This window comes from Opisthocomus hoazin, chromosome 11 (genome assembly GCF_030867145.1).
Source record: "Opisthocomus hoazin isolate bOpiHoa1 chromosome 11, bOpiHoa1.hap1, whole genome shotgun sequence".
Classification (NCBI taxonomy): domain Eukaryota; kingdom Metazoa; phylum Chordata; class Aves; order Opisthocomiformes; family Opisthocomidae; genus Opisthocomus; species Opisthocomus hoazin.
In genome coordinates this window covers 21,836,456-21,980,634 of record NC_134424.1, presented here as the reverse complement: position 1 = coordinate 21,980,634, position 144,179 = coordinate 21,836,456, and the positions used below count along the sequence as shown (strand labels likewise).

General features: G+C 47.5%; 1 protein-coding gene across 6 annotated transcripts; it reads right to left on the bottom strand.

Moving 5' to 3' along the window:
• Window positions 1-25,508: 25,508 nt before the first annotated feature.
• On the bottom strand, window positions 25,509-139,222 carry FGD3 (FYVE, RhoGEF and PH domain containing 3). Of its 6 annotated transcripts, none has more exons than XM_075432647.1 (20): window positions 86,284-86,347; window positions 79,743-79,913; window positions 73,378-73,546; window positions 71,644-72,241; window positions 63,472-63,561; window positions 62,139-62,275; window positions 60,308-60,464; window positions 54,756-54,894; window positions 53,849-53,907; window positions 50,998-51,144; window positions 50,342-50,434; window positions 49,812-49,891; window positions 49,348-49,378; window positions 48,752-48,853; window positions 44,572-44,634; window positions 38,325-38,447; window positions 36,192-36,344; window positions 33,585-33,725; window positions 28,535-28,628; window positions 26,761-26,924 (listed from the first exon to the last, which is right to left on the bottom strand). In XM_075432647.1, exons 1-20 carry the CDS (start codon window positions 86,303-86,305, stop codon window positions 26,851-26,853), a joined length of 2,643 nt encoding a protein of 880 aa, XP_075288762.1. In that variant the 5' UTR covers window positions 86,306-86,347; the 3' UTR covers window positions 26,761-26,850. The 6 variants fall into 6 exon arrangements, 5 of the variants coding, with proteins under 5 accessions (XP_075288760.1, XP_075288764.1, XP_075288763.1 ...); XR_012765238.1 differs by having other exon boundaries at window positions 26,838-26,924; window positions 28,535-28,632; XM_075432645.1 differs by lacking the exons at window positions 28,535-28,628; window positions 86,284-86,347 and adding an exon at window positions 139,129-139,222 and having other exon boundaries at window positions 25,509-26,924.
• Window positions 139,223-144,179: the final 4,957 nt, after the last annotated feature.

Here is a 144,179-nt window from a genome sequence, read left to right as displayed (position 1 = left end):
CAGTAAAGAGATTTTTCCTAATATCCAATCGAAACCTCCCCTGGCTCAACTTGAGGCCATTGCCTCTCATTCTATGGCTAGTTACCTGGGAGAAGAGACCAACCCCCCCCTCACTCCACCCTCCTTTCAGGTAGTTGTAGAGAGCAATAAGGTCTCCCCTCAGCCTCCTCTTCTCCAGACTGAACAGCCCCAGCTCCCTCAGCTGCTCCTCAGCAGACTTGTTCTCCAGACCCCTCACCAGCCTCGTTGCCCTTCTCTGGACACGCTCCAGCCCCTATATGTCCTTCTCTTAGTGGGGGGTGATACGCATATAGATCTTTATTTTTATATATTTATGTGTATATATATGTATTTATATATATATACCCCCCCACACACGTGTGCACTTTTTTCCCTTGCAAGAAGGCAATACTTTTGGTGCAGGCTGAAACAATTATTTCAGTTAATGTGGGCAAATGAGAGTGCAGTGGACAACATCAATAACATGTAGCAAATATTTCACTAAGCCAGAAATCTTTCAGGACAACATTTGAGATGCATCTGGTGGGTCCCACAGAAGCACTCAATGGTTGGTAAATTAAAGTGCGACGTTTCACCTCGAAACTTAGAATTCTGGTTGAGCGAAGAAGTTAGAAAGCAAAGTGTGCCATGCTATGGTTGGTACCCCATGACTGAGAACTGTGCTGCTCTTCAACTCTGCTGAAGTCAACACGAACACATGATGTTTCCTGGAGTTTGAGATTATGTGAAAACCAACAGTAATTGGGGGAAAAAAGAAGTGACATCCCCTCCTTGCTCATTTCTAATTTGCTACAGGATGCAGCTCTAGAGTTCATTTTTAAGCAGAAAGAATTGTTGACTATAGGTTTTCTTTTTTTTTTTTTAATATTTTAAACTCTTTGGGCTCTCGTTGTAAGTCAGCGTGACAGTGTGTTACACTCGGTCTGAGCCTGAAGCACCCACAGCGTAGGCTGAACGACCCGGGTAACAGCTCGGGGCAGGGGAACAGACAGGTTTGATTTTATATCATTCTGAAGTCTTTATTCTCGAGTCAAGGACGAGAATTTTGGCTTAGCTCTACAAAGGTATTTGGATGCCATACTCCTATTTAAGCACCTAATGCTTCTTACGTAGGAGCTATGCACGTGACCACCTCTGCAGACCCGGGGCTGAGCAGCTGAGCTTCACACCCCTCTGCCTGTGAAACAGGGGTAACCGTACTTCTGAAAAGCAAGGCTAATTTTTTTTCACATTAATTTTTCTGGAAAACTAATCCTTCAGAGTTAATCCAGTGCTTCACCAGTTAGAGTGAAACAAAGACAAAAGGAAAAGTTTAACCAAACACCCTCCTCCTGTTCAGCTCCATTCCCCCACCCAGGCTTAGCCTCTCCCAGACCCAGGCTCTCCGTCACCGCCGTCACGGACCGAGGGCATCTCACGGGGCGCCCGCTTCTGTAGGGACACGCGGAAAGCGAAGGCAAACCCGTTAACGGTACGGAGTCAGCGCGCAGCAGCTAAAGCATGCTGAATTCCCATGTGCCCCCGCTCTCTTTCCGTGAGCCGCATGCCTGCATGGCAACCTGCTTTCAGGAGGATTAGCGTGGATTAACGACGGGCAGGCTGATGGCCTTCAAAACACAACCGCAACCGGGGGATCATCCGTGCCACGTCACGATTCCCACCGCATCCCTCCCCTGCCAACTGTTTCATATTTTTACCGATGACAAAATATAAATCCTAGAATCATAAAATCATAGAATGGTTTGGGTTGGAAGGGACCTTGAGGATCATCTGGTTCCAACCCCCCTGCCACGAGCAGGGACATCTTCCACCAGACCAAGATAAAGTTGCTAATGGCACAAAGATAGAAGAAAACAGGTACCTGGCACAGAGAAATCCAGTTCACTTGGTAAATCGGATGTAGGCTGACCACACGCATTTTAAAACAGCACAACGTGGCGCGTCAGCCCTGTGACCGAAGAGCCCCGCGGGATGGGGACATCAGGAAGCCCTGGATGAAGGCAGCTGGGGCGTCCGAACAGAGGAACGCCTGGCCCTGCACTCCCAGCACTGCGTGGGGCCGGCAAGGTGAACTCCGCCTGTGACTGGGGAGGCAGAAACACCGAGAAACAGCTGGGAAAGGCCATTACTTCTGTCACTGGCACCAGTCTGGCAGCTTCTGAAGTACCATGCCTAGTGCTGGTGTCAACGTGAAAGGCAGACGGCTGGTTGGGAAAGCACTCGGGGAAGCGCGGCAGAAACACCACAAAAAAAATCAGATTTGCTGGAGGGAAGAGTAAGGGGAGTACTTCACAGACAGCTATAAACACCTAAGGTCAGGGACAAAACCTTTATTTAGCTCGTTGGTCTAACGAACTGCATCGCAGCACGGCCCAAGCTGAGCTCCCCCCGAGGGATGCTGGGAAGCCTGCCCGCGTGTCCTTGGTGCTGGGGACCCTCACGTGAGAATCTGCCAAGCGCGGCTGTGGATTTGCAACCCCTAGCAATCTTCACATCACGAGTGGATGTCTTCTCAAAAGAAATCCACTAAGGGAAGTCTGGTGATGTCAGTGTCTGCCTAGGCAGCTGATGGCAGTACTCCCCTCCAGCCTCGCACAACCGCAAGACCACGCTTCTGCATTTCCCTGTTTGAAACTCTCTGTAGAGATGACATCGTGACCATGCTGTCACCACTGAAAGAGCTGGAAACTTTGGGTTTAAAATGGAGAATCCTTACACAAATGGTCACCTGCGTGTTACAATTTCACTGCCAAAATCACGGCTTCTCTCTCTTGCTCAGCATCTCATTGGGAATATCGATCCTGCCCTGCGATAACTGGGCTGGGACGCTCATGCCCCGGCTGAGATCTTTAGAGTTCCCTGCTGCTGTGGTCCTGCAGTGCCGTGACACAGGTCACTTGCTCCTTGCTAAACCATATTATTCATTAAAGGCTGGACATGAGCCGGCAATATGCGCTGGCAGCCCAGAGGGCCAGCCATGTCCTGGGCTGCATCAGGAGAAGCGTGGCCAGCAGGTCGAGAGAGGTGATTCTGCCCCTCTACTCTGCTCTGGTGAGACCTCACCTGGAGTCCTGCGTTCAGCTCTGGAGCCCTCCGCACAAGAAGGACATGGAAATGTTGGAGCGGGTCCAAAGGAGGGCTACAAAAATGATCCGAGGGCTGGAGCACCTCTCCTGTGAGGACAGGCTGAGGGAGTTGGGCTTGTTCAGCCTGGAGAAGAGAAGGCTGCGGGGAGACCTGATTGCAGCCTTTCAGTACTTAAAGATATGGAAAGATGGGGACAATCTTTTTAGTAGAGACAACAGTGACAGGACGAGGGGTAATGGTTTTAAAGTAAAACAGGGTAGGTTTAGGCTGGATATAAGGAAGAAATTCTTTACAGTGAAGGTTGTGAAACACTGGAACGGGTTGCCCAGAGAGGTAGTGGAGGCCCCATCCCTGGAAACATTCAAGACCAGGTTGGACAGGGCTCTGAGCAACCTGATCTAGTTAGCAGTGTCCCTGCTCACTGCAGGGGGGTTGGACTAGATGACCTCTAGGGGTCCCTTCCGACCCAAAACTTTCTATGATTCTATGATTGTTTGCTTTCCTAGATTCCAGTTTCTATGGGTTTGAGTACCACTTTAAAAACATTAACGTCAGTCTTCACACCTTTGCTACTAAAATTGAAAAGAGCTTTTTGTGTTGCCTGGAATAAGGAACGCAGACACCACAAGCCCTTAAGAGTGAAGTGACAATATTCTCTTCCATAAATACAGTTCTTCACATTAATGCAGGCACTCTTTAAAATCATATTATATTGCTAAAGCAAATGCAGATAACCTCAAGCAACCTCAATCTTCCACTGAAATTCAGTTGCAGGGCGCTTTTATAATGGCAATATATAGGAAAGCTGTCATCTTGTCATCTCCAGAGCCATAGTCTATCACTTTATAAACTGTTCTGACCGTGGCTGACAAGAAATGTCAATTTTTTTATTATTATTTTTATAGTTTTAGAATAGATCAGCTATCTGGTCTCTTTGACCAATACACTAAAATGTTGTATCCAGTCTGAGTTTCTACAAGTCATAATTTGATGGATTTTCCATAAGAAAAAAAAAGCTAAACTTACGACAGTGCCATATTGCCTCCACGTGCTGACATTTCCACATTTCCACTTTGTTCCCACTGAGCCCATCTCGGCCCGGGCCAGTGAAAGACTCCAAGGGTCCCCATGTCTTGTTCATACTCCTAGAAAAAACTTCAGCGCATCTAACTTTGGAAGAGCCATCAGAGCCACAGCATTTACTACCCGAGGCAACGTTCTGGCTCTTGCAGGCAAAGGCTGCTGGCCCTGACGCTTGCTGTTATCAGATTCCAGTTTCATCTACCTACAAGTTGGCCAACCCTAGTGTTTGGCTGAAGTTTGTCCTCCGGGTGAAAACCAGTCTTAATTTTCCTAGAAATTCCTAGCCAAAGATTGTTCCAATGTCTAGGGTACAGAAACCGTTCTTTTTACCTCATGTCTTTTATGGAAGAATCATTAATTTTTTACAAATTTTACTCTGTTTTGGGGAGGATTTGGAGGAAGCCACAGGTGACAGATGAGCAACTTGTTCCAACAGCAAGTAAGCCCTCCTGATTTTAAAGAAATGCCATTCACTTACTGGAACCTTCTTCATCTCTGGACAAGTCCGTCCCCAGCCGCGGTGCCGGGGTAACATTTGTGCAAGGAAGCTGGCACACAGGCAACTGCCAAGCCCCTGGGTCAGACGAGTCCTGGGGATTTTGATCCGCGTAACTCAGAGAGCATTGAACCCGTGCGATGCCAGCACCTGCTCTAGAAACTTCCACGAGATGTGCCATGGATTTGCTTTATCCCTTCAAAACAGCAACAGGCAGCAACTGCTAAGAAATATAGCAAAGCATTAGCGTACCCTTCCTAAGGGATGACTCCATTGCAGACTTCCAGTAACGCAATATCATCCCAAGCCTAGTGCTTACTGTGGGTATCATGGAAGCAGGGCTAACACGCCACAGAACTGACGCAAAAAATGATCTCTCAGAAAAAAAAGAAAAAAAAACCAGCTATTGCAATAATGCTGTAGTGTCTGGCTGTCTCTGTGCTAATGGAAATTGGGGTAAATTACCCAAAGAAGAGCTACTTGCAGGCAAACGGCAGTGTGATGAGACCCGGTCCCTAGGTGACTCTGCAGGGAGTGGGCATCTCCTTCCCCGAGGGGCAGCCAGAAGGCACCCCGATGCCGGCGAGGACGGGAGGAGGGGGGACTCTCCGAGAAGACGAAGAACCATTCCATCACAAGGTTGGCTTTTTTTGTTGCTGTAAGCACGAAATTCACTCGGCCCCACGAGCACATTGAGAGGCTGTTTAAGCTCAGCTCGACTTTAGCTCTTTTTGGTCCCGAAAGCTCCACTTCCGAGGTCTCGGCCAGCCGCCTGAATTACACCCTGCTGCGGGCAACCACCTCCCCAACACGCCTTTATCTGAAATGAGTGACAGACCCTGACGCTGCCTCAGTTTCTCATTCTGGGGGTCCTCACTTCTAACAGAGAAATAACGACTTTTCCTGTCCCGGTGCCAGCCTGAACTAACATCTTTTCTCGGCAACACTTTTTGCCACCTTCCTGGGCTGCCCATGCTGGGAATCATCTAATTCACCTTCATACCCAGCCGCAGCAAGGCAGCTCTCTCAAGCCTTTACCAGTATCTCATGCCCTGACAACCAGAGCTTCACTCCTTTTTTAGCTACACCTTTCTGATAAGAGTGCCACAAATCCCACAAATCCATCACTAACCTTTCGGGGGAAAAACTTTAATGAATTGATTATTTTTTAAAATACATTTTTATTCATATCCAGGTACTATCAGTCCTACCCACAGCTTTATTTAGCACACCATTACGCCCAACACAAGAAGGGAAGCGCAAAGAGCCATGATTTCACTCATCATAGGGCGTGCAATGCAATATTCCCCTGCCTTATGATAATTTGGCAGACTGACCCGAGTTTCAGCGAGACAAAACCACCATCCGCATCGATGGCAACGTACAGGGCTCTGAGAACCCTGGGCTGGTGGAAGGGGTCCCTGCCCACAGCAGGGGGTTGGAACGAGATGATCTCTAAGGTCCCTCCCAACCCAAACCAGTCTGTGATTCTATGATATATGTGGTGGTGGGCTTTTTTTTTGCCTTCAAAGACTACAAGGTGGGGGCTGAGAAGAGGGACCCAGGCAGCGCATCCCGCCACTTCATTCCCCTCAGTCCGTGGCATGGCTGACCCCAGCAGCAGCCCCCTGCCCACCGCACAGCCGGCTGTGCTGCTGAAAGTCACACGGCGCAGGGTTTGGGGACACTGAGTCGCAGCACGACCGCAGCCGTGTGTGTTTTTATTGAAGCTGCTGGGAATGCGACTGCCCGACTGAGAGCTTGCACAGGGTGGGAGAAACTCAGCCTGGAGAAGAGCAGGCTCCGGGGTGACCTTAGAGCAGCTGCCAGTACCTGAAGGGGCTGACAGGAAGGATGGAGAGGGGCTTTTCACAAGGGGTGTGGAGTGATAGGACAAGGGGGGATGGCTCTAACCTAAAAGAGGGCAGATTTAGATTGGATATTAGGAAGAAATTCTTCCCCATGAGGGTGGTGAAACACTGGCCCAGGCTGCCCAGAGAAGCTGTGGCTGCCCCCTCCCTGGCAGGGTTCAAGGCCAGGCTGGACGGGGCTCTGAGCACCCTGGGCTGGTGGAAGGGGTCCTTGCTCGTGGCAGGGGGGTTGGAACCAGACGATCTTTAAGGTCCCTTCCAACCCAAACCATTCTATGATTCCAGCCATTCAGGCACATTGACCCCAGGAGCGAGGAGCCCCAGTCCAAGTCCCTGCTCTGAGCTGCTGGTACCAGCTCACCCCCAGCCTCTCCCAGCAGAAAGCAGCCTTGCTTGTAGCCGCAAGCGTGGGAGGAGTTTCACATTTGTTTTCAGGGGCAAAACAAACCAAACCAAAACTCTGAAATTCTAGAGCCTTGCCGTAAGAAACTGAACGCTGCACAGGTCTGCTGTACATCCAGGGACAGCAAACGCCGCGGTGTGCACCCCTGCTTATCCGAGGCTCGGCAGGAGGCAGAAGGGACCTCGTGCTTAAAGATCAAACAAAGCTATACGGTCAGATCCTCGGCTAATTTAACAGAGTCGTAACTAAATCCACCTGATTGTACCAGCCAAGGAGATGTCCGCTGTCCAGTTTGGCAAATAAAGATTGTTTTTTTCACGGTGAATGCTCAGTGGTTTTCACAGTGCTGCATTTCCCCTTATGCAGTTTTAAATGGATTACTGCAATGATTCATTTTATTAAGCCATTTTATTTTAACATTTTGCCCTTTTCACTTCATGCAATGGATTTGTCACAGTCTCCAAACGTTCATTTAGCAAAGGGCAGCGCTTGAAGGATACACAAGCACAAGTCCAGTATCAGCTCCAAATCAGCTTGAAGCTGACATTGATATTTCTTTTCCTGGCTTGTTAAAGGGACCGAACAAAGGAAATAACGCCAACCAGCAAAGCGCTGCCACATCACTATTGATCAAGGCAGTCAAAACAGCACAAGATGCTAAAGAGGGAAAACGCTCCTTGCCCCAGACACAAGGGTCTGGGACAGCAACGTGAAAACAGAAAGTCACCCAGGCCACCGCAGCAGCCCGCCGGCAGGGAAATACTGCAGACTTCCAAAGTCCTTCCCCCACTTCCCCCACTGCAGAACGTCAAAAGGAGCTATTTTTTTTTTTTACTCTCCTTCCTCGTATCAACAGAGTGTTGTGGCCCTCGAGCTCTCAGCCAGCAGGCTGCACGCAGGGGTCACGACGGTACGAGCATTTCCCCCTCCGTCCCCCCGACCAGCACCGGGGCTGCTTTAAATGGAGTAACTGAGGTCAGACTGGAAATGTTAACGAACGCTGGGGAGGCTGCATTCACAAACAGGATACAAGAAACCACCTGGGAAGGAGGAGCGAACAAACCAGCAACAGGTATTACGCCACAGTATAAACCAGCGATGAGCCACCCGCAAAAACACGCGGCTGCCGCTGCCCTCGACCCTGCCCCAGCTCCTGCCCTGCGTGGTTCCACAGAGACCATTGCTGAACTGGGGCAGCTTCGAAGAAAGAGGAGAAGCAGGGCAGACTGCTCAGCTCCAAAACGAGATGCCAGGGAAGATCCGAGAGAGCTCCGCGCAGCCCCGGGGGCCTGGGGAAGGTCAAGGGGGGCTGTTCGGTGCTGCTGCCAAGGCAAGACCCAGAAGGTATCAGTGCAGCAGCCTCAGAAACGAGGAAGGTGCTTTCGACCTAAGGTGGAGTTTAGCTACAGGACTCTTTGACACAAGACATTGTGAACATAAAATAAAAGTTAAATTCTACAGTCAACACCCCCCCATCATTTAAGTTCTAGGACAAAAGTCCTCCAAGGGACTATCAAGGCCAGGTGCAGCCTCTAGCTTGGGATGTCTGTGGGCATCGGGTGGCTGGCAGTTGCACTAGCGAGCATCCCGAGATGCTCTGTCACATCTGCTCCCGGCCATAGCTGGAGACAGGTTCCTCACCTGGTTGTGCTTTATGGCCTGGGCTGATGCTGGTGCTCGCCTCTCACATCCACCGGACTCCTCTCCACGCTGCTGTCGGAGAAGAGACACTGGCACGAACACAGCACCAAGGTGCTCCAGCACAGCAATCGTTTTGTTCCATCTGTAAAGATGTTTATAGTGAGCGTGAAGCCACGTTCCTCATTTTCACTGCTTGGTGATAGTTTCTCTCCCTAAACAGGAAATTCAGAGCTTTGTTGTCTTCCTCTCTGCAGCGGCTATAAGGCAATCCACGAGCACAGTTGGGGAGACCGGGGACCCCCAGTGCCCACCTCAGACCGCCCTTAGAAGCGGGTTTTCACACAAGGGCTCTTACAGTTGGCTGGTTGTGCTCACCTCGTAGTGCTCGGGTTTAGCAGAACGTCCCACTTGCTCACAGTGAAGCTCTGAGATGGTGGCACTCATTAGAACCTCAGATTTGTCCTTCCCTTTTTGGAAGAAAAGTCAAATGAACCTTGTGTACCCCCCCGGCAGGCAACATGGAGGGTGGCGAGTGAATGAACCAAACAAGCATGCTGAGATCCAGACATTTGATAAAAGATGGTGAATACGAAACAATCAGCTGAAAGGATGAATCCCATCTGTCAGGTGGTATCAAAGTGACCTGATGGTCTCCTGGGGTGCATTAAGAAGAGTGTGGCCTGCAGGTCGAGGGAGGTTCTCCTCTCCCTCTACTCTGCCCTGGTGAGGCCCCATCTGCAGTGCTGTGTCCAGTTCTGGGCTCCCCACTTCAAGAAAGAAGAGGAGCTACTGGAGAGAGTCCAGCGGAGGGCTATGAGGATGGTGAGGGGACTGGAGCATCTCTCCTACGAGGAGAGGCTGAGGGAGCTGGGCTTGTTCAGCCTGGAGAAGAGAAGGCTGAGAGGGGACCTTAGAAATGCTTCTAAATATCTGCAGGGTGGGTGTCAGGAGGACGGGGCCAGACTCTTTTCAGTGGTGCCCAGCGACAGGACAAGAGGCAATGGGCACAAACTGAAGCAGAGGAAGCTCCAGCTGAACCCGAGGAAGAACTTCTTCCCTCTGAGGGTGACGGAGCCCTGGCCCAGGCTGCCCAGGGAGGTTGTGGAGTCTCCTTCTCTGGAGATATTCCAGCCCCGCCTGGATGTGGTGCTGTGCAGCCTGCTGTGGGTGACCCTGCTTGGGCAGGGGGTTGGACTGGGTGACCCACAGAGGTCCCTGCCAACCCCAACCATTCTGTGACTCTGTGATTTTACTTCATGGTTGCAACCAGCAAAGTGGAAGCGGTTTGCTGGCGCAGTGCCACAGCCCATGTACCTCATGCACAGAGAAGGTTGTTGATTTATTGCCTGGTTTTGGCATCACTCCTGAAAACATCCTGCTCGATGCCAGGACATCTCATGCCATGGCTGTCGCACTTTCAGTGCCCACTTCATTTACCTTCAGTCCCCTGTTTAAACCTGACTGCTGCTGCCACAACTGCATTTTTTTCCCTAGTCTCATCATGGCCAGCAGAAAAAAATCAGCTCTATACAGAGAGCTAGAAAGGGACTATTAGCAGCTTAAATCTTATTTATGCACTAACATGAAGGCATAAGCAGATCTTCTGTGATGCTTAATCCCTGTGCTAGCCCTCTGCACAGAAGCAAGCTGTACTCAGAACAGATTTCAGGACAAAGCAAAGCCTTAAGCTTACAGCTTTTATGACAAACGCTGCCCGTGACTCGTATTTCTCCAGCTTCAGAAGCTCCCGCTTCCTTCCAAATGGCAGCAGGCGAAGAAAGAGCGTGAAACCAAGGTCCTGACCCTACACCTTTCTCTCTGGACAAAATCAGACGCTGCTGTAGGTTTACGGCAAGTCTCCAGAGAACAGCAGCAATGCTCTCAGAGGAAGGCAGCACCGTGCCCTGGGCCCCTCGTTCTGGTTTCTTTGCTCCAGGAAGCTGATGCAGACCGAGATAGACTCTACCACAAAAACATTTTGTAGCACGCGTCCTTTCTCTGAGGGTGCTTTGCTATCCCATTATTGCAAGTTGCTTTTTAATGCTGTTGTTTGCATTAAGCATATTTCCCTTGATTGGTTTAGAATGCACCTCCCTGCAGGATTTCTGCTCATGAGGTCGCAGCAGATGGGATCCGGGTGTCCCGCTGCATTCCTTGGTGCATGTAGCTGCAGGAACACCAACACCAAGCAAGCAAACCTCACAGAGAGGAAAGAGGTTTTGCCTACTAGCAAGTGACTAGAGGGGTTCATTATACAATTAAAAGAATAACGAAACAAGCCATTAAAGGTTTTTGTAAGGTAGGGCTTGTCATTTGGATATTTTCAAAGGGAACTGGCGTGGTTTGCCCAGGTCTTCAGTGAGACAAGCAGACAATTCTCAGGCTTCCTGCATGCCCGTAAACACAGAGCAAAGCTCCTGTCCCACCTTCGAATGGACTGTCAGCACTCTTCACAGGAAATTCAGCGCATTACACATCCCCTGCGTTAATGACCTGACCTGGGTTTGTGGCTAGATTTGAATTTAGATGCAACAGCACCAAAAGACTCCGGCCAAGACCCTAGAGCATTCGTGCTCAACGCTGTTGAGGCACGTAAGGGTAGACAGCCTAGAGACAGAGGCAAACCAGCAGGTTCGTGTTCAAAAACAAAGAGGTGGAAGGGGGAAGAGTAAGTCAAGACCAGAAGAGTTGCCCCAAGCCGCCGAGCAGGCTGGAAACTGGTACAGAAATTGGCTCTCTCTGGCCTCTTGCTCCAACCCGCTCCACTACACCACGCCAACCCTCCGGCCGAATGAGACCTGCTGCGCCCAGCCTCAAGCCTTTGTGCTCTTACCAGAATTGTTGGTTTCCTCAGACGTTGCCTAAAAACGAAGTCAACTCATAATCCAGCAATTCCCTCTCCAAAACGCTCTGAATACTTGGAACAACTGAAAAATCTAGATAGCAAGAAAGCTTTTTCTTCTAGCTTGCAGTTACAAAATATATGGGTTCTCTGTATCAGCAAAGCAGCACAAAGGATGCTCTACCTTGGTCAGCTCCTGGGGAAACTCATCTGCTTGCTTGGTGTAGTTTTCTGAAAAGAAACAACTACCCTTACACAAAAAAGACCTGACAATGCAGCAGATTGTAGGAGAGCTCAATGAGCAAGGCACTGCCTGGGCTTCCTAGCTTGACTCATGCTGCCGTGAGATCTATTTGATGATACAGTTCAATCCCAACAGCGTGGCTTTAAGAAGTGATAAGAAGAGGCATTATTAACAGTCGTGCAGATAATAACATAAGGGAAATCAAATCTCTTGTCTAACAGTTTTCCACCAGGTTCTGAATATTTAGTATTGACTTTAAATATGAATGCATCGGCTCAGTTCAAGTTTACCCCAAAGAAAAGAATCGCTTTAATGCTGTAATTTTAAATGTAGATTTCTACTTAGAGCCAGCTATAAATGTAAAACAGTCATAAAATATACAAATAAAAATCACATGTAAGAGAATTTTGTAGCCTAGAGCTTGTGTTTATGTGCAGAAAACCTCAGCAGTATTGTTCCTCTCGTACGTGTCCTGCTGTAATCCCGTCACAGCCCGCCATACGTGCACGTACTGCAAACAGCAGATGGAACTGGGTTCTCCCGCATGTATTAACGCGGCAGACGCTGTTGGGAGGAACTGGTCCTTGCTTGGTTAGAGGATGGAGAAAGATCTCCTTCCTTCTGCAGTGGTGTTGAAAGAAAAATTACTCTAGAGAGAGAGAGAGAGAACGTTAGCAAGTGGCATGACCAGGTGGGGAGGCCTGGACCCCCCTGGAGCTCTGCTCCACCGCAGCCGCTCGCACCGCAGCACCGGCTCTGCCGAGGAGAGGGGACGAGGAGGAAACGCAGCAAAACCGTATTTGAGCTGCTAAAGCCAGAAGTCCGGTTTCTGAGCACACACGGGGAGCAGCCCTACTGAGAAGGAGGGGGCAACTCCCCAACACCCCCCTTCCCCCTTCATTTTTCAGAGCACAGCTGCACTGTCAAGGAAAGAAAAATGATGTGAAAAAGAACCCAACTCTTGCTGTGCCTTCCACTACAACATCTGCTCAGCTGCTGACGGTCTGAGACGGGTCCAACCCCCTGCCGAAGCAGGGTCACCCAGAGCAGGCTGCACAGCACCGCGGCCAGGCGGGTCTGGAATATCTCCAGAGAAGGAGACTCCACAACCTCCCTGGGCAGCCTGGGCCAGAGTTAACGAACTTGTTGTCAAGTCTGGCTTGCCACAGGCGCTGGGCGAGGAAGCACTGTTTCTACTGCTTGGCTGCACCGGGAGGAGAGGCAGGGTGAACGCAGGCAGAGATCATGGCACAGTGCTCTGTAACTTCCTGCCTGAGCCACCGCGAGGAACCTCAAAAACCCCTCCAGAGGTACTCGAAGAACAAGGTTCACGGGGCTGGAGCCAAACGCACGCGCCACGGGCAGCCTCCGGTGGGAACCCACGGCGCCCACTGCGCCTCCGCGCCGGGACGACGCTGCGCAGCGAGGCGAGGTGGGGACCGCTGACCTGTACGACACCGAGAGGCAGAGTCGGCAGGATTTATTCTCCTGCGTTTTTCTAGATCTGGCTGACCCACTGTTCCTCCTGAAAAAAACTGGCATCATCGTTCGAACCAACCTGGCCAGCAAACGGCTGCCGCGAGTGCTGGCGAGGCGCTGACAGAACGCCCATTTTAGTGCTGCAGAGAACTGGAAATCAAACCCGAAATCCAGAAACCCCACACGCTTACAGAGAGACACTGGGGATGAGTCTTTACGGGTCAGTGCACAGAGTTTTAAGTCCAAAGCTGCACAGAAGCATCTTTGTAAAACAACAAAGTACATTATTCATTTACACATCAGTATTTTTTTCCCTTTTGAGCACAGGGTCTCCCTTGGGCTTGTTCAGTAAAATCAACCCATATTCCCCAGGTTAAGAAAAGGCCTTTCTTCCTCACTGAGCCACTCAAGCGCAGGCTTGGCAGGCTGCGTGCTCAGAAAGGCGGCTGCTCCAAACCCAAAGCCATGTCCCAGCGCTGTGCAAGGACGAAGGCACCGAGGGACGTGCGCCGGGTCCTACCCTGCTTCCTGACCGCAGGGTCCGCTGCCGTGTCGCCCCGATCCCGCCGCGTCACCCCGATCCTGCTGCATCACCCTAATCCCACTGCGTCACCCCGATCCCGCCGCGTCGCCCTGATCCTGCTGCGTCGCCCCGATCCTGCTGCATCACCCTAATCCCGCCGCGTCGCCCCAATCCCGCCGCGTCGCCCCGATCCCGCCGCGTCGCCCCGATCCTGCTGCATCACCCTAATCCCGCCGCGTCGCCCCGATCCCGCCGCGTCGCCCCGATCCTGCTGCATCACCCTAATCCCGCCGCGTCGCTCCGATCCTGCTGCATCACCCTAATCCCGCCGTGTCGCCCCGATCCCGCCGTGTCGCCCCGATCCTGCCGCGTCGCCCCGATCCTGCTGCATCACCCTAATCCCGCCGTGTTGCCCCGATCCCGCCGCGCCGGCTGCTCGCTCCGAGCTGTTCCCGGAGGAGGCAAGAGAGGCAGCGGAGGCCGGGTGTCTCCCGGAGGGGCTGCCGGGTAGAGAACACCTCCCAGTTTTCAGAACTGGTAATAAATCCAGTCCCTACAGGCCGTGTAAACCTGTGGGATGTACAACGCTCACACCAGGGATCTTGCTTCATGCGTGAAAGGAACTTGAGAGACATTGTCCAAGGGTCTGAGCTCCAGCCGCAGCCCGCGGTTCCCACCCCTCGCAGGTGACGACAGGCTCGCACAGAATTTGCGGGATTACTTGGGCTGCTCTTACTGCAGCTTGGAATTTTCCAGAAGCGCAGACAACGAGCGGAGTACGAGGCTGGCTCTACGCTCCTCTTTGGGCTCTGGAAGACTGTTTGGGAAAGGATCTACCAGCTTCCATTTTATGCTTTTATTTTCCCCAGTGGGGGGAAAACCACCAGAACTTGCCAATGAGGAAAGTGAGGCGGTTTTCTTCTTTATAAAAGCAAAATAAAAAAAAAAAAGGAAAGATGTGTTCCCAGCTTACCCCATCAGAGCAGAAATTTGGAAAGGAAGAGGGAGGCTACCTGGAGTTTCCTGGACTTACTGAAACCACACTTAGCTCCTGCACCCAGCTCCGACCGCCCCGCAGCAGCCCCTCACCTGGCTCCCCGGGGCCGGCGGTGGGAGCAGCTGGGGGGGCTCAGCTCTCCCCACCCCAATTTGCTGGGCTTGCAAGAGAACAGCCAACACGGAGTTTACTCCAAAGCCGTGTGAGGGATTGAAACGGGCAGACGGAGGTCTGGGCTGCTCCACGGATACTCGGCAGTGTGTGCTTAACCCTGCGCAGGTTAGTGATTCTGTTGACTGAGAACATTTATCCTAACAGCTAAGCATCTGCTTTGCTGGGCTGGGGAATTTAAAAGGTGCAGTGAATAGTATGAAAAAAAAAAAAAACCCACCCCAAACCCAACTCTATAAATCTAGGGAGGAAAAAAATTGTATTTGGCAAAGGAAAACATAGCTCTAAAGAGAGGTCAACGGGAATCTTACCACCGGATTTCTAAGCAGCCAGGATATGGTTTCATACTGTGAAAACACGAATAAGGGAAATATCTCCATTTCCCCCCATTGAAGACAACAAAGCCATTATTTTAACCTGAACCGCAGGGTTCAGAACGACTGTTCCCTTTCCCAGTCTGGTCTGTTAACACTGTGAGCAACCTGCCCACCTCCCTGCACTCTGCACGACCCAAAAGCAGCGTCACATGGATGCGTTTCTTAATAATGAGTGATTGGATCTATTAAAAATGTCATTAAACATACCGCTTGCAGCATTTTCTGGGAGGACGTGGGTTGCCTGTGACCAAAGCAGCCTTTCTTCGAACTTCACTGTAGCTGTGAACTAATGCACCCAAACCAAAAAAAGCTCCCTGCGACACCCTCGAGGCGCAAAGGGAAGCTGGAGCAGAGCCACCGGCGTACCCGAGTCCGGGACTGGCTGTGGACAAGGTTGGCGCGTTCTTTGCGTACATGCAAACCCACTGTGAAACAGGTGAGGCTACGGCAGGCTGAAGCCTCCCTCTGTTCATGAAAAATGGTGTTTTTCTAGTCCACTGCAAATAAATTCAACCTAAACCGCATTCTAAATTAGCGCTTTGTTACGTACAGTGCATACAGAAAAGTCTTTTAGAAAGAGCAGGCGAAACAAAGCTTCGCACTTTTTAATTGTAGCTATTCTCCTTCTCACTGCCAGCTCCTTTTGGTTTTTTTTGTTTTCAATTTATCTTGTGCAGAACCCTTCACTAAGTTTGCCATTAAAGAAAGCGCTAATGGCGGTAATTAAACCTAAAGCTTGTTGGCAGTCACTAGAAATCACTGCCTATCTTATTGGCAATTCCTGCGCTGAGCTATTGCCGGTGAGCTCGTCAGACAGCAACACTCCGGAACGCAGTCTGGCGCAAAACGGAGAGCATACCACCACCAGAAACAACTTCCTGACTCACCGGTGAGCAACAGGCTGGAGTCTCACACTTCTCCATTTATTACTCCCTGCTGTGATGCTCCTCGCTCCCTAGGGCAGCCCGCCGAAGGCTCACACGAGGGCTGGCGAGGGGGCCCAGCGGCCGTGGCAGAGGCGGTGGCCAGGGATGGGGACGGGGACGGGATGGCAGTGGGACCTCCCCGCTCGGGGCCAGCCCCGGCCGGCGGCACGCCTGGCCCCCAGCAACGGCGTCGCAGCCTGCAGCCCCTGCCGGTTTCGTTAGCGGACCAAGCTGGGTACAACGTGAGGAGGTAAGCTGAGGAGAGTGGGCGCGTAGGAGCGGTAAACATCACCAGTCAGGCACGTGAATTTGCAGGAGCCCAAGGAAACGCTTCAAGCAGACGTAAGGGAGACGCACACACTCCCCCCTACCCACCTCACCGTCTCCCACGCCGTCCCCAGTTGCAGCCAGGGCTTCTCGCTTTCTCTTCATCCATCCATCTTTCCTCATCTCTTCACCCCCACCAGGAGCCCTGAACCGCAGCCAGTTATTTTCAGCTTCACCACGCAGAAATGGCACGCCTAGGATACATTTTTATAGACATCGGTGATTGAAACGTAAAAATAAAAGAGATCGAGCTTAAACAGCCTGTCAGAGTTTGCACGGTGGGATGGCTGTGATGAATCTCCAAACAACATGTTGTCGGTTCTCACTAGATCAAAGTAGGACAAATCCATAAATTCGAAAAAATAAAACACCTACACGAAAGTATGGCAACTACTCATTTTCAAGGATGACGCTGGTGAATAATAAATGATATATAGGCACCCAACAGAAATTCATCAGCATTATTGTAATTATGGGCGTGTGTATCACAGTACTGAGGCAGGGAGTACCAGTTAGCACCAGCTGGAAGATGCCAGCTTCGCGAGCCCACCTTGGTTTTTGGCCACATGTACTCGAGTCACGCCGCTGCCGAGGCTCATCCTTCAGCCGGGCGCTGCCGAGCAGCTCAGCCTGGCACGGGGAGCTCATTAGCAAGCTCGTATCAATTTGCAAGCAATTACTTTGTGGGTGTAGACACAAAAGACATGGGAGAGGAACCGGCACTGAACTTCAGCCTCTGGAGGCTTAGACCTCAGGAAGACGCGCATGGTTGCAGCAGATGAAGGTACTGCCCCTGCCCATCACAGAGGGAGGTTTCCACCTCCACAGCCTCTGTGGGGTAGCAGGGGAAAAAGCCGCAAAATGCAGACCCCAAACCACTCTGCCCCATTTCAGCCAGCATCTGCGAAGCACGGTATGAGGGTGACGGAGCCCTGGCCCAGGCTGCCCAGGGAGGCTGTGGAGTCTCCTTCTCTGGAGATATTCCAGCCCCGCCTGGACGCGGTGCTGTGCAGCCTGCTCTGGGTGACCCTGCTTGGGCAGGGGGTTGGGCTGGGTGACCCACAGAGGGCCCTGCCACCCCTGCCATGCTGGGATTCTGTGATTCTGCGGTGGCTCAGCTGGGGCAGGGATAGGCACAGGTTTGATCTGAACTACTGGCTCTTGCACCGCTGTGGCTGCAAGGCGGTTAATAGCCCTCTGCTGGGACGTAAAACTTTCAGACGTCGCACTGTGAGCCACGAAAGCGCAGCTGACTGTGGGCCATAAAATATTGACACCCTGCAGAGCTCAGCCATACACTCCTCCTTCCTACGCGGTGCTGCTGGGAGAGTAGGAGTAAACAGCAGAATACCTGGTGGCAGCACCAGGCGTAAAGTAACCCAGGTCCAAAGAGAAGAAGGTGATTTTTCAGCAGGAGCAGTCCCCACGGCACAACGTGGTGAGGCACGGTGTTGGCACGAGGCTGGGAGCAGCATCAGGCGTTTGTCACCACGCTGTTCATCGGAGACCTCATTACCCAGAACAGAGCATGTTTAATGAGCAGGGGCTCATTTGTCATTAAGCGCTCCAAACCAGCACTGCTCAGCACTTCACTCTTGGAATGCGGCACCCTGAGGAGCAATCCCCACCTCAGGAGGAGCTTTGGAAGGCCTCACCGTGAGGACATTTGCTTGGCAGCAAGCGCGAGGAGTGTGGACAGGGAGAAGGAACAGGACAAGAAAGGAGGTCGGGGAGCAAACCGTTTGCAGCGATGGGGGAAAGAACTCAGACCAAGCAGAGGGAACACAAAGGCAAAGAGAAGCGGGTGGCCCAGAGGGGATGGAAGCGTTCCTCTCTTTCTGTGTGCTCCTGCTTATCCTGAAGACATTTATCGCATCTGCTCTGCTGTCTGGTTTTTAGAATGCCATTTTCTTCCCTCCTTGGCAGCCTAGCAAGAATGTGGCGTGGTTTAGAGACCTTTGTCATCATCTTTGTTTCCAGATTTGCCTCATCAGCAAATTTACATTATTTATATTTGCTCAGATCGCTGCAACTGACTTCTTCAAGGAACCAAGTTTTGCCTAGGGGAGCTCCACAGTTTCATCGGTCCCTGCACAGAAAATCTTTTCCCTTCACAGCGAGGGCTCCAGCTCTCTGCTCAGCAAGGGGCCATCTTCCTCTTCTGTCGCCTTTTTATATTTAGAAAAATTTTTAAAAGTCAGTCGCCATCACCGCGCGTGGCCTCTGTTGGAGCAACAACAGCGAAGGACAGCAAAGGAGAAACAAGAGCGAGCAGATGGGGAAAGGTGGAAGAGGAGGAAGATCAGAGGCTGCTTTTGAGGAGCCCAGTGAGCACCGGTTGGGGAAAGCTGGCCCCCAGACCCAGGAATCAAACAGATCCCAGGACCAGCTGCAAAACCCAGCGCCTCAGATGCTGACCCCGCATTGAAGGAGGTGATTACCACTGCGCCGCTCCACCAGCAAGCAGGGTTCGTCTCCCTGCTCTGCACTGCAGCCACCGAGTCTCGGTGGGTTTTACCGTGACTTTGCGTAGCCCCTGCACATCAAATGCCTGCCACAGCACCGCTCCTTCACAGGAAAATCAGTGTTTTCACCGGGTGTGCTTCTGAAGGCTCAAATGCAGCTGCAGCTCAGAGTAAGCATGTCCTGCTCCCATGTTCAGCTGGTGCTTTTCCCTTCAACCAAATAAGGCCACACAACATATTTCCTTTAAAATAGAATTTCGAAGGGAGAAAAAGGTGATCTGCAGACATAGGAAAAAGGAGGAGTCTGAAAAACACACAAGCCGTTAGGGACATCCAAAGGATAGGTTGGGAAAGCAGGTGTCAGGAAAGGAGGTGTCAGGAAAATGGAAGTTCCTCAGGAATTGCCACGTTCCTCTGAACGCTTCTGTGTGTCTAATTAACCTTCAGCTGTGCTAATTGGTGCCTACCAACCCTGCGCCCCGCCCTTTGGACAACCAAAGATGGAGCAAACCAATAGGTTTTTTTCCCCTTTTTTTTCAATGAAATTACCTTTGTAAGCAAAAACTATTCAACCCTCTCCTCCTGCCCCAAAATTACTTGAAAAACATCGCACTGCAAAACTAAAGACTTACGACTTGGGCCATGTTCAGAATACCCACTGTCTGCAGATGGTTAACTTGATCTCCTCCTCCTCCGCAAGCACTGCGATACGTTCTCTGGGCACGGGATGAAGCAGGCTCCAGCCCCATCACCAAGGAAGTTCCTCTCTCCTGTCTCGCCTTGTGCAACGCCTGCGAGATGATCACAGGTATGCCCCACCTCCCTTTTGCCAGAAACTCTTCTATCAACAGAGACAGCACAGACCGATGGCTTTTCTACAACACGCAGCCAGAAGTCCCACCACCTCATCCGCTCGCAGGAGAGTGCCATCCAACTTACCTGTAAGCTTTGCTTTTATGGACGCGAGCAGCACGGCAAGGCCCCTTCCTATCGATACACAACAGCGGACACGGACCCAGCACTGTGTCGTACACTACGGACAAACCCAGACAGACCTGCCTGTTATGGTGGGTTACATCACCCAAATCTCACACTGTCACTTAACGTGACTTCAAGGAGACGTCTTGTCACCCACCTCCAAGGATTTGATGCTTCTTGACTCTGGTTAACAACGGGATTTGGAGATCCATTATCAGAAGAGATTTGCTTTTGAAATTGAAAAGGGCGGTGAAACACTGGAACAGGTTGCTCAGAGATGTAGTGGAGGCCCCATCCCTGGAAACATTCAAGGCCAGGTTGGACGGGGCTCTGAGCAACCTGGTCTGGTTGAAGCTGTCCCTGCTCACTGCAGGAGGGTTGGGCTAGGTGACCTCTAAAGGTCCATTCCCACCCAAAGCATTCTGCGATTCTGATTCCTCATGAACTGATGAGCACATGGCCCACACCTTCTCTCTGGGCACTGAAGTTCTCGAAGTAGCTCTTCCCAGGTGAACTGGACATGCACAGGACCAGTCATTATTTTAGCAATGGGTGTCTCTGGCACAGCCTAAGGAATAGGCTTCAGATTTTCTCTCTTCTGTAATACGTAAGTTTACTACCAAAAGGAGTGCATTATTGCTCCCTCTCCCCAGCTGTTGAAACACCACCTCTGAAGCCCTACCTAGCTCTAAGAGTTGTACAACACATGCAATGAGCTTATTTCCCTGTCATGTTGTTTTCAGTAGAAAGATTTTCCCATTTTAATTCCGTTGCTGAGTTATTCCCTTTCTCCATGATGTGGTTTCAACAGCATTTATTGTAATTAAAAAAGGACTTCTAAAAGCCCAACGTACAATTTCCCTTGTCAAAAAATTAAGTGGACTGTCCACCCTGTGAACAGAAAAATGGCACTGGAGGTCCTAAGACACCTTCCTACCCACGGATGCCTGGGGAAACATCCCCTCCAGATCGGCCCAAAGCACCCAGACTACTATAATTTAACACCACAGGCAACTTTAGAGTGTTGAAAACTAAAACCCCCTGAGGTTCCTTTACAGCTTCAGTATAATCTGAGTCAATACTGGGCCTTTTATCAGAGCCAAAATGTGCTGCCTGATGTGGAGAGTGAAATTAATAATGCATGCATGAGGCCAGTACCCACTGTTTAATTACTCTTACCCAACTCAGAAGTCAGCTGGTACTTGCTGTCACCAGTTTCACACCAAACATTGCCATCTTCAGCTTGAAATTCAAAGGCATCTTCTTCAGCACCAGAAGTGGGACAACTCTGTATTTTCCTGTTCAGCCTCTTCTTGCAAATTATAGACCACTACGGCGCATGACCTTAGAGAGCAAATGGCTAATCCTTGTCACACAGCGTAAAAGTCCTGACAGATTCCTGCCCATTCCGGGATGCCGGGATAACTGATTATTCCTTTTCAGACTCAAATACACAAGCTACAGACCATGTGCAATCTCTTTGATCCGACTAACGGAACTAAGGAAGTCCCACGTCTGCAGAGCACCCTCCTGAAACACAGGGAAGCTATTCCACGTTTGCAAGGGAAGCGGGTCTACCCGACAAACAAACTTTGGCACTTGGAAATTGGAGCTTTCCAATGCAGCATGCCCAGTCTAGACCCCCACAACCACGGCGTCTCTTTAAATTGTTGGGATTTCTCTTCGTTTCCTGATCAAGCTGAACATGACTCACCATTGATCGGTGCACACCGCATGAACACGCTGCTCCGAAACCAGCTTTTAAATAAGCTTTCTTCGGGGCGGCACAGCGTAGAGAGAGTAAGGGGGACAAAAACTCTGCCAAGAGGGAAGGCTTTTTCGAAATCTGCCAGTCAAAAACAAATCAACACTGCAGGCCAGATCCTAGGTTCACTGAAATGCATCGGTGAGGTTAATCTCATTTATTCCGGGTGAGGATTTGTTGTTTGGATTTTGCACCACTTTGATAAGACGTGACTGAGTAACAGTCTTTCACACTGTTGATGCTAGCAGCAATTCCAAGTAGGCTGAGTGTCTTTTGCCGCATTTGAGCAAGCCATCCACATAAGCTGGTTATAGCTCCCCAGAACGCTACTTCAGAGACTCCAAACGGAATTATTCCCCTAGTCTCACCTCCTGTGATCATAGATCACACAGGATCCGTGAGCACAGCCAGCAACCACTTTCTGAAAAGCCTGCATTATCATGATTTCTTTATACAGCAAAATGCAACCGCTCAGCTCCGCCGAGCTTCCCCGGGCCCGCAGAGCGCCCAGCCAAGTGCAAACCCGGACAAGGGCGCAAGCCAGACGAGAAACCCTGCCATGCCCCATATGGATGGCAGAACAGAAAAAGAGAAATGGTAGGTACGTGAAAAGGGAAGGTGCTTGTTTACAGGATATGCAGTCATTTATTTTTAGCTGCGAAATGTTCCAAGCTGCTGGTGAAAGACACTGAGGGAAGTAAAGTGGCCGTCGGAGAGGTTAACCACCGGCTTTCATCTACAGTTTCAGTATTGCTGGGCAGCTGCTTCTGGGAACCCATGCTAGGATGCAAAACAGGCAAGAAAACCCCTAATTGTTTGTTACCTCATTCCAAAGAACAAGAAACAAGCATCGCTACCTTTTGTTTGAATCAGATCTACTAAAAGGTAATAGTTACCTCTTTATGTCTTGGAGCACACTCTGTGCCTTGATAAATGCCTGTTAAACTGATAAAGCACCTGATAAAATGCCTGAGAAATGATTTGTCCTTTTTTGAACAACTTAAATAAATGAAGAAAGACACTCTATTAAATTCAGAGCTGGATTTAAAGCAATATAACATAGTTCTTTCAGAATAAAATAACACTTGTAGCTTTACCACTTGACATATGATATTTTGCATTCACAGCTGGAAATCCCGCGTCCTGTACGAGAAGCAAGAGATCTCCTCCTCCTTTCCTAAACCATTCCAAAAAAATCCTGACAATTGTATCGCCCTCCTCCGAGCTACTCCGTTACATATGGCTGAGCCGTTTGTGTCACTGATTTGCTGGAAGGACCACTGGAGCAACAAGACTTCCAGGCATAAGAAACCTTCCTTCACATTTCACACGGCTCTCGGAGACAAACACGCCAGATACACCTCTGGGTTCATGAAAAATGCCTTTGTATGGAAGGTTGGTCTGAACTGACACGTTATTTTTGAAAACTATATGCAAAATTCAACAAAAAACCATGCAATGACCAGATAAAGTGTTGGGAGGTTTCTGTACTATATTCACCTGTTCTATGCGAATACAACAGTTAAAACATCATAAAATTTCCCCTCTTTCGCCTACGGAATTATTTCCGGGAGTAAGCACACATCTAATAGATCTGTAAAATACCACAGACAGAAATGATGGTACAAAAGGCAAACGTTAAAACTAAGCAGCCAGCTCTTCATAGCCAACGCCTGTAAAGTTTATTTGAATTGTTTCTTCTCCTAGTCCCAGCACTGCACAGGTTTTACACACGCTTTGCATTTTTCTATAGACAGCAATGGAGATACTCCACTAAGCGCATGTGTCCTTCTTTGCACGATCTTTGGCTTTCCGACATGGAAGACCGATCACCATCTCCCCCATCCCACCGACCAATATCATGAGCTTCTCAGTTGCAACTCTTCATTCAACGGGCCATTTAAAGACAATATTCTAGCTTCATCAACAGAACGTAACGAGGCTGACCACAGTTTCACACAACCAGCACTCTGACAGTGAGCAAACCATGCGCCCAGGGAAGCACACTGCATCAGAAGCAGCGTTCACTGATGCTTTCCCCGGGGCACTCCCAAGCCCCATCAATTTGCCAGCCAGGGGCCAGCTGAGGTTTAGAATTTGAGTGCTCTAAACGGGAAGAATGCAGATTTTGGAAGCTCAGGGACCCCTGCCTGGCTGAGCCGACTGCAATGTTGGCATGCCTGTTTATCATCATGTGAACCAGACTGCCGGCATCTTGGGACCTCTTTTCTGTTCGTAAGTTTAAAAAACAAAAAAAGAAAAGAGCAAAAAGCAGATTATTTCCTTGACTTGGCAGAACACACGAATTAACCAGGATTCAAGGAAGTCTGGCATAATTCTTCCCTGTATTCTTAAAAGATGTGCATTCAGATGCTTTGAAAGATTCATCTCCCAGGATCATGTTCTCAAACTTTGTACCACTGAATGCCTACCTGTAAACGACACACACGTCCCAAGAATGGGAAAGAATAATCCAAAGCCTGAATAACACCTCAAAAAGGATGAGAGTTAGCTCACTGCAATACAAAGCAGCTCCAACTGCGGTCAACAGAGGCTGTTCCTTCAGCTTCACCAGGAGATAAATGAGGCTTTGAAAGAAGCTAAGGCTGTCTGCTGGAGCAGGACCACCGACCTGGACAACAGCCGTACTGCTGCCCGTGCCCGAGGAGCCAGATCCCAGTCTGTACCACCATCAGCTGTTTCACTGAAGGCTCTAGGCTGAGCGTTTCCATGCTGTATCAAACAGGAGCAGAGCTTGGGGATCTGCACTGGGCTTGTATTACTCTTCCAGACAAGGTTTAAGGGGCTGGCTCTAAACTAGAAAAGCTCTCGATGATCTGGGGCTCAGTCATAAAGCAGAGATTCCCTAGGTACGCTCCTTGCCGTCTCCCCTGGAAGCGGGAAGATGTGCTGGGAAGGAAGCTGCTGCATGAGAACCATGACACAAATGCCCACGGGTGCCACTGCGTGCTATCATCCCAGGTACACTACAAGTATTTTTTTACAATTCTGTTCTTTTTTAAAGTAGGTGAACTGAGGAATATGAAACGATCAGATGTGTATTTTGTCATACTTATTTATAAAAAAAGAACAAAACGCAGAAAACCTGCAAAACACGTGTGCTAAAGATTTTTCTTGGTTAATATGAAAATAAAAGATGCATTAACTTTGTTTTGGTTTACCATTCCCCCTCCCAATTTCTCTCTTGCTAACAAAGAAAAAGAATACGCAAGTGGAGCAATAAATGAAAAACTTTAAAAAAAACTCCAAACACCCAAACCCAGAAACATTACAAAATGAGTAAATTCTCAAGGCAAGCATTCTACACAATTATATTTTAAGGGAAACTCGGGAGAGGGAATAACAAAAACTGAAAAGAAATCCTTTTCAGGAACCATATGATAAAAATTATTCTGCAAGAACTCTTTTTCCTGCTAACTGATGGGATGTGTTGGGGGGTAGGGAGCAGAGGGGAGACGTAAGTCTCAGGAAATTTTACCATTACCCAGTTAGATACAGAGCTTCCAATTTTTAGCATCACGGACTTCAGGTACATGACTTCTTACACCAATGCAAAAAACCCTCAAAACAAAAAAAAAAACCAAAAAAGCAACCAAATCCCGAACAAGGAGAAAACCATACCCTTAACATCTCGTTTTCTGTAGGTAAGAAAAATACTCACTGATGAAGATCACCAATTTTCAACAATCCTAACAAACTCTGGCTGTATGGAGTAGCTCTTTCTCTCTAGCAATATCAGAAAATGTAGAAGGCTGAAGAGAAAACAAAAGTTAAACCAAACCATTTAAAAATACAGTACTGTGACAGATTTTATTTCATTTTTATCAGTACTACATGCTTACTACCACTAGGAACAGACATGCCTTTTTTTTTTGTTTTGTTTTTGCCTTTTTTTTTTTTTTTTTTTAAACCTATACTAAATTATGACCTAAAGCTGGCTGCACCTCGGACATCTGGCTCAGGAATTAACTGCAAGAATTTTTATTTAAATAGATAAGCACTTAAGTTTGAAAATAAGACAAATACAGGTGAACAGGAAAATTAAATTACAAATTCAGTTCATACAAATATCTCTTATTTTATGCACTAAGTCCTGTTAATTAGCTGAGATCCTTTAAAAATTCTTAAAATACTTATGAAACATTATTTACAAATTATATAAATAAATCCTAGGTCACTTTTAAATTAACCAATACAACAAAAAAGTCACCTTTTTGTACTGCGTGTACTAAAAACGTTCTTGTTTATTGATCACAACCCCGGTTGCAGTATAAAACGTTTGTTCACTTACATCAAAATGGGTTCAAATGGAGGAAGGAAGGTATTGGGTTCAAAAGAAAACAAAACAGTACTATAAATGCTTCAAATCAATGAGGCTTCTTCATGTTCTTCTCTGCACAGTTTGCAGTCATTTTTAGAAGTCCCTTCCACAGCACTCGTCTTGTGAACAGGTCATCTCAAAATAGCAGAGACACAGCTTTTTAGCACAGGGGAAATACTCAGGACATTGCTCACACGTCACAAAGACCTTTCACCAGGAGGGCAGGGACAGAGAACGGAATGTCAGTGGCCAGCACAAGCCTTTACAACATTTAACTTAAAAGGCAGCATTTATAGAACTAATCACAGACTATACACATCCTGCACTGAACAGCAATCAGAAGGACTGGAAAATATACATTTAGGAAAACAAGAGACCGATGGTTTTCCATTACCTTTGTTAAAATTAATGCTTTTTCTCCTTGTCTTTTGTTTTAAAACCAGCATTGACACCACCAACAACTACGACTACCTTTTCCTTTAACATAATATATGCCAGGTAACTACTGAACGTGAGAAATGTACAATAAAAGGCGAGAAACCACTGAATTTCCTAGGCAGACACATGAAAAGATAAAGCCATACAGATTCCAAAGTGCCATGAATACCAAATTCAAGTGATGGTTTATAGCGTGTAAGAAAGAAACTAAATGGAACTTGCTCTAGGGGTTGCCGAGCCCTTCAGCTATATCTTCAGTTTCCCCTTTGGCTGCTTTGGTGAGAATCTCCATCCATTTCATCTGCAGTTCTTCATCTTCCGCACTGAAATACAGAGTTTGCTGGGACTGGCAAAGCTTAAAAGCATGCTTCACTTCAAACTTCTCCCCAGGGCCTGGCAAACTGACTTCGTATCCAGGCAGAGGAATCGGACGCGGGCTCCGTCCGTCCTAAAGAAGAAGGAACAAATGTAAAAATTCAGCAACAAACGGTATTTGAAATGGGCAGAGTGCGGCTATACTGTGTGGGGAGGAAAGATTTCCTCTCAACGGCATTAAAGAAATGGTGGTTTCGAGCAGTTTAAAACTCGCTTTGAAGTAGCCATGACTTACTGGTGCTTTATTCTTCTTATTTAACAAATCCCCTTTCACAGTAAGAATACGGATCCAGCAGTGGCATGGCTGGGGATTTTCATGTGATTTCATATAACTTACACATGTCTTTCACAAAAGAACCTTTGCATTAGGTAGAGGCAACCGGATCCAGGCAAGAACAGTTTGCTCGAGTCCCTTTGGAACCTCACGGGGCGTTTGTAAGACCAGTTTAAAAGAGCCAAGCAGAGCTGGACCCTGAGAGACACAGAGACAACTACCAGGGAAGAGACTTTGAAAGAAAAGAGAATTTCAGATTTTCAATCAATTAATGAATCTTCTCAGAAGGTCTTGGGTTATTTATGCCTTTCAGAGCTGTCAAGGAAGCCGAAGCTCAGACTCTTCAACATCCTTTCAAGGCAGGATTAGCCCCCAGATCTAAGGACCGACGCAGCTCTCCAGCCGCCACATCCGGAGCACCAGCCAACCCCTCTAACGAAGCTCTCAGGAAAGGCACACTTTGCCAAGACAGGGGTGCCGTGACCAAGCCACTTGTTTCAACCGCTGCCAACAAAACGTTTTCAAAGATGGGTCCCCAAACTGAACTCTAAATCAGGCAGGCATCCAGCATCTGGAAGCAGGCATCGCCTCTCGTAGCAGCTACTCGTGTAGCAGCCTACTTGAGTTCAATGCCTCATACCGAAGTTAACGAGGCACCCGACAAAGAGGTGGCAACGTCATTCTTTTGTCACCCCATGCTGAAGGCAGATGACTTAGTGGATCTGGACGGGGACCACAGCTCTGAGAACAATGGCAAAAAAAAAAAAGAAATTACTTTTCTAACATGCAGACTAAAGTAATTCAAGTTTCAGAACTGCTCGCATCAATGCAAACAGATACATTAACTAAAGGGGTAAAAAACAGTCAAAAATGTGCCTACACATTTTATTAAATCAATTAAACCAATACAGGTTTCCTGATGTATTAATCTGCTACTTGTTACTGCTATGCAAAAAGGCCAGAAGTCCATCTGCTTGAAGACCAAGCACTACTCAAGGAGATTTACGTCAACTTTGGGTCAAAGACTAAAAAATTCAGTTCCTATGCGAGTGCAAGTTGTGGTGTTACAAGCAGCACACAACGTCTAGCTCCTGACACAACAGCCGCGGCCGGCCAACAGGGAGGTCTTGCACATGCAGAAGTTCGAGCTGGCATGTACGGAGCAGCTCCAGACCGGGATACGTGGCAGCGCAAAGCAAGCGAGTATGGGACTGATGAACACAAAATGCACGAGAGCACATGCAAGCTCATCCACGCCTGCTTCGCTGATCTTGGCTTAGAAAAATAGACACCGACTTGCCACATGTCAAACTGCAGGTTGCCCATGACAATGAAAAATGGTATCGTTTGTAGCCAGGGAGTGCAGCGTAAGAGCAAGTTGATGTTGGAATCGTACACGTCACACCTACCCAACGTGTGCAGACACAGGCAAGTTAAGCAGACTGCCTTTGGTCTTGCTTCCTCCCTTTTCTTAATATGATGCCTTTGCCACTTTCTCTGTACCTGCCTGATCCAAAAGGAAGGGATTTAAATCATCTCTGACAAGCTGCACTGCTGACAGATATCAGGCGAAGCCACACCACACCCCCAAGGCAGGTCCCTCCGGGGGACCAGGAGCATCGCTGGATTGCCTCGGCCAGCGAGCCCTTCCCCTCCTACCTGGAGTCCATCAAATCCCAGGGCTTTCTGCACCCCCAAGGAATCCCGGCCCTACGCCGAGCACGTCAGCAGGATTTACAGGCCTTACAGAGACCTAAATGTCATATTCCATTTTTAAGAACTTACTGGATTTGGCTGGTTGCAATGTTTGGGTTTTTAAAAAAATATTTCTGTATGCAACATACAGGGATTGCATGGTATCAGTCTTTCACCAAACCTGCTCCTCAGTGCTTGAGAAGAGCTTTGCTTTAGGGTTGATTTCAATCATTTTCCCAAGACTGTGAATGACGCACAAAAATCTGCTGGATGGGTAATATTATGCGTAGTCACAAGCATGGTGCACTCATCCTGGCTCTAAGCAGCGTAATACTAAGGTGTTCTTTATCTAGGTAATTACAGGAGCATTTATTTCTGGGCAGATTGAGATTAGATATAAGGAAGAAATTCTTCCCCATGAGGGTGGTGAGGCCCTGGCCCAGGCTGCCCAGAGAAGTTGTGGCTGCCCCCTCCCTGGCAGGGCTCAAGGCCAGGTAGGATGGAGCTCTGAGCACCCTGGGCTGGTGGGAGGGGTCCCTGCTCATGGCAGGGGGGTGGAACTGGGTGATCTTGAAGGTCCCTTCCAACCCAAACCATTCTAAGACTCTATTACAGCCCTTAAAACACCCAAGATTTGGGAATGCACAGCTGAACTCCACCACACAGGCAGTTCTGTTTCACGCACCCCTCCACACCGACACCTCTCTCGCACCGCACACCTCTCTGCAGCGTATGAGCTCTCTCTCACAAATACACAGCACAACAGTAACCCACCGACAGATCGCTATCATTTTCCCTTAGAAAATCCCTGTTTTTCCACCCAAACCCCACTCTTTACTCACTTAGAATCTAATCCCAACCTCGCACAAATCGTTGAGAGATTCCCAGGACGCGATGGTGGGCCAGGATGCAAAGCTCTGCAGGACCATGGAAAAGGACAAGGCAGAGCTTTGTGCAGGGCCAGTTAGAGCTTCACCTAAACAGGGTCAACAGATAAGCCACAAAAATACTTCTCTAAAACCCTGAGCTCAACTTCAAACTCAGTTACTCGCTTATTCTCTAGGAGTAAATCACGTTTACGTGATAAATAAAAGCTTTTTCTTCAGAATTTATAAAGCAAAATATACTCTTGGATCAAACCTGATAATTATTCTAGACACTAGCTCTCACTATCCTAGATTTATCCTCAGCATTTCTCCAAAATTCATTACTTCTCTAGGTAGCTGGGACCCCTTAATTCTGCATTTCTCCATCAGGTGTAAGTTAATGCCAGAGCTCTGGAGGTAGCTGTGCATTTTACAAGGGCAGCGGGGGCAGGTGGAGCTCCAGGCTGAGCCCTCGGAGAGACAGACTAATTTCTTTCAAACTGCCGATCCTTCAGCTTGAGGTGCTCTTTGCTTATAAGCAAACTCTTCTAATTCCACCCAGAAAAACATGACAAGCAGCTGCACAAATTCTGTCTCAGCTGAGGACAGATAAAATTAGTATGATTTCCACACCTAAATAAGCTGTGAATTTTATCCTCATGCATAAAGCCTTATGCAAGACTTAAACCGTGAACGCTCAGGGGATTAAATCGTTCTCCTGGAACAAAGATCTAAAGCAGAAGAGCAGTTTTCTTGCTATGTTAAAGCCTCTGAGTCGTCTTTCCATTTGCACTGGCGTCCCTTCCTTGGTGTGCAGGGGACGAAAGCTGTCAGGGCTTATACTCTATCAGAAGCTCCAGATCCAGCTTGGTTTACCCCTTCTTCCCAAGAGGCAGCTATTCTTTCTGATCTTTTTAAAAATAATTCCCCAACTTTCAAACCTCTGTGGTCACGCTTCACTTGGTCTGTGTTTCAATACCTTTAATACCATTGTTGGCAATGTTATTCCCAAAAGGCACCTCTTTTTTTAGGCGCTGAAATGCTTCTTTGCAGGCCTAAAAAGGTTTGTGAGATGCATCAAGGTGGTTGTACAAAACGAAACCACGCCTGGGAAAATAGCATTCAAGTACATGAGTGGTTCCCGACTGATTCCAGACACTCGGCCACCAGGGAAGCAGCTCTGGAAGAGATATTTTCCCAAAGTCTAGTGAATACTACATAAACCAGAACTAACAAGCACATTGGGTTAACATCAAGGAATGGGATTTGCTTCATAATTTTTTCCTGCAGTTGGATGCAAAACTGAAGCAAGTAGATGAGTGGGAACGGTAGGCCTCGAAGCAGGGACTCATTTTTGTTGTTTATAGTCTCAGGCTGCAACTGGTGATTCCTGATAGTAAATCCTGGCTTGGTTATTGAACGTAAGATAGATCAGCCTTGTCCTGTACGCTTTCCTGCCGCTTTACTGGGAGATTTATCTCACACCTGAAATAGTCGAGGACACTAACCACTAAATTTAACTGTCGATAATCAGCGTCAAAGGCACCCTTTTCGCCTAAAAAATAGGATCTTACTAACAATATCAACAGAGGCTCAAGCTCAAATTTGGCAGGACATGGAGCAAAGCAGGTAGCGTGGGAAGCAGAGAAGCTCCCCCAGCTTTCAGTCCCAGTTTTGCACAACGGTCAGGAACGGCCCTGGAGAATCGAGCACCATTCTGCTGTGCACTAAATACAGCTGATTTGTGGCCCATGGGTTATTACTTGTGCTGTCCTGAGACAACTGGTTGGGAGCTAGGAGAAATTCTCTTTCCAGGTCATACCATGCCAGAGGCACTGCTTCCTCTCAACTCCTCGTCCCAGTCACCTCTTAGACGACACACGTTGCACCTGGGTAAGGAAGGCCAAATCATTTAGACCTCTCTCCCTCTGCTCCCACTCTCCTTCCCCGAGCTTGCCCGCACGAGACCCTCGGGCTTGGTTTGTGTGGGTACAGGGCTGGCACGGGTCCTTTGCCGAGGCAGAGTTTTCACATCCGTTAAAAGTTTTGCAGCAACGCCATTCTCTCTGCCTTGCTTTTTAAAGCTTTTTTTCCTTTCCCCAGACTCTGACTCCAGAGAGATCTAAAGACTGGGTTTGCTGCATTTGTTTTAGTGCTTTGTCTGAGGCTGTTTGCTTTTTCAACTTGTAATTTCAGTCATGCGTCTCCTGCTGACTGCGAGGGAAGCCAGGCAGCTCGCTGCCCGCGGGATGCGCTGGAAGCTCACCCAGCGTGGGGCTGAAGCCCAGGCAGCTCGCTGCCCGCGGGATGCGCTGGAAGCTCACCCAGCGTGGGGCTGAATCCCAGGCAGCTCGCTGCCCGTGGGATGCGCTGGAAGCTCACCCAGCGTGGGGCTGAAGCCCAGGCAGCTCGCTGCCCGTGGGATGCGCTGGAAGCTCACCCAGCGTGGGGCTGAAGCCCAGGCAGCTCGCTGCCCGTGGGATGCGCTGGAAGCTCACCCAGCGTGGGGCTGAAGCCCAGGCAGCTCGCTGCCCGCGGGATGAGCTGGAAGCTCACCCAGCGTGGGGCTGAAGCCCAGGCAGCTCGCTGCCTGCGGGATGAGCTGGAAGCTCACCCAGCGTGGGGCTGAAGCCCAGGCAGCTCGCTGCCCGCGGGATGAGCTGGAAGCTCACCCAGTGTGGGGCTGAAGCCCAGGCAGCTCGCTGCCCGCGGGATGAGCTGGAACCTCACCCAGTGTGGGGTTGAATCTCAGACGAAGCCAAGCAGGCTGTGTCTGGAGCTCCAAATTCAAGCTTTCGGTCTCTCAAGCACTATGCTTAAAACATTACACACACTTGTTTAAAACCAGAGGTGTTCTTGCTGACAAGCAGCAAAACGAACACACTTCTAAGGACGACGTGTACTTCTTGCTGAACATTTGCTACAGGGCAAGTTTTACTTTGAAGAGCTTTATAAAACCATAGGGAATCTTGAGTTCCCAGACTGTTCCTAGCTTCAGTCCTACAACTGACGCTAACAAAAAGCCAACCGTTCATATCACTACAATTACAGCAGGGTATCGGTAGGCTGAATTCGGACCCATTTCTTCTTCCATCCCACCCAGGAGACAAAACCAAGCTGTACATAAATGCGTCAAATGCCAAATACAAAATTGGATACGGGGGATCACCCTTCAGAATTGTCATTCTTTATCTTCTGCACTGAGGAAGCCTGACTGAGATTTCTATTTCGGATATTCTATCTTGGATATAGATATTTCTATCACTTGACTTTCATCACACACAAATGCTACTTAGCTTCAACAGCACACTTTGAAAAAAAAAAAAAGCTTACCACAGTAACTATTTCTAAAGATAAACTCACATCATGCTCCGACAAGGAGCTTTACCACACACAGTCCATTTTTCAGGCTGAAGAACATCTACGTTTCCACAAATTCCTCCACCCTCTCAACCCAGAGCTAGGTTTAAAAAAACAAACCAAAGAAAAGCTTGAACCAGCAACTGCACTATTCAGACTGCTTCACAGCTCTATATAATTTAAAAGAAAGTGCTTTCCCTAATGACAGACTAATAAAACCTCTGAATATACCTGCCTGAAACCTCTAAAAAACCCAAAACATAGTCAAATTATCTTTGTTTTGTCCTTTTTTGTTTAAAAATGGCAAAGAAAAAGTGATGAGCTTAAACATTTGCTCACAGTCATATCAGAAGTAACTACAGATAACAAGGAAATGTGAAATCTCTGCGGCTTTGCGCTATATTCAGAATACCAAGTTCATTTTTGGTGTTGAAACCAAGCCAAATCCTTTGACCTATTTCTCAGCTTGACATAGTTAAACTTACGCTTTTTGGTTTTTTTTTTTGCTGTGCGTTAACCCTCGCGAATGTCGTTTTACCTGGCTGCTTCCTTGCAGATATAGAACAAGGGGTTCAGTCTTGGGGATGGTCACCCACATTTTGTACCAAGTCTTCCCTTTTTCGAGGAACTGGAGGTAGCTGCTGAAGAGGCTGTTTTCAGCTGCTAAGATGCTTTGCTTCTGGACGAAGGAGGAAAAAAAAGAAAAAAAAGAGCTGTTTCCATTGATGCTTACGTGGGCAAAGTACTTCGAAATAAGTATAAAATATACTTTAGAATTAAGTATAAAATATACTTAATCTAGGTTGCCCAGAATCAAGTAACACTGTAGGGCAAACGCTGGATAGCCCATACCTGAACAAAGGTTTAATTATTATATGCAACGAAGAAACAGCACAATTCCACGTAACAGAGGCAGACGCTGAACTACTGTTCCCAGCGGATGTGAAGTTAAATTCCACCTCCACCGAGTAAATTGAGAGCAGCAATTAAGATGATGCAGCTAGTTTCTTGCTTAGCAAAGCAGGCTGGGAGATGCTTTCAAATAAATGAAAAAGGTGTATTAACAGAGACTCCTGTGCACGGCTGCGGAGAGATGCGAGACAAATCAGAGAGCACTGGGGCAAAAAGAGACGGAAAGAAAATTTTGTCTTTCGATTAGTAAGCAAAGAAAAAAAAAATCCTGTTCACATTAGACTTTGCGCAGAAGTCTCCTGGGGATTTTAGGCATCTGCTAACCATATTTGTAAAGAGGCAATCTCCTGAGCTGCTATTAAGCTCGTTAAGAAAATTTAATGCAAATAGGAGGGAAAGAAAAAGACTATCTCTGATCCTTCCTTTTCTCTACATCTATTTTCTTGCATGCTACCCGATCCTTTGAAGATTTAGCACAAGGCTAGAAGCCTGAGCATACGAGGGAAAAAATACTCTTTTCCTTGGATTGTTACAGCGTGCTGCTGTAATCTGCTTTCTGAAGTAAAGCCACAGGTCACATTCCACTGCTTTGCTTTTTGGCTTTGCAGATTACCAGGGCTCTCGGCTGGGTAGGCGCAGGTTTTCACCGCCCCGGCAAACGGCTCTGCTGAAGCAGCGCTGGGATGTTTATCGTGAGCTACCACCGGCTACGCCGACGCACCCCGAGCGCTCCTCATCCGCAGGCACAGCTGTAGCGTACACCTGACGCTTCTGGCGGTGCCAAGCTCCGGATCCAGAATCTTCTCGGTGCTCTGCAGACGTGGCAGTTCAGGGAAGGGCAATGAGTATTTGTAGCTGAGCCTACTTTGTATTTTGGAGATTTTGGGCGTTCCTGGGTAAAGCTGACAAAGCACCTGAGCAGCGGAGCTCCCTCTGGCACACCGTGCTGGTGTCATTCCACCTGTGTAGGTACATTTCTGGAAAGAAATATGGCACGCTGGGAAGCGGAGCGGGGCAGAGTCTAAGCAGACTCTTGGAGCAAGCATTTATTACAGGAGCTCTGGCTGTGCAGTGGCGGGTTTACATCTCTTGCTCAGAGCCTAGCTCTTTTCCGTGCAGTTTGGTTCTGAGGAGTATAACAAGGCTGGAACGCAGTCTGGTGGCTCACATAAAGATGTTTTTCAAGGTCAGATGTTTTTCAGTACGGGCTGCAACCGCTCCCCAATTTTCCCTGCAGTGCTCAAAGCAGGACAGTGTATGTCAGCGTATTGGGGGGAAGGATGCTTCCTGATGAAGTTCTCAGCGTTTCAGTGGCTCTTTCAAGAATCTGATGTGCCCTCAGAAGATGTATCCCTGGGGGTCCACTTTCAACTGAGATGAATGTCCTCTTTTACACACGGAGTGACTTCTGGCCATACTTCACAGGTGAAATAAATAAAACCCTTTTCTTCAAGGCAGCCCATGAAAAGCATGGCACGTAATGGTACTCGTACTTCTGCCCGTCGTCTAAAACAAGCATTGGTAAGAGAAGGTTCAGTCGCTGCGGACGAGGATAAAACATATAACTCTGCCAATATGTTTCTTGTTCTTGTGAAAAATACGGGTGGGCTGTGTCGCTATCATGGTACGTACATCGCTGGTGACATCTGTGGCAACTGCGACGCAGCGGTTTACACAGTCTGATTTGCAGAAGTCATGTCTTGGAGAACAGAGTCTGCCTTATAGCAGGTTTGAGAGAGTTTCAGTGAATCCTGATAGTTTTTCAGCAGGACGTCATGCTTTTGCATGATCAACTACAAAAAAAATCATTTCGACGATATTTTGATGGGATGCGAAACAAGGAGCGGAAAAGTATCTTCCATATTGAGTTACAAGGGAAAGGACAAATCTTATTTTGCAAATTTTGCCAGTCATTATCGTGCACAACTCAGGATTGGAAATGCACCAAAAGAAGCTGGGAGTTTTTCCTCTTTTTTGTCACTTTGAAAGCTGAAGCTTAGCTGCAAAACCTACGGGCAACCAACACTACAGCAGACACTCATCTTCCACAAACAGGACCCGGGCTGCGTGCGCATCCAATACGGGTTACAGGCCAGAGGTCAAATACCATGGCGGGGGGAGAACCAAACAATTGTATTTGTTTTAAATAAATACATTAAAATAGAAAAAAAAGAGGGGGGGAGTCTCACCAGGGCAGCCAGCACACTGAAACTGCCTTAGCTAAGCACTGTACCTCTGCAGCCAGTCTCCTCTTCTGTTCGCTGACTGTTTCCACTCCGGGGCTGCACGGGCTCGCGGGTAACTGCAGAAAACACTCTTTACACACTCGATTATGGCGGCTGTTATCTGCCAGCGGTTTAAACTCGGAGCATTTTGCACAGATCACCTGTATCGGAAAGACAGTGCTTCATTAGCCGTCATTAAAACATAACCCTTCTCCAAGGAAAGTGACTTGCAGAACAGTTGTTATCAAAGTAAAATCCGGAAAATTAATGTAAGCACAAGATAGAGCGACCAATATAACGTTTACTTTATTTACCTCCATTAATAATTAACGTTTCTGTGATCCCATGCTGTGTACCAACCTATCTAATTTCAGACAACATATGCCTTTTGGGAAATGCTTTAAGATTAACATAATGCAACTTTGCTTTTCTTTTTTTATAAGCCTTTATGAGTCGAAAAGGGCTTAGGTTGACACAGCAATTAGTGCTTTTTAATGTCAGCCAAAAAATGGCCTAGGAAGGACGGATTTGCAGAGTACATGTGGCTGACGCTTCCTCACGAATTAGGCAGTTCAGCCTGATAGAACCAAGGAATCAAAAAACCCACTGACCATTTTCAGAACACAGTCCAATGTATCGTCCATTAAAAACCGTCTGCCTGATGCCAAACGAGCCACTTCCGCTCCCTGTCCTCAGCTGCCCAGAGCACACCCCGACACCTCGGTCCCACCAAACCGGCGCCTGCGGAGGGCGATGGCTCTGCAGCGCTGGAACCCGCTCTCACGCGTCCAGTCTGACTCTTCCACTTGCTGTTGCGCAGGGGCTCCAGGGGAGAAACCGTCCCCGGCGTGCAAGGCAGGGCCAGTGGGCCGGCCTCGCCGTCCGTTCCGAATTCACGGTACAGTAACACACCCCAAAGGCCCTTCGGGGGCAGGCGCATGCTGTTCTACGCCTCCCTGCAAGGCATTAATTACTGTATGGAGGTCACTGCCTTAACTCAGCAACGCCAAGCGAAGCACCTTTCTGCCAAGTTATACAAACAACAGCCAGCTAACATTTTCAGAAACACGACCGTCTTTCTCTGAGCCAAATTAACTTCTCTCCTTTGAATGCTATTGCCACATCACAAAACATCGCATAACCAACAACCGTTTAACAGTGAATTATTAATAATGTAATTCTCGTTATTTCTCTTCCACGGAAGAAAGCTATTATTTCATTTCCTTAATAAGACTGAGCTTTGCAATGGAGCATCTTAAACCTCCACGAATGATTTCACAACTTCAGCAATTACTAATAAAAACAAACCCAGAAGGTTCACAATCCCGGCTCTGGTGGGAAAAGGGTCGTCTCCACAGTAATTTTATTTCAACGGCTGAGACTGAGGTTTCTTTAAACTTATTAACTATATGTTTAGGTCTCTCTTCAGCTGAAAATTTATCTCCACTTCATATGAATAATGGTATTTAAATAACATTACTCCGTGCTAGTTACATTAGGAACACTGAGCCATGAAACTCCAGTCACAGAAGGCAGGTTTCAAGTCCTGTTACAGAAACCAAACGCATCTTGGCTGTGGTTGTGATTTTCAGCAAAAAATCTGAAAATTGAGCTGTCGGTGAATGGCATGGGGAAGGGTGGCTAAGTGCCTTCAGTAACCTGGCTTTGGATCTCTAGGACTGATTTTTTTTTTTTGACTTTTCAAACAGGAGGAAACTGCTTTGGCGCAAGCAATTCTTGACAACTCTGCTTTAAGGAAAAAAGAACCCATCCATCTTTATCACTGTATGTTCAGCTGCGCATCCTAGAAAGAGCCGCCGTGTGAAGTAAGGCTGTCAGAAGGCCATTCTGCTTCTGCAAACAAAATCCACGGGACAACCCCCTCCCCAGACACACACACATCCCCAGGGCAGGCACCACCTTTCTTTTTATCCACCACGGTGCTGTCTTTGCCTTTAAACCAGCACAGACCAGGCCCCTTGCACCAGAGTTTTGCTCTTTTTTCCCCTGATTCCCAGGGGGTAACGCAAGCGGAAAGATCTGGTCCGTCAATGGCCCGCCACGAACCAGAACATCTGCGCTGAAAAAATAAAAAATTCTCTGTTTAACGAACTAAAAAGCTCCATGCATCTGATACTTACTGCCCCACACTGCTTACAGTGGTGCCGCCTCTTCGTGATGGAGTTGAAGCTTTCGCTGCAGCTCTTGCACGCCTGTTTCTCCTTGTCTCGCTTGGATTTGGAAGATTTCCTACAGGAATCACTCTGAAATGAAAAGTACAATTATGCGATTTTTCTTTCTTTTTTCTCTCCTTAAAAAAAATCAACAAATAATTCATAGACTTCTCCCACTGACAAAGATCCTCTTTGAGTTTCACACCATTTTAGAAAAGCACCCACGCCAACTCCGCCAGCGGCTGGATGGCTGGCTCAGCCATCGGGTGCTCCTGGTTGGCATTACGTGATCTCCGATTGCTAGAGCCCATTCTTCCAGCCACTCTCTGCCCGCTTCCGCCCTTCCAGCCCCCGAGCCACCTCCGCTCACAGTCCCTTGAGCAGGAGCCAGAGGAACGCGAAACGCGGGCTGGCCAACAAGAGCTCTCCTTCCAGCATGGAAGATGGGAAGGTTTTGGGAAAAACGGCGTGACTGAAGGAGTGAACAGCGCCGGCAGTGGGTTTCTGCACCACCCAACTTCAACTGCTTAGCCTAGGATTTTCCTTGGGCTCCCTCCCAGCCCGTGATAAAACATGAAGCTCCTCAGGAAGACAGGGACACTGACACCAGGGACCTGCTACCAGCTGCTCTTGGCAGAAGATGCTTTCTACCAGCTCTCCAGATAGCCAAGCAAGTTCAGCCTCTTCAGCTACGCACCTAAGCTGGTACGTCAAGTCATTTGGTATGATCAAAACCAATCGTATAATTTCCTTAACACGAGAGTGTTCATGAAAATACAGCCTCACATAGAACCTCAAGTAGACACCCCCTGTTTTCTTTTCTCTTTTAAATAAATGTATGCTATTACTCCTTCCCAGCCAGGATGGGTGCGTGCCAGGGACAAGCAGCTCCCTGGGGCTACACCCGGGGCAGCCCCAGCCAGGCAGCATCTGCCCCGAGATCCCAGCCCCAGGAGCTGGCTGGATCGTGTTCCTTTGGCACAGCTCTTTCATGGGAAGAGGTTTGGTAACTGTCTTCGTTTGCATGACACAATCACTTAACAAACTACTGGGAGAAGAAACATTTCCTCTACATCAAAAGAGCAGAGGTATTTTACGCTCTTGCTGAAAAGCAGCCAGGTGAAGATCAGGCCCATTGTAGGTTACACAGATTCTGGACTCTGTGACCCCTCCTCTTCCCTTTAAACCCCGTACATACTAAGTCACAAGTCCACCTGAACGAGAACAATTGGCTTAACAAATTTCCCCCCCTTCAAAGCCTTTATTTAACACAGGGGTGCGGGCAGGTGGGTGCGGGAGGAAAGGCAGCAGCGAGGACAGTTAGCAGAGGCTGCCCACGGATCATCAGGCAGGCGTCACCGCGCTAGGGGAGCTCTGCCATTTGTCCTAAGGTCCCACTTTAGTGGTTGCGACCAACCTGAAGTCGTCACTAATACAGGTTTTCAGCCCAAAACAATAAAAAAAAACCTGACACCATCTTTCAGCCTCCTCGAGCCTCTGCCCTGCCCGTCCCCAGTGACAGAGGAAAGGACGTTGTCTTTCAGTGGAGCTACCGAAACCACCCTGGCTGGTAACGGCATCACACAACGAAACCACAACTAATTACTTCTAATTGGATTGGATCTTTGCATTTATATTGTGTTTCCTATAGCTGCAACAGCAATGTTTCAAACTTGTATACGAGTGCATAGGATGTTCTGCAGCTCGGCTGGGTGAAGCACAGTCATACGGATGTGTTCATTCAGGCGTACATATTAATTGCTCAGCAAAACGGAATGCCTGCAAATCCAAGTCCTCCCCCACGCAGAAGTGCAGTGCAACATTTCACTTTTCTTGTGAAGAACCAGATGTAACAAGTATGACATTGAATTACTCCAACCGAACAACGCCTCGGATGAATCATTGGCAAAGACGTTCCTTCCAGACACTATCAGACCCCTCCAAGGCATGTAATTACGGCAATCTGAAAAGCTTTTACTGATCAGCAGCAAGCTACAGAGTAACTTTTTTTTTCTATCACATACATTGGCTAAAGTCGGCCATTTCTCAATCTGATTTTGAAACTAAGGCTATTTGATTTTTTAGAAGACCGATCTTCCTTTCACTGGCTAGGGGTGGATACCCCTTTAAGTTGTTAGATCAGAGCATTTCCTCACTGGTCAACCTTATTTTTTCTCTTCTTAATAGTTAAAATTTGCATACAGCACAACAAGCCTTTCGACTCTTATGTTAGTGACAATTTCTGTAGTGTTACTGGAATGGCAAGAGCACAAATGAAGGCACCATTTAGCCTTCGGAGCTGTGACTGGAAGAGAATCTTGGCGAATCCTAAACAAAACCAGCTCTGGGCTTTCAACTGATACCTATGCGTGCCTGCCTAGGAAAAATGCTGCAGTTCCTCTAACATGAATGGAATGGACTGCTTCATGTGGAAACTGGTTAATTTGATTCGTACTTCATCAGGAATATCCCCCATCACCCACACGCATGCTTCCGTAACACAGACAGGACTCAGGTTGAACGCTTCCTCTAATGGAGCTTGTGTTTGACTTCCTCCTCAATGTGGAACAGTCTGGACAGCGTTCGCTTTCAGAAATAGATAACCTTGACAAAGGAAAGGAATCAGAAGGGGTATTATCTTGGGCAAGATCTTTAGACCATTACTCTTATTTTAGACCACTATATTCTCACTTGAGCTGTAGCATACAACAACCATTTACTACTAACTTCAGTAATCAAAAAGGCCCTGTATCAAGAGGTCTTTAAGTATTTGATGAATACCAGCAATGTTTTGGAACATACTCATGGCAGGGAGGTTGGAACCTTCCAACCCTTACCATTCCATGATTCTGTGATTGTAAGAATACACTGAGAACACAAGTGTTTGAAACATTGCTATTGCAGCTGTGGAAGAGATAATAAAAATGAAAATGTCTTTTCTTTATGACTTGGCAAATTCCAATGAGCAATTATAGCAGAATGACTTCTTCAATATTATGTTATTTAATCACTGATACCACCCGGAAAGAATAAAGAAGCCCTTTGCTTTCCACCCCTGTGAAAACTCTGAGACTTTGCTGCACGGGCAGTCCCCTCACCCCACCCAGCGACAGCTCAGAAGCTGACCTTGCCACGTACTCTTACCCGTACGCCATCAGAACAGAGAGGATTCTCAGGAGAACAAGGACACGCATTGTCATTCACAAACCTCGTTCATCAAAGGTAAATTTAACAGTCGCTTTGCAACTGTGTCCTTTGTTTACCCAAGCTCTGTTATTTACTGCTGATGTAGGCTAAGAGGGAAGCTAGCACAAAGCTGCCCTAGCTTCAGCTGGAGTATCTCGATACTGATGTGCTTGAACAGTTGTGGTGTTTCTCATCTTTCCTGCTGTACCCAGCTTTACTTTGAAGCTGGTGAGTCTGACAGGAAAAACCACCTGCATAAAATCTGTTCAGAGCCATGATCTGCAATAACTTCTTTCAGACTGGGCTGTTATGACCACTGATTTGCTTTTAGTCTACAGCTGCACTTAACTCTCTAAATCTTGATACTTTCCCGCAACTTTATCATTTTTGTGGAAGAAGAGCGCACACCCCAGCGAGAGGTACGACTCACGCCTTGAGCTTAGTGACTGCAGCGTGCAGGCCTGCGGCCGGCTGCTGAGGAAAGCAGACATCACCTCAGCGGCGAGCCACTGGAGCTCCCTTTGCTTCTGAAAAGCAGGGAAGAAACACCGAAACGCTGGCAGGAACAGCAAGAAACCCAGCGGGCTCAGGAGACTGCTGTTCTGGTATTTATTACTCGCTATATATTTCCTTCTGTCTGGGCCAGTGGGTAGAAACTAAGCCTCAGTGCTGTCCATGCAACGTATGCATGGTCTGAGGAGACATCTACAGGCAGATGCACTAGCAGTGAAGGGGTTTCCAATGCTTTTCTTCTCCTGATGCTTATGCAGCTGCCTATATTCCATGTTATATCTTTGTAGACACCCGCAATGGGGCAGAACAGCAGCAGGTGCTTCTGGAAATGCTGAATATATGCAAGAGAGTCATTTCAATTATACAGTATATTTCGTACCTTGTAATGCAGCAAAAAACTTTAGCTTGTTTCTCTAGCTGCCAATACCACACACGCAAGATTGTACGCAGGACCATCCTCCCCTGGCTCGTACTTTCCCCGTGCGCGCAGCAGGCTGGGCACAGCGGTGCAGAGCGTGCTGGCAGCGCGTCCGTCCGCGCACTGAGCACACGGCAGCAAGCAGACTGCACCTCCCGCGCCCGGGCTGCGCCGTCCGGCTACGCTGCCGCGCAGCGCCCACGAAAACCCGAGCAGACTCTTCGGGACACGGCGCAGACCCTCAGGAAGGAGATGGCCGTCTGCTGACCGCCACCACCACCAAGTGGTTTGCACGGGGAAGCTGCCAAGCACAGAAGGTACTCGCCCATGCACTCACCGAGAGGTTTCTAAAGGAATGTCAGCATTAAAAATGAATATTCTCTAAAGCTGCAACTACCATCTGAATCCATTGCTCACGCTGATGCTCGCCACTTGCTACAACACAGTGGAATGAGATCCCAGCATCAATACTACACAATTTTGGATATTTTTTAGCTCTGTGGTTTTGATCAACCCCATTTTTATTTCTATCGCAGGAATTAAATTTTTCTTTAAATACACAATTTACACAAAATTACTTCCTGTGTCAAGATACGCTACGCAAATCCCTGACACAACTATTAATAATTTTTTTTTACTTAATTAAAACTAAAATATACATTTCCCTAAGAAACTTCAGACCGACAGCTAGCTCACTACAGCATCGGTAACGCACGGAACAGGCACTAATCACAAAACTGAGTAGAAAATAAATAAAAAATTCCTTAGGGAAAATATGAAGTGTGAAAAAACAATAAACAGCAAGGAGTACACTAATTACAACCACTTATTTTTGTACAGGTCAGGTTGCTGGTGTGCTTCACAGCTCTTCACCGATACTCTGTAAACTCCAGCAGCAGGTTACAAGCTTGCCCAGAGCTCTGGGAGAGCCCGCAAAGTGGGTCCTTTGCTATTAAAAAAGTCAGCTAACACAGAGTATCTTTTAGTATGTCTCAGCAGACAGGGTTTTTTTTCTGGTGGTTGTTTCTTCGTGCTGGGGAAATCCAAGTAAATTAAACAGGTCATCAATTCAATCCAAGTATTTTTTGTGCCAAAGGACAGAGTAGACTTCAAAGAAGCAGAAATTAATATTTGTACTTTGTTGATATTTTAGAATACGTAATTAAATTTTATATTGCTTTTGCCCATATATTCAATGCAAGAAAAATACCTTTTCCTGTTTTTTACATTAAATTTATAAGGTTTGACTAGATAACTCCAGGTCTAATACACTGAAGATAGGAAAGAAATTAAATCTGGTTAATTGAGGAAGATGCTGCATCATAGAATCATTAAGGTTGGAAAAGACCTCTAAGATCATCACCCCATTGTCAGTAAATTCAGCTGACCCAAGGCATTTCCTGAAAACCAGTTATACTTGGAAGACTTTGTAGAAGGGAGAGACGAGAACGCTAAAAAACAGACGTTCTTAAGGACTCAGAACCTTGGTCTGACTCAGCAGCAAGGCTGCAGCAGTTGTACGGAGCAAAACAAAAACTACCTCTAAAAGTATATTTTGCTTTGCAGCAGCCAGTCACTTAGAGAACAGAGATGTGTGGAAGCACCACCACCTCCTCCTCTGCAGGGCAGAAACATGAAAAGCACATCATGAAGGAGGTGTTAACCAAAATCTGGTTCTGGAGATGCAGTCCTGAGTTACACGACCCGACACCATTAACCACCCGGGTTTCCTTGCCTCTCTTTGCCCTCCTCATTCAGTGTAGCTCCCCGTCAGAATTCAAAAACAAACCAAAAAGCCCACAGCCACCACCCCCAATGCTACGACTGTCACGACCCACTTGCCCCCGGCTAGGTTCCCCACAACTCGGGTCACACACGAGCAGCACGGATCTGGAACAGGAGGATTCACAGTCACCAATGCTGCCAAGTAGCTGCGGGTGTCACCAAGCCAAGCAGTTAAGGACAGGACAGCTGCAGCAGCAGAATACAAACCGAGATACTGAAGTAGCTCTGATTTTTTTTTTCCTGCTACAAAAGAAACCTAACCCCCTGCTCCGTGCCTTGCTCTACCAAAAGCATCAGCGTCAAGTTACTTACCCCTCCACACACACCACCACCATCTGCTCCTGGCATCGACTCCACCGAGCTGGTGCTTGCTATCTGCGGGAAGCAGAACGACACAGAGCAACTTCAGCATGGACATTCTTCCTAAAATACATTAAATGTTGAAAAAGAAAACATGGCATCGTTTGCTTTTAAGCCCCTCCACTATTTGCTTGTGCACACCCCGTAATGGCCGACGCGCTCAGCGCTCTCGGACACGGGGCTGGCTACGCCGCGGGTGACTTCGGCGCCGAACTGCCCAGCCTGCTCTTCACCGCAGCGTGGGCCTGTGCCCCCCGCGCGCTGCAGAGAGCCGACGGGCACGTCTGGGTTACGCCGCTCCACTCCAGCCCCGCGAGCCCAGCGGGCAAGTGCTTCGCGCAGTCCGCGCGTTCTGAGGAGGAAGAGTATCTACCTCACTCAGATAGCACTCGGCTGATTTTTTTCTTAATTGCAATACATCTCTTAACAAACGCCAACTGGCATCTAAGGTACTCGATACATATAGAGGACAAACAACAAGCATATGTATGTACACCAAAATCATAGGCTACATCCTAAAAGGAAAACCACCTCATCTGTCATTAATTTACAGGGAGTTTGCTCGTTTCCCATGCATTCTCAAACTATTAGACTCCTGATAAATTCTCCTGTTATTCCCATGGATCATTCTTCCTTTGCCAATTAGGCAATATCTCCTATTTCGAGGTTATCTGAACCTCCTGTGCATTTTTGCACTCTAGCTTCACTCCATTTGAAAGCAAAAAGGTTTAACCTGTGTTATTAGAAACAACCCGAACTGCAGCTTTGAGTAAGCAGCCAGACTGAAGAGCTATTCATTCCGACACCTAGGCGTATCTATTTATATACTAATGCAATCAATCGACTCTGGAGAACAAGCAAACGAGCAAACGCATCCCCCGGGGCGTGGGCTGTGCTGCCCCCAGAGCACTTCCTTAGGGAACGCAGCTTCATTAAAGGGAAGCATCGTGTACTCATATTTCTGCCTCTGCAAAAACCCAACAACCCTGGGGTCTTCACATCATCTGTTCCCCAGTCCCACGGAAAGGGGTCTCTTTCCACTGGAATCCTCATCAACCCAGATATTTATCTCCCTTTGCCTAGTAAAAGGACACCTGTGCGCTGTGACTCGGGACTTGGGAAAGGAAATGAAAAATGCGGAGAGAAAACGGGGTCTGAAGCAGAGAACGAGGAAACCTCCAGCAAGCTTAGGGACAAGAATGAATTTCTCCAGTTGCCTGCTCAGATCCCCATACCCTTTTAATATTTATTTGTAATAATGTGCTAAAAATCAAATACCCTCTACTCAACCTGTAAATGATTTCAAAAGGGCTTCTCCCCCTGATGTGACCATCACCACTTGAAGTGTGTAAGATTTGGCATGCAGGAAGACCATGAAGACCATTCACGTTTGTCAGACCTACCCCAGCGCTAGGGGGAGGAACAGCAACCGGGGTGGGAAATAACGATGATTTCACAGGATCTGAAACTCACCGTTTAACAAACAGAAGCCCTCCCGACTCTCAAATCTTAGCGATGCCACTTCCGCAGAGCTCAGCTCCCTGCGGCAATTCTCCCTGCCAGCCACCTAACAACGCACCAGCTGGGTCCTCCCCCCACAGCACCAGCCTCCAACGCATCCGAGATCAAGCAGTGGTAAAAGAGGTCCTTTTCCTCGGGAACATTTTTAGATGGCTTTAGAAAAACCCTTCACCTAGCCTTGACATGCTGCAGATGAAAATGGAAAACAAGGAAAAGAGCGTCCTCTTCCTGGAGGAGCAACGCCACAAAGGGACGCTGAAGCTTTCTGAAAAGACTTGTTTCAAAGACCACCGCTACAGGCACCTCGCAGGGCACTGACGGGCAAGGACTCTGACTAGTCGCCTCCTGACAGGAGGGAGTTTATTAATTGCCGTAGATTATTACACAGCCATAATCGTAAGAATCAGGTCACATGCCAGATCTCTGCACCTACAAGAAACCGCAGACCTCAGGCATAACTGGAGTTAACAACGTGCCCATGACCAAATGGGTGCAGTTTGTAAACCGGGCGCTCATCGTGGACGAATCCTGGGGATTCAGCTCTCACGTTGGCGCGTTTGATTTCCCATCCACCTCTTCTTCAGTGGTCTTGTGTCAGCAGCGTAAGGTCAGAAACTGTCTTCTGTAGGCAAATTACAGGCTGAAGACCAACCCTTAATGCTTGCATGAGCTTATGTAAGTCAGCAGGGAAAACAAAAGCGCGGTGGGAATTGCGTGCAAAGGCATGCAGCGGTCACGCAACTGAAATCAATCACAAGCACTGTAACATATCAAATGTATGGCCAAGGATGGGAGAAGAGCAATTTGGCTATTTTTCTACAGGCTTATTAGAACCAGAGTCCAATTTCTAGTAGCTGTTACAGATCCAGCCCCGAATTCATAAGTGCATATCTATTTCTTGACTCATGAGAGAAAAACAGGAAGATTATTGTCATTTTTTCCTCTAAAGCACGCTGCCCAGTATTCCATAAAGATGATGAGATATGCATGGTGCATGCTGCCTGCAGCAGTGTATTGCTACTAAGAACGTTCTCGGTATTTGTCCAGTTTTCCTTACAGAACCACCCTCAGCGCTTTTTAACCGACAGCAATTTTCGTCACATCTAGCCGCGACTTCGGTTTTCCAAGCTGATTACCTAGATAAGCTAATCTCCTAAAAATGCACGTTAGCATTCTGGCAGAAAAGAAATTAAAGTGCACACTGCATTAATATCACAGCCAGGAGATAAACCAGACTTCTCCTCTGCCTGACTTTTATGAACCAGCAGAGTATAAACATATGGCTACACCACTGATACAGAAGCAAAATAAAATGCCATTTACAAAGTAAGATAATAATAATGAAGCTGAACAGACATTGTGTCTTAATCAGATACAAAGAAGTGTGCTTATTGGTTTCGCTATTAGCAAAAGATCTTTTTCCACCAGAGCACCCTGGTTCTGAAGGCGGTCATGAGTTAAAATAAAATATAGGCATGAATTGATTGTTATCCAAGGTTTTCTAAGTACTTCTAGCTGACGAATCGTTCATGATCAGTAAGTTATGCTATATTCTGAAACTGGCTCACTGCTGGCTGCTGTCAGCCACAGGACCCTGCGTGGAGGCTTGTGCAGGTCTCCGCTGTCGGTCTGTGATTAACGCTGGGATGAAAGGGATATCCGACAACTCGCCTGAAGCCCCCAGGAAATCAGTCAGATCAAAACCTAGCACTACCGAGTCACCAAATCAGGTCTGGGAAAGGGGAGGTTTCAAAAATGGGAAGGTACCAAAAAAAAAAAACCAAACCCAAGTTTAGGTTTAATCTCTGCAGATGGACCTTCTCTCCCCGCGCTCCAAGATCTCCCGTGCTTGACCACCGACACCACTAACACCCAGGCAGCTCTGCATGGAACTCCTGAACACTGTGCTCTCCTCTTCAGCTTGTAGCAACTGCCCGTGGCGAAAGTTATCACCACCATTTTCAAGTCGAATGAAGAGATATTGCCATCGTCCTCACGTGAATGCTTCCAAACCAAAACTCCTCTCAAACACTGCATGGAGTAACACCTTACAGTTGCACAGAAACAGAATAAACTTTCAAGGCTATTTTGCATATTTAGCTGAAGAGTACTCTTTCTGAAATATACTTGTTATCTATAAGTCAGTATTTTAAAGATCCTTTTAAAACACATCGATATCCTTTCAATTCTTTAAAACTTTAAAAATAATAATAAAGTACAAGAAAGGAAATAATCCCAAATCGCATCTCTCAGGAGGTGGGGAAGTGTAACAAACAAAATCTCCCAGGCACACAAACCTCATTCCAGACAGGCAACCACTCGGAACTCTAAAGAATTACACCTGTCCTGCTAAATGAGCCACGAGCCTGGAAAACACGACTGACAGGTCTCTTGCACTGAATTACCCTGCATAATTTATTCCATACCTGCGTGGCTGAGTGACTATGACTGATGAGCATTTGAGAGCCAGAGAAATGGAGCTGAGTGTACTGTAATGTCATACAACAATCAAGAACAAGACTACGCTATTTTAAAATTAGCTGTGTAAGTCTAGTGTAACTGTTGGTAAAACTGTTACGGCAAAGGAGGGGAATTAAGGATTCGTACTTACGGAGGAATCAGGAAGATGCTCCTCCTCTTGAGAAAAAGAACTATTGAAAGCTCTGAAGGTCTCACTGTTCTGTTTGTGCTTTTCAATTGTTGCTTGAATGACCTGAGACAAAAAATCCAGCAAAGATGAGAAGCATCACAAAAGCAGCCTTGGAAAAATTCTCTCATAGGAAAACAGTTAGGATTATCAATTTGGTGAAAAACCCTTCCACTTGCATAAATGAAATGCAAACTTAAAAACCTCAATAACTACATACTGCTTAAGTTAAACAGTGAGACTGCAGTCAGACCGTGTCTCTACAAGTCAGACTGCACACACACACACAAGGCTGATCTCGGCCTCCTCTCTCGCCGGCCTCGAGGACCGCGGGGAAGGGGAACCCACGCGCAGCCCCCGTGCGCTGCCTGCAGACAGTGGGTCCGCAGCGGGACCCGGACTGGGGCTCCACGGCTCCCCACAAGCAGCTGTGCCAGCCCGGACTGCCCAGCTTCCTTGCACAGCCCCTCTCCTTCAGAAGCCCCAGAAGATCATTCTAAAAACAGAAGATGCTGACTGCATGGTGATCTCCACCCATATCATAAGGGTTTTGTATTAACCTGAATCCATTCCCTCTTCTCCTCTTCTGTCCTGTTAAAAGAAAAGAAAAATACAGAAAATATCGTTAATTCTACCTTGAATACTTTCAGCAAAATCGATTCACGTCTTCACAGCTTTGTACCCATCAAGATTTTAGCTTTGCTATCCACTATTTTAAGAACATTATTAATAATTATTGACCTTAGTTATTATCAAACAAATGCCAAAAATGTTTGAACTATTCATACAGTGGAACCTACAAGCACTGCTATAAACACCGTAAGCATTCAATACAGCAAATCAGCACAGCTCTTCAACACATTCTGACTTCGGACCAACAGACTCTCTTGCACATGTAGGCGACACGTCTCCGATGCTCATCTCCTGGTTTAAAGCTATGTCCTCCCAGCACAGCCATATCCCCTAGATCATAAACTTCTATATAAATATGCAAAAACCTTAAAAGACAGAATAAGCACCATACCTGGCTTGTAATTCTAGCGATCTTTTTTTTCCTGTTATTGAAAAAGTATGAGCCACGTTTTGCTTGGCGATTTCTTGGACCTGTAAAAGGAACAATGTCAGGTCCTCGCTAGTCTCCACTGTCTTTCAGTCATTTCTAATGACTTACAAAAGTACTCATTCTTTGAAATACTTAGTGGAAAGGATCACTCAGAGGACAGTACAGAGGTAGCAAAAACAAAGGATTGTTTCCATAATTACTTGTCTTGGTATGAAACTCCTGAACCTGCACCACCAACCAGCCCTCCTGGGTCAGCTGGGCGACAGGGGAAGGTTTCCACCCAAAGCGTGTAAGGAGTCACCGTTTTCTTACCCACCTTTGGATGATAACCTCATAATTCTTAAAAAAAAAAAAAAAAAAGAGATCCAAAGCTGTATTTTAGCATTTTATTATATTTCTACATACCTATATTGCTACATTTTTGGATTCAGAGGGAATCTGACGCTATCGAGTGAGGAAGCAGTAAACAGGTGAAAAGAAGAGATGCAAACCTGCAGTCCCGCGATGTCCATCTTCTCTCGAACACTGAACTTCTGGCCTATCAGCCTCAGTTTTGGCACACAGTATAGCACCATGCTGTTAAACTGTAACACGGGAACAGTGCAAGTTAAAGGGTTACAGGCTGGACAGAGTCTGCATTTTGACAGTTTAGGACTCTGCTGCGTTTTACTCCGAGATGCAGTTCTCAGGAGGAGATTTAAGGAGCAAGCTAGGCTCACATATCATCACTTGAAACAAGAGGAGAGACAGAAATATATTGGCCAGTCACGTCCCCCTTCTCCCCTCTCTCTGGTACCAGTTTGGCTGCCTCGAAAGCCAACGAGAGCTACTCTCAGCGCTGGCGAGAGCTGGCCACCTTACGCAGCAAGGTGGTACGGCTGGAAACGCACCCCTCGGGCGCTTCGCAAGCAGGCAGCCTCGGAGGAGGGAGCTGGGAGACAGCCCTCCGGGCGAGGCGAGCCATCAGCAAAGGCACAAGCACAGAAGGAGGAAGGAAATCCTCAAGGAAAGAGCTTCAAAGAAAACCGCTGCTCAGAGGAAGGACTAGCTGGGCTCAGTTGACCAAAGTTTTTTGTATTTGAGATCAGGAAGATAGAAATGTACCATTTCACACCTTTGAAAATAAAAAAGCAACAAAAAAACTCACCAGGAATAAATACCTATCCTGCGCTGTGCCGTTCTTTGCTGAAAGTTTCTGAATGTGTCCTTCCTTAATGAGCTCATTGGCTGGGTTAACAATATCCTCTTCACCACCAAGTCGCTCATAGACTTCCAAAAGCTTGTGCATCTTTTCCTGGAAGTACAAAAACCTCAGCACTTTGAACGAAAAAAATTACTCCACTTTGTCTATTACCCACAGTATCATTTCTGTGGTAAGTGTAAATAAATCGGAAAGAAAATAGTCCTTGTCTTCTGCTGTAGCTTTGCATTTTCAAAAACTAATGACTACCTGTTCCATACTCTTTAGCACTCTTCGCCACTCTGCATCAGTCACTCATGAGTCATACTTGGGTTGTACCGCTTAATGACACGCTGAGATCAATCTATTTGATATTTTTAGATATTCCTGTCCAACAATAAATACGTATCTCTGGAAGCAATGGCTGGGCAATGGCTTCCAGAGATACGTATCAGGTCCAGTAAAATCAATGGTCAAGCTGGAGACAAGTACATTACCAAATAGGTTCCAAGTCTGAACGTATTAACTTCCACCCCACATCTCAGACTAAGACTTCTGCTACAGTGCGGTCATTTCTCAGCTTCTGAGAAGTTTCACCTCTTGTATTGCTGCTGATGCAACGGCAGGTAGGTCTCCATCAGGAAGCATGGTCATATTCTGCATTTCTAAGCTAAGTCTAAAACCTCAGCAGTACGGGGAATGCTACAGTCCTACGCAGGGGCCTCTGTGGCACTAAGCACTTTTGAAACAGGCCAGGATAAAATGTTTATAAAATATAGTTTTAATGTCATTCAAGCATCCTTAAGTCTTGGTCAAAATTCTCTATGAAGACATTACTTTCTGCTTTTCAGCAAAGCAATGTTTTGACTTTATATTAAGTCATCCAAGTACTGAAGTCCCCCTACGCAGTATTCAAACGGATAAAGGTAACTAGTTCACCCACTTGCAGCTGCTATATTAAGCACCGCAGCAGCTTTAACCAGTCAAAATAAGAGAGGCGTGTAAATCTCCCTTCTGAGTTATAGCATTTGGAAAAGCTTGGCTTTCAACCACAAGCTGGACTGATACACTCCAAATGGCACTGTCAGCAAATGGTCAGAAAGCGAGGACAGGGATCTATGCAATTACACCCCAAAATACACCCAAACACATCTCTGAATCATACCCCAACCTATCTACAGATTTTTAAGCTGGAATTTCAGGTCTTTACACACTTTGTTCACCCCCATTTGACCTGAACAGTTTCACCACAAATATATATATCACCCCAGCTCCTGTCCTCACCAATTCTTCTGACCAATGACTGAACAAACGAACCACCAAAAAAATCCACCAGAAAACCCCAAACAAAACCAAACTGTTAGAACAAACACTGGAAAACAAAATGGGGGGTGGGGGTGGAATAAAAACAAATGAACAAATCTCCTAAGCCCAGAAAGTCCATGGAGTTTTTCCACCATATGGGAAGATGAGCAAGAGGTCCCACTAATTTAAAACAAACAAAACCCAATGAACTTATCAAGCTGATTTTTTTAAAGCAGAAACTAGAACTCTAAGAGCAGGTCCAAAACCTGAGGGACATCTGCACTTCTAGGAAAAGTCAGATTTGGAACCATGATTTATGTTTTATTTTCATTTTTCCTTTGAGTCTCTGATCAGGCAAAACCTATTCATTACAAAAGAATTCAATGCAATAAGAAGCCCTGATCAGAGGCTTCAGGTTCTTATCAGCAACAAACAGGGGGTGTAAAATTATTATAGCAGCCGTTTCTCAGAGGTTTTTGCGTACTAACAGAAACAGCATCCAACACAGAAAGCAACCGGCTGGCGGCTTCATGTTTCTGCTGGCTGTGGAGATCCTGTACGCAGCCCCCAGCAAAACGGTTACTGCTTGTGGAGGGAGGAGTTGCTCAAGGCCCCAAACCAGAAAAAATTCCACCAAAACACATCCTTATCAGGAGAACACGCTGGACTCAAATAGAAACAGATGGTTTCCAAACTGGTTAGCACTGAGACATGCTGAAAACACAGGGGCATCAGCTGGCTCCTTCCCCATAGCAGCCCCAGGAAACGCGGTCTCTTGGTGGCCCCGCCGGCCGGGAGAAGGAAGCCAGGGTCTGACACGGGAGGGGACGTCAACCTTGCACCCGCAAACAGTCAGCGAGTGTCAGGCCTGACAGGCAGCATTTCAGATCTATCAGATACACAAGCTCCTGAGGCACTTGGGTGCACAAAAGGGACAACATCTGCCACTGTAAAGTTCATTTGCTTTAATGGTAACGCACTAGCTGTTCTGCACACAAAACACGTGCTAACATTCAAAACCTCCACGGTCTCAGACTGTCCAGCTTGAGCAGTATAGCTTACCAAAGCTACTGACGCACGCTAAATGTGCACTCTGTGCACGTAAAATGAGCCAAAAATCCAACCAAAACAACCTCCAGTCTGGTGAAGACTTGTAGGACTAAAAAAATAGTGTGAAAATCTGCACGGACACCTCGTGAACAGACCTAATCAGAATAATTTCAACATTTTTCAATGAAAAGCAAATGATGAGTTTTATGAAGAACTCCTTTTTCAACCCACTGGGTCCCTAAGAACAAGGAAAGCGAAATTTTGGCCCAGCAACCCATGGTAACCACAATCGGATCACTGACGATACAGAGAACTCAGATCTCCAGCTGACGCTTAAAGCCTGACTCACCGTATCTGAAAATTCTCCCCAGCCTGCTTTACTGAGCCCCTTGCAGTGGGGGACCGTCGGTTCAGCCAAGCGTTTCAGCCCGATTACAAATTCCATTACACCATTTCTACTCACCATCTTTCGGATGGCTGCATTCGAGTGGTTTGCCGCCGTAGATATGAGCTCCAGTGATTCTGCAATGAAGGCAGTAACAGTTATGCATTCTCTGGATTATATCTCTTAATAGCACCTTGGGGGTATTTTTCACCTCCCCGATTAGCGTGTTTCCTGCAAAATTGCTGTTGCAAAAGCAAGAAATATATCTTTTTCCTTCCATAAGGTAAAAGGAATGGCTATAAGCAGTTACATACACAACCGCTTCTGCATGTTCAGCTGGTCCATGTGTATCTGAGCGTTTAAACTTTCTCTCCTGAAAGTCTAGGTGAGCCAAAGCACATAGTGACAAAAAAATTTACCTTCTAGGCATCAACCTACTAAAAGTTAACTTAAGCCTCACTTAAGTCTTCATAAGCACACTTTTAAGAGCGTTTTCCTGTAACATGGCTTCTGTGCTTATGGCAACAAGCTGCTTTGGTCAAGATCACCAACTCCTAGAAACCAACAGAAGTCCATTTCTCCCGTTCTTTCATGTTAACAGAATCTAACCCGCTTTCCTAGGGACGCACATGCATTTAGAACCATTCTTACTTTCTTCCACCGGCTATCACAAGGATGTCTGCTGTATTTGTCCTTGGCCATGCAATGGATTAAATAAAAATGCCAGATGTTCTGCCATTACAAACCTCACCATTTTGTCACTGTTTATCTGCCAAAGCTCCCTTCATTCCTAGAGTTAACATAACAACCCTTTTCTCCTCTGCTGAAGCACATTCCCAATCCCTTTGTGCTATGTTTGACAACAATTCGATTAATTTAAATCTCCATTTCTACTCTAGCCCCAGCTGAAAGTATCTGAACATGTGAAGAAACAACTCTCCAAGATTTTATTGTGCTCATCAGACAGAGAGGAGTTTACATGTACTTTCAGCATCTTTCCTGTCTGGAGACTCTTCTGGAAGTTTCTTCAAATAGTCCTTTAGGAGAAGCTCATAACGAGGAATCCTTTGCACTGGTTCAAGCATGTGATGCTGTAATGTCAGGTTTCCACAAACCTCCTGTTTCTGTAACGGCAAGAAAACAAGCACAGAATGGTTTGGCTTTGCCCCTGCTTTTGGTGTTAAACAGCAATGAAAAATCACCATTCACCTAAGTCAGAGGAGCAACTTCTCCAGCTATCACAGAATCATGGAAGCATTTAAGCTGGAAAAGACCCTTAAGATCATCCAGTCCAACCATTACCCTAACACTGCCAAGTCCACCACTAAACCATGTCTCTAAGTGCCACATCTACACGTCTTCCAAATACCTAAAGGGATGGTGACTCAACCACTGCCCTGGGCAGCCTGTTCCAATGCCTGACAACCCTTTCTGTGAAGAAATTTTTCCCAATATCTAATCTAAACCTGCCCTGGCACAACTTGAGGCCGTTTCCGTTCGTCCTATCACTTGCTACTTGGGAAAAGAGACCGACCCCCATGTCGCTACAACCTCCTGTCAGGGAGTTGTAGAGAGCGATAAGGTCTCCCCTCAGCCTCCTCATCAGACAAACAGCCCCAGCTCCCTCAGTCGCTCCTCATAAGACTTGTTCTCCAGACCCCTCACCAGCCTCGCTGCCCTTCTCTGGACATGCTCCAGCCCCTCAGTGTCCTTCTTGTAGTGAGGGGCCCAAAACTGAACACAGTACTCCAGGTGTGGCCTCACCAGTGCTGAGTACAGGGGCACGATCACCTCCCTCCTCCTGCTGGCCACACTATTCCTGATCCAAGCCAGGATGCCATTGGCCTTCTTGGCCACCTGGGCACACTGCTGGCTCATGGTCAGTCGGCTGTCGACCAGCACCCCCAGGTCCTTTTCCATCGGGCAGCTCTCCAGCCACTCTTCCCCAAGCCTGGAGCGTTGCATGGGGTTGTTGTGACCCAAGTGCAGGACCTGGCACTTGGCCTTGTTGAACCTCACAGCTGGCCTTGGCCCATCGATCCAGCCTGTCCAGATCCCCCTGTAAAATGTTTCTACCCTCAGGCAGATTTCAGAGCTGACAGGTTTCACAGGAACCTTTGCCCCATGTCTGGCATTTTCTGCAAATATGCAACAATCTTCTCTTAGATTTTGAGTGTGTCTTCACAGGCTCAAAAAAGTTTTTCCTATCCATGGCCCCATGCAGTGTTATTCCCCACAAAGATTATACAAAATCAGAAACCCCACGGGGATATATTGCTTGCTAGAGCTTACTGCATGAACATCAGATACACTGCTCACCACCTCTGAAGGAAGAGCCGCCTCAAATTCTCAGTTGTTGTTTTTTTTTTTTTTTTCACTTGACCAAGAATGGGAGTAGGTTTGAGACTGATTACACTAAATACTACCCGATCAGGCATCAAACTGCTCTGCTTGCCATTGTACTGAGTCTTGCGGTGTACCTACCTTCATAACATCCCTATGAAGTGAAAGGATATTTCTATTTAAAAGAGGGGACAAGAAATGAGAAACACAGTAAATAACTTGGTTTAAAGCACACAGGAAGTTTCTGTTAGCAATGTCATCTGACTCCTGAATGACAGAATCACAGAATAGTTTGGGATGGAAGAAACTTCATATGTCACCCAGCTCCACCCCCCTGCCATGGGCAGGGACCCCTCCCACCAGCCCAGGGTGCTCAGAGCCCCGTCCAGCCTGGCCTTGAGCCCTGCCAGGGAGGGGGCAGCCACAGCTTCTCTGGGCAGCCTGGGCCAGGGCCTCACCACCCTCATGGGGAAGAATTCCTTCCTGATAGCTAATCTAAATCTGCCCTCTCTCAGTTTGAAGCCATCACCCCTTGTCCTATCACCCCATGTCCTTGTCACAAGCCCCTCTCCAGCTCTCTCGCAGCCCCTTCAGGCACTGGCAGCTGCTGTAAGGTCTCCCCGCAGCCTTCTCTTCCCCAGGCTGAGCAGCCCCAGCTCTCCCAGCCTTTCCTCCAGCAGAGGGGTTCCAGCCCTCGCATCATTGCTGGGGCCTCCTCTGGCCCCGCTCCAACAGCTCCAGCTCTGTCCTGTGCTGAGGGCTCCAGAGCTGGAAGCAGGACTCCCGGGGGGGTCTCACCAGAGCGGGGCAGAGGGGCAGAATCCCCTCCCTCGCCCTGTGCCCACGCTGCTGGGGATGCAGCCCAGGGGACGGTTGGCTTCTGGGCTGTCAGTGCACACTGCTGGGTCATGTCCAGCTTTACATCCCCCAGTAACCCCAAGTCCTTCTCCACGGGGCTGCTCTCCATCCCTTCATCCCCCAGCCTGATACCAGAAGTTGCCCCAACCCAGGTGCAGGACCCTGCACTTGGCCTTGTAGAACCTCTTGAGGTTCACACAGGCCGACTTCTCCAGTTTGTCCATGTTTTCCCTAGTCTTCCCTTTATCACTGACATAACTATAGAAGCTTTTCTTGTGCCCTTGATGTCCCTGGCCAGATTTCACTCTGTCACGGCTTTGGCCTCCCTAACCTGACCCCTGGCTGCTCGGACAATTTCTCTGTATTCCTACCAGGCTACCTGTCCTTGCTTCCACCCTCTGTAGGCTTCCTTTCTGTGTTTGACTTGTCCAGGAGCTCCGTGTTCATCCATGCAGGCCTCCTGGTGTTTTTGCCCGACTTGCTCTTTGCTGGGACGCATCGCTCCTGACCTTGGAGAAGGTGATCTTTGAATATTAACCAGCTTTCTTGGGCCCCTCTTCCCTCCAGGCCTTTATCCCATGGTACTCCACTGAGCAGGTCCCTGAAGAGGCCAAAGCCTGCTCTCCTGAAATTCAGGGTACAGAGCTTGCTGTGAGCCCTCCTCGCTGCCCTAAGGATCTTGAACTCCACCATTTCATGGGCATGAATCCCATGTCAGCACGTTAACCCCACACATACACATACAGGCTTTTCTCCGTGGCATTATTTTTATGTCAGCTAACTCCTGTCACGTCTTAGTCTGTCCCAGTTGAAGCAAACCTTGAACAACTACTTAAATTTCAGTATGGTTTTCTCAGAGAAAAGCATTTGTTTCAGGTATTTGCAATTCTTGTCATAAATATTACAGCCCACGACACACTGCTGACTTGTTCAGTTCTCAAAGCAAAGCCTGGAGGTGAATGTCTGATAGAAAAATATTCACTATCCTTCCAGAAATTCAGAGACATAAATTTCCCTTCAAAAATATTTTGTCGCAGTGAAACGGAGTGAACAATATTTCTGTTTATAGGAGATGAAGTGAATTTATTATCTCCCAGAGTTTTCCAGCACCAGGTTTCCCAGAAAAGACAACTGGGATGGAAAGAATCAGAGACTCCAGGAAGAACTAAAAGGGACACAGAACGGCACTACCGCACCTTAGCACTTGGTTTGTATTCCCAAATCCACTTACTATAACCTTCTCCATCATCTTTTCATTCCTGCAATAGGATGAGCCCTAACACTGAACAGCAACAGGGAAGCAGAGGAGCAAGTCGCTTCAAGGCTCACGTCAGTTGTATTCATGTGCCCAGCGTATCTTCTCCAAAAAGCTGTCAGTGACAAAATCAACTGCTCCAAATAGGAAAAGTTTAATGCTATGCAATTTTTAGAAGTTTACAAGTTTACACTGCAATTCATATGACTTTACTAGAGGAAGGATAAACGTTTTTTCTCTGTTTAGTTCATGTGACAATCCAAAACACAGAAATATATATTAAAAAGTACCTACATGATCGCATAAGGAGAAAGCTGACAAAAGAAAAGTCCCAATAAACTCACCAGCTACCAAGTTTTGGCCCCAGTAGGTGGAGGTGAACCCAACAGAAAGTATGTTTATCTTCAAGGTCAGCTAAAGTAAACTTGGTAAGGCACAGTCATTCACTTACAAGTACCATATGATTTTTGTTTTCTGTTTTCCCTAGTTTAGCATAATTAATAACTGTTAATGCCTTAAGCTGTATAACTACTCCATTAACAGCTTAGGTGGACAGTGTGTTACTGCAGGATCACAACAGACTCCATCTGCTCTTTTGGAAAGTAACTGTGGTGACAGCACAGAGATGGGTCAGATGAGCGGACCAAGCGCTCTGGGTCAAATCTTTCCCTGCTGCCTCCTCCTGTCACTGACAGCAGCAAAAGGTGCTGTGACGTGGCCGCTAAAATAACACAGAGTGAAATCCTGTCATCAGCAGGTTCCGAACCGCGCCTCCTACGCGCGTTGTCTGTGTTCATGCTGCCTGCTGGGGCTTTGCTGAAGCAACAGCAGAAAGCCTCACGGTCTCAGCCAGCTGCAGACCCCTTCTGCAGACTGACAGCTAACACAAGGGGTTTGTGTGCGTGGCTTGGTGGTGAGAAGCGACAGATGAACTCTGGGGCAGGCAGATGCCTGTGCTGTAGGGAAACCATTCACAAACAGATTTATGCTTCAGAAAGCCATGTCAGTGGCTTGGCACAAGCTGCAGACAGCAAAACGCCCGTGTGCTTTTTCTTACAGTTTGCTGCGCAGAACCTCGGTGAGAGCAGGCTGGGTTCGGACAGAAAAAGGTTAAGAAAAAGCCACGTGGAGTGAGAGCCTGGCAGGAGAGGACCTTCCCCAGTTCCTGCTCCTCCAAGCTTCCGTCTGAGTCAGGGCCTCTCCTCTGCAGCTTGCTGGGGATTACTGGGTTCCCGACAGCTGGCCCAGCACAATCCTCCCGTTCAGGGCAGGCAGCTGTGCTCCCCGCTCAGCTGAGCCCCTCCTGCCAGCCCTCCCCTCCCCTCCTGGGGTTGGTATCTGCTTTCCCAGCGCCGGCGGAGGGATGCCGGCCAGCAGGACCGAGCCTGCTGCATCCCTTTGGAGGGATGCTGGCCCGTGGACAGAGCCTGCTGCATCCCTTTGGAGGGATGCTGGCCCGTGGACAGAGCCTGCTGCATCCCTTCAGCTGGCCCAGGACCTAAGGGTGAGTGAGAGTTTTTACAGATACACAAGCATAAGCAGAGCTGTTCCCTCCTCCCCACACAGCTTTTTGTATAATTAAGAGGAAACACATGAAAATCCATGCTAAGCATCCTCCTGCAGAGCTGGGACCCCCGAGAGCTGCGTGCCACTTCCTGAGCCCCTGAAAATACTGACCAACACCAGACGCTGCCAGGGATGTGCCCAAACTCAAACACACCCACCTCAGAATGAAAACGTATTTGTTGAAAAGCAATTAAAATTAGTAATGAGGAAAATAAATCAAAATGAGTTTATAAGTGGATGTGTTCGCAGTCACAATTGCTGGGTCAACAGCAAAGTTTCATTCTGTGACTTCTGATACTCCTCTTAAATATGGGAGTGGAGAAAAAGCTACCTAACGTGAAAAATCTGTGTCACATGGCAAAAGAGAAGAAAGGCCTGCCGCTAAAATTGTGTATTTTTAGTATTAGAGCAGTATTATCTTCTAGCTGAACACTGTGTGTCACGCACTATAAAAAAATAAACTCACACAAACAAATGCAGATCTCCAAGCCATATTCTGCCAACTAACAACATACCTGTATGTTCTGAACAACGTCTTTGAACGGAGACGACCTCTGCATACATGTGTTCACCATGTCCATCGCCCTGTCAAAGTTCTTTACATATTCTCCATACATCTTCAGAAAAGGAGCCAGTTTCTGTAGGATATCTCCTAGCCGCGGGTTGACGTTCCTACGGGAAAGAGACAGGCAAGCACTGAAATCTCTGGAAATCCACACGAACCTCAGAGAAAACACAACTGTCAGGCTTTCACAGCTGTGTCTCACACGCACAAGCACGTACACACATATGCAATCAAGATACTTCAGGCTAACTTTTGATTAAAGGAATCTATACGGTACCCTAGATGAAACCTCAAACATTAATCTAGGATGGTATTTTCTGCCCCTGCTGTCACGCTCGTAAGCGAAGATCAGATTCAGACTGACTACCCATCGCTACAGGAACATCCGTATAACTCTGCTGTCCAGCACAAAACCTTGTGGGAAACTTTTACTGTCTAAAAATCATCTTCTCCACCACAGCCAAACTTCTGAAGAGGTTTTCATGCAAAGCGATCTCTCGGTTCAGCGGGGGGCCAGACACACGTTCGCCTGGAGACCCCCCGAGGCTGGGGGCAGCGGGAGCCACGCAGCTTCATCTCCTCCGAACTCGCGGCCAGGCAGAGAGCCAGCCGTCTTTCCCCCAGCTTTCCTCTCCTGACTCTGCAGTCTGGCCGCACGGGACCCCCGTTAGCCATTTAACAAGCTCCTGCCCTCTTCCGAGGTCCAAGCTCTCCAGATTCCCTCCCCTTGTGTTACAGCTGTCCTAGAAATGCAAGTCAGGTGCAAAGGCGCCGAGACTCCTTTATTGCTTCTGGTCAGTGATGAACGGTGTGAAGACTGGGCTCGGCCAAGACAGATGTGAACTCTGGACTTGTCTTCACCATTTAGGTTACCTGGCAAGGTGCAGTGTCAGCACCGTCCGCACCTCCCGCTGCAGGATGCTCTTCGCAGCCAGTGTGTCGTCTCGAATCAAGTCTCCTAGATCTTACAATTGACCTTTCTGCCTAGCGCTGCACTTCTGCATCATCCACAACTTGCTACAGTTGCCAAATTTTAATTGGTATTTGACCATTATCGTTCATTGACAAAAACCCAGCCCACATCTGTTTTCTTAGTGAAAGTACGTATACACTGCAATTAATATTTATTATCTCCTAGAACAGAAGGCCAAAAAATTCTGGGGTGAACACTTGTGCAATGCTGTGGTGCTCAACAACAGAAGTGGTTGCATAACAGACATAAGCAGATTTATAGATATGAAGCCATCTGTCTTATCTGTCCAGATTTTCTATCGGTTTGCTCATTTTAACATGAAATTAAATTTTGTACAACCATAGCAAAATTCGTTGAAGAAAATATAAAATGGATGCTTCTCACATGGCAAGCAAAGTCTAGACTGTGACATGACGATGCATTTTCCTTCTCTGAGAAGTAACTGTGGTTTCTCAGTACATCACAGTGGGGCCAAAATACTTCATCTGTGGGGCCAAAACGAGCAACTTCCTTCCTAGTACTGCAAATTCACAGTACTGCAATAATAGGAGAGTGGAGATACAGTAGGGAAAACAGGTCTGGCAATACCTTGGACTGAAAAAGTTCTCACAAGGTACTTCAGAAATTTCGAGTGCTCAGGTCCAATTCCTGTATTCAGAAATGCTTAAGAGACTCCATACTAACATATTAAATAACAAGTGACCTGCTGCATGAAACAATGAAAAACTTTGGAATTTGACTAGGCCTTAGGGTTGCTATAGTTTCTTGAAAACACATTTGAAAAATAATTGTAACGACAGTTACCTACCATTCTTGGGTAATTCTTGTTTTGAGCTCAGGGAGGAGAAATTGTCCGTGGAAACAATAGATGGAAGAAATATTTGAAAAGATGCCCGTTATCACTTCCGATGAAATACCTGCTTCTGACAACTTCGTGCAAAAAACCTGCATGAGACAAGAGGGTACCACCATATAGTTACAAAACCCAATCCTTGCCAGGCTGGCTTCAGACTGCAGCATCACAACGCTGACTGCCTTAGGGGAGAGCTACAGTTTTGGACTTCTGGTCGTCAGCCCTTGGGCTCTTTCAGGAGGTTCACACAATGTCAGCCCACTGTCAGGTAGGGTTAGATTTAGGATTACAGGCCATAGATGTAAATTAGAAAAATGTGAGGGGTAAGTCGAAAAAGCCTGACACTACTGAGAAGATCAGACATCTTGTACTTTGGAGTGCAAGTTGCAAAGAACAACCAGTCCCTGAAGAGCACTCACTCCTACTTCGATGAAGGAAAATAAACCACTTGATTGTTTTGTTCCTCTGTGGGAAAAATCACACTGTACCGAACAACAGGGAAAGATACTCCCTAGATTTCTAAGGTCTTGAACCAGCCTCTGCTCATCCTCCGTGGAAAGTCCTCCATGGAGGTCCTAGAGTTGGAGGGAAGAGGGCTCTGCAAGTTACAGCCTCTAACAAGATTTCTAGCAAGGTGACAATTTTCTTTTTTTTTTTTCTTTTCTTCCTCCCCCCCCTCCTTTTTAAGAAGCACTTGATGAGCAATGTGACTCATCCTCATTTTCACTTCTTTCCTGCACATTCACAGGTTTTTTCCTTTAAGATAATTATAGAAATGCCTGAACTCGCCTCAATGCGTATGTGGAAGAAAGTTCAGACTCCTCACACCAGTTTTACTTCATCCCCACGTGTAAACATGATGGACAACAATTACGAAACACAGTGGGTTAAAAAAGAAATTCGCTGTGAGCACGGGGCTGACCCACGCGGCCTGACTTTAGCCAGACTCCAACCTCTTGCACATTACAGAGCAATCGCGGATTTCATCATTTCTCAGTGCCTGCCGCGTCCCCGTGATTTCCTCTCCGCGTACTCCCAGGCAGGAACCGAATGTTGACGGTGTCTATATCTTCGGATGCTGCCTTCCCGTTCCTCTTTCCGACACCCTAACCCTTGGGTCCCAGCTCAGGGAACCCCTGGGACCCACGGCAGGCAGCCTGGCAAGCAAACCCCATCCCCCACCTACAAACAGCATCTTCACACTGCTGGGCTACAGGTTCGGGGATGAACAGCAGACATCGCTGCTGCTCACAGGAAAGAAAGCAGAGTTTATTCAAAATTGAATTACCTGGTCCAAGAGATGGAGTCTTTTAACATACGCTTCTTCTGTATGGAGCAGCTCATTTGCGATGTTGAATAGCTTTTGGGGCTCTGTACACTGAAAAAAAAGTTACAAATAACGCAATCCATCTGCACCTACGAACCCCAGTTCCATCAACGGTTCTTTCCTCCATTTTCTCAGCGGGCCAAACTCCCTGCCAGCAGAGAAGCCTGAAGTGAAGGAGGTTAACACATGTCAGAATCTGCTCCGCATCCCTCATCAAAGGATCCGTTTGCTCCAGAGACATTTTTAAAGCTATTTGCTGAAAGAGCAATTAGTAACACAGTCAATAGCTGGTCAGGACATCACTTTAGTTCACTATGGTTTTCTATTAAAGACCCAGAAACACCCTCCAAATCTGGAAACACGTCTAGTCTATTTGGTAACTAAGGCACCAGACTGTAAATCCACTGTTCTGCTTTTTGGATTCAGGTCCTGTGACCAAAAAGCAAACTAGAAACCAGACCTGTTTGGCCACAGATCTCTCTCCCTGGCCAGTGCAGCATTACTCTCTGCGGCGTATTTCTAAGATTTTTGTGCAGCTTCAAACGCCAGCCAATTCCCTGGAAAGAATTTTCAGCAATGTAATCCAAGTCACTCAGTGAAGTCTTTCATTAAGCTAATTAAAAAAAATAAAATGAGAAAGGACTAATTAAAAAACTTGAATGCACTTATGAAGCACTGATTTTATTCACAGTTGAGTGAAAAGCTACATAGACTCTTTGCTCTCTAAGTGCTTAAAAATATTTGAATAATTAGGACACAGTTTTCTGACAAACTCTAGATACCTTTTTAAGGGGCTCAACTTTAAATGCCGTGCTTACATAGAACCAAACCACAACTAGGGTGCAGAACTGCGGGCTGGCTGGTTTGTGTTCGGGAACACAAACCTCCAAAAGGGCCAGCAAGGATGATCAAATGTAGGGAAATTTTACGGGGCTGGATCTGGAAAAAAAAAAAAGACTACTGCGATGAAGGTGAGAGAGATGTGTAAATGATTAACAGAACAGAAAGCAGCAGCTGGGTGCAATTATTCACTATTTCGTACGTGGGGAAACTAAAGAGCATCAAATAAAATTACCGAGGTGCTGCTTCAAGACCAAGAGCCGCTTCCTCAAGCAACATGTCACGGCAGGCGGTAAACCTTCACGCAGGGTCACCAAAGGACTGGGCGAATCCACGGAGTCAAAGTCCAGCTGAAGTCCATTAAACGCGCCCGGCTGTTTCCAGCTCAGGAAGCACCTGGGCCCCTCACCAGCAACAGCGCTTTCCATCCCAAATGCCCATCTCTGGGAGCTCACTAGCACTCGTGGCAGGCCTTTCTAGACATAGCCCTGCTGGCCACCATCAGATGGCCAGAAAACGTCAATTAGATGCTCTCTTTAAGCTTCTTCAACATCATCTTGTTTTGTTTCTAAACAAAGTTGACGAGAAAAATGTAAATACTCCCCCCACATATATAGGCAAACCGCAATATGACGGAAAGACCTCCAAGACGTTTCAAAGCTAGCCGTGAATTCAGACAAACCAGACCCACAGCTGCCCTAGGTGAAAGCAGGGACCACTTGGCACGAAGCACCCACAACTCCACGATGTCAGTAGCAATCGAAGGAGGATGCACGGCGTTTCTGGATCTCAAACAGCATCAGTCTTCCTTTCAGGCAACCCCTCTCTTTCTGGGCGCCAACCTGGAGACAGGTAACCCCACCACGAGCACAGCTTTGACGTGTACTCTGCCCGCCCCGCTACTCGTATTACTTCAACCAAACTCCAAGACTCTTTTAAGCTGCTCTGACACGCTGCACAACATCCTGCTCCATTCATTCATGTGATATATATTAACTTTTAGGGGAAAAGGGGAAAAAAAAAAAAAAATCACGGCACGACAGAGCCTTGAACTTGCTACAGGCAAATACAGCATATTACAGCTTTGCTGGGCATTCCAATTCCAGTAACTATGAGGATCTCTCACTGAGAAAGAATTTAATTGCCAGTTCTGCTGGGTGCAAAAGAGTGCCTGACTGAAAGGCACTGACGTGATCAGGCCAGTGTGCCAGCCGCCAAGAGCATCCTTTGATTTGCCGGAATTCAGAATTTGAAAAATAATTATTTCCAACCAAATACATTTGTTCTCAGAAGTAAATCTTTACATAGCACAGGCACTTTTTAACCTCCTGACCTTCACCATCTGCAACTCCATCTATATTTCCAAAAAACTTGCTGATACCAAACAACGGCTGAACAGACTCTGAGCTTGAGCTCAGTTCTAAAGAGCGACTCTGTCCTCAGCTGCTGTCTCTGCTAGTGTCAGACACACATTTGCCTTTCGATGGGCATAATGTTTAAATGAAACAGCAGATTAATTAAAGATGAGGCAGTCCCATTCTTCTGACCTTATTCTGCACCATGGCAGGACAGCTTGAACAAAGCCTGAGCCGTAATTCAGCTCTCTATGAATAAGATCTGTCATGGTCGATGTTTCTAAAGCAAAAGTAAAACAAACTTGCAAACTCCAGTGTGGCCTGTATTCCTTACCTAACGTCTTGTTTAAGGCTTGAAGTCACACCAGCGAAGCACATGTAACCTCACTAAGGAATCCCTGCAAAAACAACGTGCCATTTCCGAAGCAGATAAATGGCACAGAAATATTGAACGCTTGTAGTCTTCCACCTCACGCAGATTCTAGGCTGTCTGATTCTCGCAAACATCTTTCGCTCCTGCTTTGCCCAGTGCTCTTGCTGCGTGACTGCTGGGCACGGCCACGGCCACGGCACGGCACGACTGTCCCCCGCAGCCAGGCGCTACGGCTCTACAGCTACGGCGGAGCCTTGCTCAGGGCGCTCGGCTGGCGGGGTGACACGGCCGCCGAGGGCAGGGAAGCGGGAGGTGCCGGCTTCACGCCACAGGAAGCTCTCGCCGGTGCTCGAAGCAGCAGCCGCACGCCGCTCCTTCACTTCTTTGCAGAAGGCTCAAAAATTCACTTCCAGCTGCAACTGTCCATAAAACATTTTTAGAGAGAAAAAAGAAACGCCAGTCTGAGAACAAACAGAACCAGCTTCTCACCAAGGTCAGATTCACATCTGTGGTGGGAAGACGTTCGCGCCATGAACACCCCAATCCCGGACACAAACTGGGGAACGGCACGTGCCGAGCTGCCCTGTGCAAGTCAGCGGGCACCAGCGCATCGCTGCTCGCCACGAACCCGCTCGCCGAGCCGGCCGGGTGCCCACCGAGCACCCCCGGCCACCGATTCAGGGATGCAGGCTGACCTGGCTACCACGAGAAGCAAAGCTGAAATAAAAATTTAAAGTAAAAAACAAAGGCTTGATAGGAGAGAACTTGGGCAACACCCTGCAGCAACTGTTTTTCACACAACGGGTTGTGCACAGTCAACACCTCTATCAAAGGAGGCTTTCAGCGAATCTTGCAAGAAAGCTGCTGGGTAGGCTGAAATCATATGTGGTTGTGCTTTAAAACCCCACCAGTCACCCCTACAAAGAACGCAGAAAGTCCCAGAACAGAGACAGCTTCCTACTCGAGAACACTGAAAACAATATGGAAAAGTTATCCTGTGCTTGGTCGTTGTCTTCGTTGTACTGAGATCTCATTTTCCTTAGGGTATTAGGAGAAAAAAAGAAAAAGATGATGAGAACTTATTTCATTCTTCTTACCCAGCATTCTGAGTAAAACATTGACCTACGCAAATTGTTTTCAGAATAGACACGGAGATAATCTGCCCCAAAGGTCTGACTTGCACAACTGCAGGCTGAGTTTTTCAACACAACCCGGACAATGAAATCAGAAGTGAAATTCCAGCTACGTACAGGCAGAAGGGAAGTGCGTGTCAGCGACTGTGCGAGGCCCACGTGGGACTTCATTACTGCTGTTGTACCCAGCACGAAGCAGGACAGATGGAGCAAGGCATTTTTTGGTGATTACTAATAAGCACGTATTACTATTAGTGAAAAATATCTCAATAAAAAGATACAAAGAGGTGCTAGCCATCTAATGGGGCCTGACTCTTTCCAGTGGTGCCCAGCGACAGGACAAGGGGCAATGGGCACAAACTGAAGCAGAAGAAGCTCCAGCTGAACATGAGGAAGAACTTCTTCCCTCTGAGGGTGACGGAGCCCTGGCCCAGGCTGCCCAGGGAGGCTGTGGAGTCTCCTTCTCTGGAGATATTCCAGCCCCGCCTGGCCGCGGTGCTGTGCAGCCTGCTCTGGGTGACCCTGCTTGGGCAGGGGGTTGGGCTGGGTGACCCACAGAGGGCCCTGCCAACCCCTGCCATGCTGGGATTCTGCAAAGTGTTACTCCATTGCTCCCAGGTGGTTGGCAAAAGCCTTGGGTACGTGACTACAGAGGACGACAGCCCCTCGGTCTCACTTTTATGTCCTCGTTTTTCTGTAACCATCAAGGCTAACACACCTCAGTTCCTGGAGCTCACGACATTTTCTGAGAGATTATCAAAACTAATAAGCTCCCCTTGTTCATCTGCATTTTGATAAAAGATAACTGGAAATCCCAGTAAGTCGCTCCTGAGATTTTAAACCATATTGCAGTAACCGTGTGCCAATACTGCGACCTGTCAGCCTGTGCTGGGGGGTCCCAGAGGAAGCCGTATCGCACCGCAGAGCTGAACCCAGACTAAACCCAACAGGAGTTACGTATCAGGCAATGGTACTTCACTAGCCATGGGATGTGTGAAAGCTCGGGCGGTGGATGGAGAGATATCTGAAGCAGAAAATTAGAGAAGAAAAAAGCAAATCTGATATTTTTTTTTCCCTTCTTATGCTTATTCATGAGCTTCACTTCACTTCACTTGATATCCTAGGAGTTACTGAGCCATCATTAAACCATTCTGCAGCTGTACTTCTCATGTGTTCTCCTCCAGCAATAACAAAGCTCTCTGGAAACCTGTGTATTGAATGAGCGCGCTGGCTACCTCCGCCGTGCAGCTGCAAAGCCTGGTACTAGGGGTAGGAAGGGGGAAGCAGGAAAAAGATGCTGGCTCCCGAGACAAAGCTTTCTGGAGGAGCTGGGGTCTCCGCAGCTCCCATGCCAGCAGCTGCTGCCCGCCGAACTCTCCTCTCACCCTCCCAGTGGGGCAAGCACCTTGTTTTCTGGCCAATTACCAGTTTTGTCAAGGGTGATGTGAACTTCCAGCCTAAGGATAATCACTGAACAGCTCAACTTGGAATCGCACCGGCTCTCCTCGCTGGAAGCCATGACCCTTTACCCTAACGCTTCGTCCACAGTGCCCCAAATCGGCAACGGCATCCAAGGGGGTGGCGGGAGGGTGAGGTGGCCACCAGCACACAAACTGGCCTCGCTCGCCGCGTCCCCAGGAGAGGGCACAGTCCTTCCACTGCAGAAGAGGCAGCACATCTCTACGCCTTCCGCCTCCACCTGGCTGCAAAAATCAAGCTAACATGGTGTGGCTTGGTCAGCGTCAAAAACGCCTTATTGAAGGTGAAATCAATTCAAAATGCAGGGGAGAACCTGCAGGGCCTCACACACATGCACAAGAGTAGCACAAGAAACAAAGAAAAAAAGTCTTCCTCTAGAGATCTCTCTCTTCTATAAATTCACCAAGCATGCTACAGAGAAGTACGACCTCGTAGCTCTATGTTTTATCAGCATTATTTCATTCGATACGGATACTTCACCTAAGCAACAAGACTTGAAAAAGCAGCCATTAGAACTCTGATGTCTTACAAAATATTGGTATTTATCAGCAAAGCGCTTCTTAATCATAAGGTAAAGTCTTCTGCCATGGCCACAGTTGGTTTGACACTACCTTCCTAGTCCAAACAGTAAATCTAATTACCAGATTAAAGATTTTTTAATTTAATGCATTATTTTCTGGCTGGCATGTTGCAACTAGCAAATTATCTTTTAAATAATATTTCAGTTGCACACATGCACATATGTATGTATTATGAATATAAAATAACTGAAGTACTTCACAGTGTGTGTATGCATGTAGAAACACAGGCATGAGGGAAAACCAACGGCAGCAGGCGAGAAGCCTTGCACCCTGGTGGTGATGCTGCCCATTGGAGATGTAAACAAGCTTTCACCCGCACACTACTGAAGAGATATCAGCTGTCAACGGATGCATTAGATGTTGTATTAACACATGCTAACAAATAGATGTCAATTGGAGTCTCCACCACTAAGACGTCTCCCGCCGATTCCTCCCTTAAATTCTTGCATAGAAGATAAAAGACAGAGGTTTCCTTCAGCTGTACAGACCCTGCAGTCCTGCCGGATCCCCTAACTCGTACTGCCACGGATTTACTCCTGCGCAACCCCAAGGCAATCTGCACCGCAGCCCTCCATGCCCAGGCAGCCATGTGTGCCACACACAGAGCCAAGGCAAGGGTGTCCTCCCTGGTGCTCAAGGAAGTGGGACACACCAACAGTTTCTTCTCCTGAACCCACACCAGCTGCCAGGTGGGACTGCAGGCTGGCGGAGAGGTGAATGAGATCACATCCTCCCCACGCACGGAACGCAGTTGGGTTTGGCCATCCTCCCCACGCATGGAACGCAGTGGGGTCTGGCCATCCTCCCCACGCACACAACGCAGTTGAGTCTGGCCATACAGACCTGGCCCACGCAGCCCTCACCACTGCCTGGTCTGCTGGGTCCTTTCCACTTCCCTCCAACCAGCCCTGTGCTAGCACCTGGCCGGTTTGACACGCATCGAATTTGCAGAAGGAGCAGCACGGCAGTGAAGTCCTGGGAAGTCCCCGGCTACAAAGGCAGCGTCTGAATGGCATGAATGGAAGGCGAGTCCAGTCACACCAGGCTGAGCTTGAGATACAGCAGCAGAATAACAGCAGCATAAGGCAATGCGCTCATGAGAGAAAGTCTGGGGCTTTTTCACACCTTCCTAGAGGTATGTTTGCCTCATTAGGCTGTCTTCTATTCTTGGAAGGAAAGGGGACACCACAGAGCATCAGCTGTACTCTGAAACCGTACTTGTCCGCCCAGAGAGGCAGAACTTCTTGCACACCACACCCCTGCAAGCAGTCTTCATCGCTCTCCAACAGTCACCGGCCGATCGGACCCAGAAGCTTCTGAGTGAGTTTTAACCGCCACGTTTCCCAAAGGACAAGCTCTTGGCATGCAGAAATCAGGACAGCTTTGGTGGCTTCATCAGAACCACCCGCTTTGCACAAACTGAGGTGTGAACGCTACGGTTCACTAGCTGCAGCTCATTAGTCGCTAGTGCTCATCATATTCTTTAAAAACCCCCAAATCCAGTATATTAACTTTATTGTCATGATGGATGAAGGGGAAAAAAGAAAAAAGCCCCAAACACCCCCAAACACAAACACAAACACAAACCCCCACCAAACAAAAAGTGGAATATTTTGCAGACATTTTGCTGAAAGCATCTTCTGTTTTCTTTTTCTGGAAAAATCTAACTCATTCTACCATCACTTTTTCTAAAAATAACTGTCTTGATAAACAGATCATCAAAGGAATCTGTCATTAACCTTCTACAGCTGCAGCAAATACACAACAGCCTGGACCGCATTGCTCTGCATTCAAGCAAAATCTCTTCCAGCTACAGTTTCCTGCATAGTAATCTGATATAACTGCCCTCAAAGCAACTTCTTTGCACTCAGAAGCTGTCACACCAATAGAAGCACAGGCTTTGTGCGGAAAAAAACCCCGTACTTACTGGTAGAGGGGATCTCCATCAAGTCTGTCTTTCTAGGCTGCAGGGCCCTGACGCTGCGAGCTGCACTACCCAGTCAGCCCCCTGCGCACCACGGAGCCTCGCTGAGAAGAACATGATCTAACAGCTAGAAGCTGAACCTGCACAAATCCAGACAAGAAACACAAGGCACAAGCCTCTACCTATAAAAGCACTTTGATTTTAACAACTTACCTCTTACATGAAACTCTTTAAATCAAGACTGGCAATCTTTCTAAAAAGCATGATCTAGGCCAGGAACACGCTGCGACCTGCTTTAGGCAGGAAATTTTAATGACTGTCACGGTCCTTTGACGTAAGCCCAACCAAACAAAACCCCCCTCAACGTATGAAAGTGATGAAAGGGATCTCTAGCCCGAGTCGGGAACTGGTTTCCGTGCACTTCATAGCAACAAGCAAACCACCGTACCTTGTTTACATCCAAATAGTCTAACTTTGGCACTTCGGCTGGCTCTTGTTCCTCGCTGCTGCCTTCGTCGATGTCACTGTCCTCGTCCTGCGTGGAGTCTCTCTTGGGCTCCGCAGAGGAAGGTTTGGTGCCCTTTTTGTCAGGTTCCATCTCTCCTGGGTTCCCAGCCACGCTGGGCTTCTTTTGCTCCGCACCGTCTTCGCTGGGGAAAGCTTCCCCTGCCACGCTACAAGAGGGACTGTCGATGCCACTGTCTCTGTTGGGAATTTTACCGTTCCCGTTCAGTTCCGCGGTGGAGTCTTTATTGCCGAGCTCTCCAGAGGGCTCTTTGCTCACAGTCACAGCAGTACAGTCTTCATGGCTTTTGTTATCGCCTATGCTCAGCTCTTTAATTTTCATTATGTCTGTGCTCGACAGATCCGCGCTGCACGGTGTGTCTGGCTCATTTTCATCCGGCTCACTTTTTTCATTCGGGGAAGAGCCGCTGGAAGCCACCGTGTCACAGTCACACGAGCTCGGTTGTTTGGCTGAGTCCAGGCCAGGTTCCATCTTAAGAGCTAAATTGAGCTGGTTTCTTTGAAGAATATGTACAGGTTGCCTGCGGGTGAAGAGAACGCACTGCAGTCATTCATATGAACACTCGGAGGTTTCAGAAGTGCCCCGCAAGAGAGAGGGCCTGATTATCATTTGATTCGAGCTGTGTTTCTCGCACCCCCCTTACAACCCTAGGAGGCAAGCGTGTGCACGTTGCTCTAACAACGTTCACCCAGCAGTTTCAGATAAAACCACACCACCCCCAGCCATAAGTTCCACCGAAATGGCACCACTAGAACCACGGGCCTTTAGTACTCCCCACGCTGCCCTGAAGAACAGCCTGGTTTGAAGGTCTGGGGAGGGAGGAATCATCTTTCCTAAGAAGCGTTTGGTTGTGAGTCCGTTTAAACAGGAACTCGCGTTCTTCAACAGAACAAAGCCTTTGGGCAGGTACTGTCTGCCAGAGAGAGGACGTTTGTGAAGCACGAGGAGGCACCACTGGTTTTTTTGTGAAGGACACCTTACCAGATTCACCCAGGTGACTGTACACTGCTGGGCCCAGTACGGTGTCTCTGTCTCCATCTCCCTCTCTACAAAAACAATCACTTAGCTCCATCAGGCAGACTGGGGCTTCAGAGAGAGTTTTCACGTGTTTTTAAAATGAGTTGGGTTTACAGCAGGATACATATATATTATCCTATTTAATATCTCTTATACATAAAGTTTCAGAGGGAACGCTGCTCTCCATGACATTGTTTCCCAGTACACAGCGATTTAACTCTCCCCTGCCTCCAGGGAGCAAGCTAATGGTACACTTGACATTTACTGAATCCGAGACAGAAAACTCGATTCTTTTCTATCACAATAATCAAGTTCTTATAAAGCAAAAACCAGTCCCAACATCAAGTCAACTTGCTGCAAGCAGACTCCAGGCTACTTGCTTCTGGTAGAACACTTACCAAATTCAGCAGGTCTTCAGCTCCTTAAGCACAACTGTATGTTACGAACTAAAAGTTGCTGAAATACATGCTTTTATTTAACAGAAAATCATTGCATAGTCAGTTATGTTTTGCACTTCTAGCAGAAAAAATCCCAAGAGGAGTTTCTACGTAATAATTTACAATTGTTTTCTTCTGTTATATCCTAAGTTAAAAACTCAGAAAAGCGAGATTAGAGCAGATCTTGCCAAGCCATATTTACCTAATACTTTCAAATTTCTCAATGAGTGTGTTGACTCCCGCTGATATTGGTATTTCTTCCTCCCCAGGTGCCAAGCTCCTCGACGACTTGGGATCCGCTGGCAAAGGCCGAGAAGGTGCAGGAGGAATTCTTTCCTGCCCAGGTTTGAGATGGACAGGCTTAGGAGGTACTAATAAAAGAGAGGGGAAAAAACGGGAGGATAAATCTCCATCTTCTTTATCCTAAACTAGGAACAAAATCCAAACGCTCAACGCAGAACGAGGGGCATCCATTCTTTCACCATCCTTTACAAACTGCACAGGTACAGTCCCAAAGTATTTCTTACACCAAAGCAATCAGCTGTATGCTAAAGAAAAATGACGGGCTTCTATTTTGTACTTCTACAGCCGTACCAGACGTGTTAACGAACCCAGCGGCTCGCAAAACTTTACCGCTTCCTCGTTACCAAACAGGATGCACAGCTCACACTTCGTTTTTGCAAATGTGCTCACCAGCTCAATCACACTAACGAGTTTCCCCTCACATGATTTTTCAAAACTCAGGCACTCGGTTGAGCCTCTTCTACTGTGCAAAAAGGGAAAAGAAAAAAAACCCAACCCATAACAAACCACCATGGATTTCAGTGCCTGCTGTCTGCTTGGTCAAAAACGCCACAGGCAGAACATAATAGCTTTTCTTCCTTTCGTTCTCCCTCCCCCACCAGTTCTGTGGTGTAGTCTTCACAAATTTCCTTCCTCTTTTGGTTCTACATTGAGTTCTATACTATATAAATAGTTGTAAGAACATCTATGTTCTGCTTAAGCATTCACTAGGAGGTGAAGGTACAAAGTCTAATATAGTATTTAAAAAAAACAGAATATAATTTAAATGCAATGTAATTTAAAAAAAAAATACTCAGACCTTATATTGTGATTGCAGAGTAAATGGTTTTGGAAATACGCAAGCAGTAACCCATGGCAACAGGTTCACGTGCTGTTGTAGTTTCATACAGTGAAAGCAAGCTCACACAGGCAGACCTGACACTAGAAGGTAGGAAAACCGACTGCGCGACTGCTCCCGAAGCGCACGCTACTCGAAGTGGCACCGCGAGCATCCCCTCCTGTCCAGACTTTCCAAACAGCTAACGTATCAAATGAGGAAATGTGTTTTAATAAACAACATTTTCAAGAACAATTTACTTCCAGCGCTTCCAATTTTTAAGCGGTCCATCTGGCACATCAGCATCACGTGATTAACGTTGTAATGGAGCTCTAATTAGCAACAGAATGTAATTTCAGGGTTACTTTCTTTAGGAGGCTGAACGGAGGCACACGCACGCAAACAGCCAGCTCCCGTCCCCGTCCTGCAGCAGGCTCGGCATCGGCTCTGCGCCCCACACCAGCCCGGACGCCCGCCCTGCGCCAGCCGACGGGGAGCCGCTGTGGGCGGCCGTCCTCCGAGCCCAGCGAGGACGGACCCTTAGAGAGCTTCCGAGCTCCGAGTACAGGGCCGATTTTCAGCTGCCTGCATAACGAAGTTTCTTTCAGCACTGCCGCGGTTCAAGCCGGCAGCCAGTAACTCCGCACCAGACAGCCGCTCGCTCAGCCCCGCTTCCCCTCCGCGGGATGGGGAGGAGAAACGGACAGAAGGGAAAACTCATGGGCTGAGATAAAGACAGTTTAATATGGCAACAAAGGAAATACCAGTACTACTAATACTACTAACAGTCATGATAATAACGAATATGAAAATGAAACTATATACAATACTATTTTTCTCACCACCCGATGACCGATTCGCAGCCCAAAAAAAATGTTTGAACTCCTGGCCAAGAGAGGATTCAATCTCCTGGGAAAAAAACATAACAAAAAAAGCCGATAGCTTTCTCCCAGTATGGAATACATCCACTGGCCAGCTGGGCCATGCTCCCTCCCAGCTCCCGCACACCTGCTCATTAACTGAAGAAACCAGAAAAAGTCCTTGATTCATAGCAACAGTGGAAAACACCAGTGTTAGCAACATTCTTCTCGTACTAAATCCAAAACAGGAGCTGCTGAGAGGAAAATTAACTCTATCCCAGCTGAAATCAGGGCAAGCACCAAAGAATAAAATCATATCTTCTAAGGATTTGAGCTTTAATGGGACTCTTCCTATACAAGGACTGATTTGTCCAGTCTCCAAACAGATCTGGAATTCCTGTCTTCAAATAAAGGTGCTATGCTTCAATTTTGAAAATGCCACTACAAAACCTATCTTACACAGGAATAACAGGTAGCAGGAAAAGAAAATCACCTTGCTTACAAATGGGATGACGAAGCCCTCCATTTTGTTCCCCAGGTTTTCACTCGCACACGGTGTGCTCAGTGAGTGCCCAGCCACACTCCTACTCTTAAAAAAAAACCAACCTAAAAAATGGATCCACGCAGCCATCTGGCTCCTCCGGCCAGAAAAGGCCAGCTCCGGGCTCTTCACCGAACGCAGCAGGCAGACGGGCCAGAGCCCACCCCGCAGCCCCTGCCAGGCCCGTCACAGTGTCACACTGCGCAGTTCGCTGCCCGAGCCTTGGCACCACCAGCAACGGGTGCCACCGCTGCCCACATCAGCATTTCACTGCCTTCCCGTCCCCAGGCTCCACCTGAATCACCTGAGACAACACACTCTGCACTGGCCAAAAAAATGGAAGGAGGAAAACACTTCTGTTAGTTCTGAAATTTTATTTACCAATATAATTTTGACAAAAGGAGACACCAGCTTGGAGGCAAAGCCGCTGACCTCATCGTGAAGCTCTACTCGTGACACAAAAAGCCGACATTCAGAACTCACCAGGACGCACCGTTACGTATCACAACGCAGACTTCTAGACCCAAAACCATTTCAGACTTCTACAAAAGAGCAAACGACAGCTCTGCGCATCGAAAGCAAACCACGCTAGATGAGCTCATCTCTACGCGTGCCACCTCCGTCAGCGCTAAACGAACGGCCAGCCCCGGGACAAAGCAGGGGCTGCTTTTAGGTAGGGAGGCAGGACTCCATGTGGGAGCCCAAGGAGAACCCTGCCCACGCTCCGAAGCCACCTTCCACGAGTCCCGGCCCACGCAGGAACCCATGCTGGCACGTTCTCGCCCCAAGTCCCAGCCACAAAGCAGCACGACCTTGGCCGTGGCTTCCAGCGCCTGTCCTGTGCGTAGACGAGAAACCGGTGGAGAAAAGCCAGCAAGCCAGCGCATGGAAGAGATTTTAGCACACCAGGGAGCACGTCTCTGGTGGCACCTGAGGGCTGGAGCCACGTGCTGGAATGGCATTGCCCCGGTCCTCCTCCTCCTGAAGCCTTCACACAGCAGCCCATGGCTCTCTGGAGGAGGCAGAAACCAGGACACAAAATCTTTGTGGGAGAAGGAACAAGCAAAATCAGCGGCAGCAGGGGGACAGAATTAGAAAAGAGAAAAGCAAAGTTAAATATGTGGGAGAAGGTACAGTCCAGGCTTGGCCCTGGGTCTGCAGAACAGCGGGGAACAAGGACCCTCCCTCACTGCCAAGAGGAACATCTCGGCCCTCGCGTGCTCTCCCACGAGTGCCTCCCCCACCGCAAGGCAAGCAGTCACACACATTTCTTAGCGACTTGATGGCAGCATTCCCATCCGTCATCCCAGCGGCAGTGGGTCCTGACTTGCTGGGAGGACATAATAAAGAGAAATTCAAACGGTGTGAGTTGCACCTGTGGATTTACTTACTGCAGTTAAGGTCCCTTGGCAAGAACAGACCTCAAAAACTACACACAATAAAGCAGTTTACGAAGGGTTATCCCCTGGGAAGTGAATACATGCAAAAAAAGGAGTAACTGACCCACCAGCACAGCCTTGGGTGGGGGTAGAGGGCTGCTCCCAGAGCCTCGGGTGGCGATGCCAGCACATCCCACCCAGCAAATCAACGACAAACAGGCCTTCGTGAGGCATCCGTGCAGCTCAAGGGAGAAAGCCCTGGGAAGAAAGGTTCTCGCATAAAAATACCAACAAAAAACTGAGGAAACACTTAGCCTGCTGCAAGGAAAGGCATCACACTGTCACAGCTTCTAGTCTTGGACACAGCCATCAAGAGGAAGCAAGGATGATTTACAGGAAAAAAGTCAACGTTATTACATTCAATTTAATAAAAACAGTTTTGGGTTTTCTTTTGTTTGTTTTTTTTTTTTACTATTTCGTTTTCCTGGATAGGCATGAAGCGTTTTCCTTTTTTTACTGGGTATACAACCCACCCAGTAACAGGAGATCAACGAACCATTCAGGCGAAAAAAGCCATTTCAAATTTACAAAGCCAATAAAAGAGGAAAAAAACTGCAGCACCTTCCCTTCCTCGCAAAGTATCGTACATATTGTTCTCTACTATCACATGCAAGCTAACTGCAGGTACTTTTAAAAAGTATTTTTACTATAAGGAAGTGAGATAATAAAATCATTATTTAAAATTTATGACAAAGAAGTGTCTCTCGGGAAGATGACTGACACATCCGTGCCCAAGACCTGTCACGCTGCTCTGCAGCTCTGGCTAACGTGGCTCAGCCCGAGGCAACGTTAGGTGGTCTGATTTTCGAGCACCGGGTACTACACAACTGTCTCTCAGGGGAATGTTCATTGGGACTCCTGTTTCTTCTTGGACTACTTTTACAGTGACATCAAGCAGTCCAACAAACTGAGCTCTGTCAAAAAAAGCATTAGCAAGAGTAACTAGTCAAGAAAGCGTTTTACCTGTGGGCGTCTACCTCACCTCACTAACAGAATTCCATCCTTTTCAGAGCACTAACCAGCCAGTTAGATACACTGACTTCTTCGGTTCTGAGCTTCTGACTGTCATGGGAGAGAGAGCTGGGATGCGTGTGAGCGGCACAAAGCAGCAGCAGTACCTGTCTCAGCGATGGAAATCGATTGTACTAATCTACTTGGGTAACTTTTAAGCATGATTTGAATTAAGCTAAGTAGGCTGCCTCCAACTTTTCTGAAATACTTACCTATAAAAAACAGGTTATGTCCTCAGTAATTGGAAATCAGTGCAGTCAGCACAACAGCAAAGGATCTACACCAGCTGAATTCATTTCATTTCTTACTGAACAGACACTTCTGCTATTCCTTTTTATTGTCAGTATTAACAACATCCATGGAGCACTCACTAATTAAACCTGGACAACCAAGACCTCAAGGTGAAAGCTCCATAAATACACAGACCCATGAGATGTTTGCCGTGTGAACTAGTATACTAATTTAACATTTAAGGTCTGCTCCCAGAATCAGAAAATACAATGCTTTCTTTGTAGTTGTTTAAGGCTGAATGCGTATCAGAAAATTGCTTTCATGTAAGCATTTGAATTGGGAGGGGGTGGTGGTGCTGAGGTTCAGCTTGTACAACACACCTTAACGGTGACCAAAATATCTCTTCTCTTTTTCTCACATGACAATGACTGTCTATCACATGGACGTGCTTCTTCAAAAAGTTTTGGTTTATGAACTTAGTACCTTCTTCGGGCTCACCCTCCTCTGTCCCAAATGCCTCTCAAACTATACGCTTTCTGCATCTGCAACTGCCTTAAGGCAAGCACCCATTACATACTATATTTCAACCAATTCCACAAAGCAGGGGGTGGTGGCAGTGGAGGCACTTGATGAATTGACATTACAAAGAGAGACCATCCATCATTTCGCTGATGGAGAAACAATTTATCCTCTTTCAAGAAATTTACCGCAGTCTTTTTTTAGCATTCAGAGGTTTCAGGGAAGAAAAGGCTGGGGAGACCAGAAGACCTGTCTGGAAACCAGCCTGGAGCATGCTTCTTCCTGGCTTCTCTTCCACCGTCCTTGGGGATTGCCACTTGACTACGAGGCGGCTCTGTGGAATTACCACAACCCATATGCCACCCTCACATGTGACTGCTTTAACTTCTATTTCTCATTTTTAAAATACATTCGTTCCATTTAGGCATTTCCTGTTGCTACGCATAGTTCTTACAATAAATGGAAACCAGACCAGGTTTAAACAATAAGCTATTCTTACCTAAGTACTTTTTTAAAAAAAAAAACTAATAAAGAATGAAAACAATATTGCTAAATTAAACTTACACTTCACAGCTGCATGAGGTACAACAGCAGCACAGGAAACATGAACTGACAAGTTAAGTAATCTGTTGTTCCTCAGTCAATAACTTCTTGAAGGCTTCCCTAAGCAGTTATCCAGCACGGGAAAAAAATGAAGATAATCAAACTCTGCCAGCTGTACTTGAACTTTCGAACATAAAAATAACTACTTTAGTGCGACCTAAAATGAAAGCAATTAATTTAAAAATACTAGACTTCACGTGCAATCGAAGCTTGTGCAACTGCTCGCAGGACAAAGCCACTTGCCTTGGGGTTTCTGCAGAGGATGCATTTTGCCCAGCGGAGTTTTGGTTTTGGGCTTCCTTCCAGTCTGATGGATACATTGCGCCGGGCTGACGTGCTGCAGTTCCCCACATGCTTCCAACGCTGGATTTGAGTCAATGTGACATTTGATTTGAAAAGGAGAACAAGGGCAACCTGAGGGAGAACGGGAAAAAAAAGTCAGTACTTATTTCCTTCTATTAATCCAGAAGAAAACTTGTGCTACTTCCAGTGGCACATCACTCATCCAAGTTCCTGAGGAAAGGGAGGGGGCAGAAGAGAGGGGAGCCACTCGCACATCAGTAACCAATGGTTATTACAACCAACATATCCAGCCTTAACAGACATGTCAAACTAGCTGAACCGATAAAGACAGATGGAATTTCAGTAATCCCACCTTTAATTAATTAATTACGTCTTTACTGTGGACACCCAAAATAGAAGAGTCAATGTAAAAGACAAAAACCACTTCAAAATAATTTCTCCAAACAGAAATACAAGTGCTCCAGAATACAACATCACGTTATTTGGTAAAATACACCTCAGTTCTGGTGAATTGTAAATGTGTCCTGCTTGGGGGGGGATGGTAGAAGCGCCATTCCTTCAGGAGATTTCACCATTCAAGCTGCATTTTACCACTACTTATTATTCCATCTTACATAAAATATTAACATAGCCTCAATAGGCTCCAGTATAGAAGATACCATTAAGATATGATCCAGTGGGAAAACAGAGAAGGAAGTGATTAATCCATCTGTTTGTCTTTTAATTTAACATTCTTCATTCGTTTCTGTGGGCACTGCAGGAATCAACCCCTACATCCACTTTCAGGTAGTGGATAGCGCATTTTCTGATCTGGTTTTTTTTTTGACTTGCGGCAAGCCTCCAGCTCATGCCAGCTTTACTAGTGTGTCATGTGAAGGTAAAAAAAAATATTTAAACAGGACCGTGGTTTAAAATTGCCGCATACGAACACATAAATATACTCACTTCCGGCAGTACTGAGAAGCAGAAAATGTCTGAAATGCAGTAATTTGAATGCTAATCCATAACAAAAATGGAAAAGAAAACATGACCAACATTCTTTCCATATTCCCCTTTTGGAGTGGACCGGCTGCAATTGCCAGCGTTTCACTGGAGCGAGAGGTGACCTGCATCGTGGAGCAAGGATTCATCTAAACGTGAAAAAGCAACCTTTGCCTTCACGTGATGTGTTCACAAACACGGCACCAGCTTCACAAACGCAGCCTGGTGACACTCGTAGCCCTCTGACTACTGAGTCTTCAACTCCGCCGTTTCACGGCATCGCTGGTCTCGGCCAGATTTACAGTAAGACCAACAAACTGAAATGACAAGCACCTCCATCCACATCCACTAAATTATCCTGGGTTTATACTAATGGTATTAGATCAGGGTGTGACCTTTTGAATAAAGACTTTGAAATCTGAGCCGTACAGACTGCTTGGGAAGATGAGCTGAGAGCTGGCCTCCAAATGCAGAAACGCGCACAGCAATACAGGTTGGGGGATTTTTTTAAAATAAGCATAAAATATTGAAGTCAGTTTTGCTGACAACAATAGATTCAGATGGCACAACTCTATTTACTGATCTCTGCCACCCAAACACAGCCCCTGAATTCCGCGGTGTGGCTGCCAGTTGCTGCTGCTGAAGCTTCATTAGCATTTCTACCACAAAATCTGCTTTTCAGCAGATTTGAGACTAGCTATTAAAACATCCTTCCAGCTGAAACCAGGAATTGGTAAGTGCTAGGTTTTATTCAAATATAACACAGTGAAAGCAGAGTGGATTCTTCGAGCAGATTAACAGATTATTGCCAACACACCATCACAGACAGAGCTCACGCAGCCGCCTCGGCTCAGGGCACCGAGAGCTCCCCGGGACAGCGACGGCAGCGCCGCGACGGGCCCGCTTTGCAGGGAAAGGACTCCGACTGCTTCCTTATGAACAGCAGCTTAGCACAGCAAGAAATTAAAATAGCACACAAGGGAAAAGCTCAAATTCAAGAAAATAAACAGGGCAGCATCCAGAAGACAGAGCTCAGCATTTCAGCAGGTATTCGTCAGTGCCCGTGGTGGGAAGGCAACGCAGCGATGTTGCATTTTCCCAAAAATCACTTTAACTATGCAATTCTCAGCAGACAAATCTCTGTACCGACAAGAGCTCTAGAAGGGATCAGCAGACCCCTCTAGCTGTGCTCTAACCGCGCTGCATCATTCGATCACAGAGGCACGGCACCGGCCTCGTCCCTGGCGAGATGCTGGACGTGACACCACAGTCCCCACCGTGGCTGAAGGAGGAGAGCCACGGCTACTCCCGCCCTTGGGTACCGCACCCCTGGGGTGTCCTTGGCTGGGCATTCTCTGTGGAGCCCAGCTGCCCCTGCGCCGACCTGGGGTAAGGGTCCGGCTGCCCCAAGCACCCCCGGTTCCTCTTCAACCACTGCCGCAAAAATCACAGAATCACAGAATGGTCGGGGTTGGCAGGGACCTCTGTGGGTCATCTAGTCCAACCCACTGCTGAAGCAGGGTCACCTACAGCAGGCTGCAGAGGAAAAAGGGACTGTCCCGTTCGCATCGTTATGTAAAGGTTTAAAAGGAGCTAAATCCCAATTCTTTTTTCTTTCCTACTGAGATTCACCGCTGTGAAAGCAGGTCTGACCACCTTTCTTTCGCACTGATAAACGTAAGGGCTAGTGGCAACTTGCTTGCTTTCAAGTGTGTGGCACCACCAGGCACTTCTGTCTAGGCTAAAAGCTCTTACCACCTGCTTACATTCATGAAAAGTAGGGTGCTTTGATCCTTATTTTATAAACCCACATATAAATTTTTCTCTTCTACTGCATAATCCTGTCAAACAATCAAGGCACAAGCTCCTCCATTGGTAATTACCCAACACACGTGTCCACCTTGTCCAAAAGAAGCTCTGAACTTGGCTCTGAATGCTCTACAACTTGTGCCGAGAGGCATTTGCAGAGTAAATACTTAGGAAAGCCTTATGCTGCTTCCCATTAAACAAGACCTGGTATTTAAAAAAAAAAAAATAATCCACTGTCCTCTACAAATACAGTATTTTATAGCATCTTGTCTATTGCATACATAGGTTAGTGCTGAAAATGTATCACTGTTCACCTCCTGCCCACGCTTAACCCATGCATTTATTGATGGTACGTCTGAAGAGCAACTGGGCACAACGCCGAAAATAAAACTGGTAACTAGCTGGAAAGAAGAGGAACTCTGAAAGCCAAAAGCATCTTAAACACCAAATGTAGTGCTGGCCCTAAATCAAGAAAAATATGCACGGGTGAAACCACAGAAGTGGCTTTCATTCTTTTTTATTTAATTGAAGCCAAGGTGGTTCTCTCTATTCATCTCTGATGTGGCCCCTAAGGGCTGCTTTTCGCACACAAGACAAAAATCCACTTTCCCTACGTATTTTTTCAAGTGCTATAAAATGATCTGTGAAAACAACATTTACTGGATTGTTTCACATGGGACTTTCTGAAAGTAAAACCCACCGTCTGCCGAGCGTGCTCCAGGGAACGGAGAACGAGAGGGACACCACGCACAAGACCCAGGCGTGGCCCGGGTCACCACTGCCACAACGCCCGTGGCTCTGCCCGACGCTTCCGGCGGGACCCCCACACCCCACGCAGCAACCGCCTCCTCTCCGCTCTCCGGACCCGCGCTGGACGGTGCAAACCCTCCCGAGACCGCACTTCCACGCGTGCAGAACTCCGCTGCAGGACTCGGCTCTGCCCCGCGGTCCTTGCGCCTCCAGCGTATTTGAGCTCCAGCACCTCACAGCCTGTTGTACTTCTACTCACAGGAACAACGCTGCCGACAATTTCTCTGTTCAAAGCCAATCCAAGCAGAAAAGGACAAAGATGATGCTTTCCAGAGATCATTTTTTGCATTATATTAATAAAAGAATATGTATTTAAGGCTCCTACAGAGGTAAAACTTAAACGAAACTTCTGAAAATGCCTGAGACAATGTACAATTTATATTTTCAGTAAAATGGAAAGATAACTTCTGACAGAATCCAACGCCACCAGGAAACTCCTTCGTGGCATGGAGGACCTTCTCAAGTCTCTCCCCTTATCCTCACTAAGCTGTCTGCACTGTATTTTTGAAAAATTTCTCTTAGATGCTGTGGCAAACTCGAAGGCTATGATATATTTTTCTATCAGACTAAGACAAAATCTAAGGATTTTGGGTGCTCCACGGAGTGGAGCAGTGAAGAGACCAGCTGAACGCAGAGGCTGAACCCCAGATCTCAGGCCGTTCTCCCAGCGCCCCAGCCAGATTCAGAGCTTGCGCTTGGCACCTCGCTCCCAGCCAGCAGCGTTTCAAAAATAACCCCAGTTTAAAATCAAAAATGTCTTGGAGGCCTGCGCTAGACAGCAGCAAGAACCAGAAACGCGACGACAAGCTACTGGTGTGGCACATCCTACGGGTGTGGATCCCCAGCAGGACTTCTCCCCCAGCCCTCTTTCAGAGGAAGCGGTTTTGCAGTGTTCCACTGGAACGAAGCCAGCCCACACCTGGCCAGGCACTCCGCCTCCCGCACCCCCGAGGCACGGCGACCGTGCGAGGAGGAACAGGGACGACCAACGCTGGACTAACAGCAAGCGGCTCTACAGACGAGACACGCTGGAAAGGCACCGACAAACACCCCCTACTTCAGAAGTCTGCTTGCGCCGGGAATTAGCACCACTGGGGGATTTCGCCATCCATCCCGAACGAGGAGCGCGGCTTCGGGTGCCTGGTCAGGGGAGGCTTCGCCCAGGGGCCTGTGCCTGGGACCCCCAGGAGCTTCTCCTCGGGGCAGCCTTCCCTGCCACCTCCAGGGAAGAGAGAACGGTCTCGGTGACCACTGGAAGGGCCTTCCTACTCCTGCCATCACTGCTGTCGCCCACAAGTTGAACAAGCTCTGGGAGCCTCCAGTTTCCTCATTCTTTGCTGATTTGGGCTCTCTGCAACACCAGTGAAGTCAGCAGCTTCAACAGGCAACTTAGCGTAACGTGACCCATCAGGTCCAACTCTAAGCGTGGGAAGAAGAGTGTGGCCAGCAGGTCGAGGGAGGTTCTCCTCCACCTCTACTCTGCCCTGGTGAGGCCCCATCTGGAGTACTCTGTCCAGTTCTGGGCTCCCCAGTTCAAGAAAGATGAGGAGCTACTGGAGAGAGTCCAGCGCAGGGCTACGAAGATGAGGAGGGGACTGGAGCATCTCTCCTACGAGGAGAGGCTGAGGGAGCTGGGCTTGTTCAGCCTGGAGAAGAGAAGGCTGAGAGGGGATCTTAGAAATGCTTATAAATATCTGAAGGGTGGGTGTCAGGAGGATGGGGCCAAGCTCTTTTCAGTGGTGCCCAGCGACAGGACAAGGGGCAATGGGCACAAACTGAAGCACAGGAAGCTCCAGCTGAACACAAGGAAGAACTTCTTCCCTCTGAGGGTGATGGAGCCCTGGCCCAGGCTGCCCAGGGAGGCTGTGGAGTCTCCTTCTCTGGAGACATTCCAGACCCGCCTGGACGCGGTGCTGTGCAGCCTGCTGTGGGTGACCCTGCTTCGGCAGGGGGCTGGGCTGGGTGACCCACAGAGGTCCCTTCCAGCCCCGAACATTCTGTGACGCTGTGAAGACCCTACAATTCTCTAATCTTTCTTTAAGCATCTAAAAGTGAAACTATTCCAGATGGCAACTGGCTGTTGCATCCAGAAATGCATCCGGCCATGGTGTCTCCATTTCTAATGCTGTTTCATAATATGCATCACGCACATCAAATTGATAAGCAACCACCACCAGTCTGATTAAAAACCCGTATGCAGGAGAATGCACAAAGATACATGAACTAGAATTTACAGGAGAGACATTTCTGCCGCTAACAGGAGTCTGGACACCTAAACATGTGCCCCGAACTGACGAGATTTTAAGATAACCGCAAGGAAACCCTCAGCTGCTAACATGCAGAGCTATTTCGAAAGCTATTCCTTGCCCAGCCTGCACAACAGACATCTTAACAGGAACCGAGCTCGTCCCAAAGTCTGGCTACGGACTGAGCACGCACCATGCACCTCCAGCCTCCGGTAACAGGGTTCATTACGCCCAGTGCAAGCACCCCCGTGTTCCCAACGGAAACATCCACTTGGGCGTCCCCTAACCCTGTCACTGACAGTGAAGTTCTCTCTCTTCATTCCTTCCTCCTTATCAAAGCCTTTCAGGCAGTAGAGGCTGCTCTTAAGGCAGAAACCTACTGCTAGAAAGCAAAGAGCTTCAAGGGCAGAGCTGATCTATGTATATGAACAAAAAACCCCACCTGCTAAGAGGAAGTCCGGCACAAATTAAAGGTGCTGATGATGTCTTCCTTGTGTCAGCAGGAATCTGGCGAGTGGTATCATGCTCTGCCCTTCATGCTCAGCCCGTGTCACAGACACAGCTCGGCACAGACGTCTCTAAAGAAGCCACAGCACTCACTACGCTGTCGGAGAACCCGGTGTCGAGAGCCTCACCTGCCACGCACCGCAACGACATTTATTTCATGGTGTCGGCTCTAGTAACAGCACAACGTTATCCTGCCTGCTGCAATCAGGTACAAAGCGCCCAACACCGTCCGCAGAGCGCTCCACGACCAGCAGCTCCAGAGCCCGTGCTCTCCTCCGCTCTCCAACTCCACGCGTCGCCCCGCACTAGACCCGCTCCTGGCCCTCCCCTGCGGAGCGGGAGGGAGCACAGCCTTTCCCACCCTGCCACTGGGCACAGCCTTCTTCTCACTCGTACGCTGATTCCTGAACTCCAGCTTTCTCCCCAACCACACTTACACACTCCCACCTTCCTCCTGCCTGTGGCCCCCAGGAGCCCCTGGCAGGGGGGAAGCAGCGTGCGCTGGGGCTGCACCAAGGCCAGCTCAGTGACACTGACAGCCGTTGTTTCACAGGAGCACCTCGTTTTCTGGCAGCCCAGAACGTCACCCTCAGTACAAACAGTGACAGCAAAGTCCTCACCGTCAGCTTTCAGAAACAGCCAAGAAAACATTATGTTGGAAAGCAAGCGAGAATCTGCCATGGACTGCAATTCTACACCAAAAGAGATGCGGATCACTTACTTGTGCTCAAGCAGAGACCCCCACATTTTTTCTCACTTGCTCAGAATACAGGAGAACCAAAACCAGGGGAGACCAGCTCCTGCTGCGGCTCTGGCTCCATGCCTTAGAACGCCAGGCTCCCAGGGACCGACCCCCCGTCCCGCGTCCCACCGCCAGCGCGGCTGGGTGACTCAGAGAACACAAACGTGGCAAGCGCCAGCCGAGGAGCTTTGCTAAGCAGAACTCACCGGAGACTGCTGCGAGTCGGCAGAAAAACCCTCCTCGGTTTTAAGTTTCACACGCGTCTGAGAAGCAATACGTAGGATGTGGATGGTTCAGAAGCCTGAATCTTTCTGAAGTAGCAAAGAAGTAAAAGCTAGATCTCTTCAAAAAGCTTTCTGCTCAGATACAGCTCAGTCCTAACAGAAGCACTGTCAGCAACAGCAGTGATACGCCACGGAAACGTCAAAGCAATCCCAGTTCTCAGCACTCAAACTCTCCAACCACTTCGCAGCGTCCCTGGGGAACGCAGGGCCCCAGTGCGACCACGCTGCACCTTCCCAGCAGGGCTGCATCGGGGCGTCTAAACCGCTCTCTGCAGGTAAAGGCGCCAGGTCTGCCACGAAACAGCCCGCAGAAGCGGCAAGAAACGCAACCCGGCAGGCACGGGATGGAGCTGGTTAAAAGACTTCCACCAAAAGCCCTGAAAATTTGAGACGCTGCTTCTCCCCCTCCTCCTGCTCCCCCAGCAGAACCCGGCCCCGGGAAGCGGCAGGGGAAGGAACAAACTGTACCATCTCCGAATGACGCGCTCCACTTCAGGGCAGGCGCCGTCCCCGGGAGTCGCAGCGGGGCTGCGGGTCCGCGTCCCGACGAGCAGAGCACAAAGCTTGCAAACCACGCCGAGCCGCTCAGTCTGGGGAGCGCCGCGAGAAATTGGGCAAATCCAGTTTAACGCGCTTACAACAACGCAGAAATACATCAGAAAATAAAGAGGATTTTTGACAGAAAGACCCAAATAGATAAAACAAACAAAAACTGTGCATACAAAGCACAAGAAGGACCAGCGGCTTCCCCAGCCCCACAATGCTGGGATTTGGGGATTTGGTGTACTTTTATCCTGTTCTGACTATTTTTAAATGCCCTAGGTGAGGACGTTTTCTTTAGCAGACATTTCTATAGTGTCCCAACAGGCCACTATTGAACATCACTGCCACAGTGTTCTCCATAAACTTGCATCAAGATTTCCCACCTTTAACCTCCTCAGATTCTTTTAAATCAAGTTTCCTGCATGCTAATCCAAATAATTCAAGGCTGTGCTTTACCGGCACCGGTACACACCGTACAGCTCACCATCTGAATCGCATATTCTTGAGAAATTTGTTTTCAGCTCTGACTTTTTCTGTTCTTCTCGAAACCCGTCCCGCAGGCCGGTCGCTCCGCCGAGCATCGCTCCCCGCAGCGAGCTCCCCGCGCACAGCCGCATCGCACGCTCACGCCGGGGAGCCGCAAACGCAGGCAGCTACACAGCTTTCCCTGAAATTAAGGATGTTTCCTTACCACCGACCACTTCACTACCATCTTCAGAGGGGACTGAGACCTCACTGTGGATTAATAACTCTCTCCAGCACTTCTCTGTTTTTACCTGCGCACTTCATTGCCATCTCTGTATCTCTCGTTACCATCTTGTTTTTATCACCCCCCCCAAAACAACATCTAATCCAGGAGCCTGTGCAACAGAACTCAAACCCTCCTCTGCCTCTGGGACATTTCACACGTGATCACGCAGCCAGGGATCACTCCAGAACTGCTTCAAAGAAATCATTACCGAATTTTAATGATTCTTTTAATCTGATTTAATTTCATTTAAAGAACTGGCTTTTCATCAGCCCTTTCCTGACAACCATAAAGCACACTTCTCGTCCCACTCAACGCTGCTGGGACAGAGCATTACAACAGAGTCCTCATTTTCTGTCCTGTGTGTTTTAAGTTAAAAAATCCTCACCGCCCAGACCCACACTTGTCCAGCAAAAGACACTGCTGGCATTGTTAGTGCCACACAGCAGGCAGGACGGCGGGCGTCAGCGCGGGCTCTCCACCTCCCAGGACGGCTGGCTGCTGCAGCTTGGTCACTCGGGCTTCTCCCTCAGGCATGGCTTAGCTGGCAACTGCTATTAAAAATTGGCTATAAGAGCGATTCTTAAATGTTTGTTCTACATTTATATCTATGTATATAGTTTATATACATTTACATAGTGTACAACAGTCAGGAGAAGATCTCTGAGCGACAGAAATGAGGAGCCTCACACCTAATTCTGTACTACAGCACTACTCAACATAGGTGTGTAAACCAAATTCCTGCTGCAATCTTTGTACGTGTTATGCGACAAGGTAAAGAAAAGGCAGAAACGTGAGCATGAAACGGAAACATCTTAGAAATCCTGCTGCCAGAAAGTCAGTACGGCCAGCCTCACACCGGCACAAGGAAAAAAGCCAGACAAAAACCCAGGCAGGCACTCACTTCCAGTTTCAGGCTTTTTGGGCTGCTCTGAGTACAACCAGCCACCAACCCACCCACAGGCAGCACAAAGCAAGGACTCTTAGAAGACCATTCCGATCTTCCACGCTCCCACCAAAGTGGGAATGGGAATATCTGCTGAGGTGTGACACAGCATCAACTCAACCCGCCACCGACAGAGAAAATTTGAACTGCTTTCCAGGACAAAAAAACCTGAATCTAGCATTAACGGAATGGAAGATTGTTTTTCTCTAGCACAAAAGTGATATTTATTACTCTATTACTATTTTGTAGCAGGCTGCCAAGTCAATTCTCGCTGAAAATAAGGGAAAAAACCAGCAGCTGAACGGGAGCAAGGACCCCTCCTGACCCCAGCAATTCCAAGGGGGCTGTAGGAGTGGAAGTTGTGACCAGAAAAACTACACCAAGAACAGAATAAAAACACGCTCGCTTAACAGGAAAACGAGAAAGAAACCAAAATAAAGCACTACAGAATACGTTCTCCGACAGGACTAACAATAGGCACGTTAACGCCCCGGAACAAAAATATTTTCTTTTCCTGTACGAAAGAGGATGCGGCAGCGCAGCCAGCGATCGCTTACCTTCACCTCCCGAGGTTATCGGCGGCACGAGAAAGGGAAAAGCTGTCGTCTCGTGCCACCAAACCGAGCCCTCTGCCGAGACCCGCAGGGACATGGAGGACGCCCCGCGCGCCGGGCTCGCACCGAAACCTGCCCGCAGCAAGGCACCAGCTGGCCCAGGCGGGAGCCCCGGGCACGGTGCCCAGCCTCACCCCACCTCGTCCCGGGGACGCAGCCCCGAACCGTGCACTGCCACCACCCACGCACCCGATAGATGCCAGTCCCGAGAGCGGAAAAATCCACACGTGATTATCTCTTGGCTGACAAACTCCTAAATGCATTTAATTTAAACTCTGCTGGAGTTTAGGTGGGGGCTGATGGATTTTGGGGGGTTTGGGCGCTTTTTTGAAGCAGTCACGTGTGTTCTCTTCTGTGGCTTATCTCCAGTATTTTAATTTCTAGATCTGTTTTCTGTCCCTGTGCCTGTATCGCTGCCATCTGAGTTACGGCAATGCACTACACAGCCGATGACCTGAACAACGCCAACGCTGAAACGCGTGCTTCCCTGCGCTATCCGCTCTTCCTCACTCTTTTGTGACAAGCCTGTACCAAAGTAATTCCTATTTAATTATTTCACTTCTATTTTGTACCCCTCTGGAGAACACCAGTCTGCCCTCAGCTTTCATCTCCACAGCTGACTCCGACACACGCACCCGCCGGTAACCTTTCCGGTGCAGCAGCATTTTCAGCACATCGCAGGACTTGGACACGTCTCACCAGACCCGGTCCCAAAATCGGGCAATATAATTTCAAGCCTCAAGTGACCTTCATGCAAGGGACGCAGGAAATAGATTTCCAATTTAAAATAACCATGTTTGATCTCTCGCTCTAGTGTTGGAGACTATTCACAGGTAAGTCAACTCTTGAATTTAGATATTGTTTTCTCAAAATTTACACCCAGCCTGCTTTTCATATAGGCACATGATTTATGATTTATGATTTAACAAAGCAAAACGGATAGGCTACATAAAACTCATTCTTCTGGAGGAAGCATTTAGCTGACTTCTCCCCCCCAAATGGCATAACTGAATTACTCTCGGCTAAAATAATAAACACAATAACTTTCTGTGACACCGAGATCAAAGGTAGAAGAAAAAACCCCCGAGACTCTTCCGCCTAGTAAGGCAAGCAGGTTACAGGACGCATGAAGACTGCGGCATGAAGAGCGACAAAGTAACGCAGAAGCAGCCTGGGGCAGACGTCAGCCAGCCCGGCATCGCTGGTGACAAAAGCCCTGCCAGCAACCCTGCTCACGGCGCATCCACGGGAGACTCGGCCATCGAGCAGGGCTGTCACACGACGTTCCTCTGCGACAGCAAGGCAGGCGAGAAGAGCACAGCAGCCAGGCTCACCTCTTCGGTGCACAGAATCCTTGTTGTCTTTTTTGCGTTCTGAAGTGCAAAGCTACTTGTTTAACTTCAGCACTAGGTTTCAGACCTCATTTCTGCAGCAGGCAAGGTCCAGATATCAAAAGTCCAGCTTAAGTTGTTGCAGGCAGCTAATTTAGAAGAGGCGGGGAGAACAGGGTTTTCATTCATATATTTCATTACAACAAAACTCAGAATTCATTAACTCATAAAACCTTAGTTTGCCTTGTTTTTCTCTTTGGCAAAAAGATTCACTGAAGATGGAGGATAATGCCCCCTTCTCCCTAATTTATTCCTGATTTCTTACCACAAAAATATTAGCAGTGTTTTATAGCATGGGGCAGACAACGCGCCTGGAGAAAAAAATTAAGGTAAGCACCTGGCATAGACTAGACCACTCTGTAAGGAAGTATTCTTGATAGACAAGCATTTCTCACCCTACTTTTACCACCACGCTTCCCGTTGCAGCAAGGTGACAAGCTGAAGGGGCACTTCCCTGACTCCCAGCCTGAGTCCCGCATACCTCCGCCGCGTCGTCCTGCCGCGCAGCAGCCGTGTTTCAACTCGCCCTTCCCTCCCTCGCCCCCTTCACAGTTCAAACTGGCTCCTCATCCCATCTGCTCCTGGTCATTAACTCCGTTTAGCTCTGGTCTCCAGCTTCAGCCGGAGATTCTCGCACAACACAAGGATGCTCACCCAGGGACCATCCCCAAAGGGAACAGCCCATACCAACCCATCTCTGATCCCCACACACAGTGTCCTCCGGTATCCGCTGCCAGGCTACGGAGGGCGAAGCGCCGCACGCAGCTGCAGCCATCAGGGCGTTTTCACCACGGGTTGCCTAAGTTCGAGCCATCATTCTGCCTACCTGACGACCCCAGAGCCCTCGCCGATGCCAGATGCCTGCACCACGGCCTCTCCTCCGAGAAGCCGCACGCGCTGGACCCCGACGAAGGGCTGCAGGCAGAACCACCACTCAGCGTTCCCGAGACCTTCCTCTTAGACGAGCACAGAGCTTGCTGCTCTTTTTTTTTTATTTTTGCCTTGACAGGTAACAGGTCTTTCATTATGATGAAAGAGTCCCGATTTATAATTACGCTGATTATGCAAATCAAAGAGCATATTTCAAGCTAATAACACTCCTGGGACTTCACATCTGCACTGCTTTAACACAGGAATCGTAACACCGGAGCAATCCATTACTGTAAAAACCTAGAGAGATTTTATACCGGTTAGACACAAACAAATTATCCCAGCCAAAGCCACTTCAGCTTGCCCCTTTCAGATTACCTGCATCTGGGCGATTCACTGTCCTGGGGATTGTCTCCCGAGAACAAAGAGGAAGACAGCAGACCTGCGATTCCCAGAATTGTTTATATGCTGGGAGGGGGGGAGAGAGGAAAAAGAGGAAAAAGCATTACGCTGCCCACCTTCCCGTGATTTAAAAGCCTGCTTCACACAAAGGCGAGAAACAGCCAGACTCTGGTCCCTATAGGCACGATTCCAGCCTTCATTTAAAACTGTGTCCTCAAAAAGGCTTCAGGTGCTTCATTTCTCCTTTTACTAGACGCTTCCTAGATGTTTTTGCTAGAGCCAAAAGCACCACGTGAGACTCTCACACTGCTCAGTTGACGTGCTTCTGAGTCTTCTTAATGGCAGCCACCACAATGAGTAAACTCTCATTTAACCAATAAGGAGAGCAAAAATTATCCTTCGCTTACGTTTTAATGACAGTACAACGCATCTCCAACAGCGTCCCAACCAACAGCTTTTCTTTTTTAATCTTTAATTGTTTTATTAGTTTTAGTAAACATACAATTAGCCTGTGCTCATTTAAAAGCCTATTTAGAATCACAGAATGCTTTGGGTGGGAAGGGACCTTCAGAGGCCATCTAGCCCAACCCCCCTGCAGTGAGCAGGGATGGCTTCACCTGGCTCAGGGTGCTCAGAGCCCCAGTGAATGTTTACAGGGATGGGGATCTATTCTATCATATTTAGATACCACATAGAAGTAGCTAACACTGAGCTCAGCTTTTTTGCTGTGGAATTGAGCTTGGTAGGGGAGGACTAGTTTTTCTGTGCTGCCTCAACGTGCTGTCACTCCATACTACAGAAGTTAAGAAAATTCAACTTTACTGTTGAAAAACATCGTGAGGATTTTTACACTGATACACTAATTTGTTGGCAGAGCTGCACACTGCAAAATACAGAACAATTTCACAGCAGAGCATTTCCAGTAGCTCACAATCATCATTCAAAGAGAACCTACTTCAGCTCTTAGTGCTGCTTGGTAACTCCCTACTCGAAGTTTACTGCCCTTACAGCAAATGACCAAGCCACAGAGTCTTTGAGGCTGGAAGGGGCGTCTGGAGATTGCCCAGTCCAACCCCTCTGCTCAAAGCAGGGTCACGCAGAGCAGGTTGCTCAGGACCTGGCTTGACTGTCTCCAAGGATCGACAGACATGTAGCAGTACGACATCTGTAATATTTTTTTTCATTTCATACAAATGTAATGAAACAGCAATCTACATCGTTCTTTCCCAATAAAGAAGCACTTCATTGAGAAAAGGAGCCGGAAGCAAACAGTTTATTCCTCTCTGATGAGGTTGACCATGGGCAGGAACTGGAGAGGGGCGAGCCCTCTGCTGCCTACCAGCACACTGCTGGCCTCAGTGGGCCCCAACGGTAACCCCAGTTTAGAGAAGCCTTTAAAAGCCTGTACAGCACTGAGAGGCCAAAAGCAAAAGCGTCCTCAGTTCTTTCTGCGCAGCTCCCTCATGCCTGCACTTCCAACAAAGCAATCCCACCTGGCCACTGAAAGCCACCTCAGAGGTCCAGCCGGCAGAGGCACCGCTTCTTGGGGACTGTGGGCAGCCCACAACGATGACCAAAGGTCCATGCTGGTTTCTCAGCTAAGGAGAGAACACGGCCCTCACCACCACCTACGCAGCCTCCAGCTCCGCACGCTGCTTCCACCAGAGCCTCCCGCAGCAGATACAAGCCCGCCAGGTTGTCCGCAGGTGCTTCACACTGGGTGCTTCACACTGGGTGCTTCACACCGGGTGCTCCCAACGCCAAGCTCCAAGCCACCTCCAACCTGGAGGGGACACGCCAGCACCTCCTGCACTCTGCAGACGGAGGAGCTGGGAGCAAAGCACCGTTTCCCTCGCACCACCATCTCCTCAGCCCAGACCAACGCTGCTTCCCTCTGTGAGCCACAGTCTCTAAGGACCAAAGCGAGAGGAAGAAAAAGAACCTGAAAAGGTTAAAGGTGTTCCACGGACACAATGCAAGGACAAATAAATTGGAAGAGACTGAAAACCACTGAACCGGCTCCAGTATTTTGGATCCCCGGGCAGGCGCAGGATAGTATAAAGCGTCCTTTATATTTATTCCAGCCTGGCAAGCTCCAAAGAAAGGAACACCGGCTCAAAGGCCTGTAGCACGGACTACAGAAAACAGCTGTGGTAAAAGCAACTATGATGAGTTTTCCCAACAAAACTCCCGTTAATTTATTGTATCTGTAGCAACCATTTCATCTCTCCTATTATCTGTAATTGCACTTTCATCAAATCAGTAACTACAAGATGTGAAAACAAGGTTATTTTATAAGCACCTGGGTGATTACTCGGGACAACAGTTATAAATCACAAGCAATAAAATCCCTGCGACTGACTGCCAAATCTTCATTCTGAAGTAAAAACAAATCATACTTCATCTCAAAACTGCATTACAACTCTGCCAGTAATGATTTTAAAGACATTTTGAACAAATCTGAAGCTTAAGATGAACATGAACAGGTAACAGTTTCAGAATCAGGTCATTAACCTAAAATATGTATTCAAATTAATACCTTGAAAATAGTATACATTTTCTCGTGCTTAGGTGATAAGCTTTCAGTCCTGAAATAAACAAAGAGTTTGGTCTGTCATCACATGAAATGTACCTGGCAGCTAGCATTTTCAAATATAAACGTCTAGCCAAGAAGGAGAATGATAAACCACATTATTTGCATAGGACATATCTGAATATTTGTGTTTAAAATTATATTGCAAAAAGTAGTATTTACTGTACACCAGTCACCGTTCCCATAATTACTGGTTTTCATTAAATTTCTGCATCTTTATTCCATATTGTCCTTTTATTGATGGAAAATACTTAATGCATACAACGTATGCTTGCTGGCAAAGCTGCATTATTAAGGAGAAAAGATGACTGGAAATAATGGAGGGACTTGAAAAGTAATTATAGGAATTTAGAAGCTATTAATAAAAATGCAAAGCGTTTTCATTGCTAAAGAAAAACAGTAAAAAAAAGATCATTACAAGATTATTTCAGATAATGAATGACTCTTGCAATGAATTTGTAACTCCGAGCTCTTACAATCATGGACAGTGAAAGCATAATTCATTTATATCATCACAACTGCATCTGTTCCTTGGAACGGGTTATGGATAAACGATTTTTGAGTTGAGTTTTTTTCAGATCTATTATCGCATATTGGCTTCAGCCAGCCTTAACTGCTGCCAAAGCCACATCACAAGGAGATGAATGAGACACCTCTTACACCTAAAGCGAGGACCTGAGCTAGCACCAACCATTAAACAATAAAACAGTAATATCAGTACATCTCTAAATTCCATAATACTCTTTCTGCTTCCTTGGCACACACTGCTCAGCGTCAGCAAACACTCCAAAAGCCCTTCCAAAAACAAAAAAAAAGACAAAGCACAGGCATGCAAGCAGGGCAGTAACGTCTGATGACGCCCCGATGCTCGCTCCAGCCCCCCTTGCCCCACTTCACAAGTGGCCAACCCAACGCCCCTCGCCGGCGCGAACCCCCCCCGACCCACGGCATGAGAGCTGTGCTTTGGTGTACAATGGGCAACCCCCCCAAAACACGCCACGATCAGCACCAAAGTTAGTGCTCAGCAGGCGCCTTCAGCCACGTGATCCCTCTCATAGATAAACTGAGGCAAACTGGAAGCTGCTCAGAGCTCAGGGGTGACCCCCCCATATCCAAATCTGGCACTCACGCCCTCGCCGCGCCTGCCCACCTCCCCGTTCGGGAGTGACGGTTCCCTGCAGAGAAGCCCCGGCTGGGAGACCGCAGCGCGGGGATTTCGGGGGCGAAGCCGAGGCGCTGCCAGCGTACGCAGCCCAGCTCGCCCCGCTCCCCTCGGCCGTCGCGACGCTGTGCTGCCCGGGGTCCCTCCCGCCCCGGCCGAGGCACCCGCAGCGACCAGCCCGGATCTCCCGGCTCCCTCCGCTGAAGCTGGGCTCTCACAATGGAAAAACTCTGGTCGGGTTTTACTACGGACTGCGGCCGCGGAAAAATCAGAACTGTCAAGCAAAATAATTGCTTAGAGGTGGTTTTTAACTTAAAAGCTCATTTGCACTAATGATCAGGAAAAATCTCACATTTTGCTCGCTGCAAGATGCATGGTTGCTGGCAGGACCACCAGAACAAAACTAGAGACAAATGGGAAAAATTCCAGTTAATTTCTCCGATTTTCTGGTCACTGATCAGAGCGGATTTCTTCTTTCTCACCGTGTTGCACCTTCTCTGCCTGGATAGATACAGGAACGCAACTCGTAGAGCCTTCTGCTCCTCACCAGGCATCCAGGACAACCATCCTTTGACTGCAGGGACACCTCTTCCTCCCCACAGAGCAGCCCGTTTTGGAGTCTCAGACGCACAAAAAGGCAACGTGCCTTGCAAGAGCTTTATGTTAAGAGAAAGGAAAGAGGTACAGCTGAGGAATCCTACATGAACCTTCCACCTCCTGAACCCAGGAGATGCATTGATCAAAGCAAAGCGTGACTGGCTGAAGTGTAACAAACATGAAGTGTGTTAATGAGCGGTTCCGATTGCATTGACAAGTTTAATTTAGTGGAGACCCACTGCACGTTTTAGTGATCTCAAAATTGCGCACATGTCATTTAAAACCATTAAATACTACTGCAGTGCCAGAGCACAGTTTTCAAAAGAAGTGCCCCAACCAGAGGTGTTCCCCAAATATTTCAGTTCATGATCTCATCTGCTGTCGGAATTAGAATGGTTAGATTACAGTTACATCAAGTAACTCATTCTAGCCATGAAAGCTATACAAACTTCTTCATATCAGCTAGAATTCAATTTATCACCTATTCTAAGCTGTATTATAAGCCGGAGTTCCTCATTCTTCTATACAGTAAGATATATTTTATTTCAAAACATTTTCAGAATCACAAATGTAAAAGCTAGAGCCATAACAATCCCTTAGTTTCTCTGAACATAGAACTTCAATTGCAATTACATTTAACAGCATAAAATTCCAATCCACTCAGCAATCTGTTGGAAATACAGATGATAACATTAAATTGAAATTGCTGGGCTTTCGCATTAGGAAAAAAAAAAAATCATTTTTAAACATAAAAAAAAAAAAAAAATCACCTGGAAGACAGACTGCGGGATGCGTAACGACTGCATACGAAGTGGCAGAGGCTGCCAAAGCAAGTAGTTGTGGCGTTCAAAGAGGATCCAAACAAATCTGTCGAGATTCACCACCACCCGGGCACCAGGGACCGGGAACGGTGGGGCAGGAGTCTCTGCTCTCCCCGGGAAATACACCACGCTGCAAGCCCCTCATTACCATCATTATTAACGTCACGCCACAGATGCTCAGTCACATTTCACAGACAGATAAAAGCCCAGAAAGCCCTGCTCTTGGGACCCAAACCCTACCCGGGACAGACCAAATCCATAGGAGCAGCACTCGCAGAAGCCTTTGGGAGCCATCCCGACCAGACTACGCCCACCGTGCAACCCGTCCCTTGGCACCCGTGCAGCAGCCAGCACAGAGGACCCAGCCAGGATCCTTCTTCCCCCCTCGTCTGACTCACGGTGCCACACACAGCGCTTGGGCTGTGCTGGGGAGGGAAGCCCAGGTCCATCACTCGGCCATGTGTTCCTCCCAGGGACCTGGGGTCAGTGGGAACGGCAGGGAGAATCTGGAGTGAACAGGTCTAGACATTTATTCGAGCTTGAACCGCAGGTCATTTTTTCCCCCCATGTCTAATTTTTCCTTGTTTGATGCAGGAAGGAGCCCACAAAGCTGGGAACTCTCTGGAATAAGGAGATGATGCCCTGGAAACACTCAGACACTACGATGAGAGCCACCCTGTCAAACAGTGAATAACTGCAAGGTGTAACCGGCGATCAGACTGAGGAGAAGGCAGGTCAACAGGTGACCAAGAGAGGGGCATGAGTAGGGAAGCACCAGCAACACACTGAAATACTCTGCTCCTGTTTCACCTTCCTTGACGGCCTTTATTTTCCTCCGCAAGAGGTTATAGAAATCAGCATTTTAATTTGCCCGTGGGTGGCACTTTGCACCATTTCACAGAGATGCAGTCACCCCGGTGTGGTACCAGGTATCGTAATTTTTTCATTCAATTTTCATTATGTACAAATCCATATTCCACCCAACACTGCATCACAAGACAGTTATCAGCAACCAGTGCTGCACAAGTTGGCAATGGGAAGAAATGCCTGTAAACCTTTCAGCCCAAGAAAAGCAACCGCCTGCCTTCGCCCTCCGACGCCGGCTCCAGGCGGAACTCGGGTGAACTCGGCACCCCTCGTTACTGCAGCTCAGCAAATTACTGCCTCCTCAGAAGGCCTGCCGTCACCGCCTGTGTGATCACAGGGAAAAAGAAACCTCAGACTGACACATTTTGTCTCAAAATTGGGGCAGGCTAAGAGCTGACACGTTAACCACTCAGGATCTGAGCTGATAGATGGTACCTTACTGTTCTGCCATGATTTGATTGCAAACCGTTGCATTCCCGGATTCTGAAAAGGTTGAAATTCTTATTTTGGTTTAGCGCTTTCCTTAATTTAGGACAAATGAAAAAGAACAGGGAAAAAAAAACCAAACCTCACATAACACAACCCCCCCAAACCCACAAACTTCAATAGGAGCGTATCAAAGGCCAGTACTGGTCCCGTAACTGCTGCAATTCACATTTTCCGGCTGCCTGAGAAGAGATCCAAGGTCTTACAGCACAAAAGGATTCTGTACCTTGCACTGCAGAAGCTGCATTTAATCCTCTTTTCTCACTTGACTCCGAGGTTAAAATTGGGAGGGAGGGATGGAAATCACTCCTGGAGATTTTTCAAATGCTCTAATTTCCAATAAAAACGAGAATTTCTTTTAAGAACTTGACAGAGCGAAGCCTCATGAAGCAAAAATCGAACTGCCATAAGCAGCACTCATCCACAATCAAAGAGAATCAACGCTTCGCTATTTCTAAATCCACTTTACTGTGTAGGTACTCGGACAAGGGAGCAGATCAGATAGTGCAAGACAACATGGGCAGCAAGGCGGCTTGGCAGACAGGCATCCCACAATAATCCGGGCCCTAATCTTCGGCTATCGCACCGTAAAGGGTAATGGTGAAATAGGTTTCAAGATGCTGCACGTGTCGCACGACCATTCACACGCATTTCTTGGATGAGTAAACTTTCGAAGTTGTCGTTACGGTAGAAAACGCGCCTTCACTCGGCACGCAGCAGCACAGCGTGGCATTTCTCAGGTCAAACCCCCACTTTGTACGCGCACTCACCTCCTCTCTCACCATCAGAACAAATCCCCGTGCGGGGCTCACTGCCGTTGTTAACCCCAGCTTAAACACTGTGTGTGCACACAGGCCTACAGCCAGCCATCCCCCCAGTCCGACACGAATCGACTCCCAAACTTGTTCCACCACGCAGCTCACTTCAGCACAGGTCTGAGCACCTCGCCAGCCCTTCCCGTACAGCACAAAACCACGAACACAAACACTGACATCAGTGACCCTTCTGAGGACTGCAGGATTCAGGCCAAGTTTTAATTAGCGTGGGTTTGTTTGTTTATTTTTACAGAAGCACATGACAGTTTTTTCTTTTGTATTTTAATAGCAAGGAAGAAACAGGCTAGTATTCATATTCGCTATGGGTAATTATCTCCAAAAGCCATGCTCCTCTTTCTGCACCATGCTTTCAAAGGCAGACAAATTGCAGCAGATAGGATCAGCGCCATTCACAATGCCATATTCTGCAGAAGCTATTTATTCTTCGCTTTGTCCTTAACAATGCTTTAAGCCAATTGCTGATTTGTCTGGATAATTAACATCCAAAATCCAATTCTTCACAGATGAACTGGAGCGAGTTTGAGCACCAGAGAATGCAGCCATTCATCAGCAGACACCAGTCCTCACCGGGTGGACAACGGCTTAAATTCCACCACACAGTGAAGACAATGTCATTACCAAGCTTGAAAGGCACGTAACCTATACCACCAAAGAAAGTATTCATAGTGGTATGATCGGTGAAGGATAAACAAGCAAGCAATATTTTATCATTGCATGAAACAACAGTACTGATTTGCAAAACCCAGTTGCCCACATCACGCATAGCTGTGCTCAGAAAGAGTAAGTACTCGGGTGGAAAACTCATTATGAAGGGCACTAGATTGCCCAGGGCTTAATGAAACTGTATGAAATCTGGTATCCTTAGGTTGCTATCATTAGTCCACTCACTCATATCAGTCTAATTCGCATTATTATTACAACTAAACCCATGGCAAAGGTATTTTTAACTCATCTCTCCAAAAGACACATCTGAATTCTTCCTACGCTTTCACTTCCCTTGTCAAAATTTTAACCCATAAGCTCGGCAGACGTGCCAGCACGGAACCCGCTTCGGGCTAACGCAGTCTTGCTGTTCGCAGCCGGTAGCCCTGCAATAACTACCAGCTAGACCTGCTGGTGGAAAAACATTTCAACTACTGCAGGTCCTGTCCGAGACTCCTTTTGTTGGTGGCAAACCTCCTCCACATTAAAGAGAACCGATGGTCACACCTGCCGCATTTCACATACTGAATACGCTTCTATTTCTTCTCCTAATTATAATTTGCAGTATCACTGGGAGCTACTTTACTTGTAGCAATGGATCTGTCCACATCCATCAGAGGAATGATTCTCTCACCCTGTCTTCTTTTTGCCTCACCGCTGAATACCACGTTGATAGGTCGGTGAGATGTTCAGCTTGTGTTCTTGGTCCTCGCTTCCCCTTTCTCCGCTTTCCTCAGCTGAGCTCCCAACACCCCACACGGGCACACACCACAGGTTATGGGAACGGGGGTAGGAGGGCAGCTGCCATTGCTTTCAGCAGGACAACTCTTCATTTGCACAGCACAACTATCTTTTTGTCCATGGAACAGTGGGTTTTGATCCATACATACGATATAAATTATGCAAGGATGAAAACCTTACCCACTTTAAACGTAGGCTCTCAATCGGTTATTCTGAAGAATTCCTTAAAACCATCATGGAGACAACACGATCTAGCAAAAAATATTTTTAAATGAAGCTGAAGTCAACGAAGAGAGCACATACCAGTTTTCCTCTGTTCACTCCATTCATTAACTGAGCCAATACATAAACCAAATGTTGGACACCACTATTTCAAGCAGAAAATCTGTCTGTAGAAAGTTCCCAATATGCATAGCTTCATTTTCTTCAATGCTTTTCTTCTGATCTTTTTAAATATATATGTATTTTTTTTTTAAGGTCAAGACAACTTTCTCCCAATCACTTACCTGCTAGCACTCCTCCCAAACCACCCAGTGTCCCACATTGCTGCCCGACCCCACAGCGTTCATCCCTTCTCTCTGCGCATGCGTCAAACTGGCAGCAAATGTGTAGCCTCAAAAACTTGCATGTTCCCCCTGGATTTAATTAAGTAGCTTAGAAATAAGCCCATTTCACGTTCATTTAATAAACAGATCCACATACTATTTGAGAGCGCTCTTTAGTTGGTTTCCAAGTACATAAGGATGAAGAAAAAAACCCAGGATTTTCCCTGCTTTGAAATATTCTCTTAGTCTTCTCTCACCCTGCCTCAGCACAAAAACGAACATTCATCCAAACCGCTGTACTTCGGGCACTCGACATGCGACAAGTGCAGGAATAAATGAGGATTATCATTTGCTGTTAACTGAACGCTTCAGGGCACCAGACTGTCAGATTCTACTTTTTGAAAAATAATAGAAAAAAGTTAATGAAACGTTGCCGTCAGAATACCCTGCTCAGAACAGGCAGAAGAGACTGCTGCTTAGAAAATGCACATGGCAGAAATGGCTTCTTTTCCTGTAAAAGACAGACCAATCTTTCAAATCAAGGCCACAGATATTCTCTGAAAGCTCTTTGTTTCAAGAGCACTAGATACAGCTACATTTGAATTTTGTGAACATTTCGACTTCTCAATTGCAAAGATGCCGCCGTTTAATCTTGGCAGCAATGCCCCGGCCTTGATCTACCCATGCTAAAAATCACTGCCAAACAAAATTACTGGGAAAGTAGGAAGACTTGACAGTTCCATTGTACGCAGCAAAGTATATGCTACCTGTTTTGACCTTAAAGTTTAAAAAAAGCATGTAATTCCACTTCCCTGGAAATATAAGAAACCAGGAGAAAATACAATATTAATGAGAATGTTCGCCTGTCTTTCCCTGACATTTTAAAGTTACTTTCCTAATTATGAGTGCAGGGGGTGTGGGGGCTACCCAGGGTTTATACCTATATTAAAGCTGCTTTTCATTTCCTATCAACATTGAAGATCATAGCGTAGTTTGAGCAATTCCCAACAGTGCCAAGCACAAAAACCCAATTCCTTCCAAAATACAGATAATCCCCTCCTGCAGCAGACAAGAAACAAACCAGAAACACCCGGTCCATTGATAAAACAAACTCATTCCCAGAGTTCTTGTCACTGAACGACAATTCACAAACTCTAGCACCATGACCAAAGGCATGACATAAACCGATCTACAGAACTGAACCTCGCCCTTTCCAAACAGGGTCACTTTCCTGCGACAGCAGGGAGAGTTTCAGCGTCCCTTACTCATCCCCACCCTACTTCTCCCATGTAGGTACAGACACTAACCATAAAAGAAAAGAAGTCCTATTAACGTGGCATTTTCAGCAAGCTTTATTCAGTGGATTCCTCTACAAACCACTGACACCCAAGCCCTTCTCACCACACTATTAAAAACCCTGTGCTAATCCAAGTTCTCTTCTCTCCCAGCCGTATCGGGGTGGCTGTGCTCGGACGAACGTCTCCCGGAGAAGAACTGCTTCGCACTGGCAGAGCTGGAGGTAAGCAGGGTCAGACCGAGCTTCTAGCGTGCGTCTGGCCCAGAGCAGGGAGACGACACCACAGGCCAGACCTGACTCCTGCAGACCTTACCCAGCATGTGAAATTCAAAGTTTTTCAAGCCTGAACGTGGACACGGCCAGGCGCGTGAGTAATCCCGTGGCTCCTGGGGAGACTGCTCGCAGGACTACAGTCACAACGCGCACCCACAGCTTCCAAAGCCGGGACCACCCATCTGGTGAAGAAGCGGTTTCTGGGTCAGAGCCCTACAGAAAGTCAGTAAGACACTGAATTTTGTAAACATTGCCTCAGAAAAGATAGCAAATTACCTGCTGTTAATCTTCAAAACATCTACTAATGTTAGGAAGCCAGCTCTGACGGGGGCTGTAGGACACGATGGAAGAGACAAGTAATGGTTCTCGAAAGCCCATTGAGAGCCCCATTGCACCCCTCACCTCTGGCAAAGCAACAGAAACGCAACTAAGAACGCAGACGCAACAGAAAGTACAATTAGAAACTCCGAATCCAGTGTCAGTGCCAGACAGAAGCGATTCTCCAGCCTACTACCAACACGAAAGCCACCAGCTGTCAGCAATGTTCAGTCTCCCTCCAGCCTCCCTCCTCCATGACCTAAATACTCACTCATTAGTACTTCTGCACATTTAACTCTTGAAGGGCCCAGCCCTGAAGCCACCCAGGCTGCCCAGGGGGAACGCGAGAGCACTGGGCAGCGCCTTGGGAAGGGGAACTCCGCACCTCGCAGGATTAGCCCGGGAGCTCTGTTCGCCCTCTGCGTGTCCTATCTATTTCCATGCCAGGACTTCAACTCCATGCCAGCTGCCACTCATTCTGCTTCTCATGGCAACGTTTCCAAAAAAGGACATTTTAACAAACCAGACCAAACGTCCAACAGCAGCAACAAATGGCAAATCCTGTGCTAACGGACAGGATGCCACACAGGCACGAGCTACAGACGGTGGGACCAACGGCGCAGTTTTAACCTCCTCCAGCTGAAGGAGTCCTCCTGCCCTGCTCCCCCAACCACAGACACTGTATTGTTCTCAGTCAGAAGGTTTTTGCCAAGTCAACAAACTGACCCAACCCTGAATTGATTCAGCTCATCCCATGGATGGGGCAGTGGTGTGAAAGCAGGCTGAGGTTTGGGTGGAACCCAGCGAGACCACAGCCAGCAGAAAGTGGAGCTGGGCTCCAAGACGTCTCCTGCCGTGGTACAACAGATAAGGCAGCTATTCTGACAGGTCCTGCGCTCTGCAGAGCCCTGGGAATCATGTGGTTTAAAGCAATTCAACTGCCCACTAAGCAGAATCACTGCATCTCAATTATTTTTGCCTAATACCATGGGAAAAAACATAGAAACCTCTTGTTCTGCAACAAAATACTTTCCCTGGGAATCAGCAGTATCAAAAGAACTGCCCAAAACCTGATACTTTTCCTTCTTCTTAAAAACAAAGTCACCTTTAGATGTAAAATTAAACACAATTTCATCTTCCCACCTTCTCAGACCATGGCATTTTGGATAATCCCTCAATAAATGTAGCCCAGGTTAAAACCAGCTTGTCTTTGATAACCAAAGAGGTTGAGACCTCGAGCTTTTGCAGCGAAGCGTTTTCTCCAGACCTCTATCATTTTTGTGGCAAGTACGTTTTAATGCCACATCTGCATTTATAGGGGAAATGAAACTTGAGCTGATCCCATGCTTAAGTGAAAATGCTCAATTTTGGTTTCCTGTTAGAACTTGCAAATGCAGAAACTTTGGGTTTTTGGGTGAAGGCAAAGAACAATAGCTCTATAAAAACAGGATTTGATTTTAACAATGAATTGTGAATTTATCCTCTGTGGTGAATTCTTCACGTTTTTGGAGAGATGGGGGAAGGGAGCTGTAAGTTGGAAACAATTTCCGGACCTTGGATGCAGTTTGTCATGGCAGCCCATACGCCAACACTCTCCACGTATGGGAAAGACCAAGAAGAGGGATTAAACTGCAAGCTAGCACCAGTCTCTGATGCACAGCAAAACTGTGTTGTTCCTAATGAAATACTGCAAATGCATATGATCTGATTCCGTAAGACTGAAACCAAGTCCTTCCTTTCCCCACTTACAAATGGACAAAATTAATAGGAAAAAAAAAATACACACACCCTGATTTGAGGTGAGTGTCAGTGGGCCCTTAAAGCACTACTGCTAACATCAGATGGAGTAGAAAGCATAATTTCAACCTCCAGGACCCTTAAGCACCAAGAACGCTGTAAGGCCATCTTCCTTGCCAATCCATCCTACCCCCACTGGACCTTCACACATCTACAGGGATTCTTTTGGTTTGGATTTCCCTACAGCACCAAGCTCGGCTCAAACCCTGGGAATAAGAGGGGTTTGGTTTTGTTGTTTGTGGTTGTTGGTTGGGTTGGTTTACTGTTTCTTGGGCGGGGGTGGTGGTGGTTTGTTTTTTAACTACTCCTGAATTCATGACTTTCAAGTTCTTTCCTCTTGCATTTATGGTACGTTTCCTAATTTTAAGGATCTTGAAAGCAAGGTATGTAACCACAAAAATCTGTCTAACCTAACTCCACCAGACTGTTGCTCCTACCTGTTGTTCTCATCACTGATTTATGTCGCTGTTTTGAGCCTCTGGCTCAAACGAAATCTTTTCTCAGATACTCAGAGATGAATTTCCAAAGGATGGGATTTTCTGCACAGTTGCTATAATGGTAATGATAGCATCAGGTAACATGAAGAAGAAGGGGAAATAGGCCGTGTCACGTAGACATCTGGTTGTTCAAAGGACACAATCCTACCCAGCTCCAGAAAATCCCTGTTAAACATTACCTGGAACTTCAGCTCCAGCATTAGACTGGACACTTTTCCAAATTAAAAAATGTGATTGTATCATGTGGCAGGAAGTAAAACATCAGGTTGATGGGAGCGGAGAGGAAAATGCCCGGTTCTTCACTTTCTGAGGTCAAGCATGCAGGGTAATAAGACAAACGTCACTGTCATGTTGTATTTGCTTTTCAGCTGCCTCAATACCGAAAGACGCTCACAACTCTGCCACAAGGGCAAGTAAATCTGTATCTTCTCAGAAGATGCCACAGATACTACTCCTCCAGGTTTACACAGGCACAAGTGACAGCTGCAGTGATTTTTACTTCCATTTAACCAAATTAGAGTGGGTTTTATTTCCATGAGGAAGTATGATGACAACTTCGAGGTATATAACTACCCTCCTCTGTTGACACTGAAAGGTCACCTCCACAGAACATTTACTACTGCCCGTTATTCCACTAAAATCACTACAAATTACACAGGTTGCTGCTACAAGTATGAAACAAACACCTTCCCTCCCACCCTACAAGCCCTTCCGAGACGAGGCTGAAGATAGCGCTAGGGAGAGATTTCCAGGTACGATGTCTGCTCCCCAAAGTAACTACTCACCTAAAAGATTCCCGAGTTGGGTCGCTCCAGAACATTAATGACAAAGTAAGCACCCATCTAACTCCACGCAGGTGCCCGCCGCGGTGGGAGCGGAGGCCAGAAGCCAGATGCTCTTCCATCACTGCTCCCCAACGAAGCCTCTCCACCACCATGCTGCAGCCACAGCCTTCCTCGCACGCTCCCCCTCTCCAACCCAGTGAGCCTCTCGTTGCCCTCGGAACAGGGCCAGCGCTTCACAAGAGCTGTGCCGTCTAACCCTTGGCAGGCTGGAAAAATCTGCAAGGGGTGAAATTTGAGTGTCTCAGAGCGAGGGGGGAACGGAACAGAAATCTTGATCCACCCCAGGCAGCGCACCTTTAGTAAGTCTCAACGAGTGGGAAGGAATGGCCAGCACCACACCTCACAACACCCTCCACCCTCTTCCTACCCGGGAGGTGCACCCAGCACCCCTTCGCAAAGCAGGGCGGAATCCGTTTCTTGACCACGATCAGACTTTTTTCTTCCCATCCCTGAGCTTGCCCCAAACTCCAGCCGTGCCCGAACAACGATGCTCTTACAGCTTAGCTCGTACGCAACTTCCCGACGTCCCCAGGCTCCACCTCCCACACGGCAATGGCACGAGAAGGGAGGAAGCCCCAGGACCACGCAAGAGCTCAGCAGAAGTTTTCATGGCCCCAACAGCAGACTCGCAGGAAAGTCAGACCCTTGGTTCCTGCTGGAGGTGCGCACGTCCTTGGTCGGATCCCACAGCAAATTATATACACTGGACTGTGCTTAATCAGAGGAAACCCTGCAGACATGATCTACTGTAAGAGCCGAGTATCATTAAAAGTCCCATACCGACAGGAGCTGTACGATACTCCCTCAAACATCTCAGAGTATGCATAAATAACAAATATTTAGAAAACAACAGAACAGAAAAGAGGTGAAGGGAAAATCTGATCCAGGCCCCCCTGTTGTCATGGTGACTTCACAGCCATTACGCACTTCAGACACATGTAGAAGAAAGCTACATTTTTACCCCTCCCCGATGAAATAATGCAAGGAAGGAAAAACAAAAATCCTGCTGGATTGTGACAAGGCAATCAAATGGCAATCCAATCCTTTGATAGGGCAGCACCCCTGAAATATTTTAATCAACACTGCTGCTGCACTGTGCTTCACGTACTTGGACAACACGGAAACGGACATCAGCAGAACATTAAAAATAATAATCTGTCCAATCCATTTACCATACAACATAAGGACACTGAAACGTTTCGGACCACACTTGTATCAGGATCCTGCTTTCAGAAAATGTAAAAAATAATTACTTACAGCTTCAATCCATTCCTCCCCGTTTGCAGATACTGTTTGCAAGCAATTGGTTTTCTTTTACCAAGTACTACGAGTTCCACACGCTACTCTCATCACACAGAGCAACCAGATAGCCTTAAATCTGCTCAAATATAATAAAATCCTCTCAACATCCACACGCAAACGCTGCATAAAGACGGATTTCAGAAGGCATGCACTGTAGAAATCATACAATCAATCCAGCTCATTACGGCAGGAAACACAGCAAACGCTTTACTACCAGCTTCCAAATTGCTCACACCGAGCACGCACTGCCCAACGCCGCGAAACAGCCCCACTCCTACACCAATCCAAGGCAAATGCATTACATAGCCACAGAGCAGGCATCTGTTAAGACACCATTTTCTGAACGATACCTGAAAAGGCATTAAAGACTCCATCAGAAAGCGAGATTTGCACCAGACCACAGCATGCAAGCTTACCAGCGGCTCGCCAGCACAGCCTGGCCAGCCATCTGCCCCTCGCCCCCCGGACACCACCGCGCTCGCTTCGCAGGAGGATAATTCGGATAACCCCCCACCCTCCAAGTTAATCAATTAATGAAGCAAGACTGGTTTTTCCTTACTAAGCAATGTACGGACACTAGGTCACTTGAAGGTTGCCCGTCCTTCTCCTGCCGTAGGGCCTCCCAAATAACAACTGCCCATCCAAATTCAGCGGTTTTTTTTCCTCTCTCTTACGTTCATTCAAAGCTGCAGGAATACACTCAGCCCCTGACAATGCCAGCTTGCATGATGAAAGAGCAAAAGTAGTTTTGAGGCTGCAGAATGCCTTCCCCGGGTTACCATGGAAATAAATGTGGGAAGGGGAGGGGGCTTCGCCGATGGCAACGCTGCTGCTCAGTGGAGATGCTTTAAAGCCCGGCTGCACGGGACTGTACACCAGGAGAAGAAAACGTCTTTTACTACCACCACCATTATTTTACCTGCACTTGCTCTCATCTTCACGAAATTTCATACAGCCGAAAAGCATGAAACTTCTCTGAGACGCAGGGGGGATGCTGTCTGAAACGAGTGCAGTGTAAGAGCCCTCCAGAGAGGAGCCGGAGAACTGGAACTTAATTTACATCTTGGAACTTGCACAGATGGGAATTAATTCTCAATTGCAATTAAAAACTGGTTGACAAGGATGAACCTGTTGCAGAGCTGAAGCTGAAGCAAGGATGACTAGTTTCAGGAAGGCTCGATAAGGAGCATCAGCTTATCGTTAAAACACAGAGCAGCATTTCTGTTACGGACAATTATCGTGCATAGTATGAAACAGATCATCTCAACGATTTTCCTGTCGTTTGCAGAATTGAGAAGAGCCCATTGGCAAAAGCAGGGTGGGCACCGCGACACACCGCTCCACGGCTGCTCCTCCGGCGAGACCCTGACTTCACGCCACACTCCCCCTCCCTGGGGCTTGTCAGAGTCCCCCTTAAAAGTCAATCAAAATAATCCACGGTAGGCTGAAGCCTGGTCCCAAAATCCCGCTGAGGAAGGCCGACACAGTTTCACCAAACTGATTAAATGTGATACAAGTTTAATTTGTATCAATTCAAGAGCTGCTGGGTACATCAGTGACACGAACGCAAGGCTTCTTGGCTGAAGCGCGACGCTCGTTGTCCAATATTTGCCACAAAGTAACAGCGACTTCCACAGATACCAGTTTATCATTAACTATTACTAAAGTATTTAAATGTTGCACGTGAAAAAAGTCCCCACGCACTGCCTCTGAACACACAAGAGTGGCGAAAGGTTTTTTAGTAGTAGTTATTAAATAGAGAGCTCCACCATGGCACACTGCCCAGACCTCCTCTCTCCTCAGAGGACGCCAAGGAGTCTGTGTACCCGACAGACCATTCTGGGTCTCCAAGCGTGGCTGCTAAAGGCAATCCACTCGGAATTCCACCATACATTTACCTACGATTTCCACTCGGAATTCCACAATTTTACCTATGATTTCCAGCGGGCTTGTTCAGAAAGGTCAGCCAAGAAGAGAGAAGGGAACTGAGCTGTGGGCCATACAGACGGACAGACCTGGAGCACAGCTGCGGTGAAGACGCCGTGAGAACAGCCACCAGCCAGCGCGGCACAGAGCTGGACAGACCCGTCAGGCTGCGGAGTCTCTCTGCAGCAAACCCCGGCGCAGCCAGCCCCCGCAGCAGCCGCCCTCTCCCGCAGCCCCCTCCTCAGCCCCAGTCCCCGACACCACCGGGGTCCCAGGGCCCCAGAGGAGGTGGCCGATACCTCCCACCCACGTGGGGCCCGGGGAGAACGGGTGGGAGAAATATCCTAAGTGGGTCCCCTTTGGACTCCTCTCTCACTGCAGCAATTTCTGCCTTGGTTTGAGATGACAATCTGCAGCTTCTGCAAGAGCCTCTTTGGAGAGAAGAAATTTTTAAAAAAGTATGAATAAAATGTTTTCCCCAACAACATCTCACAGCAGGAGGATGAAGTAATATTACATTTATACATATATCACCCCTAGAAGACATACTGCTGGCACAGGAGTGGAGAAGCCCCGAGGGAAGGCAGCCCATCTTCCGTGAAGCAGAGAGCAAACCACCTAATCCATGTATTTCTACCTGTTTTCTGCCCCAGCCAAACAGGATTTCAACATTTCTTTACTAGGCCACAAACCAAACAGCCTAATACAAATAAAAAGCCAATCTTACTTATTTTCTGACATCACAACAAAAGTAAGTTTTGCTGGTTATGCGGTACCCAGATGGCACAGAGCATGATTCTCTGTGCCCTCCTGCGCTCCGACGTTCCCCCCGCCGCCATGTCTCTATAACCACTGACAGCAAAGTTTCACCCAAAGCAAAATCCCAATTCCTGCCCCAACTGAAGGAAGAGCAGAATTAAATCTGCCAATGCAAACACAGCAAAACACCATAAAACACCAACTGCTACAACCAAGCAACGGGAAAGGGCTAAAAAGGCTTCAAAATCCAAAGAGCCAGAAACCCGAGCAGCCCAGCGACCGCTGCAGCCAAAAGCCACGGAGCAGCTCCGCAGGGCTCACCTAGCCTAGTCCTACAGCTTTCTGGCCGCATCCCCATCCTCGGAGGCCAGCTTTCCGCTGTGCCCCGCTCACGTGCCCAGCAGGCAGGGGCCAGCGCCGGATGGGCTCGCCGGGAGCAGCCCATGTGTCCGCTGCCCAGCTGGCAGCAGCCAGACGGATGCTTCCGCCCGCTTCCCTCCTCCTCTCTAGGGACCTGCCCGTCTGGCTGATGGATTTTGGAAAAACTGAAAGGAAACAGAAAAAAAAAATTTATTCTGGAGCAATTTACCCCCTTTATCAACCTGCTCTGAAGGCAGCCTGCAGTCTCCAGAGCAGCGAGGGACAGACAGCACAACTGCACAAACCTCACTTCCGCAGGAAACCAGATTAAAAAGCCACACTGTCGACTACCAAGGGAGCTCAGCGAGCTCGGGGGAATTCACATGGGAGCAGCTCAGATGTATCACTCTTCTTTAAAACGCAGCCTGCCAGGGAGAGACCAAGGTAACAACTGAGGCCCAGTAGAAGGCCAGGAAATTGCAGGAATAGCACATATTGATTATCGAAAGTCAAAACCCATGTATTTTTCATATGTATATGAAAATCACATGTATCCAGGTATGTCTGGAAAGGCTAGGCCGGAGGCTTTTCCACAGAGTCCCTGAACAAATAAAAAAAGCATTACTGTTTTAGAGTAACAGCTGAATAGCAATGGACTGCTCCCAGCCTACATTCCTGTGATTAGGCAGCTAATACCACCGTGCCCGAGGAAGGTAACATCCATATCATACCAAGGTAACATCCATATCATACCAAGGTACCATCCATATCATACCACGTCTCCTAGTAACAAGGCAAGATATCAGACGTGCAAAGCTGAGGGGGAAAAAACAGGCATTAGTATTTTATTGAGAATGAATAAATGGAACAAAAATGATAAGTGAATAGCTGTCTATTACTGTGTGATCCTCCTGTAATCTTCTTGAAGCTTTTTATTAGAATTGTTCACACTCAAAGAAATGAAAAATTAATCTCTCAGCTGCTGGTAGCTTTTAGATTATTGATAACCTCTTGCTGGAAGGAGAAAATAGAGATCTAATTAAAAAAAAATAGGCCATTGTTCAGGCTAAACTAACACTTCCAATCATGTGCACAGCAAACAGGGAACAAGGAGATACCTGTTATTTGTTTGCCCCTTATTTAATACCCCAACAACCACACTCACCTGCGAATGAAACAAAGGAACGCCCTGTCAGCCTGCCTAACTGCAACACTGTACATCTGATGCAGACACGTGAACTGCTGTGTATTAATAGTATTGCTAGTTGCACGCAGCAAAAATCACCTAAAACCCCAGAAGATGCAACAAATCACTCCAGCCGTATGGTAACACTATGTGAAAGAGCCACCTTTTTGAACAGGGCAATACATTTTAAATTAGCAACAAAAACTTTACAATCACAAAATTTTTCTGAGCGCTACACAAGCACACCGTGTGAATGCATCACAGCTTCCCAAGTAAAACACCTAGAAGTGAAACGGTACACCCGCTCGTGGAAACAGAGATGTCTAGAGGTACCCGTTATACACGGGGATGGTCTGTGGCTTGCAATCTGTATTTTCACAATTTTCTCCTGGGTAGAGTTGACTGTGTGGGCAGACAGACAACTCGGGATGCTTTTTGTGAGCCATACAGGTTTTCCACATACTCTAACCTAGTCCAAGCCACTAGAAAGGAAGCCAAAGAGATGTTTTAAAAGATGACGTTTCACAATTCTCGTTAAGTTTTCAACATTTTAAAACCCATCTCTGCTAATGGCCAGCATTTCCTTCTCGTACAACGGCAGAAAAATTCCTCATATGCACTAATCAGGCTTACAGATGCCACCTGAAAAACTAAGGCTGGTTTAAAATGTCAATTAAAAAAAAAAAAGTTATAAAGCTGTGTTTATCAATTATTTTTCCCCCTGCTGAATCTGCAACTACTATAGGGACACTGCAGCTTTAAAGCACGATTGCTCCAGTCCACTTGGAGCTCCTTGGTGGCATCAAGCCAGCAATGGGGTTTGATCGCTGTTCAGTTGCAAGAAAAATTTTTGAAAACTGAATAAATTTTGAGAAAATGGAACTAGCTTTGCTGTCAGTCACCTCTGCTACCAAAACACATTCCTTTGAGAACTCAGCTTCTTTGCGTTTTTAGGCTTCAACAAACTAAACAGAAAATTTCGCCCTGGTCGTATGGATTTCTGCAACTTATTTTAAACACTTCCTCTTAAGATCCTGCAAGAAAGAGAGAAGTTTAAATCAGTTGTAGGGTGTAACTGGTGTCAAAAGCGGGTTAAACACCCATATAACTTCAGTTAATTAAGTTTGCTAATTTTTCTTCTAAAATGAAAAAAATAATTCAGCAATAAAACTAGATGAATGCGTCTTCAGGTAAGAAATCTTTGATACGTCCACTTCACACCACATGTTCAATAAGTGGATTAAATTTCATTGTACTCACAATAGATTTATTATTATTATTATTACTATTCTGATCACCACCGGCCAGGCGGTGCTGATGGGTACCCGAAGCAGCGCACCCCTCCGCCCGGCTGCACGTCGCCAGAGCCCTCCAGGGGAGCGTGGTCAGTGCTGGGGGTACCATTAAATGGAATCTAGCTGAAACAAACCCGAAAGCTGTGCAGTGCCTTTTTCCATTCCCATTTTCTTTCCATGGTCAACATACGCTTTGCAAGTAAGCAGAACTTACTGGTATGAAGTCACTGACGCGAGCTTTATCATTTCTTCCAAAACACTTCGAAAAGAGGAACAAAACGGGAAAGCAGAAACAATAAAATAAGCCATACACATTTATTCACTGTTGACTCTGCAATTTCCAATTTGGTTTTTATCAGGACAAAAACCCACAGACTCATTTCCTCCAGTTTTCAGTGAAATTAATTATTAAAACACAGAGTTTTAAATAGACCATGACTTCACACGAGAAACAAAGACAGCCTTTGTACCAGGGGAACCACAGTTGTGTACTCTGAACGGTGCGTAACACTGAACAGCTTCAGCAAGACCATGAGCCAGGCCAACTCTTTTTAAATTTTAATATATATAATTCTTAATTGTATAAATATATATACACATGTGTGCATATAATATATGTGTGTATACATCTCCACACCTTGACAATCACTCCCTTTAATAACTGAAAACTTACAAAGAGGTAGTTTGCTGCTGTTACAGTAATTTTTCATGATTAATTTTATGCATCATCTCTTCAAGAGCAATAGGAATAAAAACTTCTTCACAAGTAACACAGCAATGAACAATTTTCTTCCACAAGCTGCAATCTCTGCTGCCGCAGCAGACACCGCAAGTGAGCAGCAGGCTGCTAGTGCTCAGGTCTCTGCAGTTCTGGAATCATCCTGGTACGAGAAAACAGTCCAGCAGTAAGGACAGGCTGCAAAATGCTCACATTTACTGGTTTTGCCAGCTAAGAAGAGGGGCACTTCATCCCTGGGTCCTTCCCAAAACAGCTCACGGGGCAAACTGCACTCGGACACCTCTCATTCGAGGCTGCACTTTCTCAACCGACTTTTACTCACCCTCTTGCCAAATCCCGGACACAGGTCGGTCCCGCAGGATCTCACGGCCGTCTCCTCCTCCCCACCAAAAACCAGAACAGTCCCCAGAAGATCACCCCCTCACACACACAGCCACCCCGACAGGCAGCGGTGGTGACCCCCCTGACCCCCCCGGCCCACGGTCACCGTCCCCTCCGCGCAGCACTGAAGCTGGACACCGCGTTCGGGTGGGCTTCGAGGGGTGCAGGAGGGTGTGGGGAGGGGAACGCAGGGAAAGGGCAGCGAAACAAACAAATCTCTGCAATTAGCTGAACACGCGTATACGTATGATGCAGGTAACCCGTCGTCTGCATTTCTGTGGGTTTCACATCTTTTTTGGAAGATCTGGGAAGTGGAACGCCAGCCCTCGCTCTTGGTGAGAGCACTTTGACAGCAGCTTGTTTGACCAGCATCTAGTTTTAATTTCATTATTGCCACAAAAGCACCTAACAATCCCAGAGGAAAGCGGAGCCCAGCGAGATAGGCACCGCACAAACACTTACTAAAAACACTCTTTGTTCACAGTCCAAACAAAGAATGCTTGAAAATGAAAGAAAAGGAAGGAAAGAAAAAAAAAAAAACCAAGAAAGCAAAGGAAAGTGTTGCCAAGGTTTCACAGCGGGAACAGAACTGGAGCACGGACTCCTGGCCAGTGGTCGCCCTGCTCACAGGGCTGCCTCCCCCTCCGGCACCAGCTATTGAGCTGGCAGTATCGTTTCAGGAAAAAAAAGGAAAAAAGAAACTAAACGGGAGCCTTTGTTTTCCCGCTCCCCAAAGTACATAAATGAAGTACATGTATTCTCGATGCACGCAACTCCTCGCTGGCACAGGGGAGAGGCAGGGAAATTCTTGTGGGAATCCCCTGCTAGAACACTGGCAGAACACCACTGGTGCTACAGAAAGCAAATCCGTCCATTAGTCACGGTCCAAGGCAAACAGAATACGCAATTCCGCAGGGAGAAAAAAACCCGAGAGGAGCACACAGAGAATAGGCATCGTGCAAAGAAGTTAGTACCGTAATAGCATTTCATGCAAGAAGTAGTAAAAAGAACACAGTATTCTACCACACAGACTCCTTTGCACTGAGCACTAAGCATATTTGCAAAGAAATCGTCCCCTTAAATGACTTAAATTAACGCTTCCAAGCCAAGTCTTGCAAAGAAGGTGCTTCCTCTCCGTGCTCAGCTGAAGCAGGGTCACGCCACAGCTGCCATTACAAGCAGGTTTAACGTCCCAAAGGTCTTGTCCTCCACAAGCAGAAGAGCATTGGGTTTACTTTCACAGGTCTTCAAAATCACTTTTAAAGTTTTTATTTGTTGGCTCCTGGAAAGCAGCAGGTGACACCCATATTATTCCTTTATTCATATCAAAGTAATATCACACAGAACAGAAACCATGTTTTTATAAGGATGTAAATACAGGATGCTCTAAACAGGGACCAAATCTCATCCACACGCCAAAATACACCAGTCATTGCCAAAAATAATGGGAAGCTTTAATTGAGTTAATTTCATTGACTGAACAGCCATTTTTCAGGAGTAAAGGTGACGAAACCCCTCAACAGGAGAGTCTTCTCCCCTGCGCTGGCTTCAGGCTCGGCGCAGGGATCTGCGGCTGGCGCAGGCAGAGATTTACACTGCTTTTCTCTAACTAAACACCCAGCTGGACCCGCAGGTCTTCTGCTTTCTCTTACTCTGTGTTCATATTGATTCAGAAACTACAAAAATGGTGTTAGACAAATTATTCTGAGGAAATTTGCACGGTAACAAATAGACCGTGATTATAACAGCAATTTCAGCAGGGACTATTACTCTACTTCTGATTTATTTAAAAAGCTTTTGCATTCAGAGCTTCATTCTGCAGCTTTTGCAATTATCTCTACATGTGTATGCTTTCACATAAAACAAAGCAAAGGTCTTTTCCTTAATTTTTCCCCTTCATTTTATCCTTTGCTGTAAAGAGAAAAGTTACAGTTCAGCCAACTGCTCATTTCTCTACCAGGCGTAAGGGGTACAGATGACCCAGCTTCCTTGCCAGGAGCTGGCAGCAGCACACTTGCCTGGCACGGCAAATCAGTGCGGCTTGCTGCTCCCAGGGAAAAGTTAAAACCGTATGGATACAAATTAAAAAAAAAAAAAAAAATCTGGGCATTCCTATTAATTTCTGTATCGCATCGATCAAAAAATCAGTGCCTGTACAAAAGGTCTGTAAGATTACAGGCAACTGAAGCCTGTAGTTTCTAGAGCCTTCATCTTGGATTCTGGAATGTGTTCAATCATAATTAATCAGGCTTAATGATAATCTTATTACACAAAAGACTTAACAAAAAAAAAACCCAGAGCACTTTATGAAGCAGTATTTCCACTGACATGGAATACTCTATTTGTTACAGAAATTCAGTCAGCTCCCAGCTGAGATTTAGCAGGTCGTTGCTTAAGGGAACCAGACAAAACAACGCAAATCAACGGACTGAATTCTCTGATTTTTGTCAGCTGCTACTCCGCAGCATCTTTCCGGGGCATCGAGCCCAGGGATTCGAGAAGCGCTGCTCCATGACCAGAGCCCGGCCGGAGATGCTTTGGACCCAGAACAAGCTCAGTATTTGCAGTGAAAGGATTTACTTTTGTTCTCTTATTTTTCAGACAGCCATGAAACTACATCCCGGCTTGAGAAATAAAGTTACCAGGCCCTCTTGTCTTGCACTAACTTGCCTATTTTATGGCACCCACAGCTTCTATTCTGAATGTTGCTCTTTTAAGCACAGCCTCTCGCCTGGGTTTAACTGTCTGGCACAAGACAGTCACAAGAGTTCTTTGTTCTCGCTTGCTGCCAAGAGGTTTGGATTTGGGCTGGTCGGCCTTGGTTTTGTCCATACTAATGACATGCTTTAGACAAACATTTGGCAATGCATTCTTGGCTCAAGAAACCCATTTTCTCGAGGAAATATCTTTCGATATTGCTCAATGAATATGAAAAAAGAGGATCCCTGTATGGGAAAGGCAGAAAACTACTGTACCAGTTACAAAACAAAACATAACTTGGACCTGTTGGACTACAGGAAAAGAAAAAGTAGGGCACAAGCGAAGCAAGGAAAGGCAAACCATCATCTTCAAGAAATAGCCAGGTTTCCCACAGCGAGAAAATGAGTCAAACAAATTACCCACGCCCCTGGGCTATTTCCAACAGTACTAAACCAGAGCTCCACTCAACCACCTTGTGACTGTTGTCCCGCTGTACTCTTCTCCAACCTGTGAAACACGATTTTGCGCACCAGCAAGCTCAAGTTTGTATTAAGCTAAATGCTTTGCTGCCCTAGGAACTTCACAGCTTTCTGCCTGCCTTCAGGATCTGTTCAGGTTCTCTTCAATCTAAAGGAAAATTGAGCTTTACGTGCTATCTTTTGTCACTTTCAGTAGCACACCTTGAGAAGATTCTGCATCATTGTCTTCAAAGGAAACCAGTCTCTTTGGTTTTAGGAAGGACAGGGGACTTCCTTAACTCTTGCAGCAAGCCTCGCACAGCGGACAGAGCCCCGGGCTTGCCGATACCGGTCCCACAAACATATCACGATGCGGCTCCTCCAAAGCCCCCCAACACCCAGTAACCACATCTCAGGCAGCAATAATCTGCTGTCATTTATTAAGTTGAGCTTCAACAGATGTTTAATCAGGGCTGAGGTTTATCATCAATAAATTTGTCATGCTCACTTAGCTTTGTTTCTAATTAGGGACGCAAAAACTCCCATCACCCAATTCCAAACCTTCTTTGAACACACCATTTAAAAGTTCGGCTTGTCTAAGAACTACTGCTTTATGTTTCCAGTATAATTCTTTACTGCGGTATCTGAGACAAAACTGAAGAGTAACAAAAGAGCTGACCATAAGCAATGCAAGGAAAAAAAAAGAGTGAAAGTGAAAAACAAAGGATTTCAATAACAGCTGGAAAGGGAAGAGGGAAGGGAACAGGGAACACGACAAATGCGTACCATGGCCTGTAAACTATTTCATCCCAGCTTAGCTTTTGTGTGATCAGACGTGGAATTCCTCTATTTTTATACACTGCCCAGGTACAAGGGGTGGAGGAAGCGACAGGGGTAGAGAGGTGAGGATAAGCTGTCAGTCTGTGCACAGGATAAAGGACAAAGGGAAACCCAGATTTAAATGACGAAGGGTACCAATTACCGAACTCAATTTTGCCAGCCCTCCAAACACAAACTTTAATGTTCCTCCGGACACCGAAGAGCTGTCCGCGCTGTGTTTGGGGCTGTCCACCTCCCACCTGAACAGAGGTACCCTGACGGTCAGGTCTCGTAGCGTCTCACCCCGACAGACCACAGAGCTTCACAGGCGACCCGTTCTTCGCTGTGTTTCCAAACTGGTCCCAGACTGACCCTGTGACTGAGCGAGACGACGTTTCAGCTGCTGCCTGGGCTAAACACAATGTGTATCCCCTGACACGCAGAACTGCAAACTTGCAAACGTTAGCTTAAATCCTGCAACTGTAAATAAAGTATTGCTCATTTACGCTGAACACTGCCAACCTGGACCTTAGCTAAAGGACTTGCTAGGCCGACAGACAACGCTGCTGCCCATGCACGCCGTCCCGCAGGTCCAGCAGCTCTCAATCCAGCCCCGAGAAGCAGCTCTCCAGCAGACACCCACCCTGCCGCGCCGGTCTGCTCTCAGCAGGTGTCTGCAGCTCCACATGGCCAATCTTTCGCCTCTCCTTTTTATTCTCCTATGATGATTTAGAAAGAAACCTATCACTAGACGAGGTCAATAGCCATGAGCAGTTCTCCAAGCCTTCTCTGTATTCTCAACTTGAGGAAGGAGAATAGAGAAACAGAAGAAAAAAAAAAGGCACTGGAAGGCTACAGGATGGGCCACGTAGAATAAATCTGCAGCTCCTTAAAATCAGCAGTCGTGAAGAGACAAGCAACCCAATCTTTCCAGCCGCACCGGCTGAACTAAACTCCTGAGCAAGGGCCCACTAACGAAAATGACCCATCCTCAATTTTCCCAAGATTAATGTTGGGATGGATTTCAAACACAGGTGGACTTGCCAACATACACAGGGCAATGTCACTAACTGGTCGTGGATTTTATCAGGGGAACGCAGCCGTTACATCAAGAATGTGCATAAATCCACGAGCTACACACCCCCCCCCCATAACTAGAACAGTTGCAAGACTTATTTTACGCATCTGCTAAGCAGATGATTCCCAGGTCTTCAGCAAAAAATATCATTCCCTTTCACGTCTCCTGTTCTGCAGATTTTTTGCTCTTTACTAGTCATCCAGAGAGAGTAACAGGTAGACTACGTTTATCAGGTGGGGGATTTTTTAAAAATTCATTTTTACTAAAAAATAAACAAAAATACCGGCACTGAATTTGAGATTTTAAAATTTCCACATAAAACCCTAAGTTCTTCAGACTTCATACCGCTCATCCGAAAAGGTAATTTCAAGGAGCACAGCACAGCACTGAGCGCTCAGGACTGTGAGGACATCCGACGGTTTGCAGTCTCCCGGCTCCAGCAGCGAAGCCAGCAGCCTGGGCGCACCTCGGGTCTCCCTGCCTGGTGGGTCCTGCCACCACCCCCTCGCCTGCACCCTGGATGCTGCGCATGTTTAAGTGCAAAGTGTTTCGGAGGAACTGCATGAGGTGCCATGGTTTGGCATTTTCCAACCAGGGTGGGAAATTAAAAATCCATCAGGAAATGCCCAATTTTCACTTCACAGAATCACAGAATCATAGAATGGTTTGGGTTGGAAGGGACCTTGAAGATCACCCAGTTCCACCCCCCTGCCATGGGCAGGGACCCCTCCCACCAGCCCAGGGTGCTCAGAGCCCTGTCCAGCCTGGCCTTGAGCCCTGTCAGGGAGGGGGCAGCCACAGCTTCTCTGGGCAGCCGGGGCCAGGGCCTCATCACCCTCACGGGGAAGAATTTCTTCCTAATATCCAATCTAAATCTGCCCTCTTTCAGTTTACAGCCATTCCCCCTTGTCCTATCACTACACTTCAGTCAGTCCAGTACAATTCCCAAATCCTGGGACCAGACCCCACCATGTCAGACTGAAAATGCCTCTGTTGAACCCCTGTGCACACAGTGGCTCCTTGAATCCTCACGAATGGCATTAAGAGAAACAAGAATGTCAAGTGCCTTGGAGAATGTCACTTGAAGCACTAATGCCAGGTCACAGCCACACAAAGCTTCCTGGGACTGAGGGCCTCAAAGCAGACACTTTGCTGAGCAATGCAAACCAACTGCTTAATTAATAAAAAAAGGAAACACGAATAAGTTACCTTGGAAAACAAGTAAGGCACAGCCACGGATTTATTTTTTTCCGTTGGGAGATGAAACATAGTTCACGTTCTAGCTACTTCAGTTGTATTATTTCAAAGATAGTATCAATAAAATGTTAGATGAACATTAAAGCTTTTGATTAAAAACACCAAGGAGGCACGTTACATCCAAAATGGCAGTGGAATTGCTCACATTGCTTAGGCATGGTACCTTAGTACCTTACGTTCAGCAGAGGGTAAAGAGCAAGACACGAAGAGAGCAAAAGCTGGAAAAAAACAAGTTATTTGGCAGGAGTGGGATTACTTCACAGAAAACTATGCATTTTACTCACAAACCAGTCACATACCCTCTCTACACACCTATAGGCCTCCTAAATACCACACAGTCTGAACTGGAGCAGATGAATGCAACCCATCTCCCACTTCCCTCTCTCCAATTACGAATTGCCTCTCAGGATGACGAGCAGTGAGAAATCATGAGACGCACACAAAAGAATTGCTGAGACAGACACGGTACGACCGCGAAGCTGGGGATCTGTGGCAAAGGGACCGCGCCCCGCTGCTCCCGTCACCTGCGAGCCTTCTGGTGCTCACCCCATGTTCGGTACCTGATGGTGTGACTCCATACAGATAAAAACCACCACCCAGAACCATTTACAACAGATTATTTTAATGACTTAAGAAAAGAAATGTCACTATTGCAAAACTTCCTGGCTCATTTGTCTACTCTTCTTTCTATACACACAAAAACAGACGCAGGAGACGCACGCCAGCGCCGGACTTTAATCCCCTGTCTCATCAGCCCATTGCTGCACAGGGCGTTCAACCTTCCCTCGCTTTCGCACCGCAGCTCGGCTTGCACGGACGGGTACGCGTTCAAGAACGCTGCGCATCGACAAACCCGCGTCTGAACCATTTACACATCTGTAATCGCGGTCAATGATGCGGGAAAGCCCGCAGAGGCGCGAGGACCCCAGCGCACCAAGGGGTCACCGCAGCCCTCCCCTTCCCCTTCCCATGAGCTTACCCGTGCGCGCATACACCCCTCCCAGTGCCTCCGCTCCCCCCGTTAACTCCTCGTTCAACAAGAGCAGCGTTTCCAACAGCAGTTCTTCAGAAGGCGATTATGATTGTGGCTTTATTTTCTGCACAGTTTTGTTCAAAGCCTTTATGAAAAAGTCTCCCCTCGATTTTGTTTCTTTTAAGGGCACATAGGAAAAGGCCCGAGTACAGCATGCAAGCATTTCTGATCACACAGGCATTTCCGACACACACCCCGAAAATTTTACAAGCACCATCTGAAAACATCTGGGAAGTAAAATGTTCTGAATTTATCAACACAGGAATGCAGAATTTTTAATGCAAGACCACTCATCTTTCCATCTTTAAGCATCAAGTGTCATCTGGTGGATTGACACAGAACTGCACTGGAAGTAACCTTTCCTTACAGCAAATTTTACCAGGGAAGTAAACATAAACAAACTAAGCAGAGATAATATTTCCCTATGACCTCAGAGATGCACACACCAGCAGCACAAACCTCTGCCAGGTGCAGATGTTTAGAAAAGGATCAGCCATAAGACTCTCACAACGCATCCAGAGATTCGATGGACTCACCTCGCTGACGCTCAGGAAACTCCAGGTATTTACAACTTACTAACCGACAGCTACTAAAAAGCATTCAGAAAGCTACTGAAAAGCTGTATGACTCCAACAAAGACGTTAAAAAAAACCTTAGTCAAATTAATTACTCTTTTTAGAAATGTAATTGGAGATGCAGAAGCAACTACCTGAATCTGGAATTGGAGCTTTAAAGGAAACAGTCACCTTCGCTGATATGTCAAACCATTTCCCTCATGAGGGGAAAACAAAAAAAGGATAAAAAAATCAGATGCCTTAATCAAGGCCAACACGTATGCTGCAATGCTTTAAATAAAAGAGCGAACACTTCACCAGAAACCAGACTCCCTGTTTCTTTCTGTGCCTTTTCAACACACATTCTGGTCTCACCCTCCCTAAACCAAGATTAACTACCTCCGACATCATGATTTAAGAAAATCTACATCTCCTTTCTTACCATTGAAGAGAAGTGAGAGACAGAGCCATGAAGAGAAGCGAGACTACAACCAACTCCTAATGAAGCTACTGAGAACAAAAAAAATAAAAGAAAAAAAGTCTTTTCCAGGATCACCACATAAAGATTAACTTCTACCAGTTGTAATGCTTCGACTGTGGAAGTAACCCCCCCTCCAAACGAATGTATTCCTTTAAAGACACCAGTTCTGAAATACATTATTTAGCTAACTCAGTAAGCAATCCATGGGGCAGACACCTTTGGGAAACACTCCAGTTTTTAGGAAGAAGAGTAGTGCTAATCAAGCTACAAGGTAGATACATCAGCAGTGTCTTCCTGGCCTTTCAAATAATTTCACCACTTGCTGTGGAGCATCATGGCTATCGATGGCACTGAGGCAACTTTTAACTGTTTGAAACCACAGCAAAATCTGATGGCCGGAGAAGGCAACCCAGCCTCCACAACCTGGTTCCGTTTGTCAAGGTCTACAGAAGTTACACTCCATCAAGTACTAATGCAAAGTTAACTTGATGAGCAACAGATGCCTTTTGGATACCGGATCACAGCACTCTCCGATGCTCCTAACTGGAGCTGATCTAACATAAAAGCCCTTCAAACATGCACGGGGCAGATGCAGGGTCCCCAGCACCAGCTTCCTTCCAGAGATCCACTTCTGTAGGCTGCATTTATTGCTGACGCAGACTGGGCCAACACAAGCTATTTTTCCTTTCTTTGGTATTTTTAACCTAAAAATTAATGTTTTACCTAAGCAAAACCTATTGCTAAACATTAAAAACTCAGAATACACCCTACCAAGAACAATACCAACTGGAACTGCTTCCCACTCCTGAAACAGGAACAAGAATACTCCAAGGCTTGTTTAAATGCCTCCCACACCAGCTAAAGCCAGGCTTCCCCCAAACCTGACACAAGAGAGAAGCCAACCGCTGCAGCGTTCTTTCTAACAACGCCCAGGCTACTCGGGAGCAGGCGAGAGCAAGCTTCTCAGCAGGGATTCCGACCAGGCAGCACCCACGGGAACAACGTTCGTCAGGGACTGCTCACCTCCGCACCCCAAGTCACAGCGGCCGTTGACAGATGCTGACACCACAGAGGCAGCCGACCCACCCAGCTGCAAGGCAGGCTATGTGTTTACAGACTCTAAATCAAGCTGAAACCTTAAAGGTTGTCCAAAACACCAACAGACACGGTTTTCATGCAAAGAGCTGCCTTGCTGGTAACAAGCCAGCCTAGATCCGACCCCAGCTTTTGGGCAGCCTTATAGCTGAATCTCCCAAGTCCAGCAGTGTCTTCCAGTCTGTTCAAATAATCTAATCCTCTTTTTTTCAGACTCCAAATAAAGTCCTCAGCTGCCCCAGCTGAGGTAAGGAGGAGACGAAAAGCTTCGGCAGATGAGAGGAAACAAAGCCAATCCTCTCCTCCGCTTTCTCAATCGCTGTCAGAAGGCCAGCTGAGCTGACAAAGACCAAAAAGCGTTACCTCCAGGCTCAATTCAAAGGTGGCTGACACACCGTCAGATTAAAGCACAAGTACTGTATACCGACATCTAAAGGTTCAGTCGTTTAAATTATACAGTGTAAGTCAGTACTTGAAAGAGGACAAGTTTCTGGTTCTCCTGATTAAAAACCATCAAGCGACTAAACACAAAGCGTGCTCTGCCTACCTGCAGGGAAAGCTGAAACAGCAGGCACGTGAGCAGCACCTCGCCTCCCAGCAACCTCCTAATTCCACACCCAGTTGTTGTGAATGAAATTGAAAAATGCTTAAGGTAACTAAGGAGGTTAAAATATTTCTTTAAAAAAAAAAAAACCAAAATCAGTATACTGCCCCATGCTTGTACCCTTGGTGCTCAGAGGTGAAGATACGTCTTGCTGCTCGTCCGAGGAGGACAGAAAGCTCCTGACTCTGCAGACACGATAAGAGGAGCCCTGCCCCATGAACTGCAGTGCAGCCATGGTGCCAGAATCAAGTTGTGTTACGGCTCAAGGCCCCAGAATGTCTTCATGCAGTGCCAAGTAAAGCCACTTCAATGCAGTGTCTTCATACCCCATTAGGGATTGCAAACCCTGTGTTTAGGGGCATGGAAAGAAGCTGAGAGATTTACGAGAATTAGCATGGCTATATCTGGAGTTTCCTACAACACCCACTTTTTCCAGCAGAGGAGATCTGTGGTCTTCTGAGGACTCAATTAAATGCCAGTTTATTCAATACAGACAGACAGAAATCCACCACGGCACCAGATTCCAGCTAAAGAAATCTTCTCCTGACATACATCTTGCAGATTCCTTAAATACACATCTTTGCAGCGCTGCCTTTACTGTCGGTGCCAAGCACGCTGCCTGCCAGCAGGGCAGTAACTCAGGCGTGCAGCGTGGGGGGGACGAAGCATTCCTAACAGCATTAACAATTCGGAGTTTCCTGCAACAGCAGCGGAGCAGTGGCAAACAGCTGCAGAAATGCAGAAAATGCTTTTCTTCTCTTAGACTCCATCAGCCATTACGGGACGCCAAGACAATCTCTGCTACCACTGTGACTCCCTGCAGGACACCCAGCATTGCTGCAGAGGAGTCAACGGTTTAGAGTACTCCCCACTGAATAAGATCAATGCAAAGCTCCTTTCTTTGACAGAACCCAAATCCCCCCCACTTTTCAGCAGCCAGCATCTGACTTTTCCCACTGCCCTCAGAAGCATATACGTAACCCCCAAGCCACGGATCATAAAACACCTCACATTCACCACAAGAGTGACAGGTACCTTGGCCTGCTGCAATTTTTCCTCGTCTCCCAAGTTCAAAGCAATCTAGGCTTTCTAGAGATGCCCATGTCCTTCGGCAGCAGAACTGCAAGTGGAGCTTCTTCAACTCCCGTTCAACTCCCTCGTTACAATTTCCATTGTAACGAATTCACACCCATCCGACAAAGAGGAAAATGAAGGGGGAGAGGAAAAAAAGTTTTGTTCCTACTGTTATTTTCCCTTTGGAACAGAGAGGTGTAGCAGACAGTAATCATTTGTCCCTGTCATTTCCTGCTCTTACCGACCAAAGTCCGTCACGCCACTTAAATGATAAAACCCCTATCAATCCTGTAATTAGAGAGTGGAAAAGACAGCAGGAAAACAACTTCTGATAGCCTGTTTTTTTCCCTGATCATACTGAAGAAAATCACTTACTGTTAAGCACCATACAACGCAAACTACAGCTGAGCTCACACTGCCAAGGACCTGCTGCTTGCCTCAACTGGGACGGAGGCTTTTCACCGTGTGTACAACAGATTCCGCTATTTTCGAAGGCCTCCTTAAAAAACCACACACACAAGCCTCCCTCCCCCCACAAAACACCGCTTGTAGCAAGGATTCTGCCGTCTTCCCAGCCAGCAGAGCCTCAGCTACTCTGGCCATGCCCCAGCCTAGGCTACACACTCAGCCCCCAAGAGCCAGGTCCCCACTACCTACAAGTTGGTTCAGCAGCAGAGACCCTGAAGAGTGCTCCTAAATTTGGAGACTAGCAAAAGGAAACAATTCAAATTTAAACACAGTTCTTTTTACATGGTCAGTAGGACAGAAGTCGAGGGAAGGAAGAAACTGCAAGTGTTTGCATTCACCTTCTGGAAAAGTTACCGTGCCGGGAACGGCTTTGGAAGCAGGTTGGCCTGATGGAGCGTGAATCCGCCAGTGCGGACCAAATATTTAGAAGACAATTGTCAGCGCTAAAAAACAGCCCAGAAGGAAGGAAGTCATATTCCTGATTGCTCTCAAGATTTATATACATATAAAAACCCCGACAGAACAAAACCCAAACCCAAAACCATGCAAGATTTAATTTCAATAGTCAACAAAAACTGAAAATGCATTTAACTTGATTTTAGTCCTTTTATTCGGACTACACGGAGAAAATATTTAAGGGGTGGGCATGACAAGAGAGCAGCAACACTGACCCATTTAGACCGGCTCCAAATAAGGGACCAGATACGTTGATATCTTTACTTCATATGCTACACATTTCAGCCAGGGCACAGCACCAAATACTGTCATTATCTAACTTCTACAAACACTTCTAAGCTCTCTAAAGTTCTGATTGTAGAAATACACAGCTGAGCCTATGCCACGAACCCTACATAAATCAGACTTTATCATGACTGCCATTAAACAAACGTAAAAATAACAATGAAGAAAAAATGCAGACTTCCAGTTTTTCTTGTTTTTTTTTGTTTAAACAAACTAGCTCAAATCCTGCAATTGTGAGATCCAGCATGGAGCTCTTAAAAATACATTTAACGTATTGTAAAAGGAAGGGAAAAAAAAAGCCCAACAGCACAGTTTAATCCAGGCATCAGTCCCAGAAACTTTAAATGAAGACTCCAGACCTACACCCCCTTTTGAATAGAGCAGCTGGGTGCAGGGAGTGGGGACAAATTCAGAGTCAGTTAAAGCATCAGCTAATGACACGGGAATGCTTTTTCATCACTAAAACCCAAAACCAGTAAAACTCAGAGCCAAGCCAAGAAACCTAACAATCTATACCCAGTTTCTGCGCATTCCTAACACAGGCAAGTCAAACCTCTTTGCTGAACGCAGTCCTCATGAAGAAAAATCTTGTGAATTACATTTCCTTTATGCTGAACATAATATACAGCATTAATTACACATTCATTCGATAGGCACCCTTCCACGAGTCTATTACCCAGCTGTAACGCCACCAAAAAATGTACATAATCAAGCAGCAGCATTTAAGCAGAACTCCGCATACAAAGCTAACAGTAACCTGAACATCACCACCAATATTTCCAGCCCAGGCTCCCTTTTGGATAAGCATTTTTCAGATTCCCTTTCTCTACAGGCGTGCAATACACCTGATCATCTCCAGTCCTGTACGGTTCATCCACTGGCATCAGAAGACACTCAGGAAGAACCCATGGCAGGTACTGCCCAGCCAGGCTGTTCAGACAAGGCTTTATCTTGCTCCAACCTCTGTTAATCCCTTTAAGTGTAACCTCCCCTCGATATCCGGCAGCAGAAGCATCAGGGGTAAAAATGTGAAATTCCTTTGGGTCAATGTCTTTTAACACAAAAGTTGCTGAAAAACTAAAAACCAGAGCACTCGGCATACTCTGCTTCCAAGTGCAATAAATGACAGGCTTCTCTTTTGCATCATTATGTCAGACTGAAAAAACAGCAATTTTGATGTTAAGGTCTGCCATATGCCTTTTCAGCAAGGAGACACCACTGCAGTCACAATCCTCAACTTTAAAAAAAACCTAAACCACACCACCACATTTTAAAGTCTTAAAAAAATAAAAAAACAAAACCAAAATCGAAGTAGCAGAACCAAGTTACGTTTGAACTGCTCCCCTTTCTTAACCGTGCTGCCTTTGAATATCCTAACCAACATTTTAAAAAGAAAAATTCACAGAATCACAGAACGTTCGGGGTTGGCAGGGACCTCTGTGGGTCACCCAGCCCAACCCCCTGCCCAAGCAGGGTCACCCACAGCAGGCTGCACAGCACCGCGGCCAGGCGGGGCTGGAATATCTCCAGAGAAGGAGACTCCACAGCCTCCCTGGGCAGCCTGGGCCAGGGCTCCGTCACCCTCAGAGGGAAGAAGTTCTTCCTCCTGTTCAGCTGGAGCTTCCTCTGCTTCAGTTTGTGCCCGTTGCCCCTTGTCCTGTCGCTGGGCACCACTGAACAGAGTCTGGCCCCGTCCTCCTGACACCCACCCTGCAGATATTTAGAAGCATTTCTAATGTCCCCTCTCAGCCTTCTCCAGGCTGAACAAGCCCAGCTCCCTCAGCCTCTCCTCGTAGGAGAGATGTTCCAGTCCCCTCATCATCCTCGTAGCCCTGCGCTGGACTCTCTCCAGTAGCTCCTCATCTTTCTTGAACACAAAAAGGACTTTAAGACCCTCGGTACAAACGACGATTTTGCAGCGTTTTTTAAGGCACACAACGTTTAGACGTCTTTAATGCATTTCACAAGATAGATCAATATGAAATACTGATTTGCTAATCAAACGGGTATTAGATGAAGCCTCATCTTTTTCCCCCCCCTACATGCTGAAATGAAAACGTCAGCGTTCAGCAGGCAGCACCTCCTCGGCCGGGCACCTGAGGGATTCCCCATAGGACGCACAGTTCTAGGGAATGACAACGATGATCGATTTTGTTATCCATCCTACCACCACACCCACAAATCTGCAAGCTACACCCAGAGTCTACAGGCTCAAAAGTCTGATTTAATACATAAGATCATATTTTCCGTTGCTAGACAGAGGAGCATAAATTCCGGGGGGGGGGGAAACGAACAGGGAAACAGCAGCACAGTTATGCAGTTATCAAAACTGCACGCGCACAATGCATCTCAGCCTCAAGGGTTTGGATTTAAACCCAAAAGTTTCAGAGGGCTGAGAGTACAAATGTGCATTTTTGCAATCTGGCCACCAGAAGGATCTGAAGATCAATGCTAAATTAGCCTGTGACTGTAGCAACTCCGGTTTTTTATTAATTTTTATTACAGATTGTCAGCCAAGCAGATGCCAGGACAGAAACACATCTTGGAAAGAGACATGGTCAGGAGTATCCTGAAGGTACCACAGAACTGCAGGGTGTCAGGAGAGGTGAGAGACCAAGAAAAGTGAGAAATGGAAAAAGCAAGTGGGAGTCTGATGCTGAGCCTCATCACATGCACACGAGGGCTCCTCAGTTGTCCTGGAGCAGGACAAAGAGGTCACCAGGACTCAACAGCAGTCTGAGGTTCATCTAATGAAGCTGACGGGACAAATCAGAAAACAGGAGACAGCATAATCTAATGTGTTGGGCAGACCTGGAATACACTTTCAGCAGCTGATACCTGGTGGTTGGGAGACTTAAGCAACACAGGTGCAAAAGCAGATGTAGTGGAAATCAAACACCCAAGTTTCAAACCTGTGCTCTCAAGATTTAAGATCCTCAAGCACATTTCACCACGCCGCTCCCAAATTACAGGCACCGCCTGCGGCTCCTGGGTTTCCGACCCTCCAGCAGACGGAAAGGGAGCATCGCCCTGCGCAGGCTCTGCTGCCACAGCTCAGCAGGGTCCCGCGCAGCTCCCAGCAGCGCTTTGGTCTGAAACCCAACTGAACGAGGAGGGAGGAGGGAAAGGGAGCACCAAAACAGGGCACACCGCGCTCCGGTCGGACGCAACTCGCCTTCGGGGCAGCCAGCTGGAATTCAAAATGCAACATCTTGCCCGTCCACACAGCGGCGGGGCCCAACACCCCCCAGCTCCCCACGTTTACTGTCAAAATACAACATTTAACACTTTGAACATACAAGTAAAGCTGCAGCACCACTCTGTATATGTTTTCTCAACAACTAGAAATGAACTTTTTATTTTATAATACGTACTGTCAACCCTCAATCTGTTACCATCCACAAGAAAATTTCTGTTTCAGTGGAGGCCGTGAGTTCTGCGAGTTTATGAACCCTGCCACTTCAAGACACGATCCAATTTTTAAACAATTGGGTGTGGGGGGAAGAAGGGGGAATTACAAAAAATAAAAGCACCTCTTGGTGCCAGCTATTCCATAACCATTTGCCACAAAGGTTTTCACGGCTGAAGCAGCAGCTGCAGCCAGGGGCAGAGCTTGAACCCTGGACTGGATGGACGACAAACACAACAGTTTCTTTACCCTCGAAATTCTCTTTCCCAGTTTCTTTGCCCTAACAAGAGGATTAACAATTTTTAAAATAACTTTTGGGACTTGCACAGTCTGGGAAATTAAAAAAAAATTTACTATCCTTTCAAGTGAGTAAGAATAGCATCTGTTCTGCATTCCAAGCGAAGCAGCTTTTTCAGCTGCACAACCATCAAAATCAAGCAGCCACAACTCAGACCAGCGACCCAATTCCAACAACTCCAGACAATACGGATGAGACGGGCTTTTTTATTATTATTTGTTTATTTTACTGTTTTGAGGAACTCTTACTCTCTCCCCTAGCCACGAACAGTTGCACCTCCATTAGTAAACTAGGAATGGCAAGGCAGGACACGTATTCGCTTAAGTTGAAAAAAATGTTAAGGAATTAATTTCTCAACTGCATAATGATTAGGGAGGGACTCTTCCCCCCAGCTTTGATATCGGGCTGTGCAATTTTACAGCCACGAAACAGGCGGGGAGGATTTCACCGCAGTCAGTAACACCGATCCCGGAGGGCGCAGCGGGCAGCGCCGTTTGCTCCTCCACGGGCAACCTCCCTCCGAGCCTTCACCCCGGCAGCCGGTGGGAGCGACACGGAGGTGGCACGCCCGGATCCAGCACCACATTGGGAGGGCTGAGGTTCCAGCACCACATTGGGAGGGCTGAGGTCTTCCTCCAGGCAAAACTCACCCATCCCCAACCCGGGGCTTTGAGGAGATTCAACGAACAGGGGAAAAAAATGTAAATAGAAAAACCATACCTGCGACTGCAAGGCGAATGGTAACGGTTCCAACACGCAGCGAGACGCTGCGCGGCCGGGGGCGAGGCCTTTAATCCATGTGAGTTCCTGCAGGTTCAGCCACGGTGCCAGGAGAGCCGGGCAGAGCCGTGCCAGCCAACAGCACGCATTTAGCCGCGGGGGCACAACCCCTTTTCTGTCAAATTTATGAGGGAACATAAGAGACCGTGGGCGCTGGCTCCGTGCGTCCGGCTCTCTGGGGCTGCCGAGCCCACCGCCAGCCGCTCTGCCCCAGAAACGGTGCGGCCAGCACCGGGCACGCAGGTGGATGACAACGGTAAAATCTGGGGGGGGGAAAGAAAATCAACAAACACAGGAGGCCGAGATCTGGTGGGATTATCACCCTTTGGTTTTGGGGAAGATCACTCCCTCCTTTGCCTTTTTATTCAGATCTCTGTCGTTCTGCACCCTGGAGAACCTTTCCTTTACTTCTGCGGCATCCACAGGTTAGTTCCAAACAGTGTTTTGTACAGGTTTCCTCTATTACCAATTTCAGATTTCTTAACTAATTTTGACTTTAAAACCCCTCTATCTTCAAACTCTCTTCCTACACACCTCTCCATGCTTTTTGCGTTGTACTCACTGCTTCCTCCTCCTTTTCCACCTCAGTGTTCCCTTCTCCTCCTCCATTCAGTTCAGTTTGTACCCAGACATTTTTATTCAGCACTTTGAAGACACAGGTGAAATCCAGATCAGAAACACCCACCCGATGCGTAGGGCCAGTGGCAGGAGATACCGTACCTCTGCAGATCTCCTGCTGGAATACAGCAATGTTTGTGGAGCGACAGCCAAACTGCACTGAGCAGGTGATTCCTACCAAACATGGTAAAACCGCACTCAGGGGCTTCTTCGGGCTTCCCTTCCCCGCTCCTTCCCCAGCCCCAGCGTTTGGTACAGTAACTTTCACCCTGTTCCAACCTCAAGGCCCAAAATGATTGCTGAAGTAGCAAGAATCTCATGAATGTAAATATTTGCTCGGGGTTAAGTTACCAAGAGAGAATTTCTGCTCAGAGCCTGCAAGCTCAAAAAGAAAGAATAAAGAGAGGCCAAGAGTTTAAGAAAACTAAAGCCCAGTGTTAAATTCCTTCATTACAGTCAGACACCTGCCTGCTTTTCAGAAGTCTAAAATAAACAGAAGAAACCTCTGACATCCAAGCGATATCTAGATGTCCCTCAGTCTTCCAAAAAACACTGGGACTGCTGGGCTCTTTGGACTTTTAGAGATCAGATTCTTTAACATGAAGGCCGGTAGCCTCCAAAGATCTCCACCCAGACCGCCACGATGATGCGTAAAGATGTGGATGCTGCACACATACACTGTGCCCAAACGCTTCACCCGAAGGACAGAGGCTGGGCTTCCAACAACAGCCTGACACCTAACCAGAGTCCAAAGTGTCAGTGTTTTCGCCTTTCACATTAATTAAACAGCTCAATGAGTGCTATAAATTAACAGCAGAGGTAGCTACACTTAAATTAGTGGCTCTGCATACTTCAGCAACACAATATTCAAAATGCTCGAAGAGGGAAAAACAGTAAATATAACATAAAATTGATTCATTCAGCAGTCCATCATAAAAATCTTCTCTCCTCGAATCTTCGTTTAGCCATAGAATTTCTAAGCAACGGCGTCAAACCAATCTCTGAAGAAATTCAAGAACTAGAACCATCTTTGAAAAGGAGAGGCTTCAGCATTTTAAAATATACTTTCAGTAACCCAATTATTCACAGCCACACTGAAATCCATGAGGACCTACAAAGTTCAGCAGTTCCTCACCTCTCGCAGAAGTCGCCAGTGGTCTGCTCCATCCCCCTCTGCTAAGGCCCTCAGGATTCTGTCACCCCAAGAGATGCCTTTTCCTACTACTAACGACAGATTTGAAGACCACGAGCTGTACATTACTCTGTTCGCTGTCTGATAACAGCTTCTTCACCAATGTCAACTGCTGGCTTCAGAACAGCACTCAGTACTTCCAACACATTTAAATGTACCATAGCAGCCTGTGCAACTTACAAACTTGGAAATGGTTATTCTTGCTTTTACTAACACTGAGCTCTCCAGAAAGTCACCCGCATTTAAGAAAGTCACAAAAGTTGGTAGTGCTTGACACGCTTCTTCCAGCCTCCTCCAGGCTATTGCTGCCCAACACGACCACGGAGCGAGACCTACGAGGGTCTGGCCAGCCCTTCGGGGACACCACACGACAGCAAGCCTGACTTCCCAGTCCCGCCCACCAACGCACGGCGCATCACTTGGGCAGTACCAAGCGTCTTAACGCAGGAGGAAAATCCCATTTCAGCACTTCTGCAACTTTTTTATGCTGACAGTTGACTGCCAAAGAGCCACGAGTTTTTAGAGTTCATAACCAAAACACTGATTGTGCTAAGAGGGAGAGAAGAAAGACAGAGGGAGAAAAGTATGCTGACAGTACCTGCAGGGTTATTCAGACAGCCCAGCTCCAAGGTAGGAGCCTCAAACCCCTGTTAATGGAGCTTCTGGAGGTGACAAGTTGATGAAACCACCTCTCTGAGCCCCCCAGGGACCCTGCGGGGAATCCTGCATGAGATGACTGAGGTTATACTACGCCAACTGCCCCCTCTCCCAGCCTTCCCTCGCAGCTCCCACCCAGCCCTCCCACAGCAGTTAAACCACTGGCTTTCTATCCCACACCAGGGTCTTCAGCCTGGCCAAATGATAAGAAGAGCACAACCCAGAAAACAAGGAAGCGGGTAATACCAATAAACTCTGAAATACAATTGCATTTCACAGGAAGACAAAAATAGCAACCAAAGTCAGTGAAACCAGAAGAAAAAGCAGGGAGAACAGCATTTTGAGAGGTAGTGGTCAGCGACCACAGAGGCAACGTGCTTTAGATAACGCCATTTAAACTCCGCAACTTAACCCTGAGAAGCCAGGTCACAACTGCACACCCCGGGTGTTTCTCACCCGGGTACATCGCGACTACCGCCAGAAAAACCAAGGGCCGGACCGATGAGGGAAGGGAGAGGAACATCAGGCTGTCGCTCCACTTAGCGCCGCAGGAGAGGACACCAGGCATCAGCGTTTCTTCTCTGCGCTGGCTGGGGTAGCACTCGCCCGGCATCGAGATAAAGCAGACACGCAACACTTCAGTACCAGAAACTCCTAATGACAGCCAGCGCAGACAAAGTGAAAAGTCACGAATGGTGAAATAAAATTCAAAGACCCATAAAATTTTAAGGCACTGTAAAGCATAAAATGCAAATATAGTCAGAGCAAACCTCGCCTTTAAGAGACGGCTGGGGAATGGGAGGGGGCAGAGTAGAGGGAGGCGCAGCAAGTTTCCCTGGAAGCACTTTCCAGTGTACCTCCACTATTGTTCCACCAACAAAAGCCTTCTCAAATTTCACTGCTCATAACCTCCAAACCAGGCAGAGCTCCGGCTGTGACTGACTGCCGTCCCACTACTGTACGCCCCCGAGAACGCAACACCAGTCTGCAAACATCTATTCCCAGTTTCACGGTGGGGGTCCGAGGTCCTGTGCTCACGGAAACCGGGCTCGGTGCTCACCGGGGAGTTCGAAGGGGGTGGCAGAGGACAAGAAAAGGAGAGTTCTGAGGGCTGGTGGTGGGTACGCAGCATGGCTCGGGAGCTGCCACATCATGGAAAGAACTAGCTGAGGAGTCCAGCAATACTCCCTCACAAATTCTCCCTCCTCTCTCCCACTTGTACCTTAGTCCACCTTAGCTCAGGCTATCCCAAATTCTCTGTTTCCACATGTGAAAAATACGTGAAGTTACTCTTTTATTTAAAAAGAACTTTAAACCAGTTCAGAGAAACTGGGACAAGAGACACATTCTGCAAACGGTATCAATATTCATCCTCATGCAAGAATTGCAAACCAAGGTCTCCCAAGCAACACATTCACTTTCACATTAAAAGTTGATAGTGCCGACAAAAATGAATACCACAGTAGTTATTAATACTTACAATCTGCCACACTATTTACTCCACTCAGACAAGTTAACATCTACATAACCAACAGCTGAAATCTCTAACACTACAGTATCTGTATCCAGTCTTGGGAGCCAGAAGTATTTCTTACTTGGGTTTTACCAGCCACCTCTTTTAAATAGTTTCAAATTCTTCAAGTTTTCAGAATTTAGTAAATGAAAAATACTTCAAATGTTTACAAAACAGCTTGAAGAAGAAAATTAATCTTACTCAAAAGCATTTTAAAAGTTTACAGCTTTAGCAGGAACTGGTGTACAGTCAGAGGCGAAACACAGCATTAATCACATCACTGTTGCCCTCACACTCTCCGCCCTTCCAGTTCTCACACAGACCACGCGGTCACACTCACTAACCAAAGCAGGACCCTTTGCACCAATACTACTGATGGCTGATAATCTTAACAAGACCCCTAAAACAAAAAAAAAGGCACAACCCTTTTTTCCATTTGAAAAAACCCCATATGTTCATTATTCTTGAGCTGGGTCAAAAGTAACAGACCAGCTTCAGTCAGGAACACCCAGTGTCCACTGAGCTGGAGGATTTACAGACACACGGGAAGACAAAACTGCTCCCAAAGACCTCCTACGGAGCTTAGTTGTTCATTTTTCATTGAAAACCAGTGGGAGACACATGGATTTTAGATAGTATTTCAGAAGGTGGCAGTTCCCACATCACCCCACCTCACAGCTCGTCTGAGAACAAGGCTTCTCCGAAACCAAACAGGGAGCTCAGACTATAAAAACCCTCGGGATGCTTTGAAAAACCCAGCCACAAAGCCCGTCTCGAAAACTCTGCAATGCAAACAATGCACAAGTAAAAACACGTGGATTCTGACTTCCCAGGTCTTTCCCTCCCGGTGTCCCAGGGTTTTGACAACCCACTTCCACTGCTACTGACCTAAGGCAGTCTTCCTTGTTCCAGATCACGCTATGGAAGCTCATCCCACAGAAGAAGCCAGCAGGACCATCCCCACTCTATTTTGAATCCACCATTTATATTGGCCTGAACAGAACACCCTCTCCCGCACCTCTGAGACACCTGAAGACCAAAATCAGCTTTGAAGCCCCAACCTCCTCGCACGTGATCACCTCAGTGTGGAGTCTGGCGGACATCCACAAGCCCTCTGCGGGTCAGTACTCCCCGTGGCATTACTACAGTGCGCTGGATTTCCTGAAGGAAAAGGCACCCTGGCACCAACCCTCCGTCCTCCTCCCCTGTCTCTGCGGAAGATACCTCAGGGGGCTTGCATCTGCACATTCGGCAAGGGGCAGAGCTCCTCGGGGAAGAAAGAGTCCTGGCTTCACTTTCAGCAAGAGTTTGAGACATACACTCAAACGCAAGGAGCCGCACCAAAGGGGACCGGACAACGGCAATTCCAGGTCCATTCCAGAATGATTCAAGCCCAGATTACACAAGCAGGGCACGTTTGATCAAAGTCACAAGAGCAAGCAAGCTTAGGCTCTACAGACTTCCGCTAGCTCACCACACTCTAGGTGCCGTAACACTGAAAACAGAAATAACTCTCTCGCTGAAGACAACCACGGTCAGCAAAACTACCTGCTCACGCACACGGTGGGATATGTATAGCACCTATCTACAAAAATCTAACGTGAGAGCCCCGACTCCTTCTGTCACTGACAGAAGGAGAGGCTGCTGACACCGGTATTCCAGCTCTTCCGGGCTCCAGTCCACGTGGGAGGACCCATCTCCAAACTTAACGGACTGCAGACTGGTACCCGAGTAGCTCAGGAGCTGCCAGCAGTCAGACTGCCTGAACATCCCTGGATCCAGGGCAGACGGGGAACCTCCGCAGGTCTGCAACTCACCGTCATCTTTCTTGGGCTGACCCAGCCTTTACCTACCCAAAAAGCAGGGCAGAGAACTTACATTTTTCTAAAGCAAGGATATTTTTTCTTCAAATGAAGGAATTCCTTTAAACTCCATTTCATTTTTATCATTTTTATCTAGCTTTACTTCAGGTGAGAAGACATACAACACAAAGCACTGGGTCATAAACGAGCTAAATCAGGAACAAAACCAGCTTGCTTATTTCAAGGTATGATTTTATAAACACAGCTCAGCCAGTTGGAGTATGAACTGTGCAACTAAAACATCCCAATAGCAGTGTAAAAACTAGCTTTCTGTTCAAAATAAGCTTCTTCTGAAGAACGCAGGAATACTTTTATCAACGTATTTGTCACCACACACAACCCACTCACATTCTGCACACTCGTCCGCTCGGACACCGACACCAACTCTGCTCGTTCACAGTTGCCAACGGTCTCCTCCGCTCCCGGGCGCTGCTGCGGCTCCGGCGCTGCGAGAAGCGGCCAGCCCCAGATTCTTTTAAGCCGTAGAGCCATTTTCCTTTGTGTTCAAACTCCCTCAAGCTTACAAGGGAAGTAAGGTAGAGTATATATCCCTTTAACACAGTTTCACCACTCTTAATATTTGGAATGGAAAATGTGACTTAGGTACCGAGGTTTATAAAACAGCTTCGATGTATGCAGCCAATTTTCTAAACATGAATCTCGTGAGGGGTTTTTTTTTAGGGCTTTTCCTTTCTTTCTTTTTCTTGCATGAGAACGTAGGGCTTACAAGAGGCAGCCAGCTCAACGCAGCAGACCATTATGGCTGAGAGGTTTCCAATTTGCAACGAGAAATGGTTCACATTATAAGCACCACCAGCTCCAAAAGGTATTTAAAAAGGAGAAAGTGAAGAAAAACTTGGCGTTCCATAAGCGCCTAAATATGGACTGGCAGGAAATAAATCTGATCTCTGCAGTTAATAATAGTCTTACCAAAATACGTGTCGAACAGAACGGGGTTTATGTGGTTTTAGGAGAACTAAAAATGCACTGGCACAGCTCAGCGCTGCCTTCACCCCACGGCGGGACCGGGGGGGGGGGGCAGCAACTGCCCGCGCCCGGCGGGAGCGGCCAGGCCTCGGGGGCCGCCCCGCACCCACCGGCCCGTCCGGGGTGGGGGGTGGGGGGGCAGGGAAGGAAAAAAGGAAAGGAAAAGGAAAAAAAGAGAAGTTACGCGTGGCGCGGGATCTGTTCGCGCTGCTCCGCTCCGGGCCGGGCCCCCCCGACCCCCCGGGCCCCAGCGGAGCGGGGAGGGAAGGGGGCAGAGCCCGGGCGGGCCGCGCTGCCCCTCGGGCCCCCCGCCCCCGCGGACCCCCCACCCAGCCCGCGCTCCCCGCCGCCCCGGCCTCCGCTGAGGAGAAAACTTGGCGGGCGAGGCTCGAATCCCCGGGCCGGGTCGCGGCGCGGGGCGCAGCCTTACCCTCGGGCTCCATCCGCTCCCGCCGCCGCGCTCGGCGCTGCCCGCGCTGCTGCCGCTGGGGCCGGGCGGCGCGGCCACAAAGGCGGCCGCCGAGCCGGGGGGGGGGGCTTCCTCCCCCTCCCCCTGCAGCTGCACCGCGCCGGCGGGCGGGGACGAGGCGCCCCCGGAGGCGGGAGCTGCTGCCCCGCCCCGGCCCGGCCCGGCCCGCCCGAGCCGCCGGGAGGGGCCGCGCCGGCTGCCGGGGGAGCGGAGCCCCTCACGCACCCCGGGCGGGCCGCAGCCTCCCCGCTGCGCCGGTCCCGGAACGGGCGGCGCGACTCCGGGGCAGGGCCCCGAGCACCGACAGGCCCCGGGCTCCCGCCGCAGCTGCCGCCTTCGGGGCCGGAGGCTGCCCGGGGCGGCTGCCGGCGCTCCCGGGGCAGCGGCCGGCTCCCTGTGCCTGCGGGACGGGTCCCAGCGCCGCCCCAGCCCCGAGGGCCGGCTGCTGTGCGGCCTCCTCCCGCCTCCCGGCAGCCCAGCCCGAGCCGTGCGCTCTGCCGGGGCTGCGGGAGGAGTCGGGGCCGGAGGTGCCCCTCGGCGCACGGCTCCGGGCACGGTCATGGGTCATTGCTCCTTACCTTTCCCGAAACACCCGGCTTTGGTGTAGGCCCCCTCATGGAAATACACTTCTGGGTAACTGCAACGGTGTGGTGGAATGGAAGAATATTTTTTGTAAGGAAATTCATAAAATGGATTTCTTTGGACTAACTATTCCAGAATAAAAGGAGCAGTTGTTCGAGAGTAGCTCTGTGAACAGGGTCCAGTCAAACCAGAGTAAGCAAGCAGATGAGGAGGGGACTGGAGCATCTCCCCTAAGAGGAGAGGCTGAGGGAGCTGGGCTTGTTCAGCCTGGAGAAGAGAAGGCTGAGAGGGGACCTTAGAAATGCTTACAAATATCTGCAGGGTGGGGGTCAGGAGGATGGGGCCAGACTCTTTCCAGTGGTGCCCAGCGACAGGACAAGGGGCAATGGGCACAAACTGAAGCAGAGGAAGCTCCAGCTGAACCCGAGGAAGAACTTCTTCCCTCTGAGGGTGACAGAGCCCTGGCCCAGGCTGCCCAGGGAGGCTGTGGAGTCTCCTTCTCTGGAGATATTCCAGACCCGCCTGGATGCGGCGCTGTGCAGCCTGCTCTGGGTGACCCTGCTTGGGCAGGGGGTTGGGGTGGGGGATCCCCAGAGGTCCCTTCCAACCCCTGCCATTCTGTGATTCTGTGATTTATCAGTAATGGACCCACCTGAGTTTCTTGATGCTACTTTTGAAATCCTACCTGTTGCTTTCAAAATCCTACCTCAAAGCATTAATATACAAATTTAACATACAACTAACGATCTCAGAGATGAGGCTTCCCACGTTTAATGTTGCATGAAATGGTTATAGCTCCCCGAAATTAGCCCTGTCCTTTAGAACGATGAGGCACGTCAGCCCTCAAGTCCTTTCACCGGCACAGATCTGAGCTCACCAAGTATTGCTGCACGGTTATCAGACGTAACGGGTGGTCAGCAGCAGAAACAAAAACTGTTGAAAATTACCCAGGTTCATTGCCATCAAGAAAGCAAGCTCCATGCTTAAAACTATACAGCTGAGAAAAACAACTGTTTACTTTAAACTTTTAAGCATATTTGATATAGCACCAGAACTTTAGGAGGATCGCTTTATTTCCCGTCCAGTTCTTTCCCCACCCTAGCCAGCACTTTGGTTTGATTCGTTTTTTTTCTGGAGAATTGGAGCGTTTTTCAGCACAGGTGCTCTCAGCTCTTGCAGTCTGGGCATCTGAGTATTTAATTTGTATCTCTGACCAGAACCAGCTGGGTAATTCTGGAGGGAGTTTACAATTTAAGCAAACATTAAATTGCAGCCGTTACTTTTGGGCAGCCAAGACTGTAACAAGGGGCCAGTACAAGTTTCCTCACATCTAAGAATAAGCCATTTCTTCCACCAAGGTAGGTAATTTGGAGTCAGAGAGCAGTTTCAGCAGATGAGCAACAAACAAAAGAAGCGCTCTTTTCTGCAACTCCGCTAGGGATTCGAAGGGATAAAAGCGACTGAGAAGGTAGGCTGAGTCCACCAGCAAAAAGGCAAAAGAGTCCGTATTTGGTTCTAGCAGGGCAAGGTGTTTGCTGGGACGCTTCCTCCAAATGTTGTAACTTATTTTCCCTCTGAGCTGAGAGGCATCCAATCCGTTACAGGCGCGAGGAACAAAACCCGGCCTTGTGCTTTGCGGCACGGTTTGTGACTCCCGAGTAAGATCACAGGGCTCAATCTTCTGTTGAGCTGCAGGCTGCAGATCCGTATCCAGCTCTGTTAAGCCCTCTTCTCCGAGCCTGGCTGTCTCAGGCACCCACGCCGCTTCCCTTCAGGGTCTCATCAAGGAAGTCGTAATAGGAACAAGTCCGCCTTGTCGACACTTCTGTCACTTCTGCTCTTCTCAGGCTTAACCTGAAAGAAGTCAAAGCTTCTGTTAAATAGAATAGAAACTGATTGGCAGTGTTCTGCATTGAACTGGATCTTGCTGAGCACCTTAAGGTCTTAGTTTTATGAAATCTTATTTGCAAATACAAATTGCACTTTGTACCCAGACCAATATACTTCTCGCCTTTAAGCTTTGAAGCATTGGGCAATGTCCATTGAATGTGGTGTTTATCGTGGGATATTTTTTATTGTTTTCAAACCCTTGGTGTCTAATGCACGTGTATGCGAAGGGAAGAGAAAAAGGTCAATAAATGCAGTGTAAGCAGTAAAGTTCACACAAATACTCATTCTTTCTCCCCTCAAAAAGAAAAAAGTTGCCTGTCATATCACATTAAAATTCTTTTACAAGAAGAGCTCTCTCAAATTAATTATCCCTCATGGTAGGCTTTGCAGTTAAATAAGGATTACCATTGCATGTCCAGGAAAGATAAATCTAAAGAGGGTAAAAATAACCTCTTAGAGATTTAATGAGACACTGGAGACCAAGAAGCTAAGGCTTTGCAAATACATGGGTTTTGTCTGACGTGCTTTTCATGTAAGAGATGCATGTTGTGTTCTCTTCCAGATGATGTAATCCTCAGGGTGACCCTCATGTGCTTTTGCCATCATATGACACTCTACCGAATATACAAAGTTCCTTTGTGTACAGAGTCCTCATTCATAACTCTCAGAATTCTGATCGGAGCTTTTTTTGTCCTTTCTGAAGAGACTACTTTTCATTTGAAGATTTGAAGAAGAAGATTTGAAGATGACTGCAATGTGTCTTTTGAGTATTTATGCAATCTCATTTTCATGAATTTGAAACTGAGCCTTTTCAATTGCAGAGAAAGAAGTACTGCTTCATCATTCACACTGAGATTAAGCTAGCAATGGCAATAAAAAAATTAAAATTTATGGCAGCACTGAAACTGGTTCTGTTGCTTTCACTTTAAATTTGCAAAGAAGTGGGAAAAAATGATTCATCAAAGGTAGCTTTCAAGGGGAAATATTTTTAAGCTGAAATCCTGCTGAGGTAGAGTTTGGGTTTTTTTTAATGATACCTTAGGCAAAGGCAAGTTTATTCCATATTCACCAACACCAGTCACCAGAGAAGCCAGGATTCCAGAGGAAAAAAAACCCACAGAACAACAGAGACATGAAAATAAGGAACTGCGGCTAAAAGTAAAGCAGTCCTCTATTCTGGACACAAGTCTTGTAGCAGCTTTTATACTCTGGGGTAAGATTTTTATAGCAGAGTGGAATAGTCTGTTTTATCCTCACTTCATAAAGGAGTTCAACTTAAATATTTACTAGGGCTTGTATTCTGGATCAATGTTAATTCTCCTGAACATCGAGGCATTTCAAATCCTGGACTTTCTAATTTCACTGGTATTCTTTATACACCGGCTTAACATTTTTTTCTAATAAATTGATTCAGATCTTCTTCAGGTAATACACATCAAAGTTGTTATTTGGACTCCCTGAAAGCAGAAGCAGCTTCCTGTCACAGATGGCGAATGATCAGAGGATGTCACCTCTTTCCAGAGCCATCTCCACAACAAAAAACGTTCTTCTTGGCATCCCTAAGGAGGGCAATAAGAGCCATTCTTAATCTTTTAAACGCTGGGCTGGGGAAAACAACAATCCTGTTGCCCTTACTTGACAAATACCAACGAGCTACAACAGCGGCGGACCCGCTTGCTTTCTCCTGCGCCTCGCGTGTGCAATGAGGGCAGTACCCTAGGTCGCGAGGGGACTCCCCGTGTCCTGACCAGCAAAGCGGCAGGTAGCGTGTGACCATCCCCACTCGCAGGAGAGGATGATGAGAGCGAGGAGCTGTTACTGGCCTGGGCAGCTAACAGCCAGCGCGTGGCGGCCAGCAGGCTCTTGACCCTTCAGCGAGTGTCTCTGTCTGCTAGCGCAGCCCGAGTGCCAAGGCTCAACTTGCGACAGCGACAGGAGCGTTACAGACACCTCCACGCACGTATTAGATTCTGGTTACTGTGGGTTTGCATTTATATTTTTAGCTTACCAAAAGCTGCAGATTGAGCCGTGAGTATTCTGTATCTGCAGAAGTGGGGATGAACTCAGTGACCCAGAAGGTTCTTTCAACTCCCATCGCAACTCATTTTGTATCACATTCTAAAGCAAATGAGGAGTTACCGCTTGTCACCATTCAGTTAAACATTTCCAGACAACGCTGGTTTTCATACTGCCCTCAAAACCAGGATGTGCTTTACGAGCTGAATCATCTGACATGGCACAGATGCACCGAGGGTGGCATTTTTCAAAAGGAATGTCTTGCAGGAACATAAACTCCATTATTCAAAAGCAAAAGGGCAGCGGTACCTAAATGCTCTTCGCGTTGAGCAGGATTTAGTTTAAGCCATTTCGGAAATTATTAGTTACATATTTAAATAATCTAAAGGGCATTGTAGATTTTACCCCAAAGTTTTCACTAACCTAAAATCAGCCAAAGTGAGATTCTGTCACTTTGTTGCTTTAATTAGAGAGGGACTAAAACTGGAACCGCTGTCAAACAAGAGAGGGAAACGCTGCCTTTC

Coding starts and splice junctions, on each gene's coding strand:
- FGD3 (XM_075432644.1), bottom strand. CDS start 86,305: ATGTCGTTGCGGTGCGTGGCAG. Junction 72,242..73,377: donor GAGAAATTTGAAAGTATTAG/GTAAATATGGCT, acceptor CTTCACCCGCAG/GCAACCTGTACATATTCTTC. Junction 49,892..50,341: donor TGGACATCGCGGGACTGCAG/GTTTGCATCTCT, acceptor TTCCTTTTACAG/GTCCAAGAAATCGCCAAGCA.